The 101,196-nt window shown below is 52.0% G+C and overlaps 5 protein-coding genes across 18 annotated transcripts; 3 read left to right on the top strand and 2 right to left on the bottom strand.

The window, feature by feature from the left end:
• Positions 1-10,193: 10,193 nt before the first annotated feature.
• MYO1H (myosin IH) lies at positions 10,194-39,404 on the top strand. Of its 9 annotated transcripts, none has more exons than XM_048322373.1 (33): positions 10,785-11,012; positions 19,783-20,110; positions 21,120-21,278; positions 21,891-22,006; positions 22,327-22,525; positions 22,966-23,046; positions 23,471-23,650; positions 24,005-24,103; positions 24,699-24,812; positions 25,115-25,186; positions 25,872-25,991; positions 26,300-26,367; positions 26,714-26,819; positions 27,324-27,404; positions 27,706-27,797; positions 29,131-29,225; positions 29,426-29,472; positions 29,656-29,736; positions 30,376-30,481; positions 30,732-30,849; positions 31,103-31,216; positions 31,539-31,615; positions 32,118-32,186; positions 32,792-32,876; positions 33,400-33,559; positions 33,930-34,013; positions 34,469-34,562; positions 35,095-35,150; positions 35,615-35,750; positions 36,475-36,542; positions 37,040-37,137; positions 38,069-38,168; positions 38,734-39,404. In XM_048322373.1, the coding sequence occupies exons 2-33, from the start codon at positions 19,814-19,816 to the stop codon at positions 38,755-38,757; spliced, it is 3,396 nt and encodes a 1,131-aa protein (XP_048178330.1). In that variant the 5' UTR covers positions 10,785-11,012; positions 19,783-19,813; the 3' UTR covers positions 38,758-39,404. The 9 variants fall into 9 exon arrangements, 8 of the variants coding, with proteins under 8 accessions (XP_048178331.1, XP_048178333.1, XP_048178330.1 ...); XM_048322372.1 differs by having other exon boundaries at positions 10,785-11,035; XM_048322371.1 differs by having other exon boundaries at positions 10,785-11,035; positions 19,657-20,110.
• A 2,649-nt stretch (positions 39,405-42,053) lies between these two features.
• On the bottom strand, positions 42,054-52,654 carry KCTD10 (potassium channel tetramerization domain containing 10). The gene is made up of 7 exons (XM_048322384.1): positions 52,561-52,654; positions 50,486-50,699; positions 45,520-45,689; positions 44,941-45,027; positions 44,317-44,369; positions 43,332-43,527; positions 42,054-42,754 (listed from the first exon to the last, which is right to left on the bottom strand). Exons 1-7 carry the CDS (start codon positions 52,561-52,563, stop codon positions 42,536-42,538), a joined length of 942 nt encoding a protein of 313 aa, XP_048178341.1. The 5' UTR covers positions 52,564-52,654; the 3' UTR covers positions 42,054-42,535.
• A 66-nt stretch (positions 52,655-52,720) lies between these two features.
• UBE3B (ubiquitin protein ligase E3B) lies at positions 52,721-73,811 on the top strand. Of its 4 annotated transcripts, none has more exons than XM_048322380.1 (28): positions 52,721-52,811; positions 53,480-53,562; positions 53,993-54,196; positions 54,574-54,694; positions 55,487-55,546; positions 55,892-55,996; positions 56,086-56,182; positions 56,849-56,934; positions 57,618-57,700; positions 58,239-58,344; positions 58,987-59,107; positions 59,722-59,899; positions 60,274-60,443; positions 61,150-61,317; positions 62,066-62,237; positions 62,810-62,928; positions 63,526-63,640; positions 63,993-64,092; positions 64,515-64,634; positions 64,952-65,128; positions 65,209-65,319; positions 66,108-66,245; positions 66,412-66,477; positions 67,829-67,887; positions 69,432-69,614; positions 70,085-70,196; positions 70,481-70,573; positions 71,197-73,811. In XM_048322380.1, exons 3-28 carry the CDS (start codon positions 54,036-54,038, stop codon positions 71,386-71,388), a joined length of 3,213 nt encoding a protein of 1,070 aa, XP_048178337.1. In that variant the 5' UTR covers positions 52,721-52,811; positions 53,480-53,562; positions 53,993-54,035; the 3' UTR covers positions 71,389-73,811. The 4 variants fall into 4 exon arrangements, with proteins under 4 accessions (XP_048178337.1, XP_048178336.1, XP_048178339.1 ...); XM_048322379.1 differs by lacking the exon at positions 52,721-52,811 and adding an exon at positions 52,895-52,977; XM_048322381.1 differs by lacking the exon at positions 52,721-52,811 and adding an exon at positions 53,372-53,392.
• Positions 73,812-78,472: 4,661 nt separating this feature from the next.
• MMAB (metabolism of cobalamin associated B) lies at positions 78,473-81,569 on the bottom strand. The gene is made up of 9 exons (XM_048323196.1): positions 81,517-81,569; positions 81,347-81,405; positions 81,176-81,269; positions 81,017-81,074; positions 80,500-80,572; positions 80,235-80,332; positions 79,871-79,935; positions 79,209-79,268; positions 78,473-79,062 (listed from the first exon to the last, which is right to left on the bottom strand). Exons 1-9 carry the CDS (start codon positions 81,549-81,551, stop codon positions 78,975-78,977), a joined length of 630 nt encoding a protein of 209 aa, XP_048179153.1. The 5' UTR covers positions 81,552-81,569; the 3' UTR covers positions 78,473-78,974.
• Positions 81,570-81,806: 237 nt separating this feature from the next.
• MVK (mevalonate kinase) lies at positions 81,807-98,050 on the top strand. Of its 3 annotated transcripts, none has more exons than XM_048322990.1 (10): positions 81,807-81,916; positions 82,019-82,166; positions 82,959-83,106; positions 84,091-84,246; positions 86,049-86,152; positions 86,979-87,024; positions 87,837-87,927; positions 88,316-88,432; positions 91,151-91,304; positions 96,536-98,050. In XM_048322990.1, exons 1-10 carry the CDS (start codon positions 81,839-81,841, stop codon positions 96,775-96,777), a joined length of 1,284 nt encoding a protein of 427 aa, XP_048178947.1. In that variant the 5' UTR covers positions 81,807-81,838; the 3' UTR covers positions 96,778-98,050. The 3 variants fall into 3 exon arrangements, with proteins under 3 accessions (XP_048178947.1, XP_048178948.1, XP_048178949.1); XM_048322991.1 differs by lacking the exon at positions 96,536-98,050 and adding an exon at positions 91,612-93,073; XM_048322992.1 differs by lacking the exon at positions 96,536-98,050 and adding an exon at positions 91,568-93,073.
• Positions 98,051-101,196: the final 3,146 nt, after the last annotated feature.

Here is a 101,196-nt window from a genome sequence, read left to right as displayed (position 1 = left end):
AGAAATGCAGGGATGACAGAGAATGCCAGAGTCTGGTTTGGGACTGAAAATGTTGCCGAACTCAAAACTCCTGATGGCAGCAGGGTTATCAACCACGACTAGAGATACTCAAGTAGAACATTCTTCAAGGCTTCTGGGGAAAAGTGTTCATAACAAACACACAGTTTTTTCTGGGCTTCTATTTCTGCAATATTTTCAGTGTATCACAGACACATTTTCTCCCAAATAAAAACCCAGCACTCACAGGATGTCAGAGTGACACCAAAATGTGCAAAGCCCAAATTCAGTGTGACAAATCCTTCCAGAAGGGACAGTTGGATTTCCATTTTCTTCCTGGTTTCTGTAAAACTTTGGTGAATATGTCATTAGTTACACCCATGCATCATCCCTCATAAAAGAGGGATATCATCCCTCCTTTCCTGCCAGGCGTACCAGAGCGCTGGGTGTTTTGTGGGATTCCTGGTTCTGAGGATTTGTGTGACTGAAACTATTCCCAGGTGGGAGCATCCATCAGAATCCAGCAGTGACCATTCCTTTGGAGCCAGTGAGGGCAGCCACACGAGCAGACAGAAGCGTGTGGGTGTTTTTCTGAGGTTTTTAAGAGTGAAAAGTTAAGAACCCTTCTCTTAATAAGGCCGCCACCAAATTAACATAATCAAGGAATCGCCAGCTCCAGGATGAGCAGCTTCTCCTGCTCCCTCAGCAGCTCTGCCCTCACCAACCCCACGATTTAGTGAATATTGTTTCCTGCTTCCATGACACACAAGTCTAATTAAACCATTTCTGCACCTTCCCTGGCCATAACTCTTCATTCCAGTAATTAGAAGACACCCCAGTACAGAACACGCTGCTTCATCAGCTTTTAGGCTACGAGACTTAAAACTAACATTTTCAAAAGCATTTCATGGTTTGAAAGAATGGTCAATTAACCTTCAGTTTCCTGGGGGGAACCCTGCAAAGAACTGTCAGCAGTTCAGTTTGGAAAGATTTGTCCAGTGACCTACGAGGCCACGAAGTTCACGAATGCATGGAACGGTGTCATCATGGATTTGTTCCCTGGGTTACTGTCACAAGAGAATAAACTGATTTTTCTGCTACAGTAACAAGTGACCAAGGGGCGACGGGACGACCCCGGTGCTTCTGTGGGCTCCTGGGCAAAACCAGGGCTGCTCAGCAGGAAAAACCCCCCGGTATCTTCAGGATGAATTATGTGTCTCTTTCTCTTCCTCCCATAAGGTTCTTTTTTAATCAGAGGAGCCCGGGGAGGGGGGGGGATTCCTCGGCTGCCTGCTGGGTTTCTTTGTATTTGGAATTCTCTGCAAACGGCAGCGTAAGATAAATGTCTGATTATTGTGGTGGTGACAGTCTTCAGATTTAAGTGATAGCAACATCTCAGTCTTTATAGCAAATGAAGGGCTTCCTGCAGAGCTGCAGGGATTGATTCGGGGATGCACCTGCTGGAGGAACCCGTTTGGAGCCTTCCCGAGAGGTCTCGCCATGAAGTTGATTTTGTTGGGAGATTCCAAAGGAACCGAGGGTCTGCTCCTGGCCTTTGAAGGTAAAACAATCTCTGGCTTCATGAGGGGGGCAGAATAAGCCATAAATAAAATGATCTTCTGTGTAGTATTTGATACGTGGAAATTCAAATCTTCGGCTTTGCTTTTACTTCAGTGCTCTGTAAACACAGGCTTTTTGTGCCATTTCAGAAGCTGAAATGGAAGAACTGATTTCATTTTCTTCTACTCATCACTCTTCTACTCATCAGACATTTTTCCTTGGCCAACCTGACAAATCCCTACATTAACTCTGATTTTCCTGGCTTTTCTCTTTTGGTCACACCCATGACATACAAGGTCAGAGTTGTTGCTCCATGACTGGAACTGTCTCTACTACAGCTTCAAACATTTCAGTTGATTCTATGTAATGCTTCAAACTTAAGATTTTAAGATTGAATTAATCAGGAGAACATCATCCTTGTGCTTAGAGAATCCCGGAATGTTTTGGGTCAGAAGGGATCTTAAAGCCCATCCAGTGCCACCCCCTGCCAAAGGCAGGGACACTTTCCCCTAGCCCAGGGTGCTCCAGCCCTGTCCAGCCTTGGACACTTCCAGGGATGGAGCATTGCACTCACACACCTGAATTCCCACCAGGAACACTCAGCTGTGTAGGAGCAGTTTTTGTACTGAGTGCAAATACCGGAATTCTCCAAATCCAGAGTGCTTCATGACAGGAGCTGGGTATCCTTCAGAGGAAATGGAGACATGTTTATAGTGGTTTTTTAAAACTAGATCATACCTAAGGGTGGTCATTGAATCTTACTCCCTGTTTTTCTGAGTTTCACACTGGTGCAGACTCGTGGCTCAGGCCCTAAAGCTCTTCCTGCCTGTGGCGATTCCCATCTGAGCACATCCATCGGGGCAACTCAGGAAGGTTTCCCCCAGACCTGGGGTCTGTCAGAGCCTTCAAACCTGATAAAACCCCACAGGAAGGGGATAACATTGACCCTGTGTATTGCCAGCGACCCTTTGCTGTATTTAACAGTGACACATTTGTCATTCTGTGTCCCCTCATGAGGTTCTTGGTGAGCGAGAAGGGAAGGACGAGGAGAAAGAGCGGCTCTAATTAGAAATTTGCCCATCTTTTCAGAACAGCTGAGGAGAAGCTCAGGCCCTGACCCATTCTTTCCCTCCTCAGAAGCCCCAGAGCAGAGATTTAAATTCAAAGCATGACTTTGCAGGCTGGGCTGCCAAGGGGGGAGGGGAGCAGGGATGAGGAGCCGCGGTGCACGAGCAGCGTTGGACATGGAGAGAGATATCATTAGATTAAAAAAGTGTCTTCCCACACAAACAAAAGGAGAGGCCGGGTGGGAGCGTCAGGATTGCCCAACACGAGCTCCAGAGGCACTGCTGGGACAGCAGCTGGGCGGGCAAGGACAGGGTCCTGTTCCTGCAGTGCCCGGAGTGAGGACACGCACGGAATGTCCCACACGGGCCCTGGGCTCTGCGTCTCCCTCCCCACTCAGGATCAATTACTCATCCAAAATGACAGCCACTGTCTGGTGACCAAGAGTTTTCACCCATTTGTGCTTCCTCGAGGGCCAATGGTTTCACTCCTGAGCTTCTCTGACAGCTCTGCCACGTTTTTGGAAGGAAAAGTTGGCAAATTTTTCCAATTTTTATTGCTGGATGCAATCAATTCATCGCCCAGAATGCCTTGCTTGAGTTCTTATTATAATATTACTTCAACCCTTTGGTTTCTTACTACATTCAAATCATCATTCCTGGGTTGATTTTTTTTTAAATCAAAAGCTTAGTGGTTTTGCTACAATTTTTGCCTCAGGAGAATATTGATCCTGCTAAACTCCTTGGGATATGAAGTTGGGCCCTTCTTTTTGGCATTTCCCTTTGGCCCTGCCAAACAGGTTTAACTTTTATTTGTCCTGTATTTGGGTTCAGAACGGGCAGTTTAATGCTCAGATGAATTTCAATATACGGGGATGTAGCAGGAAAAACAACAACAAAAAAAGAATCTGTTGGGGTTATTCATGTGCTTTTGGACTTGATTTACTTCCTACTTCCTTATTTAATAACCAGGTTCCTTAAGACTCCTTAAGCTTGACTGACCCGTGTTTTGTTGGCGGGTCTATTCCACTGACCCCTGCCAAGACCCCTGCCCCAGTTCGTCTATCAGACAAAAATGAATCTATTCCAGGAGCTATCACTTCCCATTATCTCTAATTGAGCCTGACAGTTGGAGACAGGCCTCATTATTTTTAATTGGGCCCTATAGTTCTAGAGTTAAATTAAACACAATTTAATGCAGATAGCTCATCTATGCTGCTATGACAGAGTCAAACTGTATTTTAAGTTTAATGGAACAACGAGGTTTGTTCGCAGGCTTTGCTTTTGCAGAGTGCTGCTGCTTGGAGCTCTGTGTTGTGCAAAACCTGCCTGGGGTGTGAGGACACGGCTGTTAATTAGAACCTGACCCGGCCCTGCACCTGTTGGACCTTTTCTCTACACTTTTACACCAAAAATCCAAACGTGGGCCCAGGTTGGTAATGAACAATTCTTTAATCAGCCCAGACTGCCTGTGAGAGCTTCACATGGTTCAGGTCGTTTTAAACAGATTTGCAGAGGTGTCATTGCAGAGAAACTGCTGAAAGTTTTCCCCCCCCAGTTCCTGTGGGAAGATCTATTCAGGATTTAGAAGTGAAGATGCCTCTCTACACCTCAACATGGGCATTTTTACTGCTCCATTCAGAGATTTTTTTCTGCCACAAAGGGACATTTTTATCACTATCAGGTGGGGCTTTTCTGTGAAGACACCTCTGAATAAAGAAGGAATTGAACCACCCTGTTGCTGTAAATATTACAAATGTTCATGTCTTGGGTTTTCTTTGGGAAGGAGTATTCCAGTCCGTGCTGGGGAAGGAGCTGTCTCACCCTTATGGTGGTTTTCAGCCACACAGGAGTTGGAAAATCAGTTTGGTAAATCATTCCCTGTGCTCTTTCTTTGAGTCAGCTGTGGCCTGCAAGACCAAGTCATTTTTTAATTGAATCTTTAACTTTGCCAGAGTTCTCAAAGCAGTTAATCCATCACAAACCTCTTTGGATTACTCATGAAACCAAGGTTCCTAATTACAGAAGGCTTTGATTCAATATTGGATTTTCCTTTACAGAGGTGACGTTAAACACTTGTTTCAAAGGACATTTCCTTTGATATATTTGTATTTTCTTTACTTCCCTCTTCAGCTGTGCTTGAAGGTCAAATAAACAAACTACAGCACTCCTCTCATGAGAAGAAACGTCCAGTGTGTCTTGAGGAATCCAGGATGAAGATCCTTCCATTTGGATCAACGGGATCTCTACTCTTCTTATGGGTTCAGGCAGCTTGCATTAGTAATTATATACTGTGTGTTTAATTAACAGACACTTCATCATGGAAATTCGATGACATCAGGCCTGGAGGCTGGGATTGTCCTGGAGAAAATGAGCAAGGATTACCACCCAATGTTTGTACAGGCGCTGCTCCTTCCTGTCTGCTCTCCCTGATGTCAGCCCAAGGGCAGCTGTGCCTCACTTCTCCTGCTGCCTCTGGCATCTTTTCTGGAGGAGGGAATTCCTGCAGCCTGGAGAAGCTCCTGGATGAGCCCTTTGCTGCCTGTTTGTGCTGGATCTCCAGCTTTTCTCCTGGCATTGCTTTTGCCGGACACAGAGGCTGACACTTCTGGTGGGAGAGCAAAAATAGCCACCACAGCAGAGGTTTTTTTTCAGCCCGACCACTCACATGAAGGTTGATGTGATGGCACCTCTGGGATGATTTTCCATGCCCGCAGCCAACCTGGAAATGCTTCTCCAGACAGCACCAACTGCATGAACTTCCCAGCTTTTCCACTCATTAGGTGTTTTTGTTGGCTTTATCCTGGCTGGCAGAACCCCCCTCCTTCCCTGGCCCTGCAGGAGGTCCGTGCTGTGACAGCCCAAAATCCCAGGAGATACAAGGGCTCTGTCATGTGCTGTTGTCCTTTTGATTGAACTCGGAGAGAAAAGGCCTTTGTCCAGTTTGTGGCCAGTGAGCAGTATGCTCCCAAAATTATGGCACAGATTTAGTGACCTGTGTGAGGAGTGAGACTGAAAGGGATTTATTACAGCTTTCCACGCCTCTGTATACCAGTATTTGGGATTTTACAGCTTTCCATGACCCTATGTGTCTAAATTTGGGATTTTTAATGGCTCTCGCACGTCAGCATTTGGGCCTTGCAGAACAATTCCCGCTGGAATATTCCCTGCAGCCACACAAGGGAGAGGAAAGATTGTCAGCCACGTTGAGGATGTGGAGCTGAAGTTTTGGGGGTGTGTTTTTGTGGGAAGATTGAGGCGAGGGAGACTGGAGTGGTTTGGATGATGGGTTTTATACATGTGCTTGTTCTGTACAGCATTTTCTGGGAAAATTCACTCCAGACCTAAAGGGTTTCAGTGTCTCCCCTTCTATTTTTGGCGGAAGGACAGAGTTAACAAAAATATCACTCCCATATTTGTTGTAGTAATTAACTTCTGTAAGTTCCAGCTACCCAGTCAGGGCACAGCATTGCTGGCTCGGTGACATTCTCTCTGGATGTCTTCCTGTTAGGAAGAAACTTTTAACTCCTCATCCTAAGGAATTCACCCTAATTTCAGGTGCAAACAGAAGGATTTGTTCATTGTAAGAGTTCACATTTCCCTGATTCCTCGTTTGCCATGTGAATATGAAGTTTGAACGGGATCCATTCGTGATCTGATGGCCTGTGCAACACCACCTTGGTGCTACATGAAGCTCATGGATTATCCTGGCTGCGCTGGATTGATCCCAGAATCCCAGAAGGTGGAAAAGACCTCCCAGACCATCAAGTCCAACCTGTGACCGATCCCCACCTTGTTTGGGCTTTAAATGCAATGTAAAAATCTCAAATTCCAATCTTACAATGACAGAATTTCCTCATGTGTTCTGTTCTGTTCCAGAGGTGCAGCAGGGTTTGGAGAAGCTCATGGAGAGCAGGTTCTGGTTTTCCTGTATTTGACCAGGATCAAATTATCTCCTGTTCCCTCTGTGTTGTTTTGGGGTGGGGGTTTTGTGTTTTTTTTTTTTTTTTTTTTTGTCTGCTTTGTTTTTGTTTCCTCTCAACCAGCTTGAGAAAGAATGTGGGTTAGAAACAAAAGATGTCGAGGATTTAATTTAGCCAGACAAAAAATACTCTTTTCAAATGTTAAAACAGGCTGAAAGAGAAGTCTGAGGGCTGGTTTGAAAGGACAGGACTTTGTTCCCAGCGCTGTTCCCAGCAGTGATGGGAGACACTTGGATCCTGAGCTGATGGATCTGCCCTGTGCTGCCTCCTGAAGCTCTTGGCCTGCTAACCTGCTTCATTCTTTAATTAATATATACATTTATATGATATAATTCACTGGCCAGCTTGCAGTTACCTGGAGAAGAGCTTAAAAAACGGAAACAAAAATATTTGGGAATTTTTAACAGCAGTAGAGCAGTACTATGTATTAATTGGGATGTTTGGAATTACTGAGGAGGGGGGTGAATAATTGATAAGCATTTTAACCCAAGCAAGAATTCCATTAAATATGAACAAGAGGAGGCTGGGCACGTGGTAAAGGATTTCTCTTTCCCTTTTGACTGCAACCAATCCCTTTGGATCTGGTCACTGAAGACACCTGGCAATGAAATGGGTGTGTGAAAGAGGAGGAAACCAGATATTATGTTACTTAAAAGTCATTCATCATGGCACAGGAAGGCAGGAATCTGAACTCCTGCAATAAATAATCGCTGAGGGTGATCTCTGCACACAAAGGAGCTGTGACAGGGAGCCACTGCCAGCTGCTGAAATGTCCCTGTGACAGCAGGCCAGGGGCTGGGGCTGTGCTGGAGTGAAGGCCAGGAAGAACAGGACACAGGGAAAGGATTTCCTGGGAGCCATCCCATGAGCTGTGCATAGAAGTGAGCTTCCTGCTCCCTGATTTTTCTGGAGGAAAGCAGGAATCTGGGTTCAAGTCTCAAGCCTGAGTTGCAAGGATTGTTTGAAGAGCTCCATGTGTCCATCACAGCACCCTGGCTCCAGCTACAAAATTTTCATTTTGCATTTGCCAGCAGAGAACTTTATTTCCTTCTCCTTTTAATTCCATGGGGTTGTTTTTTTTTCGTGTTTTCTTTGCTGAAAGGGTGGTCAGACATTGGAAAGGGCTGCCCAGGGAGGTTTGGAGTCCCCATCCCTGCAGGTGTCCAAGGAAGGACCAGATGTGGCACTCGGTGCTCTGGGCTGGGTAACAAGGTAGAGATCAGCTTAGACTCAGTCTTGGAGAGCTTTCCCAACCCAAATGATCCAACAATTCCCACTCTGTGCAAATTCCTCAACATTCCCTGAGTAATCCCCTTTCCACTGCTGCAATGGAAAGATCTCTTTGGGATTTTATTTTAGCTGGTGGCAACTTCCAGTTATGATTGGGTGAGAGAGAACAGAGCTGTTCTGGTGGACAGGGTAACACCTTCCTGGCATGTCCAACAGTCCAGCTGGACAAGGGATGTCCATGGCACATCCAACAGTTCAGGCCAGCTCACTGAAAAGATCCTCCTTGTCCCTGTAACCAGATGTGGACTTCGGGATTTTCTGTCAGCAAAAGAAGGGATTGGGAGGGATAAATTGGACCTACCTGGAGAGTTTGAGGGGCCACGAGCACCCTTTGTTTTCCATCTCTTTTAACTCTCAGTGACACCCTCAGCTCTGCTCCAACACATTAATTTATTTAAAATTAATGCGTTTTCCTCAGTTTTGCTGCCCCAAAGTCAACAACACACATTTATATGCTTTTCATCTCTGTATTACACCATCTCATGTCGTATTAATTTCTCTAGTTCCCTGTCCCGTTCCTGGAAGGTGCCCAGGATCCAAACTGAGTGGCTTGGCAGTGTTGACCTGCATCTCCCAGAAGTTCATCCCTGGGATTTTTACCCTGAAGTTTCGGTGCTGCTCAGTCCTGTAAGTGCTCCCTACCCTCTGTTCCAAGTTCAAACACCCACAGCAACGTATCCCCACGCTTCAGATGCACCAGGGAACGAATGGGATAAACCCTGGATGAATTTAATGAGTATTTTCTGTGTGGAAGCAGCAGTAGGGATCGCTTGGAGCTCGGGGTGTAGTTTTTCACCAGCTGATGCTGAGTGAGGCTGGCGAGGTGCAGGTGGAACGGCCTCTCCCCAGATCTGGTTACACCACGTCAGGACCCCGGGGAGGAGAAAGGCAGAATTCAGTATGTGCATGTGAGAGTGGAGCCCTCATCCTGCACAACGCTGTTTTATTCCAGTTGCTTCAGGGGAAGTCTGTACCCACCCTGGGCCCTGTCCCCGTGAAGTGGAGAGATCCCAAAGGCTGCAACAATGCTGGGAAGCTGCTAAAATTGCCTCTGGGAGTTGGAATCGCATGAAAGATTCATGTGGAGTCTTAGCATCTGCTCCTCCTTTGTGGGATATCTGCACTGTTAATTTTTAAGCACGTCTTAGGCTGGGGAAGGGAGATCCTATAACCAAGGGAATATACATTATTAACCTTAAAGCTCCCAGCTCCTGGCAGCTCCTGCAGCCTCGGCCACTCTGGGTTCTGAAGGGGCAGCTGAGCACCCTCCACCTGCTCCGTGGTGGCATCAAACTGGGATGGCTCCGGCTCAATACACCCAAAGGATGCCCTCCCTAATTTGGGTAGTTTGTAATTAACACAGAACGCCCACACCAACTCATCAAAGATCCCTGGTGCAACTTAATCTCGAGGAAGATACAGTTTCTAGTTCTTATCTTGGAAAAGTGGCCACTAAGTGGATGCAGGTGCCATAGGCCCAAGTCCCCGGGCCCAGTAAATTATTAAAGGCACTCAATTCGGGTGAGGACATCGTCCCTGCCCGGCTGCCCAGAGTTCCGAGGGACCTCACCCAGGTTCAAAGCCCCTGGTGAATGGTTTCCCTGGAATAATTGGTAACAGCAGCCAGGATGGACGCCCAGGTAACTTAAATTATCGTGGCTGTAGTGGGAGATGCATTAACAGAGAGATTTATTCCATGGGGCATTTCCTGCAGGGGGTTGGAGCTGGAGGATTTTTGAGGTCCCTTCCAACCCAATCACTCTGGGATTTGAAGATTTCGATTATCTGTATTAGTATGTATTTGAGTGGTGCATTTCTGTAGGTTGAATGATGAGATAATGATCTGAAAATTATATTTTTTATAAAGCACACCACTGATGTAATTCAGTCACAAATATCAGGACTCATTTCCCAAACTTCCTGGTGCAGAAATATATATTGAGTTAATCCTGGACAATGTGAGGTAAGAGCGACTTTTCTCCTCGATTCCTGTGTGCTCCTAAATGCTGCCTTTCCTCCTCTCCTGGCTAATGGCATTTTTGGACTTCAACACAGAAATATCTTGGAAGCTGGGGCTGGGATGGCATCTCACTTGCATGGTAATGAAGCCTTGACAGAGGAGATGACAGATGGAACTCCAGGATCAATCCAGCTACTTTTTTTTTTTCTTTTTTTCCAACAAGATACTAAAATGGGAAGGTTTATAACGAATTCTAATTAAGGCACAGGTTTCTTGGTGTCTGCTGATGACTTTCTCTCATCACAGATTTTAGGAAAACTTCCAGGGAAAATTCTGCAGTACTGCACCACTAACAATGGTGCGGGCTGGTTTCCTGAACAGTCCAGTTTAGTTTTCCTAAATGCTCCTGAGGTTCTGGAGCTGGGCTCTTTGGACAGAGGTGTCACAGTCTTGGTGTGGTGCTCTGCAATCTCCATCAAGTCCCATCAAAAAACCTGGGCATGGCTTTTGCAAGACAGACATCCAGGTAACCTTGACATTCTCTGTCCGGAGCTGCCTCCTAAGGAACTGGATGAGGGTGAAATTCCTGTGGTCTCCTCGGCAAATATTCCACCTGCCGCAAAATAACTCGGGTAATCCTTGGTTTATTTATTGAGCATCGGTGTGTTGAGTCCTGCTCAGAGACAAGAGGCTCCCTGGGCATCTCCTGTCTTCCTCTTCCCGTGGAAAGCTGTGGTCAGTGCTGGGGAGGGACACGGAGCCCGTGCTCACCCCAGGAAGGTCAGTCCTGCAGCAGCGCCGGGGGCTCGGAGCGTGCTGGAAAAGCTTTCCTGGAGGGACTGGGCTGGAGAGAGGCAGCAGGGAGGGAGGCCCTGCAGCTGGGGGGGCTGGAGGGAAGGAAGGAGTGACTCTGAGGCACTGGGAGAGGAGCTGCAGCCAAGGCGGTCAGCTGGGAGCAGAGCCGGAGCCGGACTCCGCAGGGCAGATGGCAGAGCTGGATGCAGAGGCCAAGGAGAAAGAAGGAAATTATTCCCAGAGAGAAGGTGGCAGAGGCAGAGCGTGACAGGCTGAGGCAGAGCGAGAAACACAGTGACCGAAGGCGAGGGAGGATTTAATTTTTAATTAGCCACAATTAATTCCTTCCACATCTGAAGTCTGGTGAGAACACGGAGTGAAAGGAGGTAACGGTGGGTTTGCTTTCGTGGGTCCCCATCAGAGAGGGAGGCAAAGGGGTCTCTCAGGGAGCTGAAGTCCTGAGGGTTGAACTCGGAGCTGCTGGGGGTGTCTGGCTGTGGGACAATCCTGGTAAATCCCTGGAGTTTTCCTTTTTGCAGCACAGAAGGGATTTTTGCTCTGCATGTGGTGCATGCTCTGGCTGAGTCAGAGGTGGTGGATCCCTCTGTTCAATGATCCAAAATTCGGCAGGAGATTCGGTCCATCCATTGGGATAAGGACCTTGCCTCCGAGGCTTGGAGCTGATGGAGGAACGAGGGAATTTCTTTTCAATAATAATTCCTCCTCAGGAAGGCTTGGATTTGGAGGGGGCCTTTTTTCCCCCTCAGATGGGACTCCCTGCCTGGCTATTTACTGTATTGATGACATGAGGCAGAATTCCAGCAAACAGGATGAGCACATTCATTACTGGGATAATTACTGGGATAATTGTTCCTCTGTGGAGCTGGGACAGGGACAGAGCACTGGCTGCCTTCTCCTTTCTCCCCACTTCCCTGCTTTTCTCCCACATCCTCTCTTTGCTCCTCATCCAGCACCAGGGAAATTCTCTGTCTGATAATTTCCATTCCCTGTAAATAGTCCTCAGGGAGGAATTCTTCCAGGGAAGTCTCCTAAAGGTGACACATCCCTTTCCTCCAAAGCCCCACTGTGTTATTTTTAATATGTGAAACATTTCCATCCCAATCACTGCGGTTATTTCTACTCCCTCAAATAACATTTAGCTCTAAGTATAAAAAACCAGATAAATAATTCACAAAGCTCCTTGTATGAGACTCTTTAAAAGAAACTTGTTCATTTTAGGTATATTTTAAGTTTCAGGGCAAGGAATAGCAACACTTTCTGATTCAAACAGGCACCTAAATCCAATAAAATGTGGCTATTTTGACCCATTTTAACAGGTTTTCCCTGTTTCAGAGGATGACCTTTCCCTCTGTCAGCCGTCCAGAAGCTGTTTAGGAATCAGCTGAGTCCCCTCTGCCTCCACCTGCTCTACCCTGCCCATTCCCACGTGGAATGAGTACTTTGTGCTTCAGAAGGTGTGGGGGGAATTAATTTTCCCCCTTTCCTTCTTGGTTTGTCTGAGGCAGCCTTTTTGTAGCGATGTGGAGAAGTGGGGTAAGTCCAGAGCTCTTCCTAAGGTTTTATGCTAATGAGCGCTTTAAACTGGGAATTTCTGGATAATGGCAAGCTGGGATCTGACTGGGAGCAGTGGTTGTCTTCCTTCTCCAAGGAACAGAGGCAGAAGAGATTTTGGGGTGTTTTGGAGAGAATGGTGAGACCAAAGGAAGAGGGAAGGAGCTGACTTTCACCAACGTGGAAAAAAGGGAATTTCTTCTGATCAGTGGAGAAGGGGGCTGGCAAACACCAGAGCCTGGGAGCTTGTGACTGCCTGAGGAATCCTGATCCTTCCTTAACCCCAAACCCAGAGGAGCTGCCCTTAGGTCACCCTGATGGGTGTGTCCTGCTACCCTGGGAATGCTGGAGATCCCCCCCCCCGCCTTCTACGCTTGCTATGGAGTAAAACCAACCTGGATGCTCTCAGAGGGGCCACTGTGGCTCTTCATTTTCCTTCTCTGTCCCTGTGGCTGTAAGAAGCCAAGAGCAGAGCATTCCCTTTCCCTTCCCTTGGCTTCAGAGCCACAGGCAGTGATGGATGTTCCTCACAGATCCAACAGCCAGACCCTTCCCACTCTCAAAAATAGCTCTGGTGCACTGCAAGGTACCTTGAGGGGTAGGAAAGGGATGGTTTTGAAGAAAAGATAAATTATTTCCTTTACAGACACTGCTGTATTGAGACTCTTTGCTGGTTGAAGCTGCAGGTCTGGTCTGGTGCCTCTCCTTCTCCCAGGTGGGGAGCAGGGGCTCTCCTGTGAGTCCAGGTGACAGTTCCCAGAATGAAATGCTGATGTGGCCTCTGATAACGTCTCCGTGCCTGACTCCTGAATTGAAATGCTTGAATTGCTTTGTGTGTGAGGGGTCCAGGAAAGCTGGAAGATGTTTTCTGGAGGAGTTTGGAGGAGCTTTTTGCTGTTTATTCCCATCGTGGCTGCGTCTCCAGGCTCAGCTGAAATCCTGTCCTGCCAGTAAATCCTCAGCCAGGCCATGAGTCCGTGCAGCCTCTTCACTGCCCCTCCGGCTCCTCCCACCCAAAACTGCAGCCCTGGCACTGCTGTCCCCTCAACCCTGACAGAGCAGAGCCAGAGCAAGGCCTGTCCTAAATCATTGTGAGCTTTGGGTGACCTTGGCTGGAGCTCCTGAATCAGACCTCGTGTTGCAGCCTCTGCAAATCTCTGGTGTGTAGATGTTCTGGAAGCAGTCCCTGACTTTTGCAGGGCTCTTGTGGAGTGATAAAAACTGGATTTTCCTGTGGGAACTTGAGTGGTAATCTTGGTTTGGACTGGGATTTGTTGTCCTGGGTGTCACTTGTCTCGTCTGCTCTCAGTTCTGATGCTGACTCACACAGGCAGCTCCTTTCTGCTGGCTGGTGCCCAAAGGGTTTGGTCTTCGGGGGGTGTTGGAACACTCCTACGGGAGGTGTGATCCCAATCCTTGCTTTATCAGTGGCCTTCTTGCTGTGTCCATAAATGTGATTTTGGGGCCGTTTTCCTCTGGTTCTTGGTTCTGTCTTGAAGGCTTGTAAATACCCTGGAGGTGTGCTCACCTTGGAGTACATGAATTTACTGTGGTTTAATGCTCCTCTCCCTGTACCTTAGGGACTGTCAGATACTCCAGGACCATCCTTCTCTTTCCTAGAAATTGAATAAATCTGCCCTGCCGTATTCCCAGGATTTTTAAGTCTGAATTTTAGTTTTCCAGCTGGAAATCTTGTGCTCTGTCAGCTGGGAAATGCTCTGAAGCATATGGAGTTTACCAGCAATGGATGTTTTCTAATAAACCATCCTGTTCTGCAATTAATAAGGATTCGTTAAGGAGCTGCCTCTGGTCCAGCAGCATCAGTAAATCTAAGCTTGAAGAAAACTCTGAAATTTTTATCTAAAAGCCAACAACTGAGAGAATGAACGGTTCAGTGTCTGCGCTCTGACCTGACAGGATTTGAGCTGGGTTTTACATGGTCCTAAATCTCCCAAGGGTGGTGAAATTGCTGCTGCTTTCCTCGCTCATCCAGCATGCCTGGGGTGCAGGGATGAACACGGAGTTTTGGGCAGCACCTCTGTGTGTGTGAAACAAGCTGGGACAGCAAAAGGGTCCTTCCTCTGAGTTAAAAAGCTATAAAGAAGTGTTTTATGCTCTAAGTCAGGTGCCTGAATGCTTTGTAACCTGGGAGCACTGGCGCAAACTGGGAATTCTGGGGCGGGAAGCGTTTGCCTAACCTGGCCCAGGCTTGCTGGCACCAACCCAAAATCCGAGCTGCTCACATTAACCTGACAGGCCATTGTTTTATTCAAGCTGACGTGCTGAATGGGGCTCTTTTTGCCGATATTCTTTACCTGTCTCGTTGTGTTAAAGTGGGGAGCGCGGGGGGCAGGTGGGCCCAGGCCCTGGCCCCGCTCGCAGGCCTCGGAGCGCCCGGCGCGGCCGACGGGGACCCCGTGGCACAAGAAAGAGTTGCTAAGAACAAATCTCTATTGTTCCCCGTCATCTTTAAATGAGTGTCAAAGTAGGCAGGGGGGCTTTGACCGTTAACCGCACAATTTAGCCAGCCCCTTGTGTCCGGCAGCCCCCTCCGCCTTGGAGCTCCTGGGATGAGAAAAGGCGGCCTCAGCCCCTTCTAAATGGGCCAACTCTTCTCCTTTGTGTGCAGACTGCCCAGTGTGAAATCCGCAGTGACGTTAAATGTTTTCTAATGAATAATTACTGAAAGGAAATGGAGGAATATATGTGTCATGGATTGTAGCGCATTAAAATGTTTTCTTTTGGGCACAAAAATGTTGTCCTTCAGCAGCGCCGCGATTGTTTCAGGGAGCCTTTTGTGGGGGTTTGGATTCTCAATGGATTATCTGTGAGCGCTCGCTTTTCCAATAGGAATCAAAAGGGTCCTTTGGCAAACTAATGTTTTTCAAAATGGCAGCCATGAAGCCCATTTAGTATTTAAAGTTTGGGGTTTAAAGAAATGTTTGAACTCGGGAGATTTTCTCACTTTTTTTCTTTCTTTTGATTTATGAAAGTGAAGTGGTTCACCTCAACCTCTCCTCTATTGAGAAAGACAGACAGTCACCCTTTAACAAGTCTATAGCAGACCATGCCCTGGAGACAGACAAGAGGCCTTAAGAACTCTTGGCGTTTCCCTGGGCTGTTGATTAACCTTAAAACCCGCTTATTCTGTATTCTTTTGAAAAGAAATTAGGTTACAATGTGTAAATTTTTCCACAGTATAATTGTATTTATGAATTCTCCTGCCTCAAGGAGTGTGTACAGTAGTGCCAGACAGCCCAACTGCCTCCCCACGCACACAAAATATCCCTTTTCCATGGCTGCTGCATTTCCAAGCGTGGTCCATTTCCAGCATTCCAGTTCTGTTGGAAATCTGAAAGAGGTTTCCAGCGATCTGTGAAAAGTCTCAGCGAAAGATCTAAAAATCAGCTTGTTTTGTTGGCTTTGCTGTGATGGGACGAGCATAACTTGGTCCTGTGGCGGAATCTGCTCTGCTTTAATCCCTTTTTTATGGGATCTGAAAATCAGAACAAAGGAGATGAATTCTCAGGAGCCACACCAGGGTTTCCTCAGGAGGGGGAAAGTGTTCCCACTGCCCTGGGCTGGCTGCTCCTCCTGGGTGAGGATGTGTCACCCCAAGTCCTGCTGCCAAGATCTGACACTCTGAATTTCCTTCGGGAACAATGGGATGAGTCCTGACTGCTCCTGGAGCAGACACGGGGCATCCCTACGGAGCGCTGGAGTCCTGACCTCGAGGTCACTGCCGTAGGAAGATCCAGGATTGCCGGGATGTGTCCGTGCTCCCCCGCTGACCCTGCCAAGTGCCTCTGGCAGAACATCTTCCTTTTCCATTCTCCGTGGTCACGGCCCCTTGGGCCAATTCCTCCAGAGAGCCGAGGGTGGAGCAGAGCCCGAGGGGTTCCTTGTTGTGATCCCTGCAGTCCAGGACTCTTAATGAGCGAATTCCTGGAGCACACGAGGGGAGCAGGATGGGTCAGGGAGCTGCTGACTCTCGCAGTAAACGAGTATTTCCAAAACAGAGCTCCCACGTTCCTGAGGGAATGTGTGTTAACAGCGCTGCTCCGAGCTCAGCTGTGCTGGGCAAGCCTGACACTCTCTATTAAATCTCGTGTCTGTTTTTTATCTCTTTTGTACCACATGATTCCAGGGATGTTCACTTACTGCACCCTCCCGTGGCACCACTTTTATTTGCTTTTATCTCAGGGGTGTAACTCAAGAGAACAGGCTAAATAAAAAAGTTTGGTGTCACAGAAATTCCCATGATGGATGGAGCTGTGTCAGGGAGGGTCAGGTTGGAGATCAGGAAAAGGTTCTCCCCCAGAGGGTGCTGGGCACTGCCCAGGCTCCCCAGGGAATGGGCACAGCCCCGAGGCTGCCAGAGCTCCAGGAGCGTTGGGACAGCGCTGCCAGGGATGCCCAGGGTGGGATTGTTGGGGTGTCTGGGCAGGGCCAGGGGTTGGATGAGGATCCTGTGGGTCCCTTCCAGCTCAGGATATTCCATGATTTTGTGATGCCAGGTGGAGACAGAGCTGAACATACAGGCCCAACTGGGCTTTAGGACTCCTGTGCCCAGCCTTAGATAAGGCTTGAAGTTTTGAGGGGGTTGGGAAGGAGAAGTTTTTCGCAGAGATCAGAACACAAAGGTGCTCTGGGTGGGAAGAATTAACTTTCTTTTTTCTTTTCCAAACCCTGATGCTGTTGGGAAACAGAGGGGGTGTAAACAACCTGCCTGTTAAACAGGTGCTTTTCCCACTTCTCTGTGAAAATGTGCCTTACTGAGGGTTTTTTCATTTTAAGTTTTGAAAGGTTTTGTTCATCGTGAGTATTTGTTAGCTGAGGATAAGTCAGAAATGCCTTTGCCTGGCTCGTGCTCTGAGGCAGAAGGGAAGAGATCCAGTTCCTGAATGCTGCTGGAAGACCGAAATATCCTGTGGCACAGGAAGGGCTCTTCCATTTCTGGAGAACGTGATCCTGCCACGAGTCCCTTTAGGAGCTCGTCATCCAGTGAGGTGGGACTTGGCTGGGAAGCTCCTTGAATACAGAGCTCTGAATTCATGGAAGCATCACCTGGAGGATGGAGAGGTCGCTTGCTCGTGGATTACTGATTTCCCAAATGGATGGGGTTTATCCTGCTGGAAACCGGGGAAATCTCTGTTGTTGTTGCCTTTGGCAGCTGGGCAGAGGCAGGAAGAGCTGGGAATGGGTGTCCAGCAGGAAAATCATTTCCGAGGGGAGAAAACTGCCTGTTGAAAATGAAAAAAAGAAGGAAAATCCACGGAAACTGCGACTTAAACTGGGTTTTGCAGTGACCTCTAGTGGGAACCAAGCCGGGAGCTGTGGGAAGGGGTTGAGGAGCCCGGCCAGGAGCGATGGGATGTATTTTGTGCCCGGATTTGCCCAAATTGCCCATCAGGAAGGTCAGAGCCCATCGGTTCATCCCCAGAGCCAGCCGTGGGTGTTTTGGTGAGAGGCAGAACCTCCTCGAGCTGCTGCCGGCAGCCCCCGGGGCTCGGGTGCTGACAGGTCTTGGATAATTCATTAAAGCAGGAGGATGGCGCATCCCTGCCCAAGGAGGGAGCAGCAAAGAGCCCAACACATGATCCAGGGTGCCCGTGGGCCTCAATTCCAGCCCCTGGAATTCTCTGTGGAAGCAGCACGGGCTGGACAAGGAGGTGAGGGGAGGGTGCAGGTAAAGCAGGACTCAGGTGTGACATAAAACCACCTCGGAACTTGCAGGGCGGTGGAAGGGAAATCCGGCAGCTCCGGGATGGTGTGGGAGTGTGGAGGATCCTTGAGGAGATTTTCTGCTGGTGTGGGTGGAATTGGTGGCCCAAATAAACCCGGGTCTGCTGGGTTTGCACCTTTTGGTGCAGTTTCCTGCGTGGGTGGGGAGCTACGAGGCTTTCAAAGGTCCACGGGGTGAGCTCGTGCCCACCTGAGGCTCTCACCTGCACGGTTTGGGCTTTTCCAGAGCTTCCAAAATATCTGTGGCCTCATAAGTAATTCTCCTTCTCCCTGTACCTTCATCTCTTCTGTTCTGTGACATTAAACCAAAGAAACATCAATGGAGCATCAACTGAGAAATGAACTTTTGATCCTCTGGTGAAGAGGAGTAATCATTTTGCAAAGTTTCATTCTTCCTAATTTATAAGGTCGTTTTCTTGCCAGATCTTGCTTCAAACTTGTACAAACTTTGTCAAAGAAATTGGCCTGTTCTGTCTGACCCTTTCTCAGGAGCTGCAGAGCTCAGGAATTTGTGCTGTGATCCCACAGGGCTCCTTGCAGTTTCCCTGTTGACAGACAAATCCCTGTGGGAAAAGCAAAACCCTTCATTGTAGTGAGGGAGAGGTTTTCTGATAGAGCTCGTGTGTTTAGGCAAGAAAGAAATCTCCTGACTCCTGAGTGATGAGGAAAGGAAAATAATCCTTTACAAGAGCAGTGTCTTGCTGGGATCACGCGCCCTGATGAGTCCTGGGGCATCTCTTATTCAGAGAAGCACAAAACTTGCAGTGAACTTCCAGAAATGGGTGGGGACAGGGCAGTAAAGGGGGCTGGGATCGTAAAATTATCAGCACCAGCAAAATACTGAGAAAATCTGGGCACGAAATTGCTCAGAAAAGAGTTCAGGAGTTTTGTCTGGTGGCATTTACCTATTAACATACACGGGAAAGAAGTGGGTTAAGGAAACCTGAGCAGCTGGATGCCCAGGGGGAGTCAGGCTGATCCTTTCCTGCTTCCCAGCTGGGAGAGAAGGGAAAAGTGTCTTGTCCTGAGAGCTCTGTCAGAAGCAAAATCCTATCATTATTATTATTATTATTATTATTATTATTCTCTTTTCTCTCTCCCCCTTCCATGTTCCTCCCTGCTGTGGCAGTGGGGTCTGTCCAGGTGTTGGTTTGAGAAGCAAAAATCATCCTTTATTCTTTATTTTGTCTTCCAAACCGATGGAGCCTGAGCTAAGGACAGGCACAGCAAATGGATAAGAGCGGTCACGTGCAGAGGAGGGGGAAAAAAGGATAGTAATATTAAAAGAAAAAGTGTAGGGAACTTTCTGACAGAAAAGTGGTCACAGTCAGGTCATGCCCCAGCTAAGGAAAAATGAGGAATTCTGTGTCCTGCCAGCCCTGAGGCTGGGGACAGTCAGCAAAGCAAAAATGTAATTCCTTGTGGGTGAAGTGAGTGCAGGGCTGATTTATTTCTTTTTTATTTAAAGAACTGCTTTCAGGGGATCTTTCTCTCTGGAGTGTTGTGGTCATGTTGCTGCTGAACATAAATCTCAAAACTCAGCTCACTCTCAAAGAGACAAACGTAAAGAGCAGGCTGGACTAAAATGAGAATAACATTAAAATTCCTGTTTAAGAGCTGATTTTTCTGAGCTTGCCTCGGTCACAAAGGAGATTGTATGGCTGGGTCCTTTGCTCTTCATTTTATGCAGCTCTGCTCCCAAATCCACCGAGCCCCAGTGTCCACCAGTGCCTGCAGGCTCATCCCAAAAACCTCCCTCCAGAGTCAGGCTTTGCCAGAGCTCAGCAGGAACGTTCTACTTTGTGCCTATTTCCAGTTTGCGAAGCTTCTGCTTTAGAAAAATCAAAATGAAGTTAAGAAAGGGGGCAGAACCTGACGTGGCCCTGCACAAACTGCGCATCGCCGTCCCGTTAGTGCTCGTTGAAAATCTTACACACAACCACAACGTCCCCTTGAGCAGTGGAGCAGCAAAATGGGACAAGCCAATGTCCCCAAGGGCAGCAGGAGAACAGCAAAGGTGCTGGGCTGGTGATCACAGCCTGGAGCCTCCAGAGCTGCTCTGGCTGCTCGGCCACGTTTGCTCCCCTAATTATCCAAGCTTGGAACCCTCCAAGGGAGCTCACTCCAAGGGAATTTACTCCAAGGTAAGCTGCTCCAACTGTACTGAATTCATTTCTCTGGTTTATGCCTTAGGGTAGGAATTTGTCTCCGAACTGGGTGATCCTGGTGTCTGTAAGATCGAGCCAAAGGGAAACCCCGAAAAGCCAACTTTAGCACAATATTACCATAGAATGTGTGTGATGTAGACAAATCCGTGTGGAATATGCAGGCAAAAAATGGTTTTCTATTTGCTAGCATGAAATTAGCAGCTTGGTTTAATGAAATAAAAAGCACAGGGGATTCTTATAGCCTGGGAATCGAGCTTGGCACTCAGCAGTGAGAATTTCCCAGATGAAGTCAATTTCCACCATGAAGAAACAGAAGTGGAGGGTGCAAGAGGATTCTGTTTTGTCAGGGACACCCTTTTTCGCATCTCGCAGCCTCTGGAGAAGGATGGGGGATGCTGGGCAGGGTTTAACCATCCCCAAGTCGCTCTCTGATCAGTCTTATCAGCAGTGGCCATGGCTCTCGCTGGCGTGTGGGGACATCTGCTGCCAGCCCTGAAAGCTGACTTGGAGCTGCTGCTGGGAAGCGCTGGGAATAACATTCTTGTGCAGAGTGGTGCTGTGGGATGAATCTTTCTTGCCTCCAAGTCAAGCCCCTTGCAGCCTTTCCCAGGGATTCTCCATTTTCATGCTCAGATCTGTATAAAGGGGAAAAACAAAGGATTTGTCTGGTGCCTTCCACTCTTTATTCCAACTTTGTGCTTGCAAAAGTTCTGTCTAAACTGAGTTATTGAGTGTCCAGGTCCCAGCTTCATCTCCAAGGCTGGATTTGTCTCAGCTCTTCTGGAAACCAGGATCTTCCTCCCTGCTCACAGCAGCGAGTCTGGGACGTCAGGACTGTGAAGAGCTTGGATGGTGTGGAATTGCCATCCTTGGACAAGCTGCAATAATGATCTCCTGGCATTACCTGTGCAAGGCTGATTTGTCCCTGGGGAAGGGCCCTCTCTGCCCCCTCCTCACTCTGTACCCCACAACCTTTGTGTTGTAGAAGGAAGACGTGGACGAGAACGGCGACGCCAACATGGAAGGGGCTCTGATAGCCCGGGACAAGGTCGGGGTGCAGGATTTTGTCCTTCTGGATTCCCACACCAGCGAGGCTGCTTTCCTCAACAACCTTCGGAAGCGCTACCAGGAGAACCTCATCTATGTAAGTGCTGCTGCTGCCGGGGTTTTGTGGCTGCTGGAATGTCCCTGAGGAGGCCTCGCTGGCCAGGGCCAGGAGGAAGAGCTGAGTATCCTGTGTATCTAACAACAAGGTGTTGGTAGTACCCAGCAGAGCGATCACCCAGGAGGAATTTATCTAATTTAGCTAATTAAAATAATAATTAAATAAGTCTCAGCTTGCTCGAGGCTGCCTTGCAAAGGATGGGCAGTAAATAGGAAGGGAATGGGAAAGGGAACACTGTGACTGAATGAAGGCAGGACAAGGTTTGCCTGGGAAGGGCTGAGGATTTTATTGTGTGTTGTGTTAACTTCAGTAGGAAAAGGGTCCTGGAAAGCACCAAGTGATCCCAAATTCTTGCATTTCAATTGTCGGGCTCTGAGCTTGCTCTCATGGTTCAGCTTTACTCATAACCAGGAGGATTTTGGAAGAAGTTTGGTATTGGTTTGGGAGGAGTTTTGGTCACTTGCTTTGGTTCTCTCATAAGCTCTATGCCATCTTTGTCATTTGTTTGTGGATAATGTCCTGAAGTCCTTGGCTCCTCCTTTGGGATTTTGGGGTGGAGCAGGTGTCCCAGCAGACTCTCTCTCCCTGCAGACCTACATTGGTTCTCTCCTCGTGTCTGTGAACCCCTACCAGGAGCTGGACATTTACACAGTGACTCAGATGCAGCTTTATCGGGGCGTGAACTTCTTCGAGCTGCCCCCACACCTGTGAGTGTTCCCATGGGATCTCCGTGGGTATTGCTGATTTGGGATTTCCCTCTAAGGCTGTCCTGCCACCACAGGGGGTGTCTGCAGTCACTAGGCCTGGATTTTACTGTCAGGCTTTGAGTCAGGCTCAAGTTTTGAGCCCAGCTTTCCCAGTGGTTGTCCCTGGGAAATGAGGTGCTCTCTAAGATCCTTTCCAATCCATTCCAGGACACTTGTAAAGTCAAGCCAGGAGTAAAATCCCCTGGAAACTTTCCTATTCCTCCTCCTGTGCCATTCCTAATGGATGTTTCTCCTCCGAATTCCTCCTGTGCCCATCCCAGCTATGCCATAGCTGACAATGCCTACAGGGTGATGTGCAATGAATACAACAACCACTTCATCCTCATCTCTGGGGAGAGTGGGGCTGGCAAGACAGAGGCATCCAAGAAGATCCTGCAGTACTATGCAGTGACCTGTCCCACCACGGAGCAGCTGCAGACTGTCCGGGACCGGCTGCTGCTCTCCAACCCTGTCCTCGAGGTGAGAAACTGAAGGAAGGCCCAAAATGCAGAGGTTGTTGGGCGTCACTGCTCGAGGATTCCCTGCAAATCTGCAGTCCTGGGCAGGAATGGCCAATATTGGTGCAGCCTCTGAAAGAATATTTGGGATTTAATATCATTTAATATTTGAAAATTTAAATTTGGGGGCTCGATTTGAGGATGGCTGAAAGAAATACAAGAAAATGCAAGAAAACTGCACCGTGCAGCAGTTCCTTGGGGCCTCATAGGTTAGATAAGAAAAAGCAATAATTGGTTTAGCTGAATTCCACTTTAAAGCTATGGAAATGCATTAGTTTGTATTTCTTTAATCCCAGTAAATTCAGTGGGATTCAGCTGAAGCAGCAAATCTTGGCTACTGCAACTGGGTGCAAGGCTCTCAGTGAGGTGAGAAGTGATTTTTCCCTCTCTGTTCATCCCCAGGCTTTTGGGAACGCGAAAACCCTGCGCAACGACAACTCCAGCAGGTTTGGGAAGTACATGGACATCCAGTTTGATTTTAAGGTGAGAACAGACCCAGTGGAGCGCTGGGAAAAGGAGCTGAGTCTGAGAAACCTCCTGGACACCAAGCAGGCAGCCCAGGATTTATTAATTCTTACATTGCACATTTCTGACCCTGTTTTTACAGACCTTGCATTTTGCAGGTGAGGTCACTGGTTATCCATCCTGGAAGCTTCCAGCACTGCTGGCAGTCCTGGCAGTGCTCCATGGAAAGCTGATTGAGAGTTTTAAAGCTCAAGTTACTTTTACAGGACAGCAAATCCTTGTACTGTTGCTTTGCTGGACACTCTTAAACGAAAGGTGGCAGATAAATGGCAGCAGAATTGGGTTTTTCCTGAGCCCGTTCCTCATTCCTGGGAGTAAAGAAGCAGCAGCCACCGGGATTGTTGGTGTTTTTGGTGTTGATCTGCCTGCTTTGCTCTGCCAGGGAGCTCCAGTGGGAGGGCACATCCTCAGCTACCTGATAGAGAAATCCCGAGTTGTCCACCAAAACCATGGAGAGAGGAATTTCCATATTTTCTACCAGCTGCTGGAGGGTGGAGACAAGGATCTGCTCTGCTGGCTCGGGCTGGAGCGCAACCCCCAGAAGTACACGTACCTCATCCAGGTCAGTGGGAGCTGGAACGGCTCCGTGCCTCCCATCAGGAATTTGGGATGGAAAATGCAGCTTGGGCAGAAGATATTCTTACCCTAAAAACAAAGGATGGCTGGAAGATCAAGCTCTGCACAACTTCAGCCAGTTTATGGTGACGCTCTCCACACTCCGGGCTTTGATTTGTTTGAGGTTTCCGGTATAAATGGAAAGATTTGATCAAAGGAGCCACATTCAGGATTAATAGCTGTGAAAAACTTGCTGAGGGAACTGGAAATGAAAGCAGTGTGCCCAGAAGTATCTGTGTCTGCTGCTAATAAAGTTCATTACCAATTAATTGTATTAATTCATCTTTCTTTTACTGCCTAGGGTCGATGTGCCAAAGTGTTTTCTATCAATGACAAGAATGACTGGAAAATAGTCCGGAAAGCTTTTTCCATCATTGACTTCACTGAAAAAGATATCGAGGTACTGCTTGTTCAAAGGGACTGAACAAATTTCAGAGAGGAGGGCTCTGCTCTTTGCCTGAGGTGATGGAAGCAGCCATGCCTGCGAGAGGGGCTAAGGGTGGAACACACTTAGGGTGGTCAGGACCTGAAGGGGCCGACAAGAAACGTGGAGAGGGACTTGGACAAGGGGCAGGACAAAGGGGAATGGCTTCCCACTGCCAGAGAGTAGGTTTGGATTAGATATTGGGAAGAAATTGGGTCCCTGGCATGGGTTGCCCAGAGACACTGTGGCTGCCTCATCCCTGGAAGTGTCCAAGGCTGGGCTGGACAGGGCTTGGAGCAGCCTGGGCTGGTGGAAGGTGTCCCTGCCCTGGCAGGAGGTGGAACAGGATGATCTCCAAGTTCCTTTCTACCCCAAACCATTCTGGGATTCCATGATGCTGTGGGATTGAGGGAGTGGGTGGCGAAGAGCACGATGCTGGTGGTGGTACCGGGTTCTCTGATTCACCTCCTTCAGCCCGGCCAAAATTCTGTTAATTAATGATAGGAAAGATCAGCACCACCCCACAGGGCTGTGGGAATCCATTTTCTAATGGAATATCTCCCATTATCAGCATCTCTTTGGAATCGTTGCCAGTGTCCTGCACCTCGGGAACATCCAGTTTGAGGAGGACAGCAATGGCCACGCCATCATCCGTGATGGGACACAGATCAAGTGGATTTCCAAGGTGCCTTTGCCCAGATGGGCTCAGAATTCCCTGTGCTGGGAGGAAAACCTTATCCTCGCTGTGATTTTCTTATAGGGACAAAACAGTTATTCCCAAAAGCACCGGGATAACTCAAAAAATACCCAGCTCTTGTTGTAAACCTTCTTGAGCCTTCTCCCTGAAATCTCCTTATTTCCTCTTGCTCTGAGATGAGGGTGATTGGGAAGGGGGCTGGGGGTTGTGCCCTGCTGATCCCACAGTGCTGCTTATTTAAACAGGGACCTGTGGCTGTGCTCTGAGTGCAGATGTTTCTCTCCTTGCAGCTCCTGGGTGCTCACCTGTCCATCCTGCAGGAAGCTCTCACCCACAGGAAGATCGAAGCCAGATCCGAGGAGGTACCGGGGGGTTCTGTGTAGTCCCAGATTAATCTGGGAAACCCCAAGGTGGGGGGTGGATGAGGAGCCAGTTCTCAGTGTAAACCAGATCCCTCTGGCTGTGCCTCTCCTCCTCCGCATCCCCTTCTTCCAGCCTGAGACATGAAACTAAAATATATTGGAATTTGATTCCTGAACAAGGCAGGAACTGTTAAAAAGCTGGATCAGGGACTTGTATTTGAGCCAAACGATTTCCCCTTGCCCAGTCCACAGTGCTTCCTGGGAAACTGGGCTGCACAAACAGAAGAAAACACTGGGAAAATTTGCTCTTTGGACATTTTGTGTTTTCATTTTAATAATATAAAACTGAAATGCTATCAGAGTATTTTCCCCACTTCATCTAAATGAATACCCACCAAAATGCAGTTCCCCAAACCTACTGGCAGGTGGGGATACACCAGAGTGAAGGAACACTGATGGAAAACGAAGCTGTGGGTAGAATCAAGGAATTCCGGAGTCTTTTGTGTTGGAAAGGACCTTAAAGATGATCCTATTCCAACCCCTTGCAGGAATAGCTGCAGTCCAGGGGTGCTGTGGTGTAGGACAATGTGGCTGCTTCTCCAAGCCACAGACGTGACCTGGCTGTGCAGAAGTTTGCTCTGATGCCCTGTGGTGTTTATCCTCTCTGGGATATCTTTATTTCCAGGTGCTCAGCCCTCTGAACGTGGATCTGGCATTCTACGCCCGGGATGCTGTAGCAAAGGCAATTTATGGAAGGACTTTCACTTGGCTCGTCAACAAAATCAATGGCTCTCTTGCCAACAAGGTTGGTTTCTTGTCTGGGGTCCTCTGAGACACTGAATGCTCCTAAAATGCTGAGCAGTTTCTCCAGAGAGAGGCCCCACAGCCCTCATCACCAAATATGTGGCATGTTGGATAATTGCTGCTGGGACATCCCCCAGCCCTGAGCTGGGAAACCTTCAGTTACTCTCTGTTAAAGAGTTTCAGCAGTTCATTACCTGCTTTAAAGTGGCTTCTCCACTGCCATTTCTCTCAAAGAGAAAGTTTGAAATTCGGGTGAAAGCAGCCACCTGCAGGGAAGGAGCAGTGGCAGAGCAGGGGTGTCTTTGACAGGACTCGACTCAGAAAACAGTTATTGGCCTGCTGGATATTTATGGCTTTGAAGTGCTGGACACAAACAGGTACGGGCTGTTCCTGGGATTTGGGGTGACCTGGGGGCACGGGAGGTCCTGCATGAATTTTTGAGGCTGCCCTCAGCCCAGCAGGGCAAGGTACAGGGGACTAAAACCTGGGTGCAGGAGTTTGCTGGAGCCCAGGAAAAGCTTTAGCTTGGGCTGCAGGTCTGGTTTGGGCTGTGGTGCAGCAGTGTGGGAGCAAGGGGTGGGTTTGGTCTGTGTGGGAATGGGGGTTTGATCCGTGTAAAAATGGGGAGTTTGGTCCCTGTGGGAATGGGGTTTGGTCTCTGTGGAAGAAGCAAAGCTGCCCCTGGAACACACCAAACATGCTGCTGATTTAACCTCCCTGAAGCTTTGAGCAGTTCTGCATTAATTACTGCAACGAGAAGCTGCAGCAGCTGCTGATTGAGATGACCCTGAAAGCAGAGCAGGAGGAATACGAACTGGAAGGGATTGAGGTAAATTCTGTTTCCCCCTCCCTTTTCCCTTCGAGCTGCCATTACACTGAATGCTTTTGATCAACAACGTGAAAGTCATCCTGCTTTTTTAGTTTGTTATTGCTCCCATGGGAAGCGTAGGATTTGCCAGGGGTCTCTTTCTGTAACCCTTTTGAAGTGCAATTTAGCCCAGACTTAATTGACATCATTTAAGGAAGAGGTAGGACCTTCCCCAAACCTCAGTGACAGTGTCCCTGGAGAATGAGGGACTCCAGCAGTGTAAAATATGGGAAGATGGAGAGCATTAGTGTAGAGAACAAGAGGATGGTGTGGGCTGCTGGAAGCAGAACTCTGGGGTGGGAGCATGGATCACTGTGCTGTCACCTTTTCCCTCAGTTGATCCTAATTCCCAACACTCATTTCAGTGGGATCTGAGGCTGGATCTGATTTCAGTTCCAAAGAACTTAAAAAATTGCAAAGAAAAGGTTTTTATCTAAAACTGGTCTTCCTTTTTCCCGCTTCCAGTGGGAACCAATCCCGTATTTTAACAATAAAATCATCTGTGACTTGGTTGAACAGAAGCACAAAGGAATAATCTCCATCCTGGTAAGAACAGAGTTTGTGCTAAATTAAAATGCGGGCCTGTGCCTTGCTCTAATGGTCCTTAATCACATTTTACCCTCTAATTATGGGATGGGTCTGTGTTATCCAGAACGTAAACACAGATTCCTGTAACAAGCACCCAGAGGATGAGGCAGAGGATCCGCTTTTGGGGGGAGTTAAAGGTGGGGGATGTTCTGCTTCCCCTGCAACGGGGCTGTGGGTTTGTGGGTCAGAGTTGTACTAAATGTTATCCAAGAGGGAATATGAGCTCAGAGCAGCTCTGATCCAGTGCCTGCTGTTCCAGGATGAGGAATGTTTACGGCCTGGGGAAGCGACTGATTTGAGCTTCTTGGAAAAGCTGGAAGAGAAAGTAGGAGATCATGCCCACTTCGTGACGTATGCATTTACCCTCTGTATCTTCCCATCCCATATCCAGGGCTGGGCAGGGAACAGCCTCTGCCTTGTCCCAGAGGGAATCAAACAGCCCATCCAGATGTTGGAAAACTCTACTGGTGGAACCTGGGTACTGGGAGGTGTGAGCGGGGCCGTCTCTTCACTGGTGTGATGCTGAGCTTTGAGTCTGTCATCCCACGCCAGAATTAGGGACTCCTGGGATTTGGACCAGGGTTTTAGCCCATGAAGGCTAAATGGCTTTGGCCACAGCTGGCTTTGGCCCCCATGGACTCCAGGGAAAGCTGAAGATGTTGTGACAAGGAGCCAAATGCCTGAGGCTGAGGGGGGATATGTAAATATTTACACCCATCTTGTTCTGTGTGAGCTTGGAGTACAAAGAGGAGAGAAAATGCTCCTCTCCCCCAGCTGAGTGACATTTTGGTTCATACTCCATTTGGAGGGGTTTTGGATCCCATTTTGGTGGCAGCTGAGCACGTTGGCGCCGGGCTGTGCTGGCACTTCCCTTCAGAAGCTGCTGAAGGGCTGTGACAAGTCATCAATTGAGAGTCACAGTGCTGAGCTGTCACTGTTCCTGCAGCTCTGAACTCCACCACAGCCAAGTGGAAAATTTGTAGCCAACTTCCTTGTCACCACAATGTGCCTTAATGCTGTTCTGCCTGATTAAAAGCTTTAAATAGAAGTGCTGGAGCTCCTTCCACGGGATCTGCTCTTGGAAGGAGCTTTGATACACGAATGTGCTGTTGTGACACTCGGCTCTGCTGTTTGTGACTGCTTACAAAGCTGAAACTTCAACTGTGAAGTTGCTCTTTTTTTCTTGTTTGGTTTTTTTCCCATTCCCCCCCCCCCCCCCCAGGAATCCTTGCTTTCCGAAATATTCCTGCTATTCTCGAACATTTGGATTCCTCCTTTGTATTTGGGTTCTTGCTCTAGGGCAAAGTATCTGAAATCCTTGCCCCCCAGGTTTGCTTTGGGGTCGAGGCAGCTGGTGGTTTTTCCCCCACGTAAGCAGTAAAAATGTATTGAAATGGATGTTGTGGGAAGAACTCTTGGTATTTGTGGAATGGGCGATCACTGCTAAATGGCAGTGAGTGGATCCCAGGTATCCTGAGGAGTTTGTGGGAGCTGCCTCCCCATTCTCTGCTGCCGGCAGGGAGAGATGATGGTTTGATCACGGGCCAGAACTCCCCAGCCAGAGCCACATCAATAGCACCAAACCCCCCATTTCCAGCTGTCCCCCAGCTGTGCCTCTCCCCAAGCTGAGGGAATCTCTTTGCTGCTCTTTCTCCTGGTGTTTTGTTGGATTCTCCCCCGGCAGGCGCAAGCTGGCTGATCAGAAAACGCGGAAATCCATCGACTGGGTGGATTTCCGCCTCCTCCACTACGCGGGAGAGGTCACCTACTGTGCTGTGGGTGAGTGAGAAACGGCCAGCCTGGAGCTCCTGAGCTCCTGTGGGTGATGATGACCTGATGGGAAGAGGAATTACAAAACACCTGCCCTCTGCAGGCACTGACCTGGAAGTCTTAAATGTGGCTGCAGTGAGAATTTTGAGGATGTGAATGTTCCGATTTTCTTTTTTATTTTCTTTTCATTTAATTTTTTTCCCCCCCAGGATTTCTGGAGAAGAATAATGATCTACTGTACAGAAACCTGAAGGAGGTAGGCACAAAAATGCTATCTTGGAGCACAAGATTTACTTACTCTCTGCAGCAAATAAAAACATCATTTTTTTCTTTAGCACTGATCTTTAGGCACCTCTGTGCGTGTTCTCAGGGCTGTGCTGCTCCCAGGAGGAATAGAAGGGCTGCTCAGTAGGGCAACTTTTATCTCCTCCTGTTTCAGGTGCTGTGCAACTCCAAGAACAGCATCATGAGGGATTGTTTCCTCCTGTCAGAACTGGACAACAGGAGGAGACCAGAGACTGTGAGTTCTGTCTTTAGTCTTAACTCTGAGTTATCAGCTCAGCTCCCCAGGTCTTGGTTTAACCACTGATCCCTTCCTCAGTCCTGATGGCCACAAACTAAAACAACAACAAGTTCCACCTCCACCTGAGGAAGAGCTTTCCATGGAGGGTGGCAGAGCCCTGGGACAGCTGCCATGGGAGGGCCTGGAGTCATTCCAAACCCACCTGGACACGTTCCTGTGTCACCTGCCTTGGGAGGGGTTTGGACTGGGTGATCTCCAGAGGGTCCTTCCCACCCCAGCTATTGTGGGATTCTGGGATTCCTGCACTTGGTGGATGTTTTTACTGCCATCCACCCCGAGAGCTCCCTGGCAGCGGAACAGTGGTGCTGCTGAGCCAGCAGCCAGCAAAGTGACATCCCATGACACATCCCCCAAGGAGCAGGGAGCGCTGAAGGGCTGTCTGCTGTGTCCAGCTGCATGGCCAGGGCTCAAACGCTGCAGCTCAGCACTGTCCCAACTGACCACGCTCCAAAAACTCCAGGCTACCAATGCACCATCAGCTTTTGCTTCCAGGTTTCAGCTGGATGCAGGGAGTGGATTTCAATTCCTGCAGGGAAGAGTTCCAAAGCTCAGGAAGTTTTTTTGATGCTGTCTTAGGTTGCAACTCAGTTCAAAAACAGTCTGACGAGTCTGATTGAAATCCTGATGTCCAAGGAGCCCTCGTACATCCGCTGCATCAAACCCAATGAGAACAAGGAGCCTGGTAAGGCTGGGGCTGAAGACTCTGTCAGTCCAAGGAATGGACAGAGGGATTTGTTTGGAGCAGAGTGCAGCGTGTACAGGTTGTGTGTTTGTGTTTATATTTAAAAATAAACAGCTTGGTTAAGCTGGCGGCAAATTCATCCCCGTGGGTAATCGGGGATTTGATTCCTTCCCTATTTCCCCCAATGCATGGACACGTGGGTGAGCCTCCCCAGGCAGAACTGACCAGTGAAGGTGTGCTCTTGCTCCAGGGAAGTTTGATGATTTCCTGATCCGACACCAGGTGAAGTACCTGGGGCTGATGGAGCACCTGAGGGTGAGACGGGCCGGCTTCGCGTACCGGCGCAAGTACGAGCTCTTCCTGCAAAGGTGAGGGAGCTGCTTCCCCTCTGCCCAGCAAATCCTGCCCTCCTGAGGGCTCCAGAGCAAGCAAAACTCGAGTCCCAGCAGTGGGAGTTGTCAGCAGATGCTCTTCTGCTTCAGAAGTACCCTTTGCATGTTGTGTCTTGCCTGCATCATTTTGATCTGCGTTGGCATCTTCTGCCTTGAGTAAAGCAGAAGGAATTTGAGTGAGTTCCTCAAACTTTATATAATTTGTGTTGTTGTCCTGCTGATCTTCCAGGTACAAAAGTCTCTGTCCAGCTACCTGGCCACACTGGCATGGGCCAGCAGCAGAGGGTGTGGAGAGGCTCATCAAACACATTGGTTACAAGCCTGAGGAATACAAATTAGGAAGGTAAATTCCTTGCTCTGGCTACTCTGCTGCTCAGTGTTTGCTGTCCTGGATACTCTGTCCTGTCTGTGGCAGGAGCAAGGAGAGATATAAAACCCCAAATACACAAATTTCCTCATTATTTTTACCTGTTTCCATGGGAGCTTGAATCCAGCCTTGTTTTTTCCATCTCTGGGCTAGGGTTCCAGCTTCTCCTGCTTGCCTGGGCAGCCCAATGCAGCTTGGGCTTGGGTGGCATTACAGCTGTTGGGGGGGCTCTGAGCCTGCTCAGGGCAGCTGGAAGGATGGCTCACCATGGATAACCTGCTCCTGGTCTCTTTTTCAGAACCAAAATATTCATCCGTTTCCCAAAGACCCTGTTTGCCACGGAAGATGCCTTTGAGTACAGAAAGCACCTGCTGAGTAAGGCTCCTGTTCCCTTGGTCTGGGACAGAGGAGCCTGGGGATCCTTGTTCCTGGCTCTGGCTTGGATGGGGCTTGAAGCAACCTGGGATGGTGGAAGGTGTCCCACCCCATGGCAGGGGGTGGAACGGGATGGGCTTTAAGGTCTCTCCCAACCCTGGTCTGCACAGCTCTGCAGAATCCATGGAAAACTCAGTAAAGTTGCTCCAGGCTGGGGAGAAATCCCCGCTTGAGCCCTGGATAGGTGGCTCCTTTAGAGCTCCTCGGTCCTATAACTGCCTGTCCAGGCCCAGATGCACCAAGTGCCTTTCCCTTGGGATTGGGATCTCTCCTGTCTCATCCTAGTCTGTACCTGCTTGAAAAACACAACTGAAGGGCACGGTACCTACAGGGTCCTGTTGGTGTTGTGGTCCCTCTGTTCTCTGTGCCATGGAGCGCAGGAACTCAGCTCCCCAATACCCTGACCCTGCAGGTGCCAGTGATATCTCTGCCTTCTTTCCAGTTTCAAGACTCCAGGCCAAATATAAAGGATTCCTCGGGAAAAGAGCGTACCAGAAGAAGAGGAAAGCAGGTACGGGCTCTGGAATGGGGGATTCTCTTAGGGCTGGGCTTTCCACAGGAGCTGGGGCCTTGGGAGGTCCCGAATCCACGGTGCTGTGGGCAGAGGAGGTGGCAGCTGCACCCCAGAGCATTTGCAGAGGTTCCTTTAGCTCTGTTTGGATCCTCACACCACGAGCTGCTCTTGGCCTCAGCTGTGGGAGCAGCTCTGAGGAGCAGCAGCAGCTTCCGTCACTCGCGAGGGGACATTCCGGGGTACCTGGGGGCTGAAGGGACATTCTGGGGTACCTGGGGGCTGAAGGGACATTCTGGGGTACCTGGGGGTTGATCATCAGCTGCTGTGGGAGAAACCCCTCTTATCACAGCAGGCTGACATAAAGTGCAGGCTCCAAGCAGCTTTTTGGGCTGTGGGCAGGGACAGCAGGAGGCTGAGCAGGGACAAGGCCTGGCCTTGGTGCTGAGCCCCACAGCGCAGGTGGAGCTGGATCCACCACGGAGAAGAGAACCTTCCAAACGTGCTGTTCCCACCAGCTGATTTTTAGAGCTGCAAAAGAACCAGTTTTAACTTCTGCTGGGTCAGTGTGAAGGCCAAGGCCCACGACTGATTCCCTCTTGCAGCAATCAAGCTGGAGGCCTTTTGGAGAGGAGCCCTGGCACGGAGAGCTGCCAAGAAGAGGACGTGGGCGGTGCAGACCATCAGGAAGTAACTGTCCCGACCGTATTTCCCAACCACGGAATCCTGGAATGGGTTGGGTGGGAAGGGAACTTAAAGCCCATCCAGTGCCACCCCCTGCCACGGGCAGGGACACCTTCCACTCTCCCAGGCTGCTCCAAACCCCATCCAAGCTGGCCTTGGACACTTCCAGGGATGGGGCTGCCACAGCTTCTCTGGATAACCTCTGCCAGCGCCTCAGCACCCTCACAGGGAAGAATTTCTTCCTAATTTATCTTATGCCCCTCCACTCCTTCATCCTCCCTCTCCACTCCCCTAAACTCAGCTGCTGAAGTAGAGCTGATTCCTTCCGAATTCCAAAGCACCATGGTTTGGCCAGCAGAACTTGGCAAAAACTGTTAATATTTAGAATATTCTAAAGCTTGAGATTTCCATGGCTGACCCTCAGTGCACCTGAGCTTACACCAGTGATCCTTAGCCTGTTGTGTGTCATCCTCCCCTCCCCTCCCCTCATTTCCATGGATTTCTGGAGGTCATGGGATATTTTCTGTAGGTTCATAAACGGCTTCATCAATCGGAAGAAACCCCTTTGCCCAGAGAACAGGGACTTTGTGAGGCTCTCACAGTACTACTACCTGATGAAACTCCGAGACCACCTCCCAAAAAATGTCTTGGATGAGAGCTGGCTCCAGCCTCCCTCCATCCTGGAAGAGGTGAGAGTTTCTGGAGGCTTTGGGAGAGGTGGAGGCGGCTCTTGTTTGGTGGCCATGTGTGTGCACATTGCAGGTGGGAGGAAATGATCTGCTGCTGCTTCATCCTCTGTTCAGAGCCTTTGGAAAAGCCCCAGATCTGCAGTGTTTGGGTGGGAATGGGAGGAATGGCACAGTGGTTGGTGTTTCCAAGAGAAATGAGGAAGTTCCGTGTTGGTTTAAGCAATAGAAAGGGAAAATGCACTGACAGAAAAGTGAACTCATGAACCCTAATAAAGATAAAAATAATCCCACGGTGCTTTAGGCTCATGGCACAGACAGAGCTGTTTGAACAACTTCCCTACTTTATTTTTTCCTGGGTTCTTTCTTGCAGACATCTGAGATGCTCCGGAAAATCTGCAGGAGGAACCTGGTGAGGAAATACTGCCGAGGGCTCACTGCCGAGAGGAAAGTGCAGGTAACAACCCCTGGAATGCAAATGTGGGAGTTCAAACAGTGATCACTGCTCCCTGAGGATCCTCTGGAACACAGGCAGCACCTTCTGATCCTGCTGCTCCAATCAGTCCCTCAGGGATGAGAGCAAAAACTCCTGGAGCCAGGGATTTCCTCCGGTGTCCCTCATAATGGACAGAGCAGACACGTGGGGCTTAATTCATGGCATGCAAACTGCTCTCCATGTAATTGGAAAAGACCTATAAATAACAAAAAAAATGGGTAGGATTTTCCCTGCTGCCCCTTCGTGTGGTATAACACAGGAATAACCCAAAGCTGCCGGCAGGAGCGCAGCACAATTCCAAGATTCCATGAGTTGGGTGGGCAGAAGGATGCTGTGGAGTAGCAGTGTTTGCATTGTCCCTGCTGGTGTTCCCAGTGGAGGAATTCCAGTGTAAAGGCCTTTCCTTCTCCCATCAGCTGCAGCAGAAGGTGGTGACCAGCGCTGTTTTCAGCGGGAAGAAGGAGGGATACCTGGAGAGCCTCGGCCAGCCCTTCCTGGAGACCCGCCTGAGTGAGTTCAGCAAACCCCTGGAGGCCTCAGCCATGTGCTCCTGGCTCAGGAAAGTCCTGCTTGACCAAACAGACCCTTTTCCAAGAGAAATTCCCTCCTGGCAGAGGCAGCATCACCTGCCTTTGGAGTTCCTCCCTCTGTCACATCGAGGACGTGAATGCAGTGATGGATCTGCCTGATTGTTCCCACACTGGGGATACTGGGATCCCTCTGGGACAGAGAGCCATGGTCCTAAGCAGAATTCCCTGGGGGCTGGCATGAATCAGGGTTTGAACCAACAGCAGACTCGAGAACAGGCAGAAACTCCCGGTGTGAATTTACTTGTCAGGCAGGAAAAGGCACCAAAATGGGGTTGGGAGCAGCTGGAGGTGACCACCCTCGGTTTGGAAGGGAGCATTCCAAGGGGAAAAGGCCAACTGGGATGAAGACAGCTAAAGCAGCTCCCTGGTGTCCTCTGGGGGGTGGGGAGTGTCTGTCTGGGGCTGTGGCTCTGTCACCCACACCCAGTTTCTCTTTCTGGTTTGCTCCTCAGAGGAGAATGACCTAAACCCCAAAGTGCTGCAGCTCATCCGTGGGGAGAACATCAAGGTAAAGGAAGGACAGAACTCTTGGAATTACCTTCACAGAGTCCTGGAGCTGGCTGCTCACACAGGAACTGATGAAGAGCAGTGGAGCCACCATTTCCTTGCTTTTAAATTGGAGACAGGTTTCAAAATATACCTAATTAGAAGTTATTTAAGGTTCCTTTTAATGAAAGCTTAAAGAACATTCCTAACCCTGCCCAGGGCAGGAGCAGAGCTGGAGTGTCCATGCACTTCCCATGGTCATGCCATGGAGGGCACAGGGGCTCCATCATTCCCAGAACAGGATTCTCCCTCCTGAATTTCCCAGGGTAAGGGATGCAGACCCCTGTGAGCTCACAGCTGCTGTGAGCTGGGACCTGCAGCTCCACAGGCAGAGCTGCTCCTCGCTGCTGCCAGTCTGGAAAATCCAAACCCCCGGAGCAGGAGCTTGCAGGAGTGGAAATGCTGATTCCAACTCGTTGTTTTCAGTATGTGACCCCCGTGATAAAATATGACAGGAACGGCTTCAAGGCGCGGGAGCGGCTCCTGGTGCTGACCGAGAGCTCGGCCTACGTGGTGGAGATGGCCAAGATCAAGCAGAAAATCGAGTATTCCACGCTGAAAGGTATCAGTGGGAGTCATTGTCTGAGGCTGGGTGGGACTAGGAGCAACCTGGGCTAGTGGAAGGTGTCCCTGCCCATGGCAGGGGGTGGAATGGGATGGTCCTTAACATTCCTTCCAACCCAAACCATTCCATGATGGTTCTGTGAGTTGTTGTGGGGCTTCCTGTCCTGCCAGGCATCCTTTAGGAATCCTTTAGAATCCTTTCAAGCATTGTCTTAAAAGATATTTGAACGATCTATCCCTCTTTTCCTGGGGGCTGGACAAAGCCTTGAAGGATGATTTTATGAGTAAGAGTTCCTTGAAGTGTTCAAGTGCAGGAGGACATCACTTTCTGCTGACATAGAGGGGACAAAAAATAACCCAAAACTTTCCTACGCTGGTTTGTGGGTATTTTTTAATCCTGGCACTGTTGGAAGTACAGTTCAGGAGTAGAATGGATCCTTCTCCCTCTTCTGGAAAGGTTTGGAGCAAACAGCTCCTGCAGGGCTTTAAATCACCCCTGTTGGAATTGGGCTATGGACAATGGGTGACATAAAGGGACCTTCAGAAGGTATTTGAAAACTCAGATTAATTAATCAAAGTAGGAGCTTTGTGTGTTTTGCTCTAAGAATGGGAATATTCTTCGCTCTTGGGAAGCACAGAGCCCTCCTTCAGGAATGTGACTGCTCCTGGGGGAAGGAGCTGGGTTTGGGAAGTTTTCCTCTAATTTTGGGGTTCTTTTGAAGGGATCTCCACCAGTAACCTGAGCGATGGCATCGTGGTCATTCATGTTCCCGAGGACAACAAGCAGAAGGTAGGAAATTGGGACACAGCTCCTGTGAGCTGGTGCTTAAAGTGAGGTCATGGGGCTGATGCTCCTGATACCATCCTATAAACTCCTGGAATGACACACAATTCCTGGTTTTAGTAAGTGTGTAATCAGCCAGGCCTTTACATTCTTGCTGTCTCAACATGAAAACTTTCACTTGGAATCCCAGCCTGTCCAAGAGTTGTGCAGAGCCAGAAGGTTCCCCCTGAGCCTCCTTTTCTCCAGGTTGAGCCCTCCCAGCTCCCTCAGCCCCTCCTGGTGTTGACTGATTCTCCACACCCTTCCCAGCTCCATCCCCTTCTCTGGACATGCTCCTGCTTTTTCTTAGAACCAATAAATCCTAAATAATCCCTGGAAAAGGTGTTTAAATTGGTCACTTCTGCCCAGCACTCACTGCTCTGGCATTCCAAAGGAGTTTCTCTGCACCATCACATGCTGGGGTGATGCCAGGTGACTTTATCCCTCTTTTTTTTTGTTTCCAGGGAGATGTGATACTGCAGTGTGAGCACATCTTTGAGACAGTGACCAAGCTCTGCATATTGGCCAACAAGCAAAGCGTGGTTAAAGTGGTGAAGGGAAGGTAAGGAAGGCAGCAAGGTGGATGGGTAGCATCTGTTTTATGGAAAAACCTTTTAGGCTTGGACTAGGTCAAGACTATGGACATCACCCCAGCAGACAGTGCCCAAAGCTGGACACGTCTGGTGCAGCAGCATCTCTGTTTTCGTGACTTCCAGAGGCACAGGGAGAAGAGATGGGATGCACTGGGAGAAAATATATTAAAAACCATTCCAAGTTTTTTCCCAGGCTAATGAATCCTGCTTCCATGCTGGTTGCACCTTCCTAGGGGTGCTGCTCTGCTCTGAGAGCTGCCCATGCCCCACCTGCCTAAACCCAACTTATTTCTGGGCGATCGTACTTTAAGCCTACTTTTTTTTTTTCAGTTTTCTGATGTGACCTGGGTGTGAGGTCGTGGCTTTAGTGTTCCACAGGGGATCCCATTAGCCCCAGGAAAGCCAGCTGGGAAGCTGTGGGGTCACCTCAGGACAAATGCTCCTCTCCCAGAAGGATTGAGGACACCCAAAACGTGATTGCAGCATCTTCCCAGTCCCAGCCCCGAGCTCCTGGCAGGTGGATGCAGTCCATGTCTCCAACCTCTCCAGGAATTGGAGCTGGCAGGTGAAACCTGCACTTCTGCTCCAGTTTTGCAGCCTGGCCTTTGCGTTTCAGCTCTAATTAGATTTGGTGTGCTCAGTGCTTTCCTCTAGGTCAGATCTGCTTAGCTTCCAGTGCTTAATTGCACCAGGAACACTCAAAAGCCTGGGCTGGGCAGGCTTGTTCCATTCATCGACCCCTTTGGCTTGCTGGGATAATGCAATTGTTTAGGAAATTCACCTAAGCTGGAGGCTCTGATCTGCTCTTCTAATGAGATTTACCCAGGGAACAGAAATAAAGGGGGTTTAGAGCAAAGTCTCTTGTGGGGAGAGCTCTCCAGGGGCATTCTGTGCTTCCAGCCTCCGGTTCCGCGTCGGCTCTGGGAAGGAGGCGACCATGGTGTTCACTGTGGGGCCGGAGCCTCAGGTCTTCAAGGACAAAACTGGACAGCTCACAGTGGTAAGGCCTCACCTGAGCTCAGGAGGTGCTTCTTCCTTTGGATCTCCACCTGCAGAGAGCACAGCTCCCCCTTCCTGGGAGTCCAGGAGGGACTGAGTCCCCTCCCAAAGCAGACCACCCCATCAATGTCACCTGCATGAGGGATGGGGTGTCCCAGCTCGGTGCTGCAGCTCCAGGGATTGTGCAGGAATTGTCCCAGGGATGAGGGAGCAAGGCTGGCTCCTGGTGTGGGCACTTAGAGGATTTGGCCTGACCCAAACTCAACATACATCTGCAAAATGAGGCCTCAGGTGATGTTTTCCACCTCTTGCTGCCTCCCTTGACCAAGTTATGCCTGAAATGGGTTGGGGGATGGAGGGAAGGCACTTCTTGTCAGCCCAGCAGGTCCTCTGAGGAGCTGACAGGTCCAAGGAAGAATTCCAGGTGGAGTTTTCCATCCTGCAGGCTGGAGATGGAGGGAATTGTCTCTGTGTACCAATGGGCAAAGAGAAATTCCACCACCACCTCTTTTCCCAGGCACCCTGAGGATTCCTGATTTAATGGCTCCTTCCTCTTTTCCTCCCAGGTGTCAACCCCGAGAAAGTCTTGATGAGAACCAGTTCCTGTTCCCAGTCCCTGCCTTGGCTGGGAGCAGAAAGGAGCCTGCAGGATGAGACCAGCCCTCACATCTCCCCTGGAATCTTTGATGCTACAGGGCTGCTGTGATTTGAGAGTTTGTTTGCATCTTTTAGGCTCATTTTTTATAGCTTATAACAATTCAGCTCTAGATAAATAAATTCCCTGATGATGCTGTAACATTCCCAGAAGGAGATGCTCATTACATGGCCACAGGGAGATTTATCCCCAAAGTTCCAAGGTAAAATCTCCATCTCTGAGAGGTCAGGAAGGATTAGGACAGAAGCCAAAAGGCTTCTCAAGCTGTACTTTGAGTCACTACTCAGGAGCACTGCAAAAAGTGCAGATCAGTGTTAACCCTGGTGTAAAAACACCTTTTCTCAAGGCAGACTGACCAGAGAGAATCCCAAAAGCTCCCCCCAGGGGGGGCTGGGAGGTCAAACTGACATTAATTAGGATGGAGATCTGATATTTCATCCCAAAAGTTCCTCCAGCCCCACAGCCCGCAAGGACATGGAGCTTCAAGCAAGTAATAAAGCAACTCGCATGTAAATATGAAATATCTTCTAATTTATTGTGTTATATTAAAAAACCAAAAGTACATATTGCAAACATCAACCATACACTGAAATCCAGCTGAAGCTTGTTCTGTGCAGAAGTCTGGACAGGTGGGAATGATTGTACAGAACAGGAATTTGCTGTTGTCCATGAAACAATTCCATTAAGACTGAAAGGTTCTACCTACACTTTGCTCTAAGGTAGGATGGGAGCTTGGAGCCTTCCCCAGGTGCTGGGGTTCAGGGGATCCAAACCTGCCTTGGGGAAATGCAGGAGCAGCTGCTTTGGTGCTACAGGGACAGAGGTGGGAAGGGGGCACCAGGGCTGGTCCCTGTCCCCTCCTCGGGCAGCCCCACCCGTGTCAGGAGCTGGGAGGGGACAAAATCCCTTCCCCAGGGGGACTTTCCTCAGCTCCCCTGGGCTGTGCTGTCACTGCTGGTGCTGGAGAATGGAAGCAGCCAGCTCTGCTCTCCCTGGCACTGGGAGGCAGGGAAGGATAATCTGAAGAGCTGCTTGTGCCCAGGACACCTGCGCTGAGCCCCAGCTGCACCTGAGAGCTCAGAGCAAAACCACTTAAGGGTAACGAGGCTCAGGACTGAGAGCATTTGTGCAAGGGCAGGGCCAGGGTGTGCCCAGAGCAAGGACAGGGGCAGCAGGTAAAGGACAGTCCCCAGGACAGCACAGTGGCTGCTGTGCTGCACCACTCCAGCACCCAGAGGGTGAGCTCAGGAGTGAGTTAAGGCAGAGTCTGCCCACAAACACAGTAACAGAACTGAAATTGAAACTCTCCTGGAGTGACTTTGCTAAACCAACAGCTCTACAAAGATTAAAAACAGCCCTCCCCTGGTTTTTAAGAACTGAGTTTGCATAACCTGAAACGGAAAAGCCTGAAGCCAGTTAAGGATCTATTTACAGAGAAGTTAATCACGTAGCTGTGATCTGTCAGGTGCTTAGTACTGGTGTCACCTCCTGGGGCTGAAGCTGCTCTGCCCCCCTGGAGTGGGGCCTCCAGGTAGGTCAGCACAGCCAGGGATGAGCTGCCCTGAGCCTGCTGGAGAGCAGCTCCCAGCTGGAGTGAGCAGGGTTTGCTGCAGGACTGGTGCTGGTCCCTGTTCACCCTCTGCTGACACACAGCCTCCACCCCCAGCAGGGCTGTTCCAGATGCTGAGATGCCCAGTAACAGCCCAGTAATCACCAGTAAGTGTCAAAGTACACAGTGCTGGAGAAACAGCAATCCAGGACTTCCCTGCCTCGCCCCCAGCTTATCCCAGCCCTGAGGGGAGAGAGGCACTGGCTCCTTCCCCTTCTGCACTGCTCCAGCCCCAGAGGGTGCTGCAAACAGGCACTGTACAACTCAAACTGGAAGCCCTGAGGTGTCAGGACAGAGCTGCAGCTGCTGAACCTCAGGGGACCTGTGGAGCTCTCAGTGAACAATCGGCAGCTGCAGGAGAAAGAGGAGAGGGGACAGGTACAACACCCCCACCTGCCACAGCCACCAGCTGCCTGCAAGGTGGAGAAGTCTTTGGTTACTAGAAAGATGGCCTCAGACTAACTTTGAAATCTTTTGAGCTTTACTTGATGATCCAAAACTGTACAGCCACTTCGTGGTGTGTTTCAGCCTCTACCACTGAGCTCTGTGGAGCTGGGGTGTAAATGCCCTGTGGAACAGAACAACGTGGCTGGTGCTGCTGCAGCACCTTTGGTTTTCACACTGTTCCCACATCCTTAGCAGCCCTGAGCCAGGAGCAGGGATCCTTGGAGCAGGAACACAGAGCTGTTGCTCCAGAGGAGCCTGGCTGTTAAAGCCAGTGTGAAATGTTCCAGAGAAAGTGTCAAAAGAAACTCTAGCCCCGGGCAGAGTGCTCCGGTGTCATCCACAGTGCTGCTGCAGTGCAAGTCTAACACTTCCTACCTCGGGTTTCTGTCCCCCCCAGGACTGGTGACCTGAACTGGCACAGCTGTGGCTCTGCTCCCAGCCCTATGGAATGACACCCCACCTCCCACCAGCGCTGTCACTTGACTCCACGACAGGCAACAGGAGACGAGGAGGTAGATAAAATATTCATGGACAAGAGGAAAGCACTCGAAGAAAACCACAGTGCAGTGGCCTTCTCCGTGCTCTGCCCTTCCACACACACAGCTGCCATGACTGGGAAGACTTGGAATACCCTCAGGAGGAAGTCAAACAGGGAATATCTGCCTCTGGGTTGCTGCCTGCTTCTCCTTCCCCTCGCTCAGAGCAAGGCAACGCTCCTGGATCAGTTCCAGAAGGGAACCAGGGCTGCTGCCCCCCACCAAGAACCCCCTGCATAGGGGGATTGAACCTGCAGTGACTCCTGCTGCCTGGGAGCTGCTGGAAACCAACCCCACAGCTGAGATCCAGGCTCAGACAGAAGCTCTAAGCACTGACCAGTACCAACATCATTCCCAGGGAAAGCAACCGTGGACAATTTGCTCCTGATCCTCCTCCTTTGGGAGGAATTTTAACCTTGAACCGTAGGGATAAAGCAGGGATGGGTGTCCCCAGCTCAGTGCTGCAGAAGCTCCACTGAACCCTTGGAGGAGCAGATCCTGAGAGCTGTGGGAGCCCAAGGGCACAGCCCCTGCTCCCTCCCACTGCTCTGAGGGGTCCCTCTGCCCCCAGCACTCCAGGAATCTCATCAGCCTGTGCCATTTGTCCTTTGGGGAGTCACCCCCAGCACTCCCGGAATCTCATCAGCCTGTGCCATTTGTCCTTTGGGGAGTCACCCCCAGCACTCCCGAGCTCTCTCCCAGGAGCCAGGGAGCTGTGCAGCAGCTCTGGGTCCAGATCCCTGCCTTTCCCCCCGCCCCAGGAGGGTCAGGGAGTGCCTGGAGGGAAGGAGGGTGGCTGGCTGAGCTTTTGTTTGTTGTTTTGGATTTAAAGTGCAGGATCATTACCAAAGCCTCAGGAAGCCAGTCCTCCTCCTCTCCAGCACAAAACAGCAACGACAAGAGTGCTAAAAATTCCGGGCATTTCTCCAGCTGCTCAACAGGCCCTTCCAGGCTGCCCAGTAACCTCATTGATCCTCGCCCTACAACTACCGCATTTAAATACCCCAAATAACCTAGAGTTTGTTACAAATCACAATTTACAGACTGTGCTGGACAGGAGTTGCACTGCCTGGTCCTGCTGCAGGGCAGCCCCTTCCCCAGAGCTGCGGGGGTCCCCAGGCTCACTGGTGCAGGTGGGCCCTGTCATCGGGGCGCTTGATGTGGATCCTCCGCACGCGCTCGATGCGCTCCCGCTCCTCGTCCTCCTCCAGGTGGTGGGAGCGCCCTGCAGCCCCTCCCGTGGCTTCCAGGAGGGCATTGTCCGGCCCCCTCCCATCCTGGGATTCGTACAGCAGAATGTTCAGGGTCTCCTCGTAAATTCGGGCTTCTGGGAACTCCACCTGGCAGGCAGGGAAGAGAAGGTCACTCGCTGCAGGCACCAGGTTACCTCGGTTTGGGTTCCTGGAACCTGCTGTTACCATTTCTTAATTGCACCCCAGCCACAGAAATCCTTTCAGGCACAACCCTTTCTGTTCCATTAATTGTTTCCAGCTTTTGAGACCAACAAGTTTGGTTTTTACCAGAATCAGGCAGAGCTCTCCTGGGAAAGGGAAGGATACAGGGAAGGTGCCATTGCTGGATCCCTCCTTACACAGGGCTGTGTAGAACCAGGGAATGGTTTGGGTTGGGAGAGACCTTAAAAGATCATTTAGTTGCAACCCCCAAACCCAAATATGGTTAAATGCACGAGTTTATCTGAAGATAGAGCTCGGCTGAACATTATGGAATACCACAGTGCTTAATGGAATATCCCAACTGCCCTGAGCAGGCAGCTCCTGCTCCACCCCCAGGATGAGCTCCAGATGCTGCCCCACTCTCAATGCATTGATTATCCTCCAGAAGTGCTGAACAATGACAAAGTGCCAGCCTGTTCAGCTGTCAGGGTGCCAGGCTGGAGCATTCCCAGTTTTCCTGTACCTTGGTCTGCTTCTTCTCGGTGGCATAAACGATGGAGGTGCAGCAGACCTCGGCGATCTTGCGGCCCTGCCCGTAGAAGGACCAGCAGCAGATCTCATCCCCAATGACATCCTTGATGAAGAGCACCCTCCCATTGAACCTCAGGGACAGCTTGTCAAAGAGCTCGATGTTCTTCAGCATGTTGTCATCGGAGTTGCTGTGGGATGGAGGCAGCAGCAGGAATTTACAGAGCACATGGGAAGAGTGGGAGCAGTGAGCACTGAGAGCCCTGAACACCCAGATTGCTGTGTCATGGAATCCCAGGATGGTTTGGGTTGGAGGGATCTCAAAGCCCATCCAGTGCCACCCTGTACCATGGGCAGGAGCACCTTGCAGTAGCCCAGGTTGCTCCAAGCCCCATCCAACCTGGCCTTGGACACTTCCAGGGATGGGGCAAAGCCAAGAAATTAATTCTTATTATTTCACTACTAAAGGCAGGAAAACCTGAAGCAGCAGCAATACAGCAGCAACAGCCCCATGAACAACTGCCCAAGGCCATTTCACCTGGGGAGCAAAATCCTATCAGCCAAATCAAACCAAATTCCTGAACTCAGCACCAGCTGGATGGGCACTGTTATGGCATGAAACTTATAAGAGAATAAGGGAAAGGGGACAAGGCTACCCCAGCTTGATGATTTCAGCACTCACTGAGCTCCCTGTTCAACTGCCACACTGCAATCCATGGGAATGCAGACAGCACTTGGCCAGGAGCCTCTGCCAGCTGCACCTAAGGATTAGAGGAACTCCTCTGGCACAGAAATAGCACAGGCTCATCATTCCATTGATGGCAGCAGACTCCCTTCTGACTCCAGTTTGAAATTAATTGGGAAAAAATGGAGTGCCTGCCAACACCAATCAGTCATTTGGGTCTGGGAGAAGAAAAAGAACACTCTTACGGATTTTAATCTATTAAAAACTTCCAACAATTCCAGCTGAAGTCACTTACCTGGTGTAGGAATATTTGTTGTTGCTTCTGTTATAGAGCAGCTTCACTGCTGGCTGTAAGAAACAAAGCACAGATGAGGGAGCACAGCCAGAGCTGGAATCTCAGCTCAGCCCAAGGCCCCACAGAGAAGCTGCAATGACAAATTCCCAGTGGGATTTTGGTGGCCTTACTGCTGTTGCTGCATACCTGTGATGCACAGGTTGGCAACGGGGCTGCAATCCCTCCTGACCCCTTCTGGGACTGGATCCTCATCTATTCTTATCTTCCCTCTATCTTATCAGCACCCCCTGCCATGGGCAGGGACACCTTCCACTAGCCCAGGTTGCTCCAACCTGGCCTTGGACACTTCCAGGGATGGGGCAGCCACAGCTTCTCTGGGAAATCTGTGCCAGGGCATCCCCACCCTCACAGGGAAGGGTTTTTTCCTAATATCCCATCTAACCCTGCCCTCCTTCAGCCTAAAGGCATCACCCCTTATCCTGTCACTCCATCCCTTGTCCACCTCTCCAGCTCTCTTGAAATCCCTTCAGGCACTGGAAGGAGCTCTGAGGTCTCCCCAAAGCCTTCTCCTCTCCAGGCTGGACACCCCCAGCTCTCCCCACAGCACATCCCAGGCTCTCTCACCTTGTTGGAGGTTGCAATCAGCTTCTGCTCCTCCTTGGAGGAGGTGATCACCGGGACCTTGCAGAAGGGCTCGTACGCATCCTTGTTCTGTGGGAGCAAGAACCAAACAGCACCTGAGTGACAACAGATCCCAGGGCACACCCACATTTCCTGGGCATGATCTGTGCTGAGGGGTCAGTGTCCAGTCTGTCCCAGTGGTGGTTTCTGGGCCATGCCTGGCCAGGCACCATTCTTCTGGGAGCACCTGAGGTATCCATTCCTGCTCTCCACCACTGAATGTCCTGTGCCCAGTTAAGCAGCAGGATCTGGAATGGGGCTTCTCTCAGAGAGGACACCAGTGACAGTGGCATCAAACCCAAGATGGGAACCTCAGAGCATAACAAAGAACACAACAAGACTCCCAGCAGCTCTGGGAAGAAGCTGGTTTCCCTGGATGTGACCACACTCCAGCAGATGGCAACACGAGCTATTCCAATTTCCATCCCGGCCTCCAAAATCACCACGTGAAGACCAGGAGAAAATCCAGCTCTGCCCAGATCATGCTGCCCACCCCCAGCAGCCCCTGAGCCCTGTGCCCACCTGCAGGGCTGCCTGGCACTCGTCTGCCAGCCCCTGCACCAGGTAGTACTTGGCCTCAGCCAGCAGCTCCTCGATCTCGCGGCGGCTCTCTGGGAGCGGCACGGCGCCGTCCCGCAGGTAGTTCAGGATTGTCCCAAAGTGCTTCCCACAGCGGTCGATCAGGATCCAGCCTGGGGACACAGGAAGGCCACGGTAAGGACAAGCTGAGATGAACGTGGCAAAAGGCCTCGAGAGAGCAAACTGCTGGGAGGACAGGATGGAACTGGGAGCGTGAGGATGGAACGGGGAATGTGAGCGGAGGGTGCGGCAGAGCCCCGGCCCTGGAGCTCAGGATTGCAGCAGGAAGAAAATCATGGAAAGGTTTGGGTTGGAAGGGAACTTAAAGGTCATACAGTCTCACCCCTGCCATGGGCAGGGACACCTTCCACCAGCCCAAGTTGCTGCAAGCCCTGTGCAACCTGGCCTGGGACACTTCCAGGGATGGGGCAGCCACAGCTTCTCTGGGCACCCTGTGCCAGGGCCTCACCTCCCTCACAGGAAGAATTCCTTCCCAATATCCCATCCATCCCTGCCCTCTGGCAGTGGGCAGCCACTTCCCCTTGTCTTGTCCCTCCATGCCTTTGTCCAAAGTCCCTCTCCAGCTCTCCTGGAATCTCTAAGTGCTCCAAGGTCTCCCTGGAGCTTTCTCTTCTCCAGGGAAGAAAAGAATTACAACCAAAGCACCTTTGGGTGCAGCATGCACATTTCACCTCTCTCTGCTGGAATCAGGCTGGACCCTGGAAAAGCCAGGCAGTGCTGAGGCTGGAGATTCCCTGAGTGAACAGATGGCCACTCTCACAGGCTGAGGCTCAGGAATGCAGCGAGGAAACGCTTGTGGGGAAGGAGTCATATTTTGGACAAATAAGGAAAGTAGGTTAAAGCAGCCCCTGTGTGTTCTGCATGAATGGAATTATGAGGAAAGTCTGAACATTTGGTTCAATCTGGAAAGGGAACATGGCCCTTTCTGAGGGAAAAGGAGACACCGTGGAGCAGTTCACTCCAGGCTTCCCAGCTCCCTCATTCCTGCTGTCCACAGACAACACAATGTGTGCTCCAAGTGTGATTTTACAGGCTGGAACAACAAACTGGAGACAGAACTAGAGACAGAAATCATGGAACAAAGGACTGATCCAGGCTAATGGCTAATCCAACTAGAGCAGAAAGAAGCCCATTTGGCAATGCAGAGTATGGAAAGCAAGAAATCCCATTTAAGTGGGAGATTTAGTGGAAGGTGTCTCTGCCCATGGCAGGGGGTGGAACAAGGTGAGCTTTAAAGTCCTTTCCAACCCAAGCCATCCATATTCCACAAAGGCAGCTGCTTCCCAAGCTCACTGGAGCACACAGGCAGGTAAAAGGCCAGCTGAGAGCAGAATTACCATCCCCAAACTCCTCTGTTCTCCTCTGTAATTCCTTGTAGGCTGCAAAAATCTGCTGCAACTTCATGTTTACAGATGGTGAAACTGCAGCAGAATGGCTCATTTTCATGTGGGGATGAGAAAACACTTCCAGTAGCGTTGCAAAATCTGAGTGACCACTAGAAGAGCTTTAAAAACCCTTCTGTTCCCCCCAAACAGCCCAAAGGAGATGAGTCACAGGGAAGTGACCCCGCTGCCACTCGGCCACAGCAGAGCCAACAAGTGGGCTGAAGCCTTTTAGAGTTATATTTTAATTGCAGTGTTCCAAAAACATCCTGTGACCCGTTTAGGAAGGGACACAGAATCCATGAGCTGTGTGGAACATAGAATCATGGAATGGTTTGGGTTGGAAGGGAATTTAAAGTTTATCCAATTTCAACCCCCTGCCAATGACAATGACACCTTCCACTGTCCCAGGTTGCTCCAAGCTCTGTCCCACCTGGCCTTGGACACTTCCAAGGATGGGGCACCCACAGCTTCTCTGGGAATTCCATCTCAGCCCCTCACAGTGAAGGATTTCTTTCCAATATCCCACCTAACCCTGTCCTCTGGCAATTTGAAGCCAGCCCCACTTGTCCTGTCACTCCAGGCCCTTGCAAATAGTCCTTTCCCATCTTTCTGTCAGCTCCTTCAGGCCCTGGAAGCCACACTTGTGTCACCCCAGAGCCTTCCCTTCTCCAGGCTGAACAATCCCAGTTCTCCCTGCAGAGCTGCTCCATCCCTCTGATCCTCCTGGTGCCTTCTCTGGACTCTCTCCAGCAGCTCCACGTCCATCCCGTGCTGGGCCCCAGGGCTGAAGGCAGCTCTGCAGGTGGGGTCTCACCTGGGCAGCAGGGCAGAACCCCCCCCTTCCCCTCACTGCCTTTGTCCATGGACACATCAGACCTTTAGGAAATTCATCTTTGTCTTACAGGAATTCTCAGGGAAAGGATCCAAACCATCCAGCTAAACCAGACAACATTTTCCAGCCAAGCCCTGGCAGGTGAAACAGGAGCCTGACACTGGACACTGCCTGAGGTGCCACTCTCTCATCAGCAGCTGGACCAGGAACAGCTTCCCCACCAACAGCAGCAGGGAGTCAGAGGAAAAAAAAAGGATTGGAACCAGGTGGATGCACCTGGAAAACTCACATCCTTCTCCCTGCTCATTACCATCCAAAGGAAATGTTCCAAATACACCGATTTGCTACAGTTCATCAATAATTTCTAAGATGCAAACAATCATCTGCCACAGCCAGAGAAGCCCAGACTTTTCTCCTCCAGCCCGAGGAGCAGCAGGTTGGAATTGTTCAGCTGGAAGGAGGAGCTGGGAGCTGGGGCTGGGATGTGAATCTCAGACACAGAGCAGGACCCCGTGTGCCACATTCCAGACTGGTTAAACCTCACTCCTTCCAGTTGCTCCCCAAGCCTGGCTTCTTTTCCTAAGAAACATTTCGTTTGGAGCCAGGTTTTGGGTGTGACCAATTTGGAGGATTTTGAAGAATTCCAGATAAAAAGTGTTTCCTTTAGCTGCCCCAGTGCTATTGTCCCAATTTCCAGGCAAGGGGAGATAAAGCAAGAACTGCTGCACTGGGAGTGTCTGTGTTACAACACACAGGAAGTATCAAATTCCTACTAAAACACAAACTGGTTCCATGGAACAATCCCACACAGACACTGTGGGAGTCACAGCAAAATAAACTTGTGATCTTACATCCCAAACATGGTATTTTAGCAGGAGAAACTCCAGCTATGCTCAGATTTGAGGTGCAAACACCACCTGCACTTCCAGGGCCTCGGAGCCCTGGGAATAGGATGTACCTGGAGCTGCCCAGGACATTGGGATCACGCCAGGGTGGGCTTCCAAAATGAATTTGGAATTTCCGATCCACTTCCAACCATGGGAAGTCTGGAATTATCGAATTTACTGAAGCAGCTTCAGGGAGGGACAGGAAGATCCTGGTGGAGTTACCTCAAGTTTAGCAAAGGGAGAGGGTTCACATCATTTCCACCCCTCCAGTGTTCCCAGTTGTTGATTCCCATTTGACAGGTTTTTTTTCCCAAATTTGACCCACAGACTGACTTTTTTTATGCAACCTCCATGGTCTGTATCCAGGATAAGCATCCCTTTGATCCAGAGCCCCAAAGCACAGCCCCCACATTCCCACTTTATCCTGGCCTGGGATAACACCTGGAACAACACAGCTTTGTTTTCCCCAGCTGAAATACGAAGACTTCTGGCTAAACCAGGAATATTCAGCAAATCAGGCTGTATTTTTACATTTTTTCCTTCAAATCCACTCCCTCTTATCTCAGGAAAGCTTATCACAAGAGCCCTATAAACCTCTAAATAGACTATTTTGAAACACTCAAAACTCACTCCAACCCACCTCACCCTGTACTATATTTCCTCTATTTTCAGCAAATTCAAACAAAAGTTTCAAATTGTAATTAACTAATCCCAAGAGAGGTGTTTGAACCGCCAGGCTCAGCTTTGCAGAGGCTGTGGTTAAAGACAAAAGTCTTTAAATACTGTTACAGGTAAAACATCAGAGTGAAGATAAAGCTGAGCTTCCAATTAAACTCTGGCACGCCCACAACGTGGGAACGTGGAGATAAAGTTCCAAGTTTTCTGAAAATTCTGCAACTGGTTCTGTTTTAGGGAAGTCAGCTGTCAATAGTCCCCCAAGAAAATGGTTTCATTTAAAAAAAATCAGCTTTCAGCTCATAAATACCCATGTTCAGAGCATGTTTTGTGTTGTATTTATAACCAAGGAGACAAGAAGAGGGAATGGCATTCTGAGCTTCAAACAGAACACACAAGTCCCAGCTCACGGATTCCTAATCACTATCCCCACCTTTTTCCACGGCTTTAGAGCTTTAGAGTCAGTATTCTGAAAGGAAAAGATGCTCCAGGTGCTCCTGGCAGGAGCTTTGGCACTTCTTAGTGTCCTTCTGCTGTTCAGGCAACTACTCAGATCATCCTTGTCTTTTTTTCCACGTTTTTCTAAGCTGTATAATCATGGAATCATGGAACCACAGCACGGTTTGGGTTGGGAGGGACCTTGAAGATTGTTTAGTCCATGGGCAGGGACATCTTCCACCATCCCAGGTTGCTCCAAGCCCCATCCAACCTGGCCTTGGATACGTCCAGGGATGGGGCAGCCACAGCTCCTGTGGGCCTCAGCACCCTCACAGGGAAGGATTTCTTCCCAATATCTAATCCAATTCTCTGGCAGTGGGAAGCCATCCCCTCTTGTCCTGCCACTCCAGGCCCTTATAAATATTCTCTCTCTGTTGCTCTTGTAGCTCCTTCAGGCACTGGAAGGCCACATTTAGGTCACCCCAAAGCCACCTCTTCTCCAGGCTGAACAATCCCAACTCTCCCAACCTTTCCTTGCAGGACAGACCCTCCATCCCTCCCAACCTCTCTCCAGGCCTACAAACAGCAGTTCCTCTGACTTTCCCACAACCCCTGTGCCTTCCCCCGCCGAGGAAGGACGCGGAGGACGCCGGGAGCATCCCGATCCTTACCTTCGCTGTCCGTGAGCACTTCCATGCGCCCGCTGAACATGGCCTTGAGCATGGTGTCCTGCTTGGTGAGGGTCTGCATGGTGGTGTAGTACAGGGCCCCCCCCACGTTCAGCTTCACGTACTTGGAGCTGGGGCTGCTCCCCTTGAAGGACGTCGTGCGCGTCGCGGCCGCCGGCACTGCTGAGCTCACCACGCTCTCTCCCGACATCTCTTCCTGCAAGGAAAGAGTTCCCAGTTCAAGAGAGCAGCACCCAGCTCGAGGGAGCAGCTCCCAGCTCGAGGGAGCAGCTCCCAGTTCTAGAGAACAGCTCCCAGCTCGAGGGAGCAGCTCCCAGCTCGAGGGAGCAGCTCCCAGCTCGAGGGAGCAGCTCCCAGTTCTAGAGAACAGCTCCCAGCTCGAGGGAGCAGCTCCCAGCTCGAGGGAGCAGCTCCCAGTTCTAGAGAGCAGCTCCCAGTTCTAGAGAGCAGCTCCCAGCTCGAGGGAGCAGCTCCCAGCTCGAGGGAGCAGCTCCCAGTTCTAGAGAGCAGTTCCCAGCTCGAGGGAGCAGCTCCCAGCTCGAGGGAGCAGCTCCCACCCTGGCAGTGTGACACCCGACCCTGTTGGTGTTTCACACCTCGGCTCCTCCCGGGGCTCTCTGTGAAGTTCTCAAGTGTTTTCAACGTGTCACTGTCAGGAACTGAAGGACATTCATGGACTCAGCCCCATTTTTTTTTTTTTTTCCCAGGGAAAAACCCTGGGAATGCTGAGCTGGGTTTTGCACTGCAAAGCCAACGCTTCCCCACAACAACTGCTTTCATTCCTTACACAACTCCGACAGCTTAAGATCTTACTCCATCAATAATCTGGGATGGAATTGGGCAATTCCCAACACACACAAGTGGAGCAGATGATTCCCGTGGGTCCAAATGCAAAAACCAACAGATTCCCAAGTGCTAAAATGCAGAATATCCACAGGTTTTCACGGCTTTTTCCCTTAGAGCACACACGAGCTTCCACTGCTCTTCCCTGCCCTCCCACACTGCTCAGAGCACCAAAATCCCCGCGGACAGAGCGGCCTCCAGCCACATTCCGTCACCGAGGTCACACTGGCACAGGCACACATTGGCTCAGCACCACAAATGCCCCCGGAGCCGCTAAATCCTTAATCACTGGGAGCCTCCGTGGTTCTGTTTTCCCTCAGGATGGGAAAGGGTGGGATAATTAACACCCTTCACCCCTGCTTCTCCAGCTCCCACGGCTCCGGGAGGAGCTGAACTGAAGGATTTTTCCTCCACTGCCACGAAACTCAAAAGCGTCACATGGCAAATCCCTATGGAGCCGGAGTTGTGGGGCACAGGGGGAGGGAGCAGGAGGGGCAGGGATGGCCTGGGGGCTCTCTGGGATGCACAGGCTGCAACCTCAGTTCGTGTCCCAGCTCCCTCCAGCACCTGAACACCCCAGTTTGGGCAGGAATGGGCCCGGGGTCCCAGAGGGGATCGATCCTGCACTGCAGCGCGACCCCGCACCCCAAACCCCAGCCCTGCCCTGCCCTGCCCTCCCCAAACCACCAGCCCCAGGCCAAGGGGCACGCTGCGGACCGGACATATGCAAACCGGACCATGGCCACCCCGACTCCCAGGGACCAGAGTGGCCCCGGGACCCCTCTCTGAGCGCCCCAACCTCTGGGGACTGACGCTCCTCAACACCCGCACCGCTCTCGGGGGCCGGACCCCCAAATCCTCAGCCCAACCCCTCCGCAGGGCAGCGGCCCCCGCACACACTCCCCGGCCCCTCCGCCTCCTTCAGCCCCACTCCCACGGCCCAAAGCCCCCCCTGAGCCCCCAACCCAGAGTCCACCAGCGCTCCCGACGCCCGGAGCCCCCTCTGCGCCCCCTCAGCTTCCCCTGCACCGCTAAGGCCCGGAGCTCCCCAGCCCCTCTCAGCTTCCCCTCCCCATTCCCCCGGCCCTCCTCAGCCCCCCGCCCCTCCAGCCCCTCCTCCCCCGCGGGGGCCGGAGCCCACCGCCGCCCCCCCAGGCCCGTCCCCTTTTCCCCCGACCCCCGCTTTGCCCCCGATCCCCGCTTTGCCCCCTCACCATGAACGGCGCCGCAGCCCCTCGGACCGAGCGAGCGGGAGCGCCGGGCGGGGAACTTCCGCCCCTCGCCTCGCTTCCGGCCCCGCCCGGGTGCGCCCCCAAACCCGTCCGATGGCCCGCGGGGCCCCCCAGCCGCTGCCGCGCTGCGCTGCCGCCTCACGGGTTTGGTACGGCCCGATTTGGTCCGGCTCGGCCCGACCTTCCCGGTATCAGCGGGAGGTAGGGCCGGCTGTTCTCCCTGCGCCGAGCCGGTGAGCGGGCGGGCGGAACGGCAGCGGCGGGGCGGGTTGGCGGCCGGACGCGGAGCGCGGACACGAGTGCGAGGAGGGGGCTGCGGCCGCGGCCTGGGCGGAGGGACCGGGGGGTTCCGGGGCCGCTCGGCCCGGCCCGGCCGGCCCGGTGTCCGCCGGGACGAGGGTGAGCGCCTGGGGGCTGCGGAGAGGCTGCCGGCAGCCCCTAGGCCCGGGGGGGGTGAACGGCGCGGTGGGAGCCTGGGCCCGGGGGGGCTGGGAGTGGGACCGGGGGTCTGTGAGAGGGGCTGAGGGGGCTGTGAGAGGGGCTGAGGGGGCTCTGTGGCTGCTTTGCTCGTGGCTTAGGCGAGTCCCGGGAGGTGCAGCCCAGCTGGAGGGCTGTGGGTGGCTCTCAGGTGCTGCCCGCCCTACTCGGGGGTGGCACCTGCTCCGGTCCCGGGGACCCCGGAGCGCTTTGTCCTTCCGTGTTGTCACACATGGAGTTATCCCTCCCCCCCATCTGCCTGTGCTGGTGACCGCCGCCGAGCCGCGGTGCTGCTTCTTCCTTCCCCTTACCGTTTTCCTTGCGGGTGCAGCGAGAGGTCATTGGGGTTCAAGGGACTTGGAACTGCAGAGGGAAGGTGTGAATCCCCAGATCAGCCAAGCAGGGAATGTGCTTGTTCATGCAGGAGCTGCCCCAAGCCTCGGGATGGGGATCATGTGCGTGTGTAAATGAGCATCACACGCTTCCCTTGAAGAAGTGACCCCTCAGGTGAGTTCCTTGTTACTATTTATAAAGCTCTGGTTGACTCTGGGTGTTGTATCTGCTGAGTGGCAACAAATCAGTGCCCCTTGTGCCCTTTGCCTCCTGGCCCTGGCCGGGGAGTTGTTCTTATCTGTCTCCAAGGAAAGAGCAGAGGCTGGAGAGGGGAGGTGGAGTGCAGGAAGTGGAGCACAATGTCAAAACCACTGATTTGTTTATTTTTCCGCTTAAAATCTCCCAGCCTGCAGCAGGCTGTGGGCTGTGCTGGAAGGATTCCCTCTCAGCGTTTTTGTGTCCCTGCTGCAGCCCCGTGACAGTCACTGGGGTTTTTTTTTTTATTCCCACTTTTCCCTCTGCTGTCGGATTCTCCCTTCCCCTGCAGGCAGACAAGAACTGCCCTTCCCTGGGTGTTTTCTCCACTCTACTCCCAGTTTTCCAGGTGTTTGCTGCAAGGATCCTTTGCTCCCTGAGAGGTTCCAGCCATGTTCAGTGCCAGCCAGTCGTCCAGGGCTCAGTTCCTGGACAAGGCCCGGCAGGCGCGGGAGGAGCGGCGGGAGCTCAAGGAGAGGGAGAGAGCTGCAGTCCAGCTCCAGGCTCTGGTCAGGAGGTTCCTGTGTCGATGCCGCCTGCAGAGGGAGATCAGGTGTGTGGGATTCATGGAGTCGTGGAATGGGTGGGCTTGGAAGGGACCTTAAAGCTCATCTCATTCCAAACCTCTGCTAAGGGCAGGGGCACCTCCCACTAGCCCAGGTTGTCCAAGCCTCGTCCAACTTGGCCTTGGGCACTTCCAGCCACAACTTCTCACAGCTGCTTCTTCTTGCAGCCTCACAAGGAAGGATTTTTTCCCAATATCCCATCTAACCCTGTCCTGTGTCAGTTTGAGTCCATTCCCCCTTTTCCTGTCATTCCAGACCCTTGTAAAAAGTTTCTCTCCATCTTCCTCGTGGACCCCTTCAGGGAGGGAATTCTGCCTTTGCTCCATGATTGCTTTTTGACTCCTTGTTTTTCCCTCTTTGGTAGGAGAGAGGTGGAGGATTTCTTTGGGACAAATGAATGTGGCTCAAGTAAGAGAAGTGCCCTGTCTGTGTTCAGAATTGCCAGGAAGCTGCTGTTTGTGTTCAATCCCAAGGAGGACAAGGAGGTGAGGACACTACCCTGAAATCCTGCTCTGCTTTTGGGGACAGGTTAAATATGTTTAGTTCCTTACCCAGTGATCTTGGAGGTTCCTGCAATATATTCTGCTTTCAGCAATGCTCTCTCTGTCTCCTGGCCCCTCCTGAAGGGATCTCCCTGTAGGAATGAAACAGAAGAAGCCTTGACTTTTTCAGGAGTGGTTCTGTATTTGGGGCATCCTTTAATGGATGCTTTTCCTGGTGACTGTGCCAGCTGCAGGAGCTGAGCAGTGCCTGGGGATTTTGGCACACCCCAGTGCCCCAGGCAGCTACTCTGGGGCAGCTGCCAGGGATCTGTGCTGGCACGGGGAAGGCTGTTTGTATCCCAGCAGCTTTTCTCACCATGCCCTGAACTCGTGGGTTCAGAGTGAAGCCCTGAAATGATGATCTTTGCCCTGGGAAACTGTGAGGGCTGACTGGAAGGAAATCAGTTGGAAAATGGGAAGCTATGTTCCAATGGCAGCAGCAATGGGGGGTTTTTTAATCTCTGTCCCATGGATATCTGTGCTCAAATGCAGTTTGCTGTGAGTACAGCATCCAAAAACATCCTTGTGTTCCCAAGGAGGGAATTCTGCACAGCAGCAGCAGCATGACGTGATGTGCTCCCAGGGAAGGAGCCACTGGGATTCCTGTAGGGAATGTGTTGGGAACATTTGCTGTTTGGGACAGAGATCTTGCTCCCTCTGCTGAGCTGTTCCTCGTGCTTTTCTGGAACAGCCCTTCCTGTAGTTAGAGCTAATCCCACCTTTGGATTTTCCCAGAGGTTTGAAAAGCTGTGCCGTTGTATCCTGAACAGCATGGATGTGGAGAACGAGCCCAAGGTCAGCAGGGGGGATTGGTTTGGAGTGAGCAGGGGTTGGTGGTTATTTTTAACTCTCTGTGTGGGGATTTACCTTGGTAAGAAGTAATTTTTAGGTTTCAGAAGCCCCTGAGCACTGTGGAGATTTCACAGGGAAAGTCTGGACAAGTCCTTTAATATTTCTGGGATATTTCTACTGTGTAGAGCCACGGGAGTTAAAGGACACTTGATTTCTGGGGTGGGTGATGTGCTTTGACCAGGGAAGTTGGGGAGAGAAGCATCTTGGTCCCACTGCTGGCTTCAGTTCCCAAACTCTGCCCAGCAGCAGCACAAACCCTGATCCCTCTGTGTATCCACCCTCCCTCAGGTGTGGTACGTGTCACTGGCACTCTCCAAGGACCTCACACTCCTCTGGATCAAGCAGATCAAAGACATCCTGTGGTTTTGCTGTGAGTTCCTCAAGCAGCTCAAGGTAAGGACTATTTTTGTGTTTTCTCTCCCTGCATTTAGCAGGTGGCACAAAGCTCAAGGATTTGTTAACCCTGCTGTTTGTCATCCCAGCCTGATATCCTGCAGGACTCCAGGCTGGTGAACTTGCACCTTACAATGCTGGTCACCTTCACAGACACTTCCACCTGGAAAATCCTCCGGGGAAAAGGTTGGTGCATCCAAGTGTTTAAGCCACTGAGTTGGGACTTGGTGTTCAAATCTACTGAATATTGCCCTGGCACAAGTTCCCACAGAAGCTGTGGCTGCTCCATCCCTGGAAGTGTCCAAGGTTGGACGGGGCTTGGAGCTGCCTGGGATAGTGGAAGGTGTCCCTGCCCATGGAATGGGGTGGAGTGGGGTGATCCTTAACATTCCTTCCAACCCAAACCATTCCGGGATTCAGGGATTCTGTTTCTGCACCTTGGTTGCCACAAAGATTCATTCTGCTCCGCTTTTGCACAAAACAAAGCTTCCCTTGGGATTAGGCTGTTCCCCTTGGGATTAGGCTGTTTCCCTTAGGACACCAACAGTTGTTACAGCATTTTTGTAATATTCCAGAACCTCCCACACAAGAAGCGTTCAGAGGATAAGGGAATGTGCTCTCAGCTCTGGGGTTTTGTAGGAAATAGATGTAGAAAAGGCAGACAAGTATTAGGAGGAAACGAGACTCTTAAAGCCTAAACAAGACAGTGTGAAATGCTGCCAAAATGATGGGTTTGTGTAGAAGGACGAGGACTTTGTGCCAGGAAGGCTTGTGCAGTGACAAACCTTCGTGTGGGGGAGTCAGAGTGGGGCTGTGGTGCTGTTGGGGTGACGTCAGTGCTTTAACCCAAAGGTGAAACCCTGAGACCTGCCATGAACCACATCTGTGCCAACATCATGGGCCACCTGAACCAGAAGGGCTTCTACTCCGTGCTGCAGGTCAGTCTGAGCTGCCACAGTCCTGGCTTTACCCAAAGCAGCCCCTGCCCTGCCTGTGCCCCTCTCCTGAGCAGCTCTTTGGATCCATGCTGGGGTCTCAGGGAGGAGCTGCTGGTGATTTGGGTATGATTGTATTTTTTCTCAAGCAAAGTCAAGTCTCTCAAGTTTCTCCAGTAAAGCAGAGTATTCCCACCTGAGACCAAATCCACCCTTCCTCTTCTGTCACTGCTACTGAGCCCGAATCCTGCTTATTCACCTCATCATGAGAAGCACAGGGCCAAGTCCTAAATAATTCTCCCAAACTTTGCAGCTGCCACATTGTAGGGGTTGGGTTTGTTTGCTGCTCTGCTGGGGAAAGGAACTGATGTAATGAATCTTTTAAATAAGAATTACATTACCAAACTCCGAGCCTTGCCTGTTAATTTTTAAAGCCTGTGAGCACAGGTTCTAGGGAAATAAGTCCTGCAGAGTGTCTGATTTCATTGCAGTTTCTCTCTTCTGCCATTATGAACCTGAAGCCCTTCTAGTTCTGCCAAATAACTTGTAAGAACTGGATTTTAGGCTGCTCTGATGTTCTTTTTCTCTGCATTAAATAAACTTCGTGTCTTTCAGGAGTAATAGTATTTTTTTTTTTTCTGAGTACTACAGGGTTTTTATATTTTGATTCCTTTTTTTGGTTCCAGATTTTGCTAACTAATGGCTTGGCAAGATCCAGACCTTCCCTGTCCAAAGGCTCCTTAACTGCCATCTTCTCGCTTGCCTTGCGGTGAGTCAGCTGCAGCTGCCTGGGGGGATTTGCAGCCAAACTTGTCTTTTTTAGCGTTTTGTTGGTTTTTTTTTAGGACTTCTCATTCTTTCAGTGTTTTTGTGCCACTGAGAATATCACCCTGAGGAAAGAAGTTGCTTTAGGCAAATGGCTCGCTTTGCTGTTGTCCTTTTTCAGATCAGAGTGGCTTTAAGTCAGGAATTAATGTGAGCTTAAACTTGAGGATGCAGTTCAGTTCAGGGTGAGCTTGCTCTGAGAACAGAAGTGTGAGTGGATGATCTTTTCCCTGGGATGCTTCAAAGCCAGGTTGGAAAGGGCTTGGAGCAACCTGGTCTGGTGGAAGGTGTCCCCTGCCCATGGCAGGGGGGTGGGATGGGATGAGCTGAGCTTTAAGTTCCCTTCCAAGCCAGCCCATTCCATGTGTGTGTGGTTCTTGCTGAGGGAATTCCCAGGATCCAGTTCTGGATGGCTCAGTTGGAGGCTGTGTTGCTTTCCCAGGTCAGGTTGAGCTCTGAAGTGTCTCTCTCTCTCTCTGTAGCCCTGTGGTTGCTGCGCAGTTCTCAGACAATCTGCTGAGGTCCTTCCTGATCCATGTCATGTCTGTGCCTGCTATAATGACTCACCTTGCTACTCTCACCCCTGAGGTAAGTGGCTGATCTCAGAGGACCAGCAATCTGCTGATTATCACACCAGGACACTTATTATTCCATTTTATCAGCTCTTGGAACAGAGCTTTGGTATTTCTCTCTTTGCCAGTTTCACCTCTCTGTTGTGAAAGCCTTACACATACTCTGGATTTCTAATGCAGAAGTGATTAACACCAGTGGGATGATGGGCTGAACTGCCCTAAAATACCTAAATAAATAAATAATAAAGGCATATATCACCCACAGCTTGAATTTTTCATGTCCTTGCTCTTCCATTTCCGTAACCATAGACAGAGCCAAAGCCAGAATCACCCTGTTGGGTGGCAGAGGCTCTGTGGGGTACCCACTAATCCAATTCAATCTGCTTGGTGCAGACAGGCAGGTTTTGTGCCAAACAGACAAATGCTGTGTTCTTGCAGACAGAGCATTGCAAAGGTCTGGCTCCAGCTCCAGCATGACCTGTTCACCTGCCAGGGGTTTCATTTCCCAGCCCAGCTCCGTGTCAAACACTCCGTGGGGCAACAGCCTCAACTTGCTACTTTATTTGGGAAGAAAAGCCAATGCCAAGTGCTGCTGGCAGATCAGGTGTGGGAATGTGGTGCTTCCCAGCCTCACTGGCACTTCCATCCTGTCTTCCAGCGCCTGGCAGTGATCGAATCCCACGAGCTCTTCCGGAAGTTCATCCTGTTTCTGAGCCGAGAATCCCAGTGCCGGGATGTCTGCGTGTGCCTGGAGGGCAGTCACACTCTCTGCTTGCTGGGTGAGCACCTCCAACACTTCTGTTGAGGTTGGAAAACAGTCTGGAGTCAGATCTTCTTTCTCCATGGGGCAGAGCTGCCTCCAACTCATCATTTTTAATTGTTATTTCGATAACAATTTATTTTCTAAATAATAACTGAGATGTATTTGGGGACGTTACAAGCGAGGTTTAAGACATTTGCAAAGGGAGGAAGGGCCAGAGATTTGCTCTTGTATCCATGTCATGCTGAACTGTGAAGCATCATCTCTTCCAGCTTTTCACTTGGACTCTGAGCAAGTCTTGGAGTGTGGCAGACTTGGATCTCCCTCCCCTAACTGGCCCTAAATGCTGCTGAAATATTTAAATTCACGTTTCTGCAGAAGTAACAAGGTGACCGGTTGGAGCTCTGGGATAACCATGGATTGGAGCTTTTAGGAGTTTGTAGAAGGTGTTGGTGGGGAGGTGGCCAAAAGGACATGTCACCTCAGGGGTTGATGTGTGCTGGAAATGGCTTCCTGCTCGGAGATCATTACTGACACAAATCCCTGGGACTGGGAAAGGATTCACTTCACTGTAACCCCTGTCCCGCAGCATTTGTTCCTCCTTAAGCCTTGCTGTGCTGGTCCTTCCTCCAGGCAATCTGGTGTTCCTGGGCTCCCTGAATGACCAGGTGCTGGAGGAGGAGACAGCTCATTTTGTGGGGGTGCTCATCCACATGCTCTCCTACTGCCAGAAGTACGTGTCCCAGAAGAAATCCAACCTCACCCACTGGCACCCTGTGCTGGGATGGTTCTCACAGACTGTGGATTATGGGTGAGTGGGAAGGACCTCAGTGGGGAGAGATGATGAAGCCTCTCCTTTTAATTTTTAAATTTTTTTATATGTTGCAAAGTGTTTTATGTTTTGAGACGAGCAGTGGGAATGATTCCTGAGATATTTCGGGTTCTAGCTGCACAATAAACTGTAGCATTCCTACACAGACTATTCCATGGGGAAACTCATGGAGTGCAGTTAAACTGGTGACCAGTGGCCATACTGGTACACTGACACATCAGCTCTTCCTGTGAGCACCATCTGTAGGGTGGGTGCATATTCCCATTTGGATTATGAGCTAAATGGATCAGTAGCACTGCCTGGTGTTTTATTCCAAGCTGCCTTCTAAGCTGCCCTCCTGCCCTGTCTTCCAGGCTGAACGAGTCCATGCCCCTGCTGACCAAGCAGCTGCAGCACCTCTGGGGAGTCCACATGATCCGTATCCTCTTCAGTGATGTGCTCAGCAAGAAACTGCTGGAAAATCAGGAGATAGCTCAGCTGCCAGCACAGCCAGTCTCCCCTCAGAACAGCCTTCCTATGAAAAGTCAGTTCTGGAGGGTTGTGGGGCTTTTTTGTCTCTGTGTGTGTGTGTGTTTACATGGATCTCTCTCCCACACTCTCAGGGTTTTGACTTTTCCACTTATGCCAAAAGCTTTGAATAGTTACTTGCAGCAGCTGCTGCTGCTTAGGTGGGGATGTGATCTCTCCTATTTGTAATTCCTCCTTGGAATGCTTCTGTGACCTGGGGCAAGTCTCTTTCTTTGGTGCTGGGAAAATATTTGCTTATTTTAGCAGTTTTTCATCATTTTCTCAAGTAGCTGAAGTGCTTTTGGCAAAACTTAGAACTTCCAAGAGAAGATGGAAGCTCAGCTTCCCATGTGGAAAGCAAGGTGAAGCTGGCTCTTGCACCTGTGAGGTGTGGTGGTTCCTGCAGAAGAGGATTTGGGATGAGATAACTGTAAATCTGATATTTTCTAGCTGTTGCCTATAACACTGGATCCTGTAGTCATTCTTTGCTGCAGTCAGGACCATGGATCATGAGTGGTTTGGGTTGGAAGGGAACTTAAAGTCCATCTGAGGCCAGGGCAGGGACACCTTCCACTATCCCAGATTGCTCCAACCTGGCCTTGGACACTTCCAGAGATGGCTCAACCTGTGCCAGGGCCTCCCCACCCCCACAGGGAAGGATTCCTTCCCAATATCCCATCTAATGCTGCCCTCTGGCACTCCTCCTGTGTTTCTGCCACCAGACCTGTTCAAGAGAGCTTTCCAGAAGTCGGCCTCAGTCCGGAACATCCTGAAGCCGGTGGGAGGGAAGCGCGTGGACTCTGCCGAGGTGCAGAAGGTTTGCAGCATCTGTGTCCTGTACCAAACCACCCTGACCACCCTCACCCAGATCCGCCTGCAGATCCTCACAGGTCAGGGCACCTCTGTGCTGCTCAAATCCTTTCCAGTGGAGAGAACAAAAGAGATTTCCATATTTCTGTTGATTTGTTGGGAGTTTTATCACTGCCAACAGGTTATTGACTGGCTGGGGAAGGCTTGTTCCATCCTGAGTCATCCGTGGGATCAATAACGTTCAGCACCACTTGATCAAGCACAAACTCTCCAGAATACAAATTAAAGCAAGTTTTCCTCTCATGAAACCTTGCTTACTCCCTCTCAACCTTTAGCCTGAGTCAGTGTTTTTTGGGGAGCCTGGCAATATTAGTCTTGCTCCGGTGGGAACACTGAATGCTTTCAAACATCTTGAGAACAAACTGCCTGTCTTGGGAAGGGGTGAGGAGGAGATCTGCACTGTTTTGGTAGAGCAGGGAGTGAGTCCAGAGCTTTGGGTGCTTTGTGGTGACCATGGGTGCAGCCTGGTTGTGTTCTCATCCCTAAGGTGAGTGTGGGATCACAGGAATTCATTCTTTTCTAAAGCTGCAAAAGAATTTGGGGGGAAAGCTTTAAGATGTGCAAACAATGCCTCATTAAAAGCTGGGGTGTTTTTGCTTTCCTGGTGATTGTCCATCTCCTGTTAGTGCAGACAGGCCTGGGAGCCACATGGGATGCTCATGTTCCTCTTCTGCTTTGCAAAAGGCTCTTTCAGCTTCAAGTCTCACCTGTCTGAGCTTTCACAAGCAGCAGAATGAGCTTTACTGAGTGCATTTTATATTTTCCTAGGTCTCACTTACCTGGATGATCTGCTGCCCAAATTATGGGCTTTCATCTGTGAGCTGGGACCACAGGGGGGGTTAAAACTCTTCTTGGAGTGTTTGAACAACGACACAGAGGAATCCAAGAGGCTGCTGGCCATGTTGATGCTCTTCTGTGACTGCTCCCGTCACCTCATCACGTAGGTAGCACATGGATGGGGATCCCTGGGTTTGGGACATGGAGCTGTTGTGTTCCTTCAGGTTCAAGAGAAACGTTTAAGGTTTTATGTCGTTTCATGAAGATAAGTAAGCAGGGTAAAGCTTTTGGGGTTGAGTCCAGAGAAATAAAGGGCTTCCAAAGGACTTTTCCCCCTCAGCTGTGTGCTGCTTCCAGCTGGTAACAAAACTGGGTGGGGGGAAAAGAAACAATACAAAAGATGGGAAAAGGGGGTGGAAGAATTTGCCCTTGCTGGTCAGTAGAGACAGTTCTCTCAGCTTGAATGAGGCAAAAATTTTCTTGGGAATAGAAAAGGTCCTTTTAAGGCTGAAACACTGACTTTGCTTGTATCTCAGCCTCTCATACCATCTTCTGTTAGGATCTGCTCTCAATCAAAATCCATAAATAAGGTTTGGTTGTTTATGACTTTAGATCCTCATGGGTGTCAGTTGTCATAGAAATAAGAGCTGCTGCTAAAGGATTATGTGCCTTTATGAAAATTTCAGCAGGGAATTAAATTTACACTCGTGCATTTGCATTTGTTTGCTCTGACAGGATTCTGGATGACATCGAGGTCTACGAAGAGCAGATTTCATTCAAACTGGAAGAGCTGGTGACCATCTCCTCTTTCCTGAATTCCTTTGTGTTTAAGATGATCTGGGATGGAATTGTAGGTGAGTGCTTTTAGTAGCTTGAGTTGATGTTACTGTTAGAACCTTAATTTTGGAATTTGAAGCTTCTGCTAATTATTCCTTGGCACAAAAAGCACTACAATGTGGGAATATGTCCCAGTCTCTTGATGTCCAGATGCCACGATCATGCTTGGTGCCAAATCCAGCGCACTTCCCTATTTCCAGTAAGGATTTGTGTAACAGACATGATGGGCAGAGATGGTTTTTGGCAGAGATGAGGTTTGCAAGGCTGGGCCATGTGTTGGACAAGAGCAGGGCAGTGCTGTGACCAGGCAGAGCAGCTTGCTCAGGTCTCTGTAGAATCTGCTGTGGATCTCTCTGCTGGTATAATTTGGGTACAGCTCAACTCTCTGGTAATGAGCTGAGATAGTCCAGTTCTGATGTGAAATGAGATGGCTTTGATCAGCTCTGTTTGAAGAAGAGACTCTCAGTCTTCCCAGAGGCACAGAATCCTTCCTCTGGAGGCCGTGTGGGTCAGGAAAACACCCCAGTGCTGCTACTGTGGGGAGGATGATCAAAGTGTGGCTCCTGCTGGTGCCAAGGGTGCCTGGACTTTGCTGCCTTGTTCCTTTTGTGCAGAGAATGCCCGAGGGGAGACCCTGGAGCTGTTCCACTCTGTCCATGGCTGGCTCATGGTGCTGTACGAGCGGGATTGTCGCCGGCGCTTCGCTCCCGAGGATCACTGGCTGCGCAAGTGAGTGGCCCAGGGCAGGAATCCTGGGCAGCTCTGGCTTTGTCCCACTGCTCCACATGCTCTGGGGAGCCTGGTTTGGGATTCCTTAGTGACATTCTACCTGTGGGATCGAGGTGGGAACTGCTGCCTGTGTTTGCAGTTAAGGACACCCCTGGTGTTGTGCTTTTTTCCGTGGTGGGAGGTTTAGGTGGTGCTTTGAAAACTGACTCAGCACCCACAAGCTTGGGTGTTCCTGGCCCTTTTTACCTTGTTAGTGTGTACACTGGGCACTTCAGTCATCTTTGGAAGCATTACCAGCAGTTCCCTCTCCCACACCTCAGGGATCTCTGAATCTCTGCCTTTCTTTGTCAAGGGACCTCAAACCCAGCGTGCTCTTCCAGGAGTTGGACAAGGACAAGAAACGAGCCCAGCTGCTGCTGCAGTACATCCCCCACGTCATTCCCCATAAGAACGTGAGTGGGGTGGGGGTAGAGGATGGAGGCTGGGAATCAGTGGCCTGGGTGGCCTGGGGTGGGAGGGACACGTGTCTGGAGCATTTTGTGACACGGAGCTTCTTTTGAAATGCCAGCTGAATAATTCACCCTCACCTTCCCCAATAGATTTCCTCTAAATGTCTTGATTTCTGTCATTGAGAGAGAGCTGATTTGTGTCCTCACCCCTTCCCAGTGTATTTCTTTCAAATCTCTTGATCTCTGTGTTGAGACAGAACGGATTTGTGTGTGCAGCTGCGTGGGGTGAGTGGGTGACAGTGGCACCAGGGCGTAGCTGGGATCAGGACAGCCAGCAGCACTTCTGCGTGTCAGGAGCCTCCCAAATCCCTTCTGCACTGCAGGATCCCTGTGGATTGAGACTTGCATTTGTTTTCTTCTTGCAGAGGGTGCTGCTCTTCCGGAACATGGTCACAAAGGAGAAGGAGAAGCTGGGGCTGGTAGAGACGAGCTCGGCGTCCCCTCACGTCACCCACATCACCATCCGCCGCTCCCGCATGCTGGAGGTGAGGGACACGAGCCAGCCCCCAGGGCAGCACCCTGGCCTAACAAAAACAGGGCAGGGGGGTGTGTTTTTACTTTCTCTGTGGGTGTTGAGGGACCCACTCCCAGAGCTGACATTCCAGGAGAATGCTGGACCCTTGTTCAGCTCAGGGTGCTGCAAACCTGGAATTCTGACTTGGAAAATGCTGGGTTTTTGAGCTCAAGGCTCAGTGACAAATGTAGATTTCTGTGTACCTTTGTCCTGTCTCTGCTGGATCTCTGGGTGGGTGTTTCACTGTCTCCCTCTGGGAATGTTCTCTGGATTTTCTGCTCTGTGTAGGATGGATACGAACAGCTCCGGCAGCTTTCCCAGAACGCCATGAAGGGAGTGATCAGGGTGAAGTTTGTCAATGATCTGGGGGTTGATGAGGCTGGTATTGATCAAGATGGAGTCTTCAAAGAGTTCCTGGAAGAGATCATTAAAAAGGTGTTTGACCCTGCACTGAATCTGTTCAAGGTAGGACACAGGTGCCATCTGAGGTGACCCTGTGCAGGCAGAGCCATTCTGGCTCACTGGGCTCTTATCTCTTTGTGCAGACCACCAGTGGTGATGAGAGGCTGTATCCATCCCCAACATCCTACATCCATGAGAACTACCTGCAGCTCTTTGAGTTTGTGGGGAAGATGCTTGGGAAGGCTGTGTATGAGGTGAGCCAGAAGCACCAGGCTGGGATATTGTCAGTGATGGGACCTTTGAGAGCATCTGTCCTGCTTTGGGGGGCTGTTAGTGAAGAGAGGAGTTTGGAAAAATGGCTTGGATAAAGATCCTGATAGTGGAACAGGCTGGGATTTCTTCAGGCATGTATTAAAAAAAATCTTGGAGGTAAAACCTGGGACATGCCTGACTTATTCCTTGTGGTGCTGGGGGACACCAGCCTGGTTTTTTGGTGTTACACCTTACAAACATCCACTTGTGGATACCTTAAAGGGACATGAGGCAAAGAGGAGACTGGAATGACAGAATGACTCCCTGATGGAATGATTTGGGTTGAAAGAGAACTTTCTAGTCCAATCCACTTCCCACTGGCAGGGACACCTTCCACTCTCCCAGGTTGCTCCAAGCCCCATCCAACCTGGCCTTGGACCCTTCCAGGGATGGGGCAGCCACGGCTTCTCTGGGCACCCTGTGCCAGGGCCTCCCCACCCTCCCAGGGAAGGATTTTTTCCATGTATCTCACTAAATTTCCCCTCTTTCAGTTGAAACCACATAAGGCAGTTCTTTTAAAGGACACATGGAGCTCCCCAGGTGCCTTTTCACACCTGCCTTACTAATGAATGGATTTTAACAGGATGTGGGGTTTGTGGCTGATTTTGGTGCCTTGCAAAGTGCTCTTTGCACTTGTTCCCCATCACAAGATCTGCCTTGCAGGTAGCCAAAGATGCCACAACCACGAGTGTGTGGCAGGGCCTTACCTGTGTGTTCTTCTTGTCCCTAGGGAATAGTTGTGGATGTACCATTTGCTTCCTTCTTTCTGAGTCAGCTCCTTGGGCACCACCACAGTGTCTTCTACAGCTCCGTGGATGAACTGCCCTCCTTGGACTCGGAGTTCTATAAAAATCTCACTTCAATTAAGGTTTGAGCAGTAATTTTCCTGTCATTCACCCTCCTGATTGCTGCCTCTTTTTAGAAACTGCCTTTGAGTATTGCTTTAAAAACCCCTGGGAGTAACTGGTGGTTCTGCTGCTGAACCCTGACCTTTTTTTCTTTTTTTTTTTTCCCTTCTCCCTGTTGTTCTGCAGCGTTATGATGGTGATATCAGTGACCTGGGCTTGACACTGTCCTATGATGAAGATGTGATGGGTCAGGTAGGTTTTTATTCAGTGATTTGTTGGGCTTATCTCTGCTTTGTCCCAAACACCCTCTTCATGTTCCCACAGAAGGCTGGCTCGGCTTCTCTGCACTCAGCTGTGGATTCAGTATTTACCTATGGGCAGAGAACAGCTTTTTCCACAAGGAAAGGTTCCCCTCTGACCCTTAATTTTTCTGCTGCCAGGGTTGAAAAAGTGTTTGATGCTTCCCCTTCATAACTGGTGTTCCCCTGTTAAAAGAAGAACCTGTGAGTAGGGAGAAATTCCTTTTCTTCCCACATGGGTACTTCTGTCAGGGAACCTCCAAGTGTGTCAGGAGGTCTCTTGGCCTAGAGAAGGAAAAGCTGTTTGTCAGTCCCTTAGGAAGACTTGGAGGTACTTGGTTGCACTTGAGCCCTGTGAAGTTTTGTGTGCAGAGCTGGAAAATCTGGAGAGATAAGATAAAAATGCCTTTTGCTGGCAGTGTCATGCTGCAGATTGCATGGGGAGCCATGGAGGACACCTGCTGCTGCCTCAGGATTGCTGAGGTTTCAGCTTGGAGGGTTCCTCCCTGTGAAAAATAAAGGTAGGAGTAGGATAAGGAGCCCAGCAACGAGACACTGAAGGCTGTGGTTCACGGAGGTTAAAAATAACCCAGGCACTCCTGTTTTCCCAGTGCTTTGGTGGTGCTGAAGGAGCCAGCTGGGGTCACCCTGACTGAGCTGTGTGTCCCTGTAGCCACAGCCATGTCACAGCTCAGCTCATTCCCTGTGCTGGGCTCCCTTCTGACCTTGGAATTCACCTGGAGCCGAGGCACAGAGGCCTCTGTAATGTGGCAATGAGGATGTGCTGCCTCAGCTTGGGCAAAGATGAGTCGAGACTCTGCAGGCAGCAGCTGGAGGGCCCTGTCCTGTCCCTGAGCTGGAGGAGATCACCAGGAGATCCTTCCTGCCTGGAGGCACAGAGCTCCAGGAGCTCCTGCGGGAGACCTGTGGATCAGCCGGCTTTGGGTTGTGCTGATAACACTGAGCTTGCTCAGCCTCTGGATTCTGGGATTGTGACAGTCCCCCAGGGCTCTTGGAATTGATTTGTGTGTGCTTCAGCAGTGATGGATCAGACTGCAGAGGAGGCTTCCTGGGAGAAGGGCTGGCTCCACTGGTGGGAGAGCTGGAGTTCCTACTGTTCAATTACTCTGTTAATAGTTAAGTGAAACTGGTTCAAGGCAGAAGCAGGATTATTACTTAAATTTTAAATCCTGCTGTTTTATTGTAAAAATAAATGTTTTATGGGGAGGTAACAGCTTAGCGTGGCATTTCCTTCCATTGTGGTTGCAGGCAGTAATTAGCAATCCAATCATTTCTTCCCTCAGCTGGTTTGCCATGAACTTGTTCCTGGAGGGAAGACCATTCCCGTTACCAATGAAAATAAGTAAGTACAGCAATTAGATTTTTAAGGTCACTAGTGCAAAATACTTCATTCTGGTTCCTTGGTCTTGCATCTGGAATGAATTGAGATAGATTGGAGGAGAAGGAGCACATAAATATCTTAATAGAATTTGCTGGTTACAATTCATCGGCAGAAATTGTATTAAATTTGATTTGCAAAATAAAAATTGACAATTTGCTTCTTGAAACAGCACTTCTGAGGTCAAAGGCACCCAGTCAGGGAGATTCTGCAGGATTTAATGATGGTGATGGATACAGACAGATGGATTCAAAGCAATTCGGGCACACAGTCGTGAACACAGAGGGCACAGATGCTCAAAGACACCTTGGAGCAGACAGATCTCCTCAGAATGATAACATGTGGCAGTTGTATAAAGCACCGTGTTCCGAGCAGGCAGTGCTGAATTCAAATGTACTCGACAGTCGTTCTTTAGAGCCAGGAAATCAGAGGAGACACCGAGCCCCGGGGCTGTTTTCACAGATAACCGGCTTTTAGATCGTTATCAGAAATGTCGACTCCGGAGCCTGCAAACCAACCCCACCTTTTTGTTCCTTTTTTTTTTTCCTTCTTCTTTTTCTTCTTCTTCCCTATCCCCTTCAGTGCTCATAAAAGCAGGATGAAATATCTGTTAAGCAAGTGTGTGTTTGAACTGGTGAGCTGGGGGTTGTTCTTTTCTTCCTGACAAATGGAAGCTGGATCCCACCTGGATCCGTGCTCTGCAGTCTGATGTTCCCAGGCTTTTCCCTTCTCCAGCTCTGACCAGGGCATTTGCATTTGAAAGGATCTTCCCCTGGCCTGTCTCGAGTGAGCTCAGGGAGAAAGTTGAAAGCCCTGGATGTTGCTCTAGTCATTTACAGCAGAAATGTGAAGCTTTTGCACCCAAATTGGGAGTTGGGAGGGAGAAGAGGTGTTGGGAAGCTGGAAACAGCTCTGCCTGGGGATGCTGGGATGACCTTGCCCAAAACCCAGGCAGTGGGATTGTGGTGGGGTCTGTGTGGGAGCTGCTGAAGAAGAATCAGCAAGTTCAGGTGTTTTTCCTGGAGGTGAGAAGAGGAAGAGCCTCCCTCTAACAAAAAGTTCACCTCTCCCACATCCTGCAGGAAGGTGGGAATCTGCTCCATGGTTTTGGTGTGGTATTTGTCCAGCCATGGGGCAGCAGAGTGCAGTGAGCTGTTGGTCAGACCTAGAGGAAAGTCTGCCTGGAGAGCTGAGCTGTTAAAAGGAGTTGGAGCTGTGTCCAGCCAAGGTTGATCAAGGGTTTATTAAAGCAAATTAATCTGCTGTCCTGAGCTGGGCAGGAGCTCTGCAAAATGAGCAGAGTCCCAGAGAGGGGAAAGGGGCAAAATCTGGGCAGGAAAACATCATCTGCTTCAATAAAGAGCAGGGCCTGGAGGAGAAAGTATAACCCTGTCCAGGCTGTCCCAGTCCTTTTGGGGCCGGAGAAGCACACCAGGGACAGTTCAGTGGTGGGTGGTGGGTACCCCTGACTGCTCCATGTCCCCCGTGCCACCTGCCCTGTCCCACAGGATCAGCTACATCCACCTGATGGCCCATTTCCGGATGCACACCCAGATCAAGAGCCAGACTGCAGCTCTCATCAGCGGCTTCAGGTCCATCATCAAGCCCGAGTGGATCCGGATGTTTTCTGCGCCGGAGCTGCAGCGCCTCATCTCCGGGGACAACGCCGAGATCGACCTCGAGGACCTGAAGTAAGTGACAGCTGGGGCTGCTGGGCCTCCCTCAGCTGGCCTGGGAGCTGAGGCCTTCCTTTGCAGAGCTCCTGGGAGGTGGCAGGACAATGACTTGTCCATGACTTCTGCTGCTCCTACTTGGAACGTGAGGAGCAGATGGGAACAGAGCTTTGGAATGGGTTCCTTAAGGCTCACTGGGGATGGGTCCTTTCTTCCGTTGGTTCCTGGGAGCAGAATTTCTCTCTGCTTTTCCCTTTCCTCTGATCAGGTGCCCAGGTAGTGCTGGGGGCTCAGTGTCAGCAGAGAACCCTGACCCGTGACAGATGTTAGACAGGGCTTGGAGTGACCTGGGCTACTGGAATTTGTCCCTGCAACAAGATGAGCTTTAAGATCCCTTCCAACCCAAACCATCCCACCCAAGTGATCCTCCCAGCACTTGTGCCCCTCCTGCTGCAGTGCCAGGCCTGTCAGAGCCTTTCCCTCCCCAGGAAGCACACGGTGTACTACGGGGGCTTCCATGGCAGTCACCGCGTCATCATCTGGCTCTGGGACATCCTGGCCAACGACTTCAGCCCTGAGGAGAGAGCCATGTTCCTCAAGGTGAGATCCTGCTGGGATCTGGGGTGGTGGGGCCAGGGCTGTTCTCCAGTTACCTGGGTACTCTTTGGAAGAGCACCAGAATTCCTGACACCTGGAGGTGCCCAGCAGAGCTCTGTGAAAGCTCTGGTGTCACCACGAATGTCCCTGCAGAGGTGGCACTCCCCAAAGGCTGTCAGACACACACTGGGGGGTGCTCAGTGCCAGCCCCAGCAGTGCTGGGACTGTGTCACTGTGTGGCTTTCCTGCCCTTGCTGCTCCCATTGTCACCATCTGGCACTTTCTAGTTTGTCACCAGCTGCTCCAGGCCTCCACTTCTGGGCTTTGCCTACCTCAAGCCTCCTTTCTCCATCCGCTGTGTGGAAGTGTCTGATGATCAGGTAGGTGTCCTCCTCTCAGGGCTTGGGCATTCCTGCCTGGCTTCCTCCCATCCATCTGACCTGGAAACCCTTAACGTGGGAAGATGAGATGTTAGGATTAGATATCAGGGAGAAATTCTTCCCTGTGAGGCTGGTGAGGCCCAGGGTGCCCAGAGAAGCTGTGGTTGCCCCATCCCTAGAAATGTCCAAGGCCAGGTTGGATGGGGTTTGGAGCAACCTGGGCTAGTGGAAGGTGTCCTTGCACATGGCAGGGGGTGGAACAGGATGAGTTTTAATGTCCCTTCCAACCCAAACCAGTCTAGGATTCTACACCTGAAAACAACCCCACCCCAATAGGATGCTCATGGCTGCACACACACACACAGCAGCTCCAGGTTCTTCCTGCCTGGATTCCCTGGGTTCCTCCAGGGTTGTGTTTTCTCCTTGGCATCTCCCTGTGTCCCTGCACACCCTGCCCGTGTCAGGCATTGAGTTACAAGCAGAGCTCCTTGGGGAGGGTGGGGAAAACTCAGCTCTGGGCTTTGGCTCTCCCTCTTCCCAGTGCCACGTTTTTCCTTGGCACCTCTGCCCCGTGCCCCTGTGCCAGGAGTGCAGAGGGAGGTGCCAGCTCTGTGCCCTTGCAGGACACGGGGGACACCCTGGGCAGCGTTCTGCGTGGCTTCTTCACCATCCGCAAGAAGGAGCCGGGCGGGCGCCTCCCGACCTCCTCCACGTGTTTCAACCTCCTCAAGCTCCCCAACTACAGCAAGAAGAGCATCCTGCGGGAGAAGCTGCGCTACGCCATCAGCATGAACACCGGCTTCGAGCTGTCCTAGGCACGGCCTGGACTCGGGATGGGGCTTGGAGCTGCTGCTGGAAGGGGAGCCCTTCCCACATGGAGCCTGGAGCAGCTCCGTGGGAGCCGACTGCTCACTCGAGGCCTGGACAGGCAGCTGGTAGTGGAGGTTCACAGGGATCCAGGGAAGAGCTGCTGGGCTCAGGGCTGGCTTTTCTTAGGCACGGCTCCAGGCTGGAGGAGGGGATGGGCCTGACCCCAAACCCTTTCACTTGACACCCACGGAAATCGTCCTTAAAAGCAAACCCCGGGGGAGCACGGAAGGAACGTTCCAAGTGCCACTCAGATTAGTGACAGTCAGACCCCCAGCAGGCTGGGCAGGCCGGGCAGCTGCTGCCGTGCCAGTGCTGCTTTTTCCTTTCCCAGGAGCTGGGCTGGCTGGAAGTGAGTCTGGGAAGCTGCACAAAGGCAGAGGGATGACAGAGCCCACGAGGAGATGACGGCGTTGGAAGTGCCCTGATGGGCACTGCTCACTCAGGACAGGGGGATTCCAGGCGTCCCTGCCCCTGCAGGGTCCTTGGTGTGTCTTGGAGAAGGAATCCCAGGGAAGCAGCAGGTTAAACAGGAGCAGATGGACCCTGTGGCTCTTGGGAAGGTTTTGGGATGCTGGAGGTTAAGGGCTGGAGCAGCAGGAGTGGGCTCAGCCAGCTGTGCCTCTGCCAGGCTCCTGTCAGACCCAGGCCTTGGGACAGAAAGGGTCATGTCTCAATTTCTCAGGAGCAGGAAAGGTTTCATTTTCCTTGGTTTTCAGAGGACAGGAGCTGGCACATGCTCGGGCTCCCCAGCCCAGTGCTCATGTGGGGCAGGTTCCTCTGTGGAACAGGGGGAATGTGTCAAGTCCTCTGGAAACCTCCACTGACAAAATCCCTCTGGGATGGAAGTTTCACTTTGTTTGCAGGCCCTTTCTTAGGGAGTTGTTTGGACCCAGGACAGGGCCTCTGTGTAAGAGCCACATTTGCTGTGGTGCCAAACTCTTTCTTTTGGTCGCTTTGTCTCTTTCTGGCCTTATTTCTGTGAGCTGCTGTTTGCCTGGAGCAGGCAGCTTTTGCAGAGGGAGTGACTTGGGAAGGTGTGGATCCTTCCTGCCATTTCTGAGACACTCATAAAGTGTCTCTGCAGCTTCCCACCTTTGGTCCCTCGAGCTGCTGCGAGTCCTGCCCTGCCCCAGGCTGGAGAGAGGAGGAGACTGGGCTGTCCTGGTCCTGCTGGGATTCTGGCACAGAGGAGAGCCATGGCATTGCCCTCTTGGGGACAGGGTTAAAAGCCAGTCACCTCCTCCTCTTCACCTCACAGGTAAAACAAGCTCCTGCATAGGCTGTTGGCTTCTGCCCAGGGTTTTCTTTCCCTCTTTCTCTCCCTGTGGCACTGGGGATCCTCATTCCCCTCCCTGGCCATATCCCACCTCTCCTGCTGCCGTGCCTGGTCCGTCCCACAGGATTCCTGTCCCCAGGTGAGCTCAGCAGAGCACAGGTCTCCACACCCTGGGCTCTGGAAGAACCCCCTTAGCCACAATATTCCACATTTCCAAGGGGTCGGAAAACCCTCGGCACTGAGCAGCAGCAAGATGGCCTTGGCTTCATCCTCCTCCTGTCGTGCTTCAGATGGGTTTCAGAGGAATAACCCTTTTATGAGAACCAATGCCTGGAAATGCATCTGGAAAGCAACGTCAGGATCCTTTTTCTCTGTCAAATCAGTGAGATTAAACAGGAGTGATGGGAAGTGTTGGTGCAGACAGGAATGTCTGCATCCAGAGGGTTCAGGCCACTGGGCTGTGAGTCAGAGAAATTAAAGATGATAGTAAATTTCTTTTTTTCTTTTTTATACGTAGAACATGTTGGCATTAACCAGTTGGTGACTGCGTAGTTGGGAGGTTTAGGCACTGCCTTGGACCTCTCAGAGTTTAAATACCACCTGAGATCTCCTTTTTCCTTCTAGGAAGCGCAGTGTGTCTGACTAGAGCACAATGAGCATTCAGTGACATGAGTTGTTGAACACTGAGATAAAATCCTTGCTCCCCGTTTCCCTTTGTTCCTCAGGAGTACAATTCCTAGAAAATATCTTACTGCAGACTTAGCTTGGTCCCTCCAAACCTGGAGATGTTGCACTACAGACACTGCTCCCATGCTGGAGCTGGTGTGGAAAATGTGATAAATGTCTGGGAAATTCCCGGTGGATGCAGGCGAGGATTCCTGTGGAGGGACTGATTCCTGTGTCCCAGGGAGGCTGTAACACACCTGAGCAGGTGTGTCAGTCCCTGCCTGCTCCGTGGATCTTGCCCAGGGATGGTTTTGCCACGGGAAATTCATGAGGATCTTTTCTATCCAAGCCTCGCTGCTGTGGAGACCTTGGTTCCATCCCTGTGTGTGTCTGACCTGCAGAGAAAATAAAGCTGGGATGAGTTCAGGTGGTTGGGTGTCTCCTGGTCCTTTCCTAGGGCAGGGAATGTGCTGGTGGGATGCTCCTGGCAGAGCAGAGCTGGGCCTTGGGACCCTGGCACCTCTCAGAGCACACCTGCCCTTTGCTGAGGCCCTGGCACACGTTCCCAGAGAAGCTGTGGCTGCCCCATCCCTGGAAGTGTCCAAGGCCAGGCTGGACAGGGCTTGGAGCAACCTGGGATAGTGGAAGGTGTCCCTGCCCATGGCAGAGGCTTGGAACTGGGTAAAATTTAAGTTCCCTTCCAACCCAAACCAGTCTGGGGTTCCGTGAGTCTCTGCCAGGCTGGGCATGGAGCCTGCTGCTCCCATGGGAATTCCTGTTGCCAGGCTGGTTCCTGGTGCCTGTGCTGAGGTGTCCCTGAGAGCTGGCATCTGTGGGGTGCTCCAGCTGGGGGGATACGAGGCCTGCTGAGCCCAAAGGGACCTGGCAGCATTGTTTGAAGCAGGATTTGCTCATGTCGGAATACGCTTGGAGAAGCTCTGCCTGGTCCTGCAGAGTGCTGTGGCTTAGGTCCATCCTGAGGGGTGTTGGTGCTCCTTGGATGCAGGGGCAGGTGCTGGGATCAGCAGTGCTTGCTGAACATCTGGGAATGGTGACTGGGACCACTGGTGGAGAGGGAAACAGGCTGGAAATCCAAGCGGGATCCCCCAGTGCAGGAGAGGGAGCAGCCCTGAGGAGCAGCCACTGCAGCCGACGTGGAGTTTGATGTTAATAACAATTAAAATATTGTGTGTTTCTGCCTGGGCCTGACTCTGAAAGTTCCTTGGAGAAGTGAGAGCTGTGCCTGCTGCTCCAGCTTCCCTCTGACTCCAGGTTTGGAGCCCTTCACTGCCTCTCCACCCCTGACTGGAGCCCTCCTGCCCCCCAGCCATTCCCAGGGTTCTCTGGCGTTGGCGGGAGCGGGAGCGCGGTGGGAGCGAGGGAGAGGCTCCCAGTCAGTGTGCAAATGCCATTGTTTTGACACAGAGGCATCTGGCACAGTCAGGAACAGCAAAAAGCAAGCCCAGAGCAGCTGCTGCCAAGGCAGAGCTGGCAGCAGCCAGGCCTGCACAGCCCCTGCTTCCCTGGCGTCTGCCGGGATCCGGGCAGGGCATCGCTCGGGGTCATCGAGCTGAGGTGTGGCCGTGGCTATCCCAGACTTCGGGCCCAGACACACTGGGCACTGTGGGGTGAGGAGCTGGGAGGGATCCCTGGAGCCTGAGAGAGATCCCTGGTTCCTGGTGCTCCCTCAGTGCTGGCACAGAGCAACGCTGGGTGTCCCAACCTGCTGCAGGCACAGGGTGTTCAGGAACAAACAGCAGCTCCTGCTGTCCCTCTCCTGCTCCTGCAGGCTGTCCCCAACCCCTGGCTCACACAAACATTCCCTCTGTTTGATCCCTCTGTTCTGCACCTGTGCCCCGTGCTAGATTCCAGGTTAGGATGGAGAGGAGGAGGCTGTGCCATGCTCCGGTCTCCTCATCCCTGAGCAGAGCGAGGCACGATGTCCCTGCAGGTCGTTTTTGTGTTTGCTCACTTTACCAAGAGGTGCAGCAGCTCCTGCAGCAGGTGCTGGAGCGCTCACACCATGTGGCACTTGGCACTGTCACCACCTGGGTGCGTGGCACTGAACTGGTGCTCACAATCTGCTTTTGTGGCTAAGGTCAAGGTCTTCAATCCTGACCCCTCTGCAGCTTCCCTGAGCTGGTTTGAGCTCTCCCTGTGTCACTCTGCCTCTCTGCGTCTGCCCTGCCACGGCAGGGACGGGAACACTGGGGTGAGGTGGGCACTGGGGTGGGCACTTTGGGCCAGGCTGCAGCACAGGGGGAGCTGAGGGTCCCACACAGCCCCTTCCTCCCCAGACAGGCTCAACCTGCTCCTGTTAGGCACAGGGCCGATGGTTCCTACCCTGGGTTGCTCCAGGGTGGGGAGGATTTTTCCTTGCCTATTTCCAGGCTAAATGGGCATTTTAGGAGCTTGTGAGACCACAGGACTTGCCCTGCTGGAGGACCTGCGGTGCTGTCTGCTCCTGCAGCTCCAGTGGAGCTCTCGGCTCCCCACTGCCAGGGCTGTGCACCCCAAAACTCACTGGGCTGGGGCTCCAGCACATCCTGTCGAGGTGGGGGCTCTCATCCCTCTCCTCCCTTCTGAGCCCTGGCCCAGGAAATGCTGCCTTGTGTAAATTTACTTTTGACTTGGCACAATGGATGTTTGTGTCATTGCTGGCGGAGCAGCAGCCGTTCAGCTGCTCCCACATCGTGGTGGTAATCGAGGTGCTTGAGTTATAGCCCAACTTATTCCGTTTTACAGCTCCTACAGTGTTAACAGATGTACGGGCGTCTGATCCAATCATGCAGCAAGAGATTTTGGGGCCAGTTCTTCTCGTTTTGACAGTGTGGAAGCTGGGAGCAGCCATACATTTTACAAACAAGAATAAACGACCCTTAGCAACATATGGCTGTGCTGGCAGCTCCGGAGCGATCCCAAATCAGGCACCCTGCGAGGCAGGAATGTTGCTGGGCGCTGGAGCCGGGCAGCCTGGACAAAGCATCTGCCTTCCCCTGTGATATTAATGAGGTGCAGGCACTGGAATCCCTATGTTGTATGGCTGGGAGAGCTGGGAAGAGACAAAGAGCTTGGAAAAACAACTGCCAGCCCAGAGCAAGGGAGCTTTATTTGGTTTAAAAGCTGGGTTTTGTTTTGGTCACTCTACTGCTGCTGCCTGGCTGAGACCTTGTGGGGTCGGGAGCTGGGGCAGCTCGGCTGCCCTGTGCCTCTGCTCCAGCCTGGTGGGGAGGGTGCACCAGAGGAATCACAGGAAACCCAGGATCAGCTGGGTTGGAAAAGCTCTCCAGGATCATCGAGTCCAACCTGTGACCGATCCCCACCTTGTCACCAGCCCATAGCTCTGAGCGCCACATCCAGGCATTCCTTGGATGTCGACTCCAAACCTCCCTGGGCAGCCCCTTCCAGTGCCTGACCACCCTTTCCATGAGGAAATTCCTGCTGGTGTCCAAGCTGCCCCTCCCCTGGCCCAGCCTGAGGCCGTTCCCTCTCCTCCTGTCCCTGTTCCCTGGGAGCAGAGCCCGACCCCCCCCGGCTGTCCCCTCCTGTCAGGGAGTTGTGCAGAGCCACAGGGTCCCCCCTGAGCCTCCTTTGCTCCAGCCTGAGCCCCTCAGCTCAAGAGCCCATGGCTGTCCTGTGACCTTGGGGACAACTCCCAGGGCAGAATGTCCTGGCCCAGCTCTGCTGAGCTGCAGCCTTGTCTCAGCTCCCTCCTAAAGTCAAGCCCTGCTTAGTGATGCATGAGGGTCACCCCAACACCTCCCTCTGCCTCAGCCCACCACAAACAACTGCTGTGGGTAGAGAGGGAGGGGGCAGCTGGGAGCACCCCAGTAAATTTAATCTCTCCATCATGTGAAGTGTAGTAGCTTGATTTATTTCTCCTTGCAATCCAAACAATGCCAGCTTTGGTCCCAAAACAGTAGTGAGATTTCTTCCCCCCAGCTGGAAAAAAAAAAGGAAATACTATAAATCCCTCCCTGAGCTGATTTATGGAGCATTTGTGAAGAATTTATATTGCAAAGGGTTTTATTAAATTAAACTTGAAAAGCCTCTTGATTCCTGAGGTTCAGTCCTGGAGCTGGAGCTCTCGTAAAACTGGATGGAGCAGGCAGAGGGAATGGCTGAGGTGACACTGCAGCTGATGGGACCATCCAAATCCAGAGCATTTGTCACCGGGATGTGTTCCAGGCTGAGGCTTGGAAAATTACTCCATGAAAAATGTGCGTTAACAAGAGCCATGAAATATCTGCCTCAAACCCAGGTGAGTGATGAGACGGGGGATCTGTTAGTGCTGGGCATTCCTCACTCATTCCTGGACATTCCTCACTGGCCAAAAAGGGACACAGAGCCAGGGATTCTTTGGAGAACAAGTTTAAGGTTATTCCTACTCAGATAATTGAGCAGGGGAAGGGCGGGATGGATTTAAAAGCTGCCCCACTAAAAGCAGGACAAGCCCTGGATGGGCATCACCACCTCGCAGCCCACAGCATTCCCTGGGGGAAAAATTACCCCGCCTGGGTTCACATGGATTCCTCCCAGTTGGATTTCCAAGCTGGAAGCAGCTTGGATTCGAGTGCAAAGCTGGACCTGGGGGTGCGATGTGGCTGCGAGCTCCAGCCTGCTCTGCCGAGGGCTCCGTGGAGCAACGGTCCCAGGGTCAGCACGGACACCTCGGGAGGAGCCCTCGGGGTGTTCTCCTCTCACCCAGCTCCAGCAGGGCCCTGCTGCTCATCCCAACCCCTTTTCCTGCAACCTCAGTGCCCTGAGTGCTTCCAAACCCCAGGCTCTGCTCCTCCAGCTGTTCCTGCAGCCAGAGGGGCAGCTCCACGTGAAGACAACTCCAGCACATGGACCCTGGGATTTGGCCTTTCCTCCTTTTACCCCCTCCATCCTCCATTCTTGGCAGAGGATGCACAGAGACATTCCTCACATGCACAACAAGAGGCAGCCAAAGCCAAGGAATTCTTGGTGCATTCCTGTAAATCTGTACAGCTCAGCTCCAGCCGGGGCTGATGGATCGGAAGGGACTTAGAGCAGCAAAGCACACAGGGCTCGCTGTTAAAATGTGACAGTTTGTGGCCCTTTGGTACAAGGAAATTCACATTTATTATTTCAGAGCTGCAGACACAATTCCCAAACGCCTCCAGCTGCTGCTCCATACGAGCACTGTGACTTCAAAGGAGGAGCTGATTGTTTGCCCTTCATCATCCCTCAGAGTCGTGTCAGAGCCTTCCCACAGCACCTGCTGCTGCCCAAGGAAATGAAGGCATCTCCAAAATGCTACTGGAATTCTCCTGCCTCAACTCCCACCTGGGAGAAGCAGTGACTCCAGAGCCATCCCCACATGGGATATGCGGAGCAGGCCCAGGGAACAGAACAGGTGTGTCTGCGTCCCTTCCAACTCAGGATATTCAGTGATTCTGTTTCTCTCAGCATTTATCAACAAAGTCCTGGTTATCTCACAAGGAAGCTCTTGGCAGCTCCTATTTCCAGCCCAGGCTTGTTCTCTTTCCCTTCCTTGATGGACAAGAAAAGCAGTCAACTGGATTTAGTTTTCCATGATCAAGGAAAAAACATTCCAGCTCCCAGCTAGGGCTCAGGTTTTATGTAGATTTTCTCTTCCTTCCCTTCCTTCATTGCAGCATAACGTGCCAGGACAAAGAGATAGTCACTGAGCCTGGAAAGCAAGGGAAAAGAGGAAAGCCAGTGATCTTATTGCAGAAGAGAAGCTTGTCGAGAAGCAAAACCCCCCAGTTTTATCCCCAGAACTAAGGGAATGCTTCAGTAGGACAGAGCAAAGGTTTGGGGTTTTCATTTTTTTACCTGTTTAAATACTTGGCCACGTTTGGATCTGCTTCCCCTGCTTGGACTAAAGGGACCACGCTGGGAAAAGCAAAGGGAAATGTTGGTGTTTAACTTTCCAGCTCCGAGTGCACAAAAAGCTGCAATTTGCTGGAGCCTCTTCCCAGCCCAAATCTCCCCTGGGGTCCCCACTCTGACTCCCCCAGCACCTGTGAAGGATCTGAGCTTCCCAGAGGGATCTGGGAGGGGTAAATGATGCCAGTAATGTTTGTGTCTGTCCCAGAGGCCCCCAGCTCTGCTCCTCCAAGGATACTCATCCTTGAACAGAGAGAGAGACTATTTACACGGGCCTGGAGTGACAGGACACGGGAGAATGGCTTCCCACTACCAGAGGGCAGTGTTAGATGGGATACTGGGAAGGTGGGGAGACTCTGGCACGGGCTGCCCCATCCCTGGAAGTGTCCATTATTTTGGGGCTGCAGAATCCCAAAAGGTTTGGGTTGGATGACCCAGCTGAGGGGAGGGTCTGGCTTTGTGCCTCCTGCACTTCTGGAATTGGACTAAACAAACAAAAGCTTGGCTTGAGCCCCCAGCCCAGCCCAGCCCTGGCTGCTGGCTCCCAGTGCCCTGGTTTGCTGTCACTGGGGTGTCCCCACCCCCTTTTCTCCCAGCACAGCACTCACCACCTCTCAGCCCTGCGGCACACAGCTCGGGAGAAGTGGAGAGCAGCACTGCTCTTGCCTCCAGACTGGAACAGCAAGGAAACACCACTCAGTGTCTGCACCAACAGGGAAAACCCACCCCACCCCTCCCCTCCCTGCGAGGGCTCAGCACGTCTCACACACATGGAACTGATCCCTGTGCCACGGCCAGGCAAGGCAGGGATATCCCAGTGCAGTAGGGTGGGGAAATGTAACTCCCAGCTCCTCGTCTCTGCTTTTCTCTTGGCATTTGCCTGTAGAAATAGCAGCCTCCCAGCCTGCTTTCCCATGGCAAGCAGTGGAGCAGGGCTGCCCTAAGGAAGTGAGGGGCACAGGCAGCACCTACGGGCAGGATGAAGGCTCTGAGGGGAGGGAGCTGCTCTGAGTAATTGTCAATCCACTGCTCCAGCTCCAGGACGGGCTTCTCGCTGAAAGATGTTCGTTCTACAGGGGGGAAAGAAGAATTGTCTGAAAAGAAGTGATTCGGCAAACAAATTGAACTCTGCTTCGGCTTTCTTGGATCAGCAAGTCCAACACACCCCTCAGCATCCCACCCCCACCACCACCACCCAACTCCAGGCTGTGCCCAAGACAGGAAAGGCAAGACTTACTCCGGTGAGCCTCCCTGGCCGAGGAGAGCGGCGTGGCGAGGTTGGAGCCCACATCCTGCAGCATGCACTGGACCTGGACAAAAATCATAACTGCTGTCACTCCCAGCCATGGCTTTTTACATTCCTGTGCTCAGCAGAGCTAATCAGCCAAACTCACAGGCTGCCCGGGCAGGACCTTGTGTCACTGCTGTGCCCACGTGGTTGGTTTGTGCCCCAATTTCAAACCTGCGACGACAAAACTCATGTCCATAACGTGGATCTGACTTATCTCAGCATAAACCTAGAGATGAGCCTGTCTGCTCATAACTAATCACTTGATCTACCAGTTTCCTCCTTGGTTAAAGGAGTTTACCTCTTAGAGAGCAATCAAAGGGGTCTCAAAGATTTATATATTGAAATGCTAAATGTATTGAATTCCTGTGTGTCAGTGGGAGCACTGTGGCTAAAATTAAGGAGCTCATGTTTTAATAGCACAGATAAGGGACTGCACTGGGTGAAGATTATCATTAATACTCACTTTATGAAGCTGATCAACAAACGTGTGGCCCTTTTCACTGCTAAACTCACCAGCCAGCCTTGGTTAGAGAGAAAAAACAAAACAGAGTTAGCTGGGAATGAAGAAATCATAACAAATATGATTTCCCATATGAAACCCACGGTTTGGATACTCCCTTACCCGATGGCCGAGCTCAGCTCGTCCGTGGCTCCCAGGGCCTCGAAGATCCGGTCACCCTTCGGCCGCCGCTCCCCGGTGAAGGTGCTGGAGAATCCTTTGGGAAAGGCGGGAGGCGCTCAGGGCTCGGGTGGGGAGCTCTGCCCGCGGCCCCCGGGGCTCCCCGGGCTCTACCTGAGTCTCCCGTCCTCGTGTAGATCCTCGGGGCCCGCTCGGGAGCGGCGCGGTCAGGGCTGCGGGGGCACAAACCGTGAGGGGACACCGGGGGGACAGGGGACAGCGTGAGGGGGAACGACACCGTGAGGGGGGGAAATGACACCGTGAGGGGATCCGGTTCCTCCCACCTGCCCGCCTCGCTCCGCCACCGCCGCCCCGCCATCCCCAGCGGCCCCTGCAGTGCCCGTCCCGCCGCCACCGCCCGCCGCCACATCCCTCCCGGCCGCCGCCGCCGCCGCGCCGTGACCCTGCGTGGCCACCGTCCCGCCCTCAACCCACGCGGTCACCCCAGGGCCGCACCACCCCGCAACGTCGCCTTCCCATTGGTCGCCCGCAAGTCCCGCCCCCGCCAGGCGCTCGGCGATTGGCTGGGCGCGGGGAGGCGGGGCAGGGCGCGGCCGCGGTTGGTGGGCGGGGCTGTCAGTCAGCGCGGGCCGTGGGGCAGCGGCGATGTGGGCGCGGGAGCTGGCGGTGTCGGCGCCGGGGAAGGTGATCCTGCACGGCGAGCACGCGGTGGTGCTGGGCAAGGTGAGGGCACGCCGGGCACGGCGAGGGCTGCCGGGGAAAGTAAGGGGTGCCCAGCTCGGTGAGGGCTGTCCGGCCCCGCTGACCCCCGTTCTCCGCCCGCAGGTGGCCCTGGCCGTGGCGCTGGACCTGCGGACGTTTCTCCGCCTGCGGCCCGGCGCTGAGGGCCGGCTGAGCGTCTCCCTGCCCGGCGTCGGCGTCTTGAGGAGCTGGGACACCCCCGGCCTCTGGGCCCTGCGGGGGCGGATCGCAGGCAAGGGCCGAGGCGGGGGGAGCCGCTGCCCCGGCGGAGTGGGGGGCTCTCGGCACTGCTCGGTGCCTTCTGCACCCCGCATGAGGTGACCTTGCAGAACCCCCGTGGGGGTGACCCTGCAGGGGGTTATTTGTCCCCCCTGCAGTGTTTCAGAACCCGGCTGTCTCTGACCCCGCTCAATGTGCGTTTCACTGGCCTGTCCCTGCATTTCTCAGTTACTTGTGACCCTGCTGATGCTCAGGTGTCCGTGTGTGGCCCTGTTCCCTTCTGTTTGGGGTTCCAGGGACTTGTTCCCGTGCTGCTGTGACAGAGACAGGAGCCAGCCTGGGTCCACATCCCAGTGTGTTACTGGTGAGGGCCAAACAGGAGCCTTCCTGAAGCTGCTCAGAGCTGGGGGCTCCTGGGGAAGTCAGGAATACAGTGCCTGTTTTCCTGCCTGTCTGTCCCACACCAGCCCTCACTAGAATTTCTGCAGCACCTTGTGCTGGCTGGAGGCCCAGGATATCCCAGTTCCAAAATCCACATTCTTTGATGAAGAGTTTGTGACCTGCCGAGTTTTCCGTAGCGATTATGGATGGATGCACTGGGAGGTGTAGGCAGGGAAACACTGGGATTTCAGAGTGGCTGGTGAAGATGTTCCTTTTACTTTATCACAAATCCTCAGGTAGAACCTGAAATTGGCTCCAGCTGTTTCTGCCTACTGTAACAGAACGTTTTGTTGTAAATACTGCTCTCAGTGTAACAATTCCCTGGTTTCTAAGTGTTTAAACTCTCCCCTGCTTGCTTCCATAGCTGACTTTGATGAGTCCAAGTCCCCCAGCGTAGAACAGCTGGATGCACTGAGGGAGTTTGCTGGAATTGCTGCTGGAGCCTCAGCTCCAGAGAGCCTTGCTACTCTTGCCTTCCTGTATATGTGCCTGGCTATTTCTGCTAAGTATGGGTAAGGCTCTCCTCCTGCCCCAAAATTTTGGTGGTGGGTGGGTGCCCCAGGCAGGTGAGCTGGGAGTCTCTGCTCTCATTTAGTTTTGAGGGCTGAAACCAGAGCAGTTCATGCCACAACACAGTCACAACACAGACACCCTTCCCTCCAGCAGGCAGCTCCTGTCATCCTGGCTTAGGCTGGAAAAACAGAAATAAGCTGTGAATTTGTTGTCTGAACTAAGTCTGATCTCTTTATGGGCTGGATCTCCCTAAAACTGTGAGAACTTGGGGCTGTTCCAGTTCCCAGCTTAGCCCAGCACCGTTCATGATCTCGGTGTGACTGGATGGGTGCTCAGGGCAGTGTCAGAAACCAAAGCAGAGCCCAACTTCTGTATTCTCATCCAAGAAATCAAAGACTAAAGAACTGGGACATGCAGCTGGGTCGTGGTTTCCCTGCAGTCTCAGGGTGGCACTGGGACTGTCACTCAGCAGCACTGAAAAGCTCCTGGGTTTGGTTTTGGGGTCTGTGACGCAACCCAGGTGTGTTCAGTGGAGCAAAGGGACGTGGATATGTCCATGTTCCATCTTCTCCACCAGCCTGTTGCTCCAGTGGGACGTGGCTGTGCAATTCCAGATTTGGGATGTTTACACTTTGTTCCGAAATACGTTTAAAATCCAGTTTACAGCAATCTCTGAAGGGGCTCTTTGTGGTGCTGCTCAGGTATTTAGTTACCAGGTGCCCCTGCTAGCAGCCTGACAAGCTGTGCCAATCATGGATCCAATTCAGGAAGGCTTTATTCCAGCACAATGGCTTGGCCAGGCTGCTCAAATTTGGGAGTGAGCCCTCCTGAAGCCCCTGTGTGTCAGACGCATGTGCTGATGTTGCCAGTTTTCACCCAGCTTTCCCTGAGATCAGTCCTAATCGGCCTCCTTTGCCTTTTTAATGTTGTCTGGAGGTGGAATCCGGGGTGGTTGTGTCAGTCCCTGTGTGTCTGTGTTCCAGGGATGTGCCCAGCGTGGATATCGTGGTGTGGTCGGAGCTGCCCACAGGAGCAGGGCTGGGATCCAGCGCTGCCTATGCTGTGTGTCTGGCTGCAGCCCTGCTCATGGTGTGTGGAGCCATCTCCTGCCCGCTGCAGGAGGGAGAATCCACAGCCAGGTAAGGAATTCCAGCCTGGGATGCAGAGCTCTGCTCCCTGTGCCCCACCTTTCCTTTTACCTGCACGAATTCTGGCACTGCCACCTCTCCTGGTCTCTTTTGGCTGTGACCACAAGTGACACCCTGAGCCCATCTTCTGTCCCTGCCCAGTGTTTCCAGCCCTGTCCCAGAGACTTTGTAAAACTCCTCCTGTTTCCCTTGTCTAGTGTCAGATAAAGAAACCTGAAAAAGGGGGAAAAAGCTTTATTTTTTCAATGGAGTAGAACACACTGAAATTTTTCAACCTCAGTTTCCTCTGTCTCTGAGCATCTTACGGGTTTTGCTTTGAGTCCTCGAGGATCCTTTCTGGGATTTTTTTGCATCTCCTGTGAACTTACTTCTGCATGTGCTACATTTCCTCCTGATCTCCTGCCTGTCTTTCCCTTTTATCAGTACCTGGTGAAAGAGAGTTTCTTTCCTTCTACCCTTGCAGTTCACCTTTGGAAGCCTGGGGTGCTGTGCCCTGTGTGAGAGGAGGCTGTTTGAAGCTGTTAAAAATCAAAGCTGGAGGGGCACAACCTCTGTTGTGTGGGTTTTTATGTGGGGCTGAGAGTGAGACAGCAAGGGGGGTGGTTCTGTTTTCTGCCTCTGAACCAGAATTTGCAGCCTGACCCAGAAACAGCTTCTTGTTGGGAGCACTTTGCCCCCTGTGCTCCAGCAAATCTCCCAAATTGGGAAATGAAAGGGCAGCTCCAAGCAGAGCAGCGAGGATGTCTTCATTCCCTGCTCGCCCTCCGTGGCTTCAGCATGGATCCAGCATAATTCCTGCCTTCCAGCTGCTGTGCAGAGAGATGGGGGTGTCAGACTTCAGAAGGGTTTGGCTTCCCATGGCAAGAAAAGAACAGCAGGATAGAGAGGCTCCTGTGTCGGGAGGAATCGCAGCCTCTCAAAGAGGATTAGAAACAAGTGGTTTACAGCGCTCCAGTTCCTGAGGCTGGAGGTGTGAGCTGTTTGCTGAGTGCTCCCAGATTAAATCCTGGCAGGTGGAATGCAAGGTGTGTGGACATGGATAAAGACATTCAGCTGAGGCCCAGGGAAGTGGGAGTGAAGTGAAATGGTTTCTGGATAGCAGGTGGCTCTTGGAGTTTCTGCCTTGCCTTGCAGGATGCTGTGAGGCTTTTCCAAAATGTGGATTTGTGCCTCTGCTCCAGCGTGGAATACCCATCGAATGGACTTGTGGTGTGCAGGCAGGGTCAGAGGTGTGTTTTTGTGCTCAGACTGAGAGCAGGATGAGATGGGCTATTGGGAATTCCTCTATGGGAGGGGGTGAGGCCCTGGCACAGGGTGCCCAGAGAAGCTGTGGCTGCCCCTGGATCCCTGGAAGTGTCCAAGGCCAGGTTGGATGGGGCTTGGAGCAGCCTGGGATAGTGGATGCTGTCCCTGCCCAACCTGTGCCAGGGCCTCACCACCCTCACAGGGAAGAATTCTTTCCTAGTATCCAATCTAAACCTGTCAATCTCTGTCAACTTTAAGCCATTCCCTGTTGTCCTGTCATTCCAGGCCCTTGTAAATAGTCTCTCTCCATGTTTCTTGTAGCCCTGTCAGGCACTGGAATTAGGTGACCCCAAGACTGAACAATCCCAACTCCCCCAGCCTTTCCAGTGTGTGGTTAACACACCATGTTTGGTGAGGTGGGGATGAGTCGGGACTTGAATTCCATGAAATCTGATCTTTACCAGGTCAGGGCTGGAATCTTCCTCCTGAATCTGCTCCCTCCACTGGTTTGGAGTGGTTTGTGTTGGAGTCATTTCCTTGCCTTCCAGGTGGACAGAAGAAGAGCTGACACTGATTAACAGCTGGGCCTTCCGAGGGGAGCGGGTGATCCATGGCAATCCATCGGGTGTGGATAATGCTGTTGGCACCTGGGGTAGGTGTGTTTGCTGCTTCCCAGGCAGAAACTCCCAAATTCAGGTCCCTGTTTTTGGCGTGAGCACAGGGAATCCTTCCCTGCCCCAGTTTGCCCCATCTGTGAGCTGGGCCTGGAGCCAACTGGAATGTTGGGAACTGGCTGCAGGAACACCAGAGCTCTGTCCCCCCCCAGGCAGGTGCCACGAGGCAGAGACCTCGCTGCAAATAACTGATACTTAAACATTCTGCAGTGAACAAAGAAACCTAATCCTGTCCCAGGGATAATGCAGGGGAAAATGCAGTTGGACAGCTGTCATTTAGTTTCAATTAGCAGTGACTTCCCAGTGTTTTGAAAGTGTCCTTGGAGGCTGTTAATAATCTTTCTAATGAGACCTAATCGCAGTGCCTCTGTGAGGGTAGGAGCCAAGTGAGACATTCCTTCTGGACAACGAAATTCCACGCTGCAGGATAGCTGCTGCCACCCAGTGCACACGTTCAGTCCCTGGAACCCCACGTGCTTGGCTCTGCCGTGGGGAATCGCTGCTGGGTTCTGGTTTTTTTCAGGAAAGATTTCATGCTGACCAAACTCTTTGCCTTTTCAAAAAATTATTTGATGTGATCCTGGAGGAGAGGAGAGCAAAGGGAAAGGCCTTGGGTTAAGCACGTCCAGCCAGACCCTCTCATTAAGGTGAAGCAGGGCCGTGCTGCTGGAGAACATGGTTCATTTAGCTGGTGTTTCTTGCAATTACTGTCACAGGCTCTGGGTGAGGTTCTGAAGATGAAAGACCTTCTGTGTTATCTCTCAGCTCGCTCTGCACTGAGACAATACATGTATTTTACTTTAGGTGGAGCCCTGAGATACCAAGCAGGAAAAATCACACCATTAAAGAGGTAATACTGGAGTTTAAAAATAACCCTCACACACGGTGGGTGGAACATGTCAGAGAGGCTCTGGGTGGGTGTTGGAGGGTATGAGGATGATGGGAGATGGCTGGAGTGTGGGAAGGGCTCTGCAGCCCCATTTTGATTGTGGGCAGCCTCAGTTGTTGGGGTGGATGGGGACAATGAAATGTTTGGTCATTATCTGACATTAGATGAACAGAGCACAAAGGATCAATATTAATTTCATGGCATTATGGGCAGCAGGAATGGATCTGCTCCTGGCAGCAAATGACATTGTGGGGAGGGAGAACTTTGTGCTTACCTGGTGGTGGGAAAACGCATTGGCAGAGAGAAATCCGGGTCCTGTGTGTGCCTCCTGCCAGAGAAGTATAATCTAACTCCATTAAAATCTTTCACAGTGCATGAAATTTCTCTATTAGCAGTTAATGGCCACTGCTGGCTACCCTTGTAGAGAGTATTTCAAAGGAAAAAATTTGCTTGAAAAACATGGATTTCAGTAAATACATGACAGTCCTATTTATAGCTCTAGTACAGTTGTTCCTTGTTTCCAGGAGGAACCAGCCTGAACCCAGCCAGCATTGAAGCACCTGCTGAAGTTCTGTAAAAGGAATGGGACTCCTTAACTTGGGTTCTTGCTCAAAGAGGCCTTTTGAGGCAGAACAAGCTGTAGCCTTGGGGACTGGGAAGGAAAGAGGCCAGGAGATGTTCCCTGCCCGTGGCAGGGGGTTGGAATGAGATGAGCTTTAAGGTCCCTTCCAATCCAAAGCGCTCTGGGATTCTCTGCCTCCTGTTGCTTCCAGGGTGCCCACTCTGAGGATCTTGCTGACCAACACAAAAGTCCCTCGGAGCACCAAGGTCCTGGTGGCTGGTGTCAAGGAGAAGATCCTGAAGGTGCAGGTGGTCGTGGGATGGAGATGTGGGGGATAACTTTGGGGAGATAACCCTCATGTGGGACTGCAGGTCTCACAGGGATCTTTTGGGAGATCCCTCCTGTGGCCACCATCTCCCAGCTGCCTGGGAATGGGGTTTCATCTGCTCCCTTCCTCCAGTTTAACAGGAGTTAAAATTGCCAGTTTTCAACCATGAAAAGAGCAGTTCCTTCCTCTGGCCTGTTTCCTTCTCTTCCTCCTTTTTCTGCAGGCAGGAGCAGGTTACCATCGCCCTGCTCTGGGAATGAGTGAGGAATTGCCCAGCTCAGAGAGACTGGGACCAGTTTCCTCCCAGTGGTATTGAAAGAGCAGCAAGCAGGCACCTCACATCCCTCCTTCCCCCTTTCCAGTTCCCTGCCATAATGAACCCGGTGCTGGACTCCATCGATGCCATTTCTCAGGAGTGCCAAAGTGTTCTGGAAGCGATGCCTGCAAATCCATCACCGGAGCATTACCCTGTGCTGGAGGTAAGGGGCTTGCTCACCAGTATTTTTAGCCACTGTTACTGTTGAACATCAAAATGTCATTTAAAGAACATTAGGTCTGAAAAAAAAAAAGTGATAGCAGGAAATGTTCAGTTCCGAGTGAAACCGTGGTCTGGGTGTGCTGCTTTTAATGCCCTTCCTGGAGCCAGGAGCCAGAAGCTGCTGCTGGTGCCTCTCCCCAGCTGTGTGCAGGGAAGGAGGGAGCAGGCCTGGGGCTCTGGGGACCTGTGGCTCTGGAGGGTTTGTTTCTCTTACATGGAGTGATCTCAGTGCCACAGCTCTGGCAGTCGCTGCCTGTGAAGTAACTGCTCTGTCATTGCCAGGGCTGGAGTGAGGAGAGAGCCCAGAGCCACTGGTTTGTGATGGACTGACTGGTTCCCAGCCAGCTCCTGGTGTTCCATGCTCATCCTGGCTCCAGAGAGCCACAGACAGAGCTGTGCCCAGGGCTGACCTGACATTGATGCACGAGGTGCACACAAAGATCTGTTTGTCTTGGCTTTGCTCAAAGAGGAGAGGCTGGGGAGGGGGAGGAACAGGCTTCCGAGTGGAAGAAGTGCTGAGAGTGCTGTAATGCTGCTCCACAGCACCGTGGGGGAGGGATGTGTGGCCATGTCCCAGCTGAGGCAAATCTGGCCTGGCCCAGGGAGCCAACTTGGACACTCAGGAACCATTTGGTACCAGTCCTTGTTGGCATCTGGATCCCTCCCCTTGGCTCTCAGGAGGATCTCTGCTTGTCCTTGCTCTTGCTCTGGATCGTTCCCGTGGGATTCATAGCAGAGTCCTGCTCCCTTTGCACCGGGGGGATGGTGGGATTCTGGACCCACTGGGGTGGGCTGAGCTGCCATCAGCTGGGAGAGGTCTGCAGTCTGTTCACAGCACAGCTTCACACAACTCCTCATCCTAATTCCACATCCTCAGGCTGTCAGAAGGATCAGGGGACAGGGAAGAGGGGGGAATAATTCGAGTTACGCTTTGAGATCCTCACGTGGAAAATGCCAAAGCATCCTTGTGTCCCACACCCAGGAAGCAGCACTGCGGTGAGCAGGTTGAATCTTGTTTTGTCTTGTGCTTGAAGAGCCCACAGAGGCCCAGCTGATTAGATGCAGCACATATATATAAAAATCTATCTTTGGGGCTGTTTCTGAAATGTGCAGCTCTGGCCAGCGCTGTATTTGAACCATGGAACTAGTCTAGTGTGTCATAAGCTGTCATCGGATTCCTGGCAGATTTTGGATCAGGAGATGACAGGTGTCTTGGATCATCACAGGCAGTGCTGTGCCCTCACTCAGGCATATAAAGAGGCCTCTGGATGGACGTGTGTCCTGCCCAGCCTGGAATGGGTGGTGGCTGAGCTCTGCCTGCCGCCAGCTCCTTCCTCTTCCCACAGTTCCTTAAACAACGGGCAGAAATGCTCTGGAGGGGGAGAGGGATTCTTTCTGCAGTGCCCCTCCTGTGTGGTGCTGGCAGGATTCCTGGGTGGAGCTGAGGGAGGGGGATGTGGCTGACACTGCTCTGCTGCTCCCTGTGCACAGAGTCCCTCCCAGCTCACCAGGAGCTGCAGGCAGGGACGAGCTCAGTGCCACTTGCTGGGGGAGGGAGCACAAGGCTGCTCTTAGGAAGCCTCTCTGGGACTGGTCCTGTCCTGGCTGGTTCCTGGCTTGTGAAACCCTCTGGGAAGAGCCACTACATGCTTTGGAGGGGATGGAGTCGGGCTGTCAGAGCAGTGTTGCTGAGAACAACCTTCCTCTGCTGCAGATGCTGATGGGCTGGGAGGGTCCTGTGGTGCCCAGGGAGCCTGGGAGCTCCTGGCCCTGTTCCAGACATGCTCCAAGCACAGGCCAAGCCCTTCCCTCTGCTCCTGAATTCCTCACCTGTCCTACTGGGAGGGGAGAAGCTGTAACTTCCACTTCTGTGTGGTGGTGTCCATCCCTTGGGCCGTTCAGACCGTGCTGCTGGGGCAGCTTTCTCTGGGAGTAGCGGGTCTGGCTGGGTGGGAAGCATGGCAGGGATGCTCCCACAGCTCTGCCAGGAGGATGGGCTCGCACAGAGGGGCCTGTGGTGCTCCTGGAGGGAAGGACCCTCTCGACCCCACTTGAGCTGGGTGCCAGATTCCCGGCGTGGTGCTGCCAAGAGGCTCCTTGGCTCCCAGCCCGGGCCCTGCCCGTGAGGAGGGAGCAGTGCTGCACAGACCAAACACGGGGAGGTCCCTCCATGTCACCTCTCCAGCAATGCCTCAGCCGTGTCAGAAGTACCTGGATTTGGCTTTGCCAGATGGATTGCAGAGTAGGGAGCAGGGTGACAGCCAGGAATGAGAGCTGCTGGCTCGGTGCCCTTCCCACAGCCGGTGAGGGGCCTTGCACAGCCTCCTGCTCAGCACTCGAGTGACAGGGCAGAGGACAAGCAGTCGGGAGGCATCGGAGAGCTCTGGAATAAATTCCTGCTGGCAGCTTGCAGTGATCAGGATTTTCTTGGGAGGTGCAGGAGCTGTGGTACCCCTGTCACTCTGCAAGTCGTGAGGGGGCACTGGGGCACATGAGCAGCCCAGAGCTCAGACTCTGGCCTGACCTTGCTCCTGGTGCTGGTGGCCAAATTTCTGCAGAGATGAGGTGGTTGTGAAGGGTGGGAAAGCAGGGCTGCCACTGCTGTAAAGAGCCTCTATCGTGATGTGTGCTCATCTCCTCTCTTTGTGGTTGCTTTTAGGAATTCTTTGACATAAACCAACACCACTTAAACGTGCTTGGAGTGGGCCACCCCTCCCTGGACAAGCTGTGCCAGGTGACAGCGTCCCACAGCCTGCACAGCAAACTGACCGGGGCTGGCGGGGGTGGCTGTGGCATCACCCTGCTGCCACCAGGTCAGTAACAGCCCCTTGGGCATCCTTGTCTTCCTCACAGCCCTGGGGGGTCAGGTTTGGGAGCAGAGGAATCACTGCCAGCCCAGGTCTGGCTCTGGAGGGATGGGTGGGATATGTCCCAGCACTGCCTGGCACTGTGGGTTGCAGTGTGTCATCCAGAGCCGATTCAGAGTGTTCATTTATGTGTGTCAGCCCCTGAGGGCACTGGCCCCGTGCCAGGGGCTGTGTTTGGAGGAGCCATGGCCCTTTCCCTCTCCCTGCAGTGGCCGAGCTGACTCGCTGGCTGCTCTTGCCTTGCTCTTGGCAGACACCTCCCCTCTGGCCGTGGAAGCAGCCAAGCAAGACTTGTGTGCCTGTGGATTTGAATGCTGGGAGACCAAGATCGGGGCCCCCGGGGTGACCCTGCACTCCTGCTCCTCTCTGAGTGCCCAAGTGCTGCACGCGCTCACCCAGAGCTGAGCTGCTGCCTCTGGCAGGACTGAGCCCTTGGCACCATGTCCTCAGAGCTTTGTGTGCCCAGATGCCTGGAAACTTCTTTCCCCTCTCCTGTGTGGCTGAGGGCCTCCAGACGTGGTTATGGAGCCAGTTTGGGGGCTGGTGTCACTGGGATTTGGGGCTGCCATGGGGACCTGGGAGCACCCAGCCAGTGGTGTTAGACCAAGGCTCTCAAAATCCTGGTTTCAATTTCCTTCCTCAACTGCTGTGCTAATCCCAAGGGGCAGGAGGAGAGGGGCTTGGCTGGATTCCAGGGTGGATAATGACACTTTGCTGCTTCAGATGCATGTGGTGTCCGTTCCCTCATCCCTGGTGTCCCGTGGGGGCTGGCAAGGTGGATCTGCACGGTGCTTTGACATTTTTAGGTGAAGAGCATCTTTGGCAGCTCAGGGCTTGATGCTCAGGTCTCTGTTTCTTCTGGCCTACAATTCCCAATGAAGAGCAAACCTTTAATACAGCTCTTCCCTGCTACCAATTAAGTGTTGGGTAATTAAAATGCAAGATAAAGCACAATTCTAGTGAAATTACTGGCTTTCACTCTTTTCCATAATCTCTGCCTGGGCTGATAAGCAGAGTTCTGTAGTCAGACTCTGGTTTTTACTCACATGCTCAAGGTCTGGCTCAAACAGCACCTGCAAGGAAGGCAGCTCCAGGCCAAGGGCAGGCTTAAAATTCCTCCTTGTAAAAGCTGTTCTCTCACACTTCAGTCTTGAACCAGCACGTCCCTGACCCTGCCTGGTGTTGGGTTTACTTTGGTGTAATTAAGTAGGGGAAAGAAACCCAAACCACGTCCTCAAAAGCTCACCGTAAGTTGCAGTTGACAAACTCTAAAACCTAAATGCATTTAGACTTATTACACAAATGTAAGTGCATTTTTTACTCCTGAAATTTTAATGAGCTGTGCCACAGAGTGAAAGGGAAGTGGCTGAGGCCAGAATCTCTGGGAGTCATGAGCTGACTCTGAGGGACTGTGGTCACTGCAGTACCTGCCAAAGGGGTTTTATCATCGCTCTGTTTGTCTGGGGTGGGTTTTTTAAGTGGGTTTTTAAGTGTAGCTGTGTTCAAGAATCACTTCACTCAAAGCTGAGTAATGAATTGGCAGAGGTGGGGAACTTGCCTTCCCCTTCCAGCCCAGGGCTAAAAAAAATCAAGTGGGAGAAGCTGAGATGTTCTAGCTCTAAACTCCCAGCATCATGGTGACCAGCTTTAGTTCCCCTGATCCCATGTAAAACTGTCTCTGGTTTTAATAAATCCACTTTTTTTTTATGTGCAAAGTGTTCTTTGATAATTATGCTGGATACAAAAGGAAAAAAGCACCTTACACTGCTTCAGGAAAGCAGGTCTCAGATGCTGCCTTTCTACATGTCTAATTACAATTCCAATTTGCATCTGAGAGCGGCTTTACACTAATCACAAGTCAGAAAGGCTGATAAATAATTTACCATTTTCTAATACAGTGTAATCAATGTGAGGATCTGGGAGTGTGTTGACTTTAACCACTTACATGTGTCTACTTTGTGATGTTGGCACAAAGAGATGCCAGATCCAGCACGGGGAACTTCCCTTCAAAATAACGTGTCTGGGGCTGAGCCTCGTTGGCTCTGAGGGCTGGGAGCCAGAACTGAGGGGAAATTCACAGAATCCCAGGATCATTCAGGTTGGGAAAGACCTCCAATACCATCGAGTCCAAGCTGTGCCCAATCCCCACCTGTCACCCAGCCCAGAGCACTGAGTGCCACATCCAGGCATCCCTTGGACACCTGCAGGGATGGGGACTCCAGACCTCCCTGGGCAGCCCCTTCCCATGCCTGACCACCCTTTCCATGAGGAAATTCCTCCTGGTGTCCAACCTGAACCAGACACCTCTGCAGGTTTCCTCCAGCAGCGCTCATCCTGCTCTGCTCCGTGCCGGAGTGGAAGTGCTGACATTCCCGGGGCAGGGAGGGTGGTGGCAGGAGGGTGACCCTGACTGGGGTCTATAGGAAGGGCCCTGGGCCAGGGCAGTGCTGGGATCTGCCTTCCCTGTGCCACAGGGCTGAGAACTGCTGAAGTCAGCAGCTGGAGCCAGTCCCAGTCTGTTGGAAGTGAGCACAGATTCCACGTCCATCTGTGAGCACGGGAGTGCCCATTCCCTCCTTTCCAAACGCTTCCTTCAGCAGCTCCATCAAAGGCTTCGCAGGGGCATTGCTACACCCAGCGGGATAACCCGAGGGATGGCTGGGATGTTTCTGACCCCACCTTCCACACCTTTCACTTACACCAAGTGACAACCTCCTGCTGTGACTTCCTGAGCCCTGGGACACACGGCCCCCATCGCTGCCCCTCCTCAGCCCGGGCAGCTGCTGCCGTGGGACTGATGCTCCACGGGGACACGGAGTGGGGCAGAATGAGGCACAGCCCTGTCTCTCCCGTGCTTTGCTGCTTTGGGAACAAAACTGAAGCCTGTGGAGCGTGTTCTCCCCATGGATTGTCCCCTCCTCTCCCAGGCCCCCCGCGGGACGGATGTGCAGCAGGGCAGCGATTGCTGCTGAAGGATTAGCCTGGTAATTTGGCTAATTTTTCTTGAGCTTCATTTTTCACATTACGAGCTTTGCAGAAAGACTAACGAGCCTGGCTTTGCCTCTAATAGCCAGCACAGGGACGGGGAGGGGAGGCTGTGCTCCAGCCTAAAGGAGGGACTGACTGAGGAATTGCGGAACGTGGAGGTCCGGTGAGAGCTGGGGGTCACCGCTGCTTAGTGACAGCGAAAAGGAAAACACTTTATATAAAAATACCTTTTAAAATCTTCCTTTTCCTTCGCAGCCAGTGCCCGGGGCAGCATCGCTGCCGGGGTGTCTCCCCCCCATCCCTGGGGAATGTCCCAGTGCCCCGGAGGGCTCCTGCCCTCCCCGGCACGTCCTCCCCTGAGCCGGGACCCCGGCGCTCCCCGGCCGGCCCTGGCAGGCACAGATGGTATTATTGTTTGTTTGCGCTCCGTGTCAGCAGTGCCTTCTTTCTGCTCCGCTGAGTAGATGCAGAGGAGGCAGTGACATTATTGGAGATCACGGAGAGAGCAGGAACAGGGTCAGGGAGAGAGAGGAAATGTCAGCGCGCAGCCACGCGGGGCTGGGGGGCTGCTCACACCCCTCGGGGCTCCCGCTGCTCCCGGGGTCCCTCCTGGGGACAGGGGGTGGCACTGGGACCACCTGCGGGGCCAGCGCCGTGTCCTCGGATATGCCCAAAGGGTTTGGGGGGTGTGGGAGTCCCCCGGGGCGAGTCGGGACCCCCCCCCCGAGCCATTTCAAAGGGCGATTTGTGCATCTGGCACCTCCCTCTGCAGAAGGGCTCTCTGCCCCCTCTGCCTCCCATCCCCAGGGATTTCGGGGCTCTCCCATTCCCAGGGCTCGTGGGGAGCCCGTCCCCCCCCCATCCCTCTCCCCTCCCAGCACGCTGAAGGTTTTGAAAGTTAAGTATTACCGTCTGCTTTGTTGTTGCCTAACTACGACAGACAAATTGAGAACTAGTTGTCAAAATGTCAGTGCACAACAAATCAACATTCAAAATGAGTCTCAGCGCTATGTGGTGTATAATTAAAAAAAAATCCTTTTTAGAAATTTCAGCAAGCGTTGGCTCTGCTTTATATTTGTCTGTGTGATTAATAAAGGCAGCTAATTTTCAGACTTTAAAAACAGCTAGAAAATAGCTCCTAATTACATATTAGGTTCCAAGCGGCCCCCGCTGAGCGAGGCTGGTATTGGTGGGCCAGAGAATTTGGCAGGGGCTTAATTACATTCTGAGCATCATCTAATTTTAGTTAAATGTAATGTAATCAGCAGCAGATGTCTGAAATAAAATATGAATTATGAATATGATGAAATTTCATTCTTGAATAAAAAAGTAATTTGCTATTTAGTTCATTAAAGTCGCAGAGGTTTATTAGGGAGCAGGTACACGGTGTGGCTGGGTTCTATTAAAATGGTATTTCAGAGGGAGTAGGAAATTGCATTAAAGGTGCTAAAATATTCTGCCAGGATGCTGTGCCGGGTGGCAATGAACGTTTACAAAAATAACGGAGCCCCTGGGCCGGCGCCAGCCCCCGGCTCCTGAGCTTCCTTTTACGCAAGGTGACGTCCCACATCCTGGGGGAACCCGGGATGGGCCTGCACCCCTCTGGGTGTCCCGAGGGCAGCTGGGCTCTCCTTGCTGGTGGGCTCGAGTGTTTCCCCTGTTACTTCACAGAATCCCAGGGTCATTCAGGTTGGGAAAGACCTCCAATACCATCGAGTCCAAGCTGTGCCCAATCCCCACTTTCCCACCCAGCCCAGAGCACTGAGTGCCACGTCCAGTCCTTCCTTGGACACCTCCAGGGATGGGGACTCCAAACCTCCCTGAGCAGCCCCTTCCCATGCCTGATCACCCTTTCCATGAGGAAATTCCTCCTGATGTCCAACCTGACCCTACCCTGACACAACTTGAGGCCATGGGGACAAGATGCTCTGGCACACGTTGAGCTGGGCTCCCTGTGCCTTATTCCAGCTTGGCCAGGAAAATGAAGCCTCAGTTCTCCCGTCAGCTCTGTGACCATGGTGGATCCTCCCGGGACACCGTCTCCTGGACGCTCTCCCTGCAGCAGCATCTGCAGTTTCAGCTCTGAAGTTGAAATTGCTTTTCTCTATCCCTCAGTGGCCCGGGCTGACAGATAAGCATCTCCTGGCGAGGGGGAAGGATGGCGTGTTCATTATTTCCTTGTATTACAGATCCTGTCATTTTAATCCTTCCTGGATGCTGGGCACCAGCTCGAGCCCTGCCCGCTTCCAGTGTGCTCTCCAAGAAAACCCCGTGGCCGATTCATCCTGCATGGCAGGAAATCCCAGGGCACATCCCGGCAGCTCCGGTGATGCTCCAGCACGGTCCCGGTGCCGGCACAGCCAGGCTGCCACGCTCACTGGCGTGGGTTCACCGTCCTCCCTCTTCTATTCATCAAGGGCATGACAGCTAAAATTCATTTGAAGATGAAGAAAGTGCCGGCTAATCCTTTCTGGGAGACAGTGATAGACTGGCGGCTCGGGAAGAATTGCACAGCAGTAATGAAATTAGGCTAAAACTGCTGGCGGATAGCAGATAATTGCCCTTGTCTGTCACAAGGAATAACATCTCCCAAATCCAACACAATGATTGTTAAAGTTGCAGGAATTTATTTTATTTATTTTAGAGGCTCAGGCTTGGCTTTCCGAAGGTCTTTCCCAGGAAAATAAAGGAGCGGGAGCTGCGCACTTGCCTCTCGCCTTCCCCGGGCGCTTCCGCCGCAGCGGCAGCTCGTTAGCCCTGACGAAGCAGCATCACCACGATGACAAGGACGCCCCTCTGGGGCCACTCCCGGGGAGCGGGAGCTGAACCAGCCGGCACAACGAGCTGCTTGGAGGAGCTGCTGGAAGTGCCGGGCCATCCCCAGCTCCCGCTGTCCTTCTGGTGCTTTACAGGAGGAATCCATCCGCCAGCACCGGGTGCTGCCTGGTGCTGGGGCAGGTCCCGGTGCCACGGTGGCCACACAAGCCCTGGCCCCGTGTCCGGGCTGACCAGCAGCCATTTATTTTGTAATTGATAGGACGGTGGTGGCCCAGCGCGGGTGAGTGACTGCGCCGGCCGGCGACGGCGATGTTTTATCCGCTGGGGCTGGCACGGGTAATTTACTGCGCCCGGCAATAACATATTTCACTTCCCGTCTCCCAGATGAAGATTACTTGTGTTTGAAAGTGCCTGAACATACACTCAATTCTGCTTAAACGCTCGCAGCCAGCCGAGCGCGGCTTGGCCCTGCGCCGGGGTGGCACAGGGATGAGGATGGGGACAAGGATGGGGGCAGGCTGGAGCACAGCCCGTGCTCCCTCTGGAGCCGCTCGCAGCGCTGGGGAAAACCCCCCGCAGCAGCCGGCGCAGCGGCTGGAAATATTCCATCCACCTTCCCTGACATTTCGTCTGGCCGGGCGAGGAGCTCCGTGGCATTTCCGAGAGGGGCTGGGGAAAGGTCAGGGGGTGGAAAAGGTTGGCAGGGTCGGTGCTCCCGCCTCATCCCGAGGCTGCTCCTGATCCCCCCCTGGAGAACTGCGGCACAAGCACCGCATGGGCTGGATATCCCTTCCAGTGCTGGCAATGCCACGTCCTGGGATGCCTGAGCCACCTGAGAGATGAGTCGGCACCGGCAAGGGGGGGTTCATGTGTGCACCCCCAAAAAGGCCCTGTGAGAGGCAGGTGTGAGAGCAGGAGCTGGGGCTGCAGGGGTGAGGGGCTCAGAGCGATGGGGATGTGATGGGGCCGTGCTGCCAGGGCTGGATCGCATCCAGCTCCTTCCCTCGCCAACAGCTCCGGGTGGGCTCTGGGCAGAGCCGAGCTGGGGGTGTGGAAGCCCAAGGCTGACCCCGCTGACCCCCTGGGTTCCCGGGTGGGGTGCTGGACCCAGTGCTGCCGGTCCTGCTGCCGGTGCTGGCACGTCCCCAGCGATCCCGACACGGTGCTGCCGTTAATGGATGCTGATGTGTCACCCAGCCCATTTGTCTTCATTTGGTGCCAGCCGGCAGCCGCGGGGACGCGCCAGGGCTGGGCACAACGCCCTGGAGCCGCAGCTGGCACAGCTCGGCACGGCTCAGCCCGGCCCAGCACCGGGATGAGGGGCTGGCATGGCTGCTGCAACCAAAAGTGGATGTTGATGTCCAATCCTGGTCGCTTTGCAGGCAGGGACTGCCAGCCTGAGACCCCGGCAGGGCTGGGGACACCTTCCTTGTGTGTGACACAACCTCTGTGTGCCACAGTGCCCAAAAGCCGGTGTCCCACGGGAGGTGGGCATGGATTTGGGGGCATGGCAAGGCAGGGACCAGACGGGCTGGCCCAGAGGTCCCTCCAGCTCCCCGTGGCCACCCATGGCCACCATCACCCTGCCTCAGTGGGGGATGGCGCCGCCGCCACCGTGTCCCGCCAGATTCGGGGATGGAACCTCTCCACTGGAGCTGGGTAATTTCTGATTAAGGATTACTGTACCATCGGCTTTGGTTTGATTGCAGATGTTTTTAATTATATCGTATAAGATCGTATTATGTAATTGCATTTATCTGATTGAAGCCTTAATTGTAGGATTTCATAATGGTTTGACTGGGTAAATACACCGTCGCGTCTGTTGTCCCCCACCGAAAATTAGGTGCTTCATGTCTTTATTGCATTATCCTGGAGAGGAGCTTAAATTGGGAAGGAAGGAATTAGGAGAGAGAGAAGAAGGGAAAGGCGAGTTTGTCGTGGGATCGCGGAATCCTGGAATGGTTTGGGTTGGAAGGGACCTTAAGGATCACCTCGTTCCAACCCCGTGCCGTGGACAGGGACACCTTCCACTGGACCAGGTTGCTCTCCCATGGACACCTTCTTTCTCCTCCCAATCCCAGAGATCGTGGTCCCCTTTCCTGCCACAGCCACCTGGGCTCTGGAGGCACCAGCAGCCACCAGAGCTCACCCCAAACATCCCCTCCAGCCGGGCATCCCAGGGGCAGCCGCTCTTCCAAAAGCAGCTGAGGGACGGCAAAAATTCCATTAATGACACTACACAGCAAAACAACTGGAGAGCTCTCCACCTTAATCCCCTAAAAAAGCACTAAAGAGCTGCTGGCAAGGGGGGTCTGAGCTGCACCTCCCGCCTTCGGGGGGGGTGTCTGCGCCTCCCCCCGGCAATTAAGGGAAGGTTCAAGGTTTTGCAGGAGCCTTTTTCCCAGGTGTAATCCGCAACATGTGGTTCCCACGGAGCCTCCTGCCTAATGGGTTTAGGATTACGGGAATATGCACAAATCCAGTGGCTCGCTGTCACTCCGCTCGGCGTACTAAGGTGATTTCATTAGGATTTAGGTTTAGAGAAAAGTCTCTCTCTCTCTCCCTCCGCCCCTTCTCTCCCCTTAATATTATTTTTATTCAATTACATCAGCAATTCATGAAACTTCAAAGCCGTTTCATCAGCGCAACCCGAACGCTGCCGGATCGCGCTTGAAAGTGGGGAAGAGGAGGAAAACATAAGCTGCTGCTTTAATGGAATTACTGAAAGGGGCTTTTTAATTAAAAACAAAGGTTGGGCTGAGGTCTATCCATAATTCAGTGCCGCTGGATGTAATATCTGCCGGTGGTTTAATTTTAATAAATGTATGTATTATTAACGGTGGGATCTATATTTTCCAAGCCCAAGGAAGGCCCAGCTGTTCCTGCAGCAAGGGTTGTTGGTGCCACAGAGGGCACGAGGGGACACTCGGTGGCCACAGGACAGGGGATGGGGACGGGGATGCTCCCGGGGACCCCCTGGTGCCACAGGAACTGTCACACCCCTGAGTTAATTACCAGCAGCACCTGCGTGGGTTATTCAGACAACTCCAGCCCCTCTCTTTGATGATTTCCTCTTAATTAGCCTTTATTAATGAGATGTGACCTCGCCCAGCGAGCTGGTTCCTCGCTGCCATCTGCCCATCCCACCCCGGGGTGGGACAGGGCTGTCCCCAAGGCCAAGGGCAGCCGGGCGGTGGCTGGGGGGACGATGGCACGCGGTGATCCAGGTGCCACGAGGGATCCTCATCCCTGCGCTGCTCCAGCAGGATGGCACCCACTCCCCACCGCCCACCCCCCCGCCAGCCGCCGCGTGCTAATAAAAACAAATTAACTTGTAGCGGCGTTAATTTTCCCGCATCCATCCATCCCGGCCTCATTACCAGGGCGATCCCAGGAGCCGGGGGTTTGGGCAGATTGTAATGAGGAGCATGCGGTAGTAAAAGTCCTTCTAATAGGATTTATTTACTGTAATTGTGATTCGAGGCACAGTGCCATCCCCGGCCAGTGGGGCCGCGAGGAGGGGGCGTGGAGCTGAGGCTGGAGCAGGGATGCAACGGAGGAGCCGGAGCTCCCTGAGGGATCTGGGGGGTCCTGCTGGACCTGGAGCATGCAGTAGGAGCTGTCCCAGCACAGCCACCCCTGTCCCTTGCTCCAGCAGATGTTTCCCGGAGTATGGACACCACATCCCGCTTCCCAAGCATCCCAGCAGGAGCTGCCAGGCAGATCGTGTCACCTGGTGCTGCCAGGGATGAGGTCACCCATCTCAGGGCTTCCCACTGGAGCTGGGATTCAGGAGCTGCTTCCATGGCCCCGTGCATGGCACATCTCCATCCTCCTGAGCAGAGGCATCTCGGGGATTTGGGAGGCAAGGCTGCTCCGTGGGATGCTCGGGTGGTACCGGGGTCACCACTCCTGCTCTGGTTTGGCTTCTGAGCACACGCAGCGCTGCAGCCAGATCCCCCTCTCCCAGCTGATCCCAATGCCAGGATGTGCAGCAGCTCCACTCCCACTCCAGCACTCATCCCGGACACTTGGAATGCCTCCTCTTGGGGTGCCCGAACCTGCTGGGAGT

This window comes from Corvus hawaiiensis, chromosome 18 (assembly GCF_020740725.1).
Source record: "Corvus hawaiiensis isolate bCorHaw1 chromosome 18, bCorHaw1.pri.cur, whole genome shotgun sequence".
Classification (NCBI taxonomy): domain Eukaryota; kingdom Metazoa; phylum Chordata; class Aves; order Passeriformes; family Corvidae; genus Corvus; species Corvus hawaiiensis.
Note: the sequence above shows the minus strand (reverse complement) of the source record. Positions and strands in the feature narration are given on the sequence as shown.

Bases quoted from the DNA above. Each gene is read 5' to 3' on its own strand.
- MYO1H (XM_048322373.1), top strand. From the start codon at position 19,814: ATGAAGTTAAGAAAGGGGGCAGAACCTGACGTGGCCCTGCACAAACTG. The intron at 21,279-21,890 runs GTAAGTGCTGCT...CTCTCCCTGCAG, and splicing joins ACCAGGAGAACCTCATCTAT to ACCTACATTGGTTCTCTCCT. The intron at 32,877-33,399 runs GTAACTGTCCCG...TATTTTCTGTAG, and splicing joins GCGGTGCAGACCATCAGGAA to GTTCATAAACGGCTTCATCA.
- KCTD10 (XM_048322384.1), bottom strand. The intron at 45,028-45,519 runs GTGGGCACAGGG...TTGCTCCCACAG, and splicing joins AGTGCCAGGCAGCCCTGCAG to AACAAGGATGCGTACGAGCC. The intron at 44,370-44,940 runs GTGAGAGAGCCT...TGTTTCTTACAG, and splicing joins TGATTGCAACCTCCAACAAG to CCAGCAGTGAAGCTGCTCTA.
- UBE3B (XM_048322380.1), top strand. From the start codon at position 54,036: ATGTTCAGTGCCAGCCAGTCGTCCAGGGCTCAGTTCCTGGACAAGGCC. The intron at 58,345-58,986 runs GTAAGTGGCTGA...CCTGTCTTCCAG, and splicing joins TTGCTACTCTCACCCCTGAG to CGCCTGGCAGTGATCGAATC. The intron at 59,108-59,721 runs GTGAGCACCTCC...TCCTTCCTCCAG, and splicing joins TCACACTCTCTGCTTGCTGG to GCAATCTGGTGTTCCTGGGC.
- MMAB (XM_048323196.1), bottom strand. From the start codon at position 81,551: ATGGCGGGGCGGCGGTGGCGGAGCGAGGCGGGCAG. The intron at 80,333-80,499 runs GTAAGTCTTGCC...TCCCCCCTGTAG, and splicing joins GGCCAGGGAGGCTCACCGGA to AACGAACATCTTTCAGCGAG. The intron at 79,936-80,234 runs GTAGGTGCTGCC...TTGCTGTTCCAG, and splicing joins TCAGAGCCTTCATCCTGCCC to TCTGGAGGCAAGAGCAGTGC.
- MVK (XM_048322990.1), top strand. From the start codon at position 81,839: ATGTGGGCGCGGGAGCTGGCGGTGTCGGCGCCGGGGAAGGTGATCCTG. The intron at 82,167-82,958 runs GCAAGGGCCGAG...TTGCTTCCATAG, and splicing joins CCTGCGGGGGCGGATCGCAG to CTGACTTTGATGAGTCCAAG. The intron at 83,107-84,090 runs GTAAGGCTCTCC...TCTGTGTTCCAG, and splicing joins GCTATTTCTGCTAAGTATGG to GGATGTGCCCAGCGTGGATA.